This window comes from Jaculus jaculus, chromosome 1, assembly GCF_020740685.1.
Source record: "Jaculus jaculus isolate mJacJac1 chromosome 1, mJacJac1.mat.Y.cur, whole genome shotgun sequence".
Taxonomy (NCBI): Eukaryota; Metazoa; Chordata; class Mammalia; order Rodentia; family Dipodidae; genus Jaculus; species Jaculus jaculus.
Window position 1 is genome coordinate 257,563,860 of NC_059102.1, and position 144,179 is coordinate 257,708,038.

The 144,179-nt window shown below is 44.5% G+C and overlaps 2 protein-coding genes and 2 pseudogenes across 3 annotated transcripts; 3 read left to right on the forward strand and 1 right to left on the reverse strand.

Moving 5' to 3' along the window:
• Positions 1 to 29,725: 29,725 nt before the first annotated feature.
• Positions 29,726 to 31,162, forward strand: LOC101594404 (annotated as a pseudogene).
• A 13,169-nt stretch (positions 31,163 to 44,331) lies between these two features.
• Positions 44,332 to 44,453, forward strand: LOC123457804 (annotated as a pseudogene).
• Positions 44,454 to 52,850: 8,397 nt separating this feature from the next.
• Prss54 (serine protease 54) lies at positions 52,851 to 68,977 on the forward strand. The gene is made up of 5 exons (XM_004663501.2): positions 52,851 to 52,908; positions 57,163 to 57,334; positions 64,495 to 64,753; positions 65,273 to 65,404; positions 68,444 to 68,977. The coding sequence occupies exons 1-5, from the start codon at positions 52,851 to 52,853 to the stop codon at positions 68,975 to 68,977; spliced, it is 1,155 nt and encodes a 384-aa protein (XP_004663558.1).
• A 380-nt stretch (positions 68,978 to 69,357) lies between these two features.
• Positions 69,358 to 102,935, reverse strand: Ccdc113 (coiled-coil domain containing 113). Of its 2 annotated transcripts, XM_004663444.2 has the most exons (9): positions 102,765 to 102,935; positions 100,675 to 100,801; positions 99,472 to 99,630; positions 95,682 to 95,837; positions 93,880 to 93,960; positions 90,579 to 90,734; positions 84,446 to 84,553; positions 71,586 to 71,741; positions 69,358 to 69,509 (listed from the first exon to the last, which is right to left on the reverse strand). In XM_004663444.2, exons 1-9 carry the CDS (start codon positions 102,872 to 102,874, stop codon positions 69,423 to 69,425), a joined length of 1,140 nt encoding a protein of 379 aa, XP_004663501.1. In that variant the 5' UTR covers positions 102,875 to 102,935; the 3' UTR covers positions 69,358 to 69,422. The 2 variants fall into 2 exon arrangements, with proteins under 2 accessions (XP_004663501.1, XP_044998114.1); XM_045142179.1 differs by lacking the exon at positions 90,579 to 90,734.
• Between the last annotated feature and the right edge of the window lie 41,244 nt (positions 102,936 to 144,179).

Genomic DNA, 144,179 nt, shown 5'->3' on the forward strand with positions numbered 1-144,179 from the left:
AGCTTTTAATGTGATTTTCTAGCTTGACGGTAAGCTTCAGTAGATAGGGACTTAATCTTTTCCATCTATGTTTCTGTCTGGCACAGTGGCTGCAACATTGTAGAAGGATGTCTGAAGGACAGGAGATCTATTATGGGCTCAAAGGATCCTCTCACCGCCACCCACAAGTAGCTGGGTCCACAGGCATGCGCCACCACACCCAGCTGACCCTCTCTCCATAAAGTAGCTCTTTCCTAGTCCCCGAAAAGGCAGCAGTCACAGGTGGACACTTTGACACACCATGAAACTGCATGTTGCACCATGGATGCCCAGAGGAAAGCAGACATGACACATCTTCAGAGATCAGCAGCTTGAGAAGGGACACACGGAAAAAGCCCCACCTGACCAGGGCTGGTGGTGATTAGCAGCGGCCCTAAGATTCTCTTCTGGGAATTTAGCTGGGAAGTTCAAGGGAGAACCAATGGCAAGAGGCCATCAGACACTGACTGATAGCTGCAAATAAACAGTAGCAAGGCAGAGAAGTCGTTGTTGCCTGGTGGGGAGATGGGCTGGGAAGGAATTCAAAAAGCCAGCGACAGAGAGGAGACAGTGATTACTTAGGATAAAGAGACACCCACCATGGAAGGTGGTAGAATACTGCTGTCAGAGCTAGATTGCATTCTTTCTTCTCCATGGGTCTCCCTCATGCCTGGCTGGCAGCTGGTCGATAGTTGGTCAGTGTGGAGCGGTCCTGGGAGGGGCTGGCTGACGGCACTGCTGCAGATGCCTTCATGAAAACCCTTGATTAAAAAATGTAGTGGGGGCTGTAGAGATGGCTTAGGAGTTAAGGCAGTTGCCTGCAAAGCCTAAGAACTCCTGTTTGACTCTTCAGATGGACAAAGGAGAGGCAAGTGCAAGGTCACACATACCCACTACATGGTGCAAGCATCTGGCGTTTGATTGCAGTGTCTGAGGCCCTGGGGCGCCAACACACACTCTATCTTTCTCTCTGTCTCACCATCTCTAAAAATTTGTTTTAAAAATGCAGTGGGCTAGGGAGATGGCTCAATGGTTAAAGAGGCTTGCTTGTAAAGCCTGCCAGTTGGGTTCAATTCCCCAGCACCCATGGAAAGCCTGCCACAATCTGGTTTGTGACCCCAAAGCACCTACGACAATGGGAGGAAAAGCCAGGAGAATCCAAAGCTCATGGGTCATACTTGTTTTCAGGGTCAAGATTCTGTGTCAAAGAAGATGGAACATAGATACCTCGAGGCTGACCTTTGACCTCCACATATGCGCTGTGGCATATGTGCACCCCATACACAAAAATAAATAAAAATTTAAAGAAGTAAAAGTTCGGGCTTGGTGGTTACTCAGGAGGCTGAGGCAGAAGGATCACAAGTTCAAGGCCAGCCTAGGGTGCATAATGAAACTTGTTTCAAAGATAGGGAGGAAGGGAGGGAGAGAGAGAGAGAGAAAGTTGCTTGTGCTTGTGTCTTTGTTCCTCTGCTGGATACAGTTGCACAACTTTGCCCCTTGGGTTAATTTTCACCAGGACTTGGAGGCTCCAGAGGTGGCGAAACTGCATGGTGACCCCAGGCTCATGAGCTGCGAGGACACTGTACAAGGGCAACTGTCAAGCCCAGCCCCCTTCCAAGCAGGCTCCTCCTGCTTCCATAAATCATGGCTGTCCCCTGCAGAAGCCTCACTAAACTTCACAATGACTGTACCAGATGGCTTCCCAAATCCTGTGTGCCGGCAGCCAGCTTAGTTTCAGCTTGGCGACCGTGATAACAGGAGGCAGCCAAGGCAGAAAACACGAGATCATATGTGTGGTGATTGAATATTAGTCATTGTTTTGTTTGTCTGAACTTCTTGTGTCTGTTCCTGACCTTGATTTTTTTGGAATATGCATCTCTGTCCACACTCGCCATGTGGGTTTGAAGGAGGGATGGCAGTTACTGGCTCTGTACTCCTGGCAGAAGCTCACTGGGTCAGGTGTCTGCTCTGTCTGGCTGTCCTGCGGCCGAGAAATACCATGGTGCCTTCATCCTGTTTTCACTAGTCTAGGCATGGGCAGGTCCAAAGCCAGGCCAACCAGAACCTTCCTCTGAGGTTAATGACCTAGAACTAAGGGATAGTTAAACATGTAGAGAATGTTAATTTCCTCTGCTAACAATGAGGTGAACTCTGTAGGTTTTTGAAATTGTGGTAAAATATATGTAATGCAAGATTTACCATCTTGACCATTTTTTAAAGATGCTATTTTATATATAACAGATTATATTCTTTTATCCCCTCACCCTGGCTCACATTATCCTGGGGGCCCTCCTCAATGATAGGGTTATGGTATTCACTGTGGGGTCATGAAGCCCTATCAGTCAGTCCCTATGGGACAGTGGGGGAACCATGCCTAGGATATTCCTACCCACTCTGTGGTTCTTACAGTCTTTCTGCTCTCTCTTCTGCAATGTTCCCTGAGCTATGGCAGACCTGTTAGCAGTCTGATTTAGTGTTGAATTCTTTGTAGCTTCTGGATGTCTGCTTTGATAGGTTTGTATTGATCACCATGTCTGTCAACATCATCTCGGAGCTGGTTGTCAGGCTAACAGCAAGAGCAGCATTCATGTCCCCACTTCCTCTGCAAGTTCTCCTGGGCCCTGGCAGATGTGGAAGAGGTAGTACATCTCCTGGCGAGCGGTTGGCTATCTTCTTGTCTTATCAATAGATTTCTACTCTCCTCCATTTTCTCTGCCATCTGTAAAATAAAACAAATTCTCCAACCAAGAGTGAGAGCAGGTTAGGTTAAAGAGGGCATGCAAAATTGTTTGAGAGATTTTTGGTGTGCAAGCCCACTCTTCTCCAGAGAGCAGTAAGGGCTTCTCTCTGAAGTCCATCTTAATCATCTTAAGTGTCTAATTCAGTACACTACATTATCGTGTGAACAACCCCTGGAAAAAAACTCTCTTCATCTTGCAATATAAAAACTCTATCCATTAAACAACAACCTCGTTTTCTCTTTCTTCAGCCCCTGGTGCCACCACTCTGCTTGCTATCTGGAAGATTGGACTTATCTAGGTACCTCATATAAAAATGTATAGTTTGGCACTCTTTTATGCTACCATAGTGAGTTAAAGAAACTGTACTGAGGCCTAGAGTGATTGCTCAGTGGTTAAGACACTTGCCTTCAAAGCCTAATGACCTGGGTTCAATTCCCCAGTAACCATGTAAGCCGGATGCACAATGTGGCACAGGTGTCTGGAGTTCATTTGCAGTGGCTAGAGGCCCTGGCATGCCCATTCTCTCTCTCTCTCTCATCTCTCTGTTTGAAAATAAATAATAGATTAATAAATAAATAAAAAGAAATTGTACTGAACTGATATTTCTCAAAGCATATAAATACTGAGAATATACTGTAGTCTGATCATTTTAACCACTGAAGGATGTCAGCTCATTTTACTTTTTGAAATTTCCCTAATGATCCGCTGTAAACAGCTTCCTCATTAATCTTTGTAATGACTGCCCCAGATATTCCTAAATCCTTCTGGACATAAACAGCTGTGTCAAACTTGTGACAGCCCTGCTTCAGTGGCTGGACTCTTCACTGAGAGTAATGTGTCCCCACTAGGGTACATATAGGAATATCTGGAGACATTTCTGGTGGTCACAACTTGGGGACAGGTACCTTGGCATCTAGTAGGTGGAGGGCAGGAATGCTGCTAAACATTACACAGCAAGGGACATGACAATGGTCTCCATGACAAGGAACTACCTGGCCCCAATGCCCATAGTATCAGAGTTGAGAACCGCTGATCTTCACAGGAGTGCCTCTCCCTATTCCATTCTAACCACAGTCTTCCAACCAGCACATGAATTAGCATTTACCTTTTAAATTTTTTTTCTTATTTTTAATCACTAAGCCCTCTCTCCAGCCCATTTTTAATTTAATTTTATTTATTTTGGTTTCTCGAGGAGGGTCTTACTCTAGCTCAGGCTGACCTGGAATTCACTATGGAGTCTCAGGGTGGTCTCAAACTCATGGTGATCCTCCTATCTCTGCCTCCCGAGTGCTGGGATTAAAGGTGTGTGCCACCATGCCTGGCTGGCTTATTTTGGTTTTTTTTTTTTTATTTTGGAGTAGGGTCTCATTCTAGCCCTGGCTGACCTGGAATTAACTATATAGTCTCAGGGTGGCCTCAAACTCCTACCTTGGCCTCCCAAGTTGGGATTAAAGGTGTGTGCCACCATGCCTGGCTGGCTTATTTTTTTTTTTTTTTTTTTTATTTTGGAGTAGGGTCTCATTCTAGCCCTGGCTGACCTGGAATTAACTATATAGTCTCAGGGTGGCCTCAAACTCCTACCTTGGCCTCCCAAGTTGGGATTAAAGGTGTGTGCCACCATGCCTGGCACCCAATTACTTTTGAGTTGTCCCTTCCTGCTTGGTAATTCCAAAAAGACCTTCATGTTGTTTGCATAAGCTTCTCCCTCTTACATTACCTTTGACATCTTTACAACAGAAAGCACAGACCAGGGCTGGAGAGATGCTTAGTAGTTAAGACGCTTGCTTGTGAAGCCTAAGGACATGGGTTCTATTCCCCAGTACCCATGTAAGTCTGGTGCACAAGGTGGCACATGCATCTGGAGTTCATTTGCAGTGGCTAGAGGCCCTGGTGTGCCCATTCTCTCTCTGCCTGTCTTTCTTTCCCCTCTCTGTCTCTCTCTCAAATGAATAAATAATTTTTTTTTAAAAAAAGAGAAAGTTCAGATCATGCAAGTTCTTCCCTTTCTTGACCAGCACTTTTCTTGGTCAGTCTCCTGGCTCTCAGGTGGTCTGGACAGTGGATATGACCCGCAACATTCTCCACATTAGTACTATCATGAATCAGTGAATCAGGAATCTGTAGTACTAGGACAATTCTGCCCACTTGGCAACTAATCTCCTATGATAGAAGCCTTAGAAAATCTAAGAATAGATGGGTCTTGACTTACAAGTTTTGGGGGGTATGGAAGTTTGAATGTATGTCCTCCAATATTTTATTAAAACTTAGGGGCTGGAGATATGGTTTAGTGGTTAAGGCAGTTGCCTGCAAAGCCTAAGGACCCACATTCAACTCTCTAGAGCCCACATAAGCCAGGCACATGAAAGTGAGGCAAGCGTAAGGCAGTTCGTGTGTGACAGGTGGCGCAAGCGCTTGGAGTTGGTTACAGTGGTTAAGGCCTTGGCGTGCAAATTCTCTCTCTCTCTCAAAATAAATTTAAAAATTATTTACTTTAAAATTTTTTTGTCTCTAAAAAGTGAATAAAACAACAAAATAACTTGGATATTCAGCTGCCTGGCGGGAGGACGTGTCACGGGGCGGGGGCAGATCCTTGGGTACAGCCCTAAAGTGTGTTTGGGGCAGATCTATTTCCAGCCTAAAGGTCTGCTCTCTGGATCCCTGCTGTTTTGCTGCTGGTTTTGTGCTTGCTTGTGGTGCTGGCTCTCTGTTTGGATTTATGAATGGTAGCCAGCTTCTTCCACTACTGATGGGACTTCCCTGGGATCTTTTTTATTTAAATCACTTTTATTTGCCAGGCCCCTCAGTGTTGTTTTTTTTTTTTTAAGGTAGGATCTCACTGTAGCCCAGGCTGACCTGGAATTCACTATGTAGTCTCAGGGTGGTCTCAACTTACAGTGACCCTCTTACCTCTGCCTCCCAAGTGCTGGGATTAAAGGCGTGTGCCACCGTGCCCTGCAAACCAGTACTATCTTTCTGTTTGTCTTTCTTTTGTAGTCTCAGGCTGGCCTCAAACCCCTAAGTTTTTTGTTTAATATCCTATTTATTTATGTTTGTTATTTTTGAGGGAGAGTGTGAGAGAGAATGGGCATGCCAGGGCCTTTAGCCACTGCAAATGAACTCTAGATGTATGCACCAGCTTGCACATCTGGCTTTAAGGATTTTTAAGCTGGCCTTGAACTCACAGCAATCCTCCTACCTCTGCCTCCTGAGTGCTGGGATTAAAGGTGTGTGCCACCATGCCCAGCAACAGAGGGAGTTTTGCGACAGGGTCTCACTATGTAGCCCAGGCTGGCCTTGAGCTTGCTATGCAGAGGGACATGAATGTGTGATCTGCCTGCCACCGCAAGCACTCCCTCCTGCTAACTCAGGATCTTTTGACTTTACAATGGTGTGAAAGTGTTGTACATTTAGTGGAAACTATACTTTGAATTTAAGTTTGAATCTTTTCCTGGGCTAGTGTGGTGGTTTGAATGTAAAATGTCCCCCGTCTGTGTTTGAGTACTTAATCCCCAGTTGGCGGCACTGTCTGAAGAGCACGCAGAGACTTGCTGGAAGAGGTGGGCCTTGGGGCAGGCCTTGGGATCTTCTAGTCCAGCCCAGCTTGGTGCTTTTGCACGTGCTGCTCCCTCCCTGCTGGAATGAAGATGTTGTACTAGCCATCTGCTCCTGCCATGCTTCCCCTGCTATGGTGGACACCTCCCCTCAAAATGTAAGGTGAAATCAAACCCTTTCCTTCTATAAACTCATTCTGGTTGGGTATTTTGTCTCGGCAATGAGAAGGTAACTGATACAGTCGTGACACGGCATTCCCTTGCAGTGTTAGGTTGTGACCGAGGACTACAGCTCCCAGTCACTCCATATGCTACAGTATACCGTGTTACTAAGCTGTGATGTCCAACAGGGTAGGTGCACTCCATGCATTTTCACTTATGTTTTTAACTTTTGATGAGTTTATCAGGATACAAACCCCAATGTAAATTGAGGAGGTACTGCTATCATTTTTCCAGAAGAGGAACCAAAACAGGACTTTTAAGCATTAAGAGTTCTCACTTTGAAGCAGTCAGGAGCAACTTCCAAGTCTGTGGGCTAGCTGGTGACCAAATGAATCCCTGAATTTTAGTTAGCTACTTAGCGATGTGGTTAACATTCTGTGTGATGCTAAGTAGCGTATGCCAAGTTACTGAGTGTCAGGGAGGATTCTTGTTTTCCCCTCTCAGAACACTCAGCCTCACATAGCTCAAAGGAGACAGGGTTAGGCTGACATAACAGCAAAGCCTCAGAGCTGACACAAAGGCCTGACTAGAAACTGGATCTGGGCTTGTGCAGCTGCCTTCTCTTCATCCCATCGACAAGAGTGCTCTGGGTATAGACCATTTGTAGGATTTTGTGTGTTTGTTTGTTTGTTCGAGGCAGGGTCTCGCTCTAGCCCAGGCTGACCTGGGATTCACTAAGTAGTCTCAAGGTGGCCTTGAACTCATGGCATTCCTCCTACCTCTGCCTCCTGAGTGCTGGGATTAAAGGTGTGCTCTACAATGCCCAGGTACAGAGAGGATGGGCCTCTAGCCACTGCACAGAGACTCCAGGTACATGTGCCACTTTGTGCATCTGGCTTTACCTGGGTACTGGGGAAGCATCTGGCTTTACATGGTTACTGGAATATCAAACTTGGGTCATTAGGCTTTGTAGGCAAGTGCCTTAACTGCTGGGCCATCTCTCCAGCTCAGGATTTGTGTTTTAAGTCTCTGGCTCAGTTTCTCCTCTAGAGAGGTAAAAAATCATCTAGCACAGAGCTGCCTGAAAGTGCTCACAAGCCTTGGGGTACAACTAGGGTCCTGTGGTGACTACCATGCTTCCTGAATCTGGGAAAGGTGAATTGTAAATATTATATACTGGTTTTTGGATTGTCTGTGAAAACGGAAACATCTCAGGGCAGCACAAAGAGCACAAAGTCTTCAAAGAGCTGCAAGCGCCCTGCCCTTGGTTTTTATGTGAGTTATCTTTCAAAGGCAGCCCTCCCCGGAGGTCTGGCCCTGCAGGCAGGGAGCAGCAAATGTCTGGGAGGTGAAGTGAGGGCAAGTCCTAGACCTCACAGAAGCTTGTTTTATACTCTTTTAGGGGTTGACATCTTTCTGGAAGGTGCAAGGTGAACTGAGCCTTTGTGATTTGTTTGGTGGTGCTCTGAAAATTTGTCTCTGTTCCTAATTTTAGCGTGAGCAGCTGTCACTGCTTTGTTCTATCAAGTCAGTAATTTTCCATTCCCCTTGCTTATTCTTATTCCCACCATATAGCTAGTCATTCACTCTGCAAACACTTCTAGCTTGGCATATCATTTTCACCTCAAGGATGGATGCATGTCTCGTTCATTATTTATTACCATTCTGTAACTTAGCAATCACTCTTTGAAAAATTGAAACAGCACCTTTTTATTTTACCTGAGCACACTCTACCTATATAAACCTCCAGGCACTATGCGAAAGACATTGAGTTTTATCATACCCTAAATAACATGTCTGAAGTTTTTCATCTTCATAGGAGGAGGGTTGCCTTTTGTTTGTTTCTTTTTTATTTGAGAGAGAGAGAGAAAAAAATAGGTGCACTAGGGCCTCTAGCCACTGCAAATGAACTCCAGACGCATGCGCCACCTTGTGGGTATGGGGGAATCAAACTTGGGTCCTTTGGCTTTGTAAGCAAGCACCTTAGCTACTAAGCCATCTCTCCAGCCCATGTTGTTTGTGTCTTATTTATTTGATAGAATTCCATGTGTGTCATACTAGAATACTTAGGGGGTATTTTATAGGTGATATCATGATGTTTTCTGTTTCACTTCTGTAGTAGTTTGGAGTTAGCTGTGAAACAATCTGGATGGAGGGAAGGGGAAACAGGTGAATGAAACAAGCCTGAACATGGTGGTTGAGGTTGAAGTGTCTGGTGGGGACAGGCTGCTCCCCCACATTACACTCCCTACCTTGTGTACACTTGGAGTTTTCCATAATAAAATATTTCATAGTGTTTGCATGATGCTTATTTCTAAAAATCTTTTCATGAGGATGATGTCGATTGTATAAACATCACCACCTATAGGTAGAAAATATATTACACCTTTTTTCTAGATAAATTGCAACATGAAGAAAATTCATAATTTCATTTCCAACCTAACAAGTAATAACCCTAAAAAGTTACTTTTAATCATTGCTATTTTTCTAAGAACGCTTTACTAATATAAATTTCTAGATACAACAGACACAAATTTGATTAAGTCTCTGTTCTATATATTAAATTTGTGTTTGAAAAAAGTGAAATTATTTCTAAAGACTCAGAATTTTTCAAAGTTTAAAAATTCCAAGCCAGGTGTGGTGGCACATGCTTTTAATACCAGCATTAGTGACGCATATGTACAAGGACTGCTGTGAGTTCAAGGCCAACCTGGGACTACAAGTTGAGCTCCAGGTTAGCCTGAGCTAGAGTGAGAACCTACCTTGAAAAAACAAAATTCCTTAGCCGGGAACGCTGGTGCACGCCTTTAATCCCAGCACTCGGAAGGCAGAGACAGGAGTTCAAGGCCACCCTGAGACTACATAGTGAATTCCAGGTCAGCCTGGACGAGAGTGAGATTCTACCTCAAATCAACAACAACAAAAATTTTGGGCACGGTGGCACATGTCTTTAATCCCAGCACTTGGGAGGCAGAGGCAGGAGAATTGTGAGTTTGAGGCCTCCCTGAGAACACAGAGTGAATTCCAGGTTAGCTAGAATAAGACCCTTCCTCGAAAACCCCCTCCAAAAAAAAAAAAAATCCAAATAAAGGCTGTAGAAGTGGCTCAATGGTTAAGTGTGGTTCTTGTGTAAACATAGCTGGAATCTCCAAAACCCATGTAAACAACTGGGTGTGGTCATGAGCGTCTGTACCCCAGTCTGCTTACAAAAAAGCAGCTATCTCCTGTATCAGTAAGAGACTCTGGCTCAAACAAGACTGGGCAGAAGAGTGATGGAGCAGGATACAGGACATTGTGTTTCAGCCACGGCAGGTGAGCGCCCTCCACCACAGAGAGTGCATGGGGCTCTGCAAGGACACACAGATACAACATGTACCACACACTACACACACCTCATATTGCATATACACAAACACACAAGCAAAAACTAATTTCCAGGGCTGGAGAAATGGCTTAACTGTTAAGGCACTTGCCTGCCATGCCTAAGGACTCAGATTTTATTGCCCCATAACCACGTAAGCCAGATGCACAAGGTGGCTGTTGCAGTCAGGTTTGCATTTTGCTGGTAGAAATCACCCAACCAAGAGCAGCTTTTGGGAAAAAGAGGCTGATTTTGGCTTACAGGCTTGAGGGGAAGCTCCACAATGACAGGGGAAAATGATAGTATGAGCAGAGGGTGGCATCACCCCCTGGCCAACATAAGGTGGACAATAGCAGCAGGAGAGTGTGCCAAACACTGGCATGGGGACACTGGCTATAACACCCATAAGCCTGCCCCCAACAATACACTCCCTCCAGGAGGTGTTAATCCCCAAATCTCTATCAGCTGGGCACCTAGCATTCAGAACACAGAAGTTTATGGGGGACACCTGAGTCAAACCACCACATTCCACCACTGGCCCCCATAAACTGAAATCCATACATGATATAAAATAAAATGCATTTAGTCCAACTTTAATTTTTTTTCCTTTGTTTTTTTTTTCAAGGTAGGGTCTTGCTCTAGCTCAGGCTGACCTGGAATTTACTATGTTATCTCAGGGTAGCCTTGAACTCATGGCAATCCTCCTACCTCTGCCTCCCAAGTGCTGGGATTAAAAGCGTGCACCACCACACCCAGCTTCAGTCTAACTTTAAAAGTCTCCATAGTTGTTATCAATTCCAATGGTGTTCATACACCCCCATAATCTAAGATCTCTTAAATAAGCCATAATACCAAAAAATAACCTCAAAAAAACCCATAATGGCACAGAATAAACATTCACACTGCAAAAGATGGGCATTGGGCATAGCAAAGAAACATTCAACCAATACAAGTTTTAAAACAACCAGGACAAACATCAAACCCTGTATCTCCAAGTCCAATAACTCTAGCCAGTGACAAATCTCCAAGTCTGATAATTCTAACCAGCAACAAGTCTCTGGCATTCCAATTCTGCCCCTCCAGCTAGGCTACTCCCAGTCCTGGAAAACTTCATCCAAGGCGGGAAGCTTTCCTTAGCAGCTATCTCGTGGTCCTGGCATCTCCACTGGGTCTCCACTGCAACCCACCATTCATCCTCATGATTCCATGGGGTCTCCATGCAGGCATCCAGCAAACCTGCTTCACACTGCCCATGGCCATTTCCAAAACACAAGACCATGTTACAAACTCAAAGACCCTCTTTCCCGCATTTCTTATACTCCACAGTACCAGGTAGGGTGCCAATTTGTTAATCTGGGGGGGGGGGGGATAAAGTAGACTTTGAAGAACAGGATTCTCCTTAATCACTCAGACTCCCCTCAAAAGAGTCTACATTCTTCCTGTTGCCCCAGTGCAGGTCAGCTGGCCCAATATCAAAGGCTATAATCTCTCAATTGCAGCTGAATGGGCAGTAGTTTTGGCCTAAAGATTTATTTATGTGCCATATCCCTCTGCTCACACCAGTTCATTTCTACGCAAAGCAACCCTGCACAACTCCTCAGGACATGGGCATAAGAGCAAACTTCCCACACAAACTGCAAGCCCTGTCTAGGCAAAGCTCTTTCTCATCCTCAAGAGCCAAACCTCACAGTCCATAGTTCTTATTGCATTCAGGCCTTTCAACTCTGACCAGAATAGTCCATCATGCTGTACTTACAGCACTGCAAGGTGTCTCTTAGGCCAAAGTTTCAAATCCTTCCACATTTCTCTTAAAAATCAGCTCCAAAAGGCCAAAGCCACACAGTCAGGTGTCTAGCAGCAATCCCACTTCTAGTACCACTTTACTGTTGCAGTCAGGTTCACATTGCTGTTAGAAATCACCCAACCAAGAGCAGCTTCTGGGAAAAAGAGGTTTATTTTGGCTTATAGGCATGAGGGAAAGCTCCACGATGGCAAGGGAAAACGATGGCATGAGCAGAGGGTGGACATCACCCCCTGGCCAACATAAGGTGGACAATAGCAACAGGAGGGTGTGCCAAACACTGGCAAGGGGAAACTGTCTATAACACCCATAAGCCCGCCCCCAACAATACACTCCCTCCAGGAGGAATTAATTCCCAAATCTCTATCAGCTGGGCACCTAGCATTCAGAACACCTAATTTATGGGGGACACGTGAATCAAACCACCACAATGGCACGTGTGTCTGGAGTTTGTCTTCAGTCACTAAAGGCCTTGGCACACCCATTCTTTCTTTATCTGCCTTTCTCTCTCTCAAAATATATAAAATGTTTAAAAACATAATTTCTAAGTTGGGTGTGGTGGTACATGCCTACACAGCCCAGGCTGACCTGGAATTTACTGTGTCGTCTCAGGGTGACCTCGAATTCATGGCAATCCTCCTACCTCTGCCTTGCAAATGCTGGGATTAAAGGTGTGCACCACCATGCCCGACTAAATAAATTTTGTTTTTTAAGATAGGGTCTCACTCTAGCTCAGGTTGGCCTGGAACTCACTCTGTAGTACTAGGCTGGCCTTGAACTCACAGTGACCCTCCTACCTCTGCTCTTCAAATTTTGTTTGTTGATTTTCAAGACAGGGTTTTTACTCTAGTCCAGGCTAACCTGGAACTCACTCTGTAGCTCCAGGCTGTTCTTGAACTCATGGTGATCTTCCTACATTAGCCTCCTTGGTGCTGGGACTAAAGGTTGGTACACCATGCCTGGCTGCTTCAAATGTTTTCCTATACCTTAAGTTCTCATGTTCATATAAGCTTAGCATTTTTAGCTGCAGCCTATTATACTTACTCGAATTGTTAATGCATGCTGGATGATGAGCAGACACATGAGAAACATCAATGACAGGGCTGTATTAATGTAAGAAATATGCTTGCATACAAGTCACTCACTGGTGACCATCAATAACCTTTTAAGATGATGGGACTAGGAAAAATTTTGCTCATTATAAAGGCCCCACAATTCTTAGAGATACAGGCAAACGTGCAATGCATCTTCCGTGTGTGTCAGGCAATGAAATATCAGAGACAACCAGGACTCATGTAGCTACTTTTCAAGATTTGCTTATTCAACAAAGAAACAACCACATGATAAGTGAAAGAATGCAGAATGCAGCCACGTGGTCAACCTGGACTCAGCAGTTGCACATGGCAGCTAAATCTGGAAAGCTATGATAAATGTCTGGAGGCAAACCAACATGGTCAGTATAAGCTTAGTATTCTCTTTCTCTGTATCGATAAGCAATGTGGATGAATCTTCACCATTATGGGTGATGCCACCAAACCCTCCATATCTTGAGTTCCCTAAGATTATCATTGTTCAGTGATTCTAAACCCGACTTTGTCAGATTTCACTACTGTATCTTGTGTCTGACACACAGAAACATTCCATGTGTCTATGGCCTCTCAGGATTGTGGTTTTTCCTTGTTTCCTTGTTTAAAAAGTAGATGATGCAACTTCTCTAAGGCAAGTTACATGTTATAGATTGAGTCACAGTCAAACAGAACTACTCTGAATTTACCACTTGTCAGAAACAGATTTCTACTAATATCAAATATAGTAAGATTTTGGCACAAGAGCTTTTAGTACTGCCACTCTGATCTTGCACTTGTGGCTTTGTATTGTGTTTTCATCTGGGAGATGAGAATGGGTAGTTTCTTTTTCACTGAAGTGTCATTCAATTTTTTGCCTTTTAGATGTCCCTATCCTCTTTTTTAATCCCTGGCACACTTCCTCTCTTTCAAATATACAATATTCCTTGTCAATTGAGTCTACTCATGGACACTGTAACATGGAGCAAACTTCTAGTCTCTTACTTTGGAATCTCTGATGCTCTCCTTTCTCATTTCCTTTTAAATCCCAAAGGTGACTACACTTATTAATATAGTAAATATTAAGTTTACTGTCCTGATTTCAACTTTGTATAACCATTGTAAGCATGGTCACCATCACTGAATTGTGCACTTAAATACATACTTTCCTTCCTTAAACTGTTTCTTGTCAGAAAATTATCATAACAAGTTGAGAGCAGTAGCACTTATCACAAAACATGGGCAAATGGCAATTCAGGTGCAAAATCTAACACGTGATATTTTCCAAGGAAAATGATAGAGGCAATGGTAGAAACAGGGTTATGGATGGATATGGACAAAGTGCTTTGGAAACTACAGAAAACATATGTCTGATTCGTAGTCACAGAAGTATTTAGGACTTGAAGTTGATAAAGAGAAGTTAGCACAATTATTCCCAGTGACGTGTTATCTCAGTGACCTTCTTTCCCCAGTTTGTAGTCACTTGCCTGGATGTCTCTGAGCTGAGCTCTCTGGTACATTCCATGGCGCATATCCTTGCTCTAACTTGAAGATCAACTCTGGTTTGCTCATACAGTGCCCCAAGTACACCAGGCTGTTGTAGTTTTCTAGCATCACATCTCTATAAAGGGTTTGCTGAGCAATATCAAGGTTTTGCCATTCTTGCCAGGAGAAGTCCACAGCTATATCTTCAAACGACACCAACTCTATTTCTAGATCCTGGGGTATGAAGTGTCCTCTCTTGATCCCACAGCAGCAAAATTTCATAGGGAATTCTGGAAAAGTTCAAGTTTCCATCATTGCTGGCAGCTTGGTGGCCCAGGCCACAGAGCCTAGGACCCAAAGCCCCGAACACCAGGTAAGAAAACGGCTCAGGTGCAGATCCAAGGTGGCCGACCGGCAGCGACAAAGGCCCGGGACAGCGGAAGCCCCAAGCTCAGCGTTTTTACTTGAACCCACAAAAAAGTGCTCCTTTCGAACTTTAAGTCACAAAGAGGAGACATAGGCAACTTTATGGATAATGTAAAGAATGACAACAATAAATACATTTTGGGTTAAGCAGTATGTTCTGGAAATCATACCTGAAGCTTTCAATGGCTTTGATAGTAGGATAAATCAAAGTTGCCACCAGAATAATGTTTCTGGTCTTTCTTCCTGTCCAGTGATTACAGTTTCTGTCTGTCTGTCTGTCTCTCTCTCTCTCTGTTTTTTTTTTGAGGTAGGCTTTCATTCTGGCTCAGGTTGACCTGGAATTCCCTATGTAGTCCCAAGGCGGCCTGGAACTCACGGTGATCCTCCTACCTCTGCCTCCCAAATGCTGGGAGTAAAGGCATGTGCCACCATGCCCGGCTCCAGTTTCTGTCTCTTAATCCTTCTCTGTCTTCTAAATAATAAACTGTATTCTAATAACAGTCATGTGTACATCTTTCAGATAGTTTATAAAAGTCAGCCCATTAAAATTCCAAGAGCAACAAATCTTTTCTGAGACAATCTTCCCAACACTTGTTTCTTGTTGCTTTTGTCTATTAGGATGTGTCATCTGTACCCTGTGCACCTCACAACCTCTAAAAAGAAGGGAGGCAGCCCCAGAGTAAAACCACACAGATTCTTTTGCATCTTCTATAACTTAAAAAAATATTTATTTTTATTTATTTATTTGAGAGAGACAGACAGAGAGAGAAAGAGGCAGAGAGATTGGGCACCCCAGGGGCTCCAGCCACTGCAAATGAACTCCAGATGCATGTACCCCATTGTGCATCTAGCTAACATAGGTCATGGGGAATCGAACCTCGAACTGGGGTCCTTAGGCTTCACAGGTAAGCGCTTAACCACTAAGCCACCTCTCCAGGCCTCTTCTAGAACTTTTATAACTGGCTGGCGCTCTCTGATCACTCACTAGGAAACAACACAAACACACTAATCAAATGTTTCTAATAATCACAACACTTACCAATGCATCTCAATTTTTCAAAATGAACTTCCTGCTTATAGACGCTGTAGGACTTCTAACTTTTTATGATTTTAGCTCATTTTGGATGACTCTGTTGCACTGTTAGACTGTCAGGTTGTTATTGGACAGGAACCTGGAAATACAGGCGCCAGAAGAAAAATAGGCAAATTGAAGCTGGACGTGGTAGTGCAGGCCTTTAATCCCAGCACTCAAGAGGCAGAGGCAGGAGGATGGCTGTGAGTTTGAGGCCACCATAAGAATATAGAGTGAATTCCAGGTCAGCCTGGGCTAGAGTAAATAAAAAGTGAATAAAAAGTTAAAACTGGGACTGTGAAGATAGTTCTGCAGTTAACAGCATTTACTGTGCAAGCAAAGGGCCTGACTTGCTCTGAGCTCAATTTCCTAGCACCAATGTAAACAGCTGTCAAGAGCCATGCATGCCTGTAACCCCAGTCCTGGGGGAGGGTGAAGATTAGCTGGTCAGACAGTCTGACCCAACATGGCAGCTCTGGGCTCAGTCAGAGACTCAGCCCTGAGGAAATACATAGATGAGGGATAGAAGACCCGGGATGTTCTCCTCTGGCCTGTGCACACACATGCATAGGGTGCGTGTATGTGTACACACATCACACACATTCTACGGCACATAGAACACACACACACACAAAACAGTTAAAATTTATGTTCACCAAATGACATGGACAAGAGTGAAAAGCAACTCATGGAACAGGAGAAAATATTTGCAGTTCACTGAAAAGAGGTTAATATCCAGAATATTTAAAACATCATATAAACCAACCAAAACCAAGAATCAGGCCTGGATAGAAATGGGTGATAGATTACTTTATATGCTAACTTTAAAAATTAACTAAAAATAGGTAAAACACCAGCATACCTTATGTATTACACAACCAACCAGCCAATGAAAATATGGCCACTGGTGTAAGCATGGCATGACTTTTATGGGGGTAACCAGCTGCTGTCTGCCTAGAGTTGAGGACTACGCTATGGGAGAGAACTCATGCCTAATACTAAAAACCTAGTCAAGGCTGGGGAGGTCATAGGCCCTAGGTGGAAAGCTACTACTGCTGTATGATCATAGAGATGTTGTGCCTGTCAAAATGCCCTCTAAATATTTATATTCATGCCCACCCATAGATTAATGGTGCTCTCAACTTTGTTCAGTGAAGCTTCTTTTTGTAGTTGCTGTTGACTACTGAAGAGACTCAAAACTCATCACAGTGCTGAGAATAAGTGACTGTGGAGTGCTCAGAGCTAAGTGAGACACCTCTACTGCTGCATCCATGGCTCAGTGAACCCTGCAGAAGGGGGGTCAGGAAGAAAGTGAGAGACAGAGGATGGGGAGGAACACTGTGGAATGCTGTCTTCTGGACAGGCCACTGCACTCATGAGCACACAGTGCTGTGTTACCCACAAAGACCTGCACAATATTGGGCCCATCAACACTCCATCCTGTCTGGTGGAGGAGCACTTGGGGCTCCCATAGCTTCCCAGGAGTAGTAGTAATTAAGGACTGCTGGGGGTGGAGAGACATTTTCTTCAGTGGCATACCCACTAGTAAGCTGCAAATGTTCTGGTTATAACTCCTCACCTATGCTCATGCAAGGAACCTGAATTAAATTCTGTGTCACACACACACACACACACACACACACACACACACACACACACACGACATCAAAGTAGAAGGACTAGCTGAGAGAAGGAAGGACTTCACTGGGAGCGGGAGGAGAAGAGATGATGGGAAGTAGTCGTGATCAAAGTGCATTATATACATGTAGAACACTGTCAACAAATAAAAAGAATGGGTAAGAGTCTTGAGTAGACAATCCTCCAAAGAAAATATGGAAATGGGGCTGGAGGGATGGCTTAATGGTTAAGGCACTTGCCTGAAAAGCCAAAGGACCCAGGTTCAATTCCCCAGGACCCATGTTAGCCAGATGCACAAGGGGAGGCATGCGACTGGAGTTCATCTGAAGTGGCTGGAGACCCTGGTGCACCCATTCTCTCTCTCTCTACCCCTCCCTCCTTCCCTCCCTCTTTCTGTGTCAAATAAATAAATGAATTTAAAAATATTTTAAAAATATTTAAAGAAAATATGGAAATGGACACATATTGCAAGAAAAGATACTCAGCATCACCTAACATCAGACACGTGCAGTCAAAGCTATACTTCACCACACCTACTGGCATGGGTATTAAGCAAAACTAACAACAATGAAAATCTAACAGGGCTGGAGAGATGGCTCAGTGGTTGAGGTGCTTGTATGCAAAGCCTAAAGACCAGGGTTTGATTCCCTAGTGTCCATGTGATGTCAGACGCATGAGGTGGCACATGCATCTGGAGTGCGTTTGCATTGGTTAGAGGCCCCTCATTTTTTCCCTCCCTCTCTGCCCCTTTCCCTGTCTAAAATAAATAAGTAAATAAATATTTAAAAACAAGAAAAATCAAAAGACAAAGAAATCCCAGAAAATAGTAGTTGCTCAAGAGGCTATGGACTGATGGTGGGACTGTAAGATGGCTCAGCTCTATGGAAAGCAGTGTGGATGGCAGGCAGTTCCTTAGGAAACAGAAGGCTAGAATGGCCATATGCTCCAGCAAGTCCTCCTCTCAGCACACACCCCAGAGAACTGAAAGCAGGGGGCTGGAACAGATGAGTGCACGGGCGTGTTCACCGCAGCATCACTTACGACAGCCACAAGGTGGAGGCACCCACGTGTTTATGAGCAGAAGAGCAGACCTCCAGAGCACGGTACATTGACACAGGGAGATAGCACTCAGCCTTGCAAAGGAAGGAAGGCAATTCAATTACATGCTACAACATAGATGGCCCTTGAAGACATGAGGCGAAGTGTAGTGAACCAGTCACAAAAGACAAATAGTAAATCCAGGTATGGCACCACATGCCTGTAATCTCAGTGCTCTGGAGGCAGAAGAATCATGAGTTCAAAGCTGGCCTGGGCTACATGGCAACCAAAATTAATTAATAACTAATTAATTTATTAATTAAAGATTGAGAATCAGGGACTGGGGAGAGAGACATAGGGAGTTGCTCAGTGGGTAGTTTCAGAGGGATTTTGTTGTATTTTTGAGGGAGGGTCTCATTCTAGCTCAGGCTGACCTAGAATTCTCAGGGTGACCTCAAAGTCATGATGATCCTTCTACCTCTGCCTCCCAAGTATTGGGATTAAAGGCATGTACCAACATGCCTGGCCAGAGGGGTTTTTTTTGGTTTGGTTTTTTTTGGGGTGGGGTTGCTATTGCTTGTTTGAGAAAGGGTCCTCTGTAGCAGAACTCCTGACCCTCCAGCCCCCCACTCCCAGTGCTCAGATGACATGTTGAAGCAGCACACTCAGCGGTGAGGAACATTCTGGAGGTGGGTGGACATGACAGTTACACAACATGCAAATATGCCTTGTTGCAGTTTGAGTTGGGAGCCTTCCCGCAGACTTGTTTTTTGAGCACTTGGTCCTCAGCTGTGGCACTTTCTTTTTTTGGAGCATGTATGTGTGGTGTGTGTGTGTGTGTGTGTGTGTGTGTGCACATGTGTGTGCAGGTATGCAGAGCCAGAAGTCACCACCAGGTGTCTTCCTCAGTCACTTTCCAACTTCTTTTAAAAATATTTTTATTTATTTACTTAGAGAAAGAGGGAGAGGGAGAGAGAACATGGGCACACTAGGGCCTCCTACTGCAAACCAACTCTAGACACATGCACTACTTTGTGCACCCGAATTTACGTGGGAACTGGGGAAATGAAACTGGGCCATCAGGCTTTACAAGCAAGTGTCTTTCACCACTGAGCGATCCCTCACCTTATATTTCGAGGCAGGGTCTCGCTGAATCTAGAGCTCATCTGATTCAGCTAGACTAGCTAGCCCGCGAACCCCGGATTCCTTATCTCTGCCGCACCAGCCGCGGGATACAGGCATGGGCCACCAGCGTGGCTTTCACAGGACCTGAACTCTGGCCCTCACACTTGCTCACCAGGCACTTCGCCCATGAAGCCATCTTCCCAGGCTCCTGTGGCAGTATTTTGAAGGCTCTGGAGCTCTTAGGAGTTAGGCTTGGCTGACAGAAACAGGCCACTGGAAGGTGGCTTCTGAAAGTAATTAATGGCCTGGCCCTAGTAACAGCTATCCTCTGCTCCCTGGCCGGCTGCCACGTGAACGCTCCACCTCCCTAGCCTGCTGCTGAGAAAGGCTTACTCCGCTTCGCAGCGTCCACAGGACCTCAGTACTTCAAGGCAGGGAAGGCAGGGCAACCGGCGCAGCTCCGTCTGTGGAGGCGTTTCAGGTCAGGGGAGACAAGAAAGGTACACGATTTAATAAACGTGGTTGGAGAGATTATCATATTGAATACCAATTTACATTATTTATTTGAGAGAGGGAGACAGACAGTGGGTGCACCAGGGCTCCTACCCACTGTAAACGAACTCCAGACGCATGCGCTACTTTGTGCATCTGGCTTATGTGGGTACTGGGGAATTGGACCTGGGTCCTTAGGCTTCGTAGGCAAGTGCCTTAACCACTAAACCATCTCTCCAGATCCAATTTACTTTTTATATAGTTTTATATTCAGTTATTTAGAGGCAGGAGCTCACTTGGAGCCCAGGCTAGCCTCATTCTTAAGATCTTCCTTCGTGCTGCTGCTTCGTGGGAGCATGACCACACCTGACTCCAATTCACCTTTGTAAAAAATTTGCTTTATTTATTTGGGAGGAAGAGAGAGAAAGAAAGAGAGAGAAAATAGGTGTGCCAGGGCATTTAGCCACTGTAAATGAACTCCAGACACATGTACCTTGTGCTTCCGGCTTAGGTGGGTACTGGGGAATTGAACCTGGATCCTTTGGGTTTGCAGGAATGCTTTAAGAGCTAAGTCATTTCTCCAGACCAATTCACCATTTATTTAGTTATTTACTTTGGTTTTTCAAAGTAGGGTCTCATTCTAGCCCAGGCTGACCTAGAATTCACTATGTAAACTCAGGGTAGCTTTGAACTCATGGCGATCCTCCTATCTCTGCCTCTCAAATGCTGGGATTAAAGGTGTGTGCCACCATGCCTGGCTCCCAATTAACCTTTTTTTTGGTTTTTAAAAAAGGAAGGGGTTCTCACTCTATCTCAGGCTGACCTGGAATTCACCATGTGGTCTCAGGGTGGCCTCGAACTCATGGTGATCCTCATACCTCTGCCTCCCAAGTGCTGGAATTAAAGGTGTGTGCCACCATACCTGGCTCCAATTCACCTTTTATACCCAAATATATTCCAAATGGATCAACAATTTAAATATGTAAAACTGGGTTGGGGAGATGACTCTGGGTAACGTGCTCATGGCCCAAGCCTGAACACCCAACTTTGTTCTTCCAACCCTATGTAAAAAGCTGGAAGCCATAGAGGGCTTCTGTAATGCCAGAATTGTGAGGTGGAGACAGGAGAATTTCCTGGAAGCTGTTGGTGAGCACAACCTGAAGAACATAGCAGAGAGACTGAGAGAAACCCTGCCTCACGTGAGGCAAGGATGGACCGTAAAGTTGCCCTCTGAACTCCACATGTGTGCGGTAGCATGCACATACCCACACGTGAGCGCTCACACACATGGACATATGTGAACACACAAAATGTTAAAATAAAATTATATAATAAAGTCACTAACTTATCTGAGAAACTACAGTAAAAGATGCTATTTACTTACTTATTTAATTTTGCCTTGGTGAAATTAGGACATTTTCACTATACCATATGCTATATCCCCAGCCACCTAAAAGATGTTTTTCAAATTTTGAAGGGAGGAAGATTTTTCTGAGCTAGACAAGGAGCTTTAAAGAATGATAAATTTGGGCTGGAGAGATGGCTTAATAGTTAAGACACTTGCCTGCAAAGCCAAAGGACCTTGGTTTGATTCCCCAGGATCTACGTAAGCCAGATGCACAAGGTGGCACATGCGTCTGGAGTTTGTTTGCATGCCCATATTCTCTCTGTCTCTGTCTCTTTCACTCTCTCTCAAATAAATAAAAATAAAAAATTAAAAAGAATGATAAATCTTACTATATAAAGCTTAAAACACATTGTACAGGAAAAACTAAAATCAGAAACAACAATAAAGTAGCCAATTGGGAAAAATATGGCATGACCTTTTTATTATTTAATTTTTTTCATTTATTATTTCTGTGTGCATGTATGTATGCATGCACCAGAGTCTCTTGGCACTGCACTGAATGCCTATTTAGCTTTACCTGAGTGGCTGGGGAGCTAAATCAAGCCAGCAGGCATTACAAGCAAGTGCCCAACCCCAAATAATGTTTATTTATTTTTTGGTGTGTGTGTGTGTGTGTGTGTGTGTGTGTGTGTGTGTGTGTGTTCATGTGTGTGAGTGTGGGTGTGGGTGCCACAGCATGCACATGGAAACAAGATGACAACTTCTGGGTGTCAGTCCTCATGGTCCATCTGCTTTGAGGCGGGGTCTCTCACTGCCCACTGCTGCATCTACCAGGCTAGCTGGGTTACAGGCCCCAACTATAGCATCTGGCTTCCTGTGGATTCTGACAATCCAAACTCACATACTTACACTCGTGAATCGAGTGCTTTATACACTGAGACATCTCCCCAACCCCCTAACCCGTCTTCTTTTAAAAAGGAAATAACATCTCCCTATGTTTCCCAGGTTGGAACTGGAGTCAGAGTCCCCCCCACCTTGGCCTCCGGGGTAGCTGGGATCACAGGCTTCTACCACTGCATTAGCTGCATGACCTACTTTAAGAAGCTGATTTATATACAAAGTGTTCCCACCAAAAAAGAAGAGGCCCGATGAATGAATAGAAAAATGGACAAAGGACAAGAACAGGCAGCCCCAGAAAAAGAAGCAAAGGTGGCTTATGATATCTTTTTTCAAAAAATATTTTATTTTTATTTATTTATTAGACAGAGAAAGGGAGAGAGAGAGAGAGAGTGGGCACAACAGGGCCTCCAGCCACTGCAAACAAACTCCAGATGTGTGTGCTCCCTTGTGCATCTGGCTAACGTGGGTTCTGGGGAATCGAACCTGGGTCCTTTGGCTTTGTAGGCAAATGCCTTAACCGCCAAGCCATCCCTTCAGCCCCGCTTATGGTATCTTATGCAAGAAAATAGCTTATAAGCTCTATTTGAAAGGGAAAAATGAAGCTTCGTGTTTTGTTTTCTGTTATGTTTTGTGTGTGTATGAGAGAGGGGGGGGGGGACAGAAAACTGAATGCAGAAAGGGCCTTGAAAATGGGCAGGTGTTTGAATGTGGAGGACTTCTGGAACTGAAATTATGTCTATCCTAAGGACCACAAATTTGAGAAAGAGAGTGAGAGAATGGGCACCCCAGGGCCTCTTGTTGCTGCAACTGGACTCTAGACACATATGCCACTTTGTGCATCTGGTTTTGCATGGGTAGTGGGGAATTGAACCCAGGCCACCAGGTTTTGCAAGCAAGCACCTTTAACTGTGAGCCATCTCTGCAGCCCATGTATTACGTTTTCATCAACTAAATCAGGCAACAACATTGAAAAGTCTTTTATTAAACTGATTATGGCCACGTGGAAGAAAAAAAACTACAGAATACTCTTGGTTTTCCAGTCATGGGAACTAAGCTTTGTCAATGGTCATCAGAAAACATTGGACCGCCGAGTCCTAAGTCCCAGTGCAATTTCTGTGCATAGTCCCACTGGCTGACCTTAGTCCCATGGGATGCTAGTTCAACATCAGACATGCTTCCTTTCTCCCCAGCTGTGCTACCAAAGGTGTGGCCAACAAGCCCCTCTCCCTGCTTCTGGAAGCCAGCGTTCGTCCCTCTGAGCTCTGTCCTTTCCACCTCACAGTGCTTCCTGCTGGTCTTTATCAGCTAGCTGGAACACAGCCACCATGCTTCTCCATGAAGCAACAGAATGGAGCTCAGTCAGTGTTGGAGAGAGGTGAGAGACAAGAGGAGGAGCTCACCTGCCGGTTAGGCCAGAGCAGAATCCTCCCCCTCTCCCTCTGCTCACCTGGACAGCCTCAGCTCCGCCAGGTGTTTGCTTCTACTCACACTTCTCCAGCTTCCTGCTGTGCACTCACATGTCAAGTGTATTCCTCGAAACTCACCTGTGTGTTGGGGGATAGCTCTCACCTGTGGAAAGTGAAAAGGCTTGTGTGGTGGCCATCTTTGAAAACTCACTGCAGGTATGGCATTCCACTCTGAAGGTTGGATTTCTTGAGCTTCCATGAAGGACTGACCCTTGGGCTGCAGAGATGGCTTAGCAGTTAAGGCACTGTGTGTAAAGCCCAAGGACCCAGGTTCCATTCCCCAGAACCCACATAAGCCAGATGCACAAGATGGTGCATGCATCTGGAGTTCATTTACACTGGCTGGAGTTGCACATTCTCTCTCCACTCTCTGCCTCCTCTTTCTTTCTCAAATAAAATATTAAGAAAGAATTGATGCTAACTTTTTAAAAAAATTTTTTTGTTTATTTTATTTATTTATTTATTTGAGAGTGACAGAGAGAAAGAGGCAGATAGAGCTAGAGAGAGCAAGAATGGGCACGCCAGGGCTTCCAGCCACTGCAAATGAACTCCAGACACGTGCGCCCCCTTGTGCATCTGGCTAACGTGGGTCCTGGGGAATTGAGCCTCAAACCGGTGTCCTTAGGCTTCACAGGCAAGCGCTTAACCGCTAAGCCATCTCTCCAGCCCGATGCTAACTTTTGAAATCATACTCAAATTAATCAGGACATGCCTTAAAAAAAAAAAAAGGACATGCCTTAAATGCATGTCCGTCGAAAGCTCTCTTTGCTGACTTGTTTTACTAGAGGCATCTGATCCCCAGCTGCCTCCTGGATGGCTAATAGTTGGAGGGCCTGTTTTTTTTTTTGTTTGTTTTGTTTTTTTTTTTTTTTTGTCGAGGTAGGGTCTCACTCTAGTCCAGGCTGACCTGAAATTCACTATGTAGTCTCAGGCTGGCCTTGAACTCAAGGTGATCCTCCTACCTCTGCCTCCTGAGTGTGCCACCACTCCCGGTTAGGGTCTGATCTTTTATTTTTATTTTTTCTTTTTTTTTAATAATTTTTTTTTTTTGCTCATTTTTATTTATTTACTTGAGAGTGACAGAGACAGAAAGAGGCAGATAGAGAGAGAGAGAATGGGCGCGCCAGGGCTTCCAGCCACTGCAAACGAACTCCAGACACGTGCGCTCCCTTGTGCATCTGGCTAACGTGGGTCCTGGAGAATTGAGCCTCGAACCAGGGTCCTTCGGCTTCACAGGCAAGCGCTTAACCGCTAAGCCATCTCTCCAGCCCTTATTTTTATTTTTATTTTTTTATAGTAACAGAATTCCCACCAAATGAAATCTTACCTTTCAGCTCAATACAAAAACGGGACAGAAAAGGGCTCTACTCCGACTTCGTTCACTCTGGTCTAAGATGTTGCAAGGGAAGTCAAATGTGGCTGGCAGCTGGTTTCGGGCAGCCACAAGCAGACGCTCTCTTGTAGGTCAGTCTCTTTGGAGTTTTACTCAGAAATGAAGAAAAAAGAAGATGCCACTGCCTCCCTAGAAATTAGACAGGAGAAAAGCCATCCTCCACCGATGAAGAGAAGATAGAAACGCAGACATTACTAAGGTTTTAATGTCGCAAGTTGACATAAGCATCACTCCTCCCCTCCCCTCAACCCGCGCACCCCCCCCATCCCGTCCCTGCCCCTTTCTCTGCATTTCACAGTGACCAGGAGCCAGGGGGGAGCGCGTGTGCTTTCCTTAGTTGACAAGAGCACCTTCTCTGCCTATCTCCAGCGTAGGAACCTGTTGCCTCGGTGCCTCGGTGCCTCGGGGCGCGCGCTCGCTCAGGTGCCTTTGCAGAGCGCCGGAGCACGGAATGTTGCAAGCAGCATCGCCACCTGCCGGCCAAAAGGATCATGGCCGCAAACTGCCGCGTGGCGTCCGTGTGGCCGGGCAGAGCGAGCTGCTGGATGCATGAATGAAGGACTGCGGGCGGGCGGGTGGGTGAGGCTCATGGGCCACACAGTGCTTCTCCCATCCACGTTGCTCAGTGCTTCCATCAAAACTGGTGTCGGGTTTCTCTTGCAGCAGGACTCGGATTCTTCCTGCAGCATCGTTTCTGCAGGCAGGAGCCTCACCGCCCAGGATGGACGGTTTCCAGGCTCTGAACTGTCAAGCTCTTGCTATGACACCCGGTCTCTGCAAGCTGGAGTCTTATGGGCCGCCCTGGACCCATACGATGTCCAGTCCTACACTCAGCAGCCGATCCAATCATCCAGGGTGCAACAAGAGCAGAGGTTTAAAAAAAATAAAAACATTTTATTTATTTGAGAGAGGATGAATATGATTGGGTGCACCAGGTCTCCCACTCACTGCAAATGAACTCCAGACGTATGCGCCACCTTGTGCAGCTGGCTTACCTGGGTCTTGGGGAATCGAACCTACGTCCTTAGGCTTTGCCAGCAAGCGCCTTAACCTAATCCGTCTCTCCAGCCTGGGCTTAAAAAATAACTATTTATTTTATTTTATTATTTATGTATTTGAGAGAGATATACAGAAATACTAAAATACAGGTAGAGAAAGAGAGAGAGAGAGAAAGAGAGAGTGGGCAAGCCAGGGCCTCCAGCCACTACAAACAAACTCCAGATACGTGTGCCACCTCGTGTATCTGGCTTAAGTGGGTCCAGGGGAATCAAACCTGGGTCCTTTGGCTTTGCAGGCAAGTGTCTTAACCACTAAGCCATCTCTCCAGTGTCTCCCCCAATTTTTTGAGGTAGGGTGTCACTCTGGCCCAGGCTGACCTGGAACTCACTCTGTAGCCTCAAGGTAGCCTCGCAGCTATCCTCCCAAGTGTTGGGATTAAAGGTGTGCGCCACCATGTCCTCCCAGCCTGGGCTTTTTTTTTTTTTTTTTAGCTCCAGGAGCTAAATTCTCACACGAGTCTGCCTTAAAGCTTGGGTGTCATGTACTTGAATAGCTTGATTAAAATTTTATTTATTTATTTATTTATTTATTTATTTATTTATTTATTTATTTATTTATTTATATGAGAGAGAGAGAGAGAGAATGGGTGTACCAGGGCCTCCAACCACTGCAAAAGAACTCCAGGAGCATGCACTGCCTTGTGCATCTGGCTTTACGTGGGCACTGGGGAATCAAATCTGGATCCTGTGCCTTAACTGCTAAACTGTGTCTCCAGCAGTTGATTTTTTTTTTTTTTAAATCCTAAGGTGTTCCCAAGCAATGTTCCCTCATTTGGAAATATAAGAAGGTGTGGAGCAGCCACAAGAAAAACACCAAACCAGTTCTAGAATCGGATGTTGCTTCCTGCGTGTTACTCTCTGCAGCCCCCAGGGTCAGTGAGTACACCCCCTGTCCCCATGGACATGGCAGAGGACAGGTGGCATTGCCTTGGAAGCAGTTTCTGTTAGCCCATTGTTGCAGTCAGGTTCGCATTGCTGGGAGAAATCACCCAACCAAGAGCAGCTTGTGGGAAAAAGAGGCTTATTTTGGCTTACAGGCTTGAGGGGAAGCTCCACGATGGCAGGGAAAATGATGGCATGAGCATAGGGTGGACATCACCCCCTGGCCAACATAAAGTGGACCATAGCAACCATAGGAGAGTGTGCCAAACACGGGCATGGGGAAACTGGCTATAACACCCATAAACCTGCCCCCCCCCTCAATACACTGCCTCCAGGAAGAATTAATTCCCAAATCTCCATCAGCTGGGAACCTAGCATTCAGAACACCTAAGTTTATGGGGGACATATGAATCAAACCACCACACCCATGTATCTTAGTGTCCCCGAAGTGAAACATTTACTGAAAAAGCTGGAGATTATCTCTCTTTTCCAGCTTATAAATTAATAGAAGCACAGAGACAAGCCATCTTCAAGACCTTTCCCAGACTCCCAAATAAGCATATTAAAATATTATAAGAAGGCTTAGCCAGACGTGGTGGCACACACCTTAAGTCCCAGCACTTGGGAGGCAGAGGTAGGAGGATCGCCATGAGTTCAAGGACATCCTGAGACTACATAGTGAATTCCAGGTCAGCCTGGGCTAGAGTGAGACTCTACCTCATAAAACAAACAAATCATATATACATATGTATGTATCTCAAGAAGGCTTGACCCACAAGTATGAGAACCTGAGTTCAAATCCCAATGCCCATGAGTAAAAGCAAGGTCATCTGGTGAGGCAGAAATAGGGGACCCCTGGGGTCAAGTCAAGCTCTGGTCTACATGTGCACCTGTCCACCACACACACATGCAAAAAAATGCAATACAATATTTTATAATTAAAAGCATGTGTCTTCAGCTGCTAAGCCATCTTCCCAGTGCCAAGACATTTCATATTTATAGCCCAAACATGTTTTATTCCATATGTTTTGTTAAAATTATTATACCTTGCTTTTCAATAAACAAAAATGCCTTATCTTCTTGTTTTAGTTAAGTAAGTTTAAATATTTACTATTCTAGGTGCTATTTTTTAAATTTTTTATTTTATTTATGAGCGAGAGAATGAGAGAATGGACACGCTAGGGCCTTCAGTTGCTGCAAACAAACTTCAGATGCATGCGCCATCTTGTGCATCTGGCTTACGTGAGTCCTGGGGAATTGAACCTGGGTCCTCTGGCTTTATAGGCAAGTGCCTTAACCACTAAGCAATCTCTCCAGCCCTCTAGGTGCTATTTTGCTGGTAATTTATTTATGCTGGTTTCCCATAATTCCAATTTAACAAAAATTAGTTACTTAGGTGCACACCTTTAATCCCAGCACTTGGCAGGCAGAGGTAGGAGGATTGCTGTGAGTTCAAGGCCACCTTGAGAATTCAGACTGATTTGCAGGTCAGCCTGGACTAGAGTGAGACCCTACCTTGAAAACCCCCCCAAAAAAACCCAAAATTAGTTACTTAAATATTCATGACAAGTCCTTAAATTTAGATACAGTTTCAGTTCAATGACTTCACCAACATTATCCCTTAGTTTGAGTTTTCAATTTACTATGTTAAAGTACCCTTAACATAAGATTGACCATTACAACCATTTTATTTTTTAAAATTTAAAAAATATTTAGTTTATTTATTTGCAAGGAGAGAGAATAGGCACCCTAGAGCCTCTGCACTCCAGATGCATGCACCACCACTTTGTGCATCTGATTGTTATGTGAGTGCTGGGGATTTGAACCCTGGCCAAACCTAGGTCAGCAGGCTTTGCAAACAAGATCTTTAATCAATAAGCCATCTCCCCAGCCCGTTTCAACCATTTTAAAAAAATCTATTTATTGATTTGCAAGCAGAGAAGAGAGAGAGGTAGAGAGAATGAGAATGGACATACCAGGGCCACTGCAAACAAACTCAAGACGCATGTGCCACTTTGTGCACCCGGCTTTACATGGGTACTGGGGATTAAACCCAGGCTGCCATGCTTTGTAATCAAGTGCCTTTAGCTGTGGAGCCATCTCTCCAGCCCCCCGTTTCAACCATTTTAAAGTGTACAATTCAGTAACCTTAAATACATTCATAGCAGCCATCAACACAATTTAGTATAAAATGTTGTCACCCCTGTACCCATTGAGCAGGTCATCTCTGTTTGGCCTTTCCCACATGACTTTGTTCTATGAACTATCCAGAATAAACAAATCCATCAAGACACAGAGAGGGTTAAGGTGAATCGTCAGGGTCTGAGAAGGGCTTGGGACTGAGGGAACTGGGATCTGAGCACTAATAGATGTAGGTTCTTTGAATAGTAATAAAAGCAGGTTCTCTTACATGGACCGCCTAAGAGTCGCGCTGTAAGAACCCTCCTCCCAGGCTGGAGAGATGGCTTAGAGGTTAAGGTGCTTGCCTGCAAAGCCAACGGATCTCGGTTCAATTCTTCAGGACCCACGTAAACCAGATGCACAAGGGGGCGCATGTGTCTGGAGTTTGTTTGCAGTGGTAGAAGCCACGGCATGCCCATTCTCTGTCTCTCTCTGCCTTTTTCTCTCTCAAAAATAAATAAATAAAATATATTAAAAAAAAAAAAAAAGAATCCTCCTCCCTTGTCTCGTCTCCATTGTCAGCTCCGCAGCCACCCAGCAACAAAATGCATGAGTGCATCTCCATCCACGTCGGCCAGGCTGGTGTCCAGATCGGCAACGCCTGCGGGGAGCTCTACTGCTTGGAACATGGCATCCAGCCTGATGGCCAGATGCCAAGTGGCAAGACCATCGGGGGAGGAGATGACTTCTTCAAAACCTTCTTCAGTGAGACAGGCGCTGGCAAGCATGTGCCCAGGGCAGTGTAGACCTGGCACCCATGGTCATTGATGAAGTTCATACTGGCACCTATTGCCAGCTCTTCCACCCTGAGTAGCTCATCACAGGCAAGGAAGATGCTGCCAATAACTATGCCTGTGGGCACTACACCATTGGCAAGGAGATCATTGACCTTGTCTTGGACCAAGTTCGTAAACTGGCTGGCCAGTGCACAGGCCTTCGGGGCTTCTTGGTTTTCCACAGCTTTGGTGGGGGGACTGGCTCCGGGTTCACCTCCCTGCTGATGGAACGGCTCTCTGTTGATTACAGCAAGAAGTCCAAGCTGGAGTTCTCCACCTACCCAGCCCCCCCCGGTTTCCACTGCTGTAGTTGAGCCCTACAACTCCATCCTCACCGCTCACACCACCCTGGAGCACTCTGATTGTGCCTTCATGGTAGACAATGAGGCTATCTATGGCATCTATAGTAGAAACCTCAACATTGAGCGCCCAACCTACACTAATCTAAATAGGCTGATAGATCAAATTGTGTTTTCCATCACCACTTCCCTCTGACTTGATGGAGCCCTGAATGTTGATCTGACAGAATTCCAGACCAACCTGGTGCCCCACCCCCGCATCCACTTCCCTCTGGCCACATATGCCCTGTCATCTCTGCTGAGAAAGCCTACCATGAACAGCTTTCTGTAGCAGAGATCACCAATGCCTGCTTTGAGCCAGCCAACCAGATGGTAAAATGTGACCCTCCCCATGGTAAATCCATGGCTTGCTGCCTGCTGCACCGTGGTGATGTGGTTCCCAAAGATGTCAGTGCTGCCATCGCCACCATCAAGACCAAGCACACCATTCAGCTTGTGGACTGGTGCCCCACTGGCTTCAAGGTTGGCATTAACTACCAGCCTTGGCCAAGGTGCAGCAAGCTATGCGCATGCTGAGTAACACCACGGCCACTGCTGAGGCCTGGGCTCGCCTGGACCACAAGTTTGACCCGATGTATGCTAAGCGTGCCTCTGTGCACTGGTATGTGGGTGAGGGTGTGGCGGAGGGAGAGTTTTCTGAGGCCCGTGAGGACATGGCTGCCCTGGAGAAGGATTATGAGGAGGTTGGTGTGGGTTCTGTTGAAGGAGAGGGTGAGGAAGAAGGGGAAGAGCACTAAAGTTAAAACGTCACAAAGGTGCTGCTTTTACAGGGAAGGTATACCAACATTGAGAAGCTGTGGTCTCATCAGTTAATTTGTATGTAGCAGTACGTGTTCTCATACAATTACTACCTGTGCTTGAAAACATGGATGCTTTGTCACAGACTCAAGCTGTCCGTTGTTTTGATGGGTTTTAAATAAAATATTCCCTGTCTTAAAAAATAGCAATAAAATGTTCTAAAATTTATTTTAGTTAAAATATTTTCATTTATTTATTTGCAGAGGGTGGGGAGAGAAACAGGAGAGAGAGAGAACGGGCACATCAGGGCCTCTGGCCACAGCAAACTCCAGATTCATGTGTCATTTTGTACATCTGATTTTATGTGGGTACTGGGGAATCAAATGCAAGCCATCAGACTTTGTAAGCAAGTACCTTTAACTGCTGAGCCACCTCCCCAGACCCAGTGTTCTAAAATTGATTATGGTGATATGTGCATAAAGATGTAGATCCTACACCTTACATGAGTGAATTTATTGGTATGTAATTTATACCTCTTTCTATATATATTTTGTTTGTTTTTCAAGGTAGGTTCTCACTCTACTCCAGGCTGACCTGGAATTCACTATGTAGTCTCAGGGTGGCCTTGAATTCATGGCGATCCTCCTACCTCTGTCTCCCAAGTGCTGGGATTAAAGGCGTGTGCCACCACACCTGGCTATGTTTACATAATATATGTATAAATATATATATTTACAAACCAACAGGACACCTAATGTCTAATTTGCTGAGTTCTGAGTAAGCCTCTGACTTATGACATTGGCTGGTTTGTTTTGGCAAGTGTTTTACCTAAGTAAAAGGTTTGATTCTGAGGTTTTAAAGCATGAAACAAAATAGTGCTCTCTACCTGCACACTGTTAAACAGCAGGACTCTGGAACATATTCGTCCTGCATCACTGAAAATCTATAGTCCGTAGCAATTCCTATTCTCTCCTCCACCCAGACCAGGCAGCCACCACACTAGTCTCTGTTTTCTGTGACCTTCACTACTCCAGACGCCTCATCTAAGTGGAATCGTGCAGTATTTGTCCTTCTAAGATTGTCTTATTTTAAGCGACTTTTTGTTTTTATTTGTGTATGAGTGTGTGTGCAGCACTGTACCTATGTGGTTGTTAAAGGACAACCTCGGTCGGGGCACTGGTTTTTCTTTCCACCTCATTTGAGACAGGGTCTCTTGTTATTTGCTGCTGTGGATGCCAGACCACCTGGCCTATGAACCTCAAGATGCTCCTGATTCTGCTTTTGATTGCCATAGGCGTATTATTGGGATTACTTTGCATCTGGCTTTATTTACGTGGGTACTGGGAGTCCAAACTCTGGTCAGCAGGCTTACTGTGCCTCTAACCACTGAGTCATCTTTGTAGCTCAGGCTGACCTTGAACTTGAGGTGATCCCCCTACTTTTGCCTCCTGAATGCTGAGCCAAGTTTTTTATTTGTGAGAGAAAAAAAAGGCAGTTAGAGACAGAGAGACAGAATTGACATGCCATGGCTTCTAGCCACTGCAAACAAACTCCAGCCTCATATGCCACATTGTGCATCAGGCTTACATGGGTACCAGGGAATTGAACCTGGGTCCTTAGGCTTTGCAGACAAGCGCCTTAACCACGGTGCTATCTCTCCAGCCCAGGATTTCCTTGTTTTTAAGACTGAATGATGTTACCTTGCATGCACATATCACATTTTGTTTGCCCCTTCATCCATTGCTGGATACTTTGTCCAATCATATCTGAAAAGTCTATACTTTCTAGGAGACAGAATTTAAAGTATATAGGAATTATATTCTTATCTTCACTACCCTTATTTTTTTCTCTCCCTTGTCCAAAAAGGGTTGAAATAAGTGGCTGAAAGTATACCACCGCTGTTCTATTTCTGTATTTCTATTGACCTGTCTTGAGTTACTCCCTACAACGTATCTTTGCATGAAAGCGGAATCTCGCTCAGCTTCAACTAAGGCCCCAGAGTGGAGTGAGATCAATGCCACTGATGCCAAAAGCCCCGCTCCTCCAGGGAGGGGCTGAAAATAAATGACCTTTGGCGCGGGAACAATCAGAGGCTGCAGTGCAACGTTGTCCTCCGAGCACTGCACAGCTGTTATCATCTTCATCAGAGCAGCTGTGACGACTGGCCCGAGACCCTCGCGAGACTGCGCCTGTTGAGGCTCCCTCGTAGAAGGAGGGGTCAGGAGGATCAGCTAGCCACTCCTTCCACCAGCTACGTATAACTCTGCCTCAGCTGCACATGATCTTGAAAGGTGCTAGAATACATATTGAGGGTGGAAGGTTCACTTAAGGGGGGACACCTTTATGCATCTATGAGGAAGTCGTCGCCCATGCTAGGGTGGACCTCACAGTGATGCAGCTGTTATTTCATGTATCTCACTCCTATAAGGAGCCCCTCACCCAGTGGGCTCCTAAGTCAGCCAATCAACTCATAGACTTGGGTGGGATGGTTTCTTTAGTCTGTTGTTGGTGCTCTATCTGGGATGAATACTTCATGTCTGTCTAACAATGCAACACAAGCAATAAAAAATGCTTAATTGGAAGCCTGGCACTTGGGAGGCACAGGTAGGAGGATGGCCATGAGTTCAAGGCCACCCTGAGACTACAGAGTGAAATCCAGGTCAGTCTGGGCTAGAGTGAGACCCTACCTTGAAAAATCAAAAATAAATAAATAAATGATTAACTGGGGCTGGAGGGATGGCTCAGTGTTTAAGGTGCCTGCTGCAAAGCCTAACAACCTGTGTTCGATTCTCTAGTATACACGAAAAGCCAGATGCACAGTGCTGCATGCATCTGGAGTTTGCAGCAGCTGGAGGCCCTGGTGCACCCATTTTCTTTCCCTTTCTCTCTCTCTCTGTGTCTCTGTCACTCTTCTATCTCTCTCTGCTTGCATGCTTGTACAACTTTACCTATTGAGCCATCATCTCCCTGGATCTAATTTCGTTCTTTATGGCTGAAAAAACACATTGTATACATAACACATTTCCTTCGTGTATCTGTTGATAGGCACCTATTCTGATTCCATAACTTGGCTGTTGTGAAGTGCTGAAATAATCCTAGATGTGCAGGTATCTCTGTGGCAAGTTGACTAACAGTCCTTTGGGGGCTGGGTCATACGGTAGCTTTTTTTTTCATGGTTTTTTTTTTTTTTTTTTTTGAGAAATATCCATTGTAGTTTCTGTTAGAATGTCTCCATTTTCTACTCTGATTGCCATTTCACAATTGTAACTGTGTGTTTCCTGAGAATGTCCCAGACCACCCATTCCAATTGTCACTTTCCTGAAATGGCCCAAATCACCTGTCTGATTATCACTTCCCTGAAGTGGCCCGGCCCTAAGACAAGGAGGGCCACCCTGCAGCCAAAGAATTCTGATGCCCCCATAAGTATCTCCTAATTGCAGGGGAAGTAGTTTCTGACATGCCTGCTCAGAGCCCTTCTCAGGCTTTCCCTGAATAAATTCAGTTTCAGCCATTAAAAATTTTCCTAGGCCTAACTTTGGCAGTAGGATTGTAGCTCAGTGGTAGAGCATGTACTTAGCATGTGCAAAACCTTGGGTTATAGCCTCCATACTAAAAAATAATAAATAAAAATTTAAATATTTTATTTATTTATTTGAGAGAGAGAGAAAGAAAGAAAGAAAGAGGGAAAGAGGGAGACAGAGAGAGTGGGTATGGGTACACCAGGGCTTCCTGCCACTGCAGACAAACTCCAGATACATGTGCCACTTCTTGCATCTGGCTTTATGTGACATGGGTACCTGGGAAATCAAACCCCAGCTGTCAGACTTTGCAAGCAAGTACCTTTAACCACTGAGCAATCTCTCCAACCCAATAAGACCAACCTCACAATTAGCATTACATGAGAGTCTAGTGTAAAAATAATTTACAGTAGGTTCACATCGTTGAAAGTTGTACTTCGGAAAAATAATGGCATAAAGATCACAGCAGATTATTAAGGGGGAAAAAAGACTTAAATTATGTGCTTAAGTCTAATGTTATAAAATAAATACATTTATAGAAAAAAAAAAGATAGGAAAAAAATAACCCAACTAGGATTTCAGGTGCTTCATTTTTTTTTTCCCTTGATATTTGTCTGAATTTTAGATATTTTTAAATTTCTAAACAATAAAATCATTATTTTGTAATGAGGAAAAAAGTTATCTTTTAAAAAAGATAATGCCAGCTGGGCGTGGTGGTGCATGCCTTTAATCCCAGCACTAGGGAGGCAGAGGTAAGAGGATCACCATGAGTTTGAGACCACCCTGAGACTACATAGTGAATTCCAGGTCAGCCTGGGCTAGAGTGAGACCCGACCCTGAAAAATAAAATAAAATAAAAATAAAAAAAGAGAATGCCAAGCCTGAATAGTAAATTCCTTTTGCTATATTTGTCTCTAATTCATAAGCAAAACATGACTGAAAAGTAGTTGACTTGGAGATCATTGCTCCTCTCACACAAGATGGGAGCACGGAGGAAGCGGCGGCCCTGGCCTCAGTAGCAGACAGCATCTTTGTTGGCTTGCTTTCCAGTAAGTGACCGGAATTCCCAAACGGACATGGCAATTCTGCCTGCCTTGTGTTTCTGTATGTCTATTTGCAGCTGGTGCTGGGCTGGGCAGCAAGTCTGCTTTATGTTTAATCCTGGCTTGGAAATCCTGTTGCCATAGACACGGAGGATGAGGGTGATGGGACTGTTGCTTGTGCCCCATGCGCTGGTTAAAACTGACCTTTAAAACGGAAGCTTAATTATCTTTCCTGCCAAAACAGGCCCCCAGGGACCATGCCTAATGACCTTATATTTTGACAATCATTTCTTTCTTTTCTCATCATTAAAACTTATTTTCTGGAACTGTCCCGGAATGCACACAGGGCCTCTCTAACTTGCACAGTTCCTCCTAAGACAAAAAGTCCTATTTGCATCCTGCCTTTTACTCAGAAAGGAGGGGGTGAAAAGGGGTTCCAGGAAAAAGGTGGCTCAGTTCCTTTTCTCTGTCCCTCAACTCTCTCTCCATTCTGCACAAAGAAGATGGAGGTGAAGTGAAGTCATAGTGGTGTTAGGTATACCTGCCTCTTCCTCCACACAGCAATGCCTTGTCTTATATATGCTTGGGAATAGATTATTTTTTCTTTTTTAAAGTTTTAAAATAATACTTTATTTTATTTGAGAGAGAGAGAGAGAAGAGAGAGAGAGGGGGGAGATAATGGGCATGACAGGGCCTCTAGCCCTATAGGTAAACTCCAGACACATGGGCCACCTTGTACATCTGGCTCTCATGGGTCCTAGGGAATCAAATCTGGGTCCTTTAGCTTTGTCAGCAAGTGCTTTAACCACTAAGCAATCTCTCCAGCCCTATTTTGCCTTTTTTAAGACAGGGTCTCACTATGTAGCCCAGGCAGGCCTTTTCCTCCTGCCTCAGGTTCCCATGCTCTGATTAAAGATGTAGGCTGCCGTGTCCAGATGGAGAACAGATTCTATAGTGAAATCCGTGTGGCTTGAAATGTGAAACATTCTCATTAATCACAGTGTCCCTGTTATGCCCCAGGCCGCACACCAGAATTTGGACTCTAACAATCAAGTGCATTGCCTCGTTCATTCATTCTTTGCACAGAACATGTACCCGCAAAGAAGAGGCGTGGGGCACCAGTAATGTGGAGCTGCTTTAACCAAGATGGGCTGAAGCGATCTACCCTTCCTCTTGTTGAGTCAATAAGCTCACCTCATTGATTTTCATGAAAATATTTGCCAACCACTCAAGTCTGAGCAGCCACCAGACTTTGTGTGTCACTCCTTCAGGTGACAAAGGCATTTCATGACCCAGGGAGCTGGTTTGGTTCACAGCTCAAGGACAAAGTGCTTTTCCTTGAGATAACCGTTGGTCTTTGGCTTCTGGGAGTGCTTCCTATTTCATCACTGTTAGAAAGTTAGGATCTAATGGAATCAGTGTGTTTTGGGTGTATGTGGTATTTTTATGGTATATGCATGAGTGTGTGGTGCCCACATGCTCGCTCATACACGTGAAGGCCAGAGGAGACTATCTTGAGTCCTCCTCTATTGCTCTCCCTCTTTATTTCTTTGAGACAGTCTCTCACTGGATCCAGAGCCGCGTTTCTGGGTCAGATTGGCTGGCTGCTGAGCCCCAGTGATTCACCTGTTTTTGCTCCCCTCAGCACTGAAGGTACAGGCATGTGTGGCCATGCCTGGCTTTTTACGTGTTAGGGGATCAAATTCAGGCCTTCCTTTGTGCAGCAAGCTCCCCACAGAAAGATCCCCCTAGTCCCCAGAATCAATAATGTTAATGGACTTCCAGGTAACATGATAGACTAGAGGTTGCCTTTGTGAAAAGCGGCGGAGAGAGTCAGAATAAGAAAAAAAAAATTAGATTTTATCCCAAAGAAAGAAATAGAGGAAGTTTTAGAAATCCACAAAGGAAGTGAAAGAATACTGGCAAAAAGTAAAAACAAAGACGTGTGGTGTAGATTAAGCAAGCACCAGCTCTGCAGTTCCTGGGCGAGGGAGGGGCACTGGGCTGCTTTGAAAAGGTAACCTAGATGAGAGACAGGCAGTCCACACAGCCTGTCACGCAGGTTCACAGACCTCAGACACCTCAGATCGCTGGGTTTTGATGATATAGTGATTTCTCCAGCGGATAGGTTAGCAACAGAGAGAAATCCCATTTTGTGCAGATGCCCTGCTATCTTCTCTGGATTGTTCCAACTTTAGTATACGTGCTGCCAATGAACACAAATTCTATTTTGTCACACTACATGGCTTGGAGGGAAGTGGCTAGAGGCTATCTTGGGAGAGATTCTGTTGTTAAAAACTGAGCTGGCCTGAGATCAGTGAACACCCACAGGTTAGGGAGCCTCAGTTTGGTCTGCCACAGCCCTTGGGTGAGGGATGGTCCAGAGAGGCAGTTGTGGAGAGATGGATGCTGGTGGTGAAAGGGTGCGGGCAGCAGGAGGTTGGCTCAACCTGGAAAGTGTGTAAGGAGAGAAAGCCCCACCCTCAATGGCTACGAAATGATCTCTGCAGCCGACAGTTACACTAGAGCTCGACAGCTCTGAGCCCAGTGGGTGCATCAAATTCTGGAGCCACCTATCTGTCGTCATTCATTGCTGAGGTGGCCTGAGGACGTTGAAGGTCCAGGGGTGTGCACGATACTCACAGCAGTATCCCTCCAGCCTGACGATTAATACTCACGATTAATACTCAAGAGGCTTTCAAAGTATGAAGACAAGTACTCCCCTGTGCCAATCTCCGCGTGTGGTTGCTTTCCACGCTCCCCACTCACCTCAGGATGTACGATCTGGGGAGTCTTGGGGCAGGGAGTGGTGAGGGAATCTGCCCGACCCACAGAATACAAAGCTAAGTGTGGTCAGCAGAGGCCTTTGATAAAAGCAAAGAAGGAGAATGGATACCGTGAAGACGGCTCTGGTAGGCATGAGACACTTGTCCAATACACACTCACTAAAGGAAAGATGAGAGTATGCAAGTTCAGCCAAATCCCTCACTCCCCGTAAACAGCTAGCAGTCTCCAATTTTGAGGGTCCCAGAGGAAGCTGCTCCAATACTTTATCTTTTGGGGGTGGGGTGGCATTTGAGGTAAAGTCTCACTCTGGTCCAGGCTACTCTGGAACTTACTCTGTAGCCCTAAACTGGCCTTGAACTCACAGAGATCCTACCTCTGCCTCCTGGGATGTGAATGGAAATCCTTATGCTAAGGAAAATAATCCCAGACTCAGAATGGCAACTGCATGGTTTCGCTCATGTGAAACCCAAACTCAAAATTATATATATGTATGTTTATATAGATATATGTATGTGTTTGTAGGTCTTGAAACTAAAAGCAGGATCATGAGAGGAGAGAAAGAGAGCTTGAGAGAGAAAAGAGAAACAGTAATGGGATACGTGGAATGATAAAGCAGAAGAGGGGACTAACTGGGAAAAGGAGGGGCACGCGGAGGGCAGTGAAGGAGGGGAAACGTTGAGAATCAAGTATAAGTGCACATATTTATAAAGATGCCATGATGAAACCCATCACTCTGTATGCCAACCTAAAAAAGAATCTGTTGAAAACTGATCATTTTAATGATTTCATTCAACACATTACTAAGCAAAACTGTCCCCACTCGCAGCCAGCATGAATGCATAGTGGTGAAGAGCCGGCCAGCTTCAGTTTTGGTTCCCTTATTGTTTATTTTACTTTCAAATACATCTCAAAGCCAACCACTTCTCACCTAGCTCCACTGCCACCTCCCTGGTCCGCACCCTGCCACTGTCCTAGGTTACTGCAGAGGCCGCCTAAGCGGGCTCTTGCTATTGCTGTAGCTCTTCTGGTCTGTTCTCCACAGCCTCCCACCCCTTCTCACCACTCGATCGAAAAGAGCATGCATGCCCCCTGTCTTCCTAGCACTTAACATGGACGTTGTGTTGTACCTGTATGTTTATGTGGGTTTTGTTTCTGAAGTACTAGAAATTGAACCTAGATCCTTGTCCATGCTAGTCTGGTATTCTACTACTGAGCTATATTCCAAACTTCTTTTTTTATTGTATTTTATTTAGTTATTTGACAGAGAAAGAGGGAGAGAGAGAGAGAGAAAGAAAGAATACGTGTGCCAGGGCTTCCAGCCACTGCAAATGAACTCCAGACACGCATGCCCCTTTGTGCATCTGGCTAATGTGGGTCCTGGGGAATAGAACCTGGGTCCTTTGGCTTTGGAGGCAAACGCCTTAACCACTAAGCCATCCCTTCAGCCCCCAAACTTCTTTTTAAACATTTTTCATTTTGAGACAGTCTTGCTAAATTGTTCAGGCTGGCCTTGAATTTGTGATCCTCTTGCCTTAACCTCCTAAGTAACAGGAATTACAGGCTTATGCCACCAGGCCTGGCACATACAGGTGCACACACACATACACGTGCACGTGTATGGTGAGTTTCCTTCATCGTTCATACATCTGGAGTCACGTCAGCACATAGAAGCTGCTCAGTAAACATGAGTTGGAGCAAAGAAAACCGTGAATGCCAAGGATGCCAGTGTCCACAAAAACCTTCCCTGCCAAACACTGGACCCTCCTGTCTCTGTCCCTCTCTCTGTTATTTAATCTGTACTTCCTTGTGCTTTTGTGCAGGACCTTGTGTTGGCCTTCTTCACACACACACACAGCCTTTCCTTCAGGACTGTTCTGTTTCAACACAGAGCCTCCACAGTGGTTCTGGTGACATTCGGCGGATCTCCCAGGCTTCAAATGATGACGACCTGGGTTCCGATCCTGGGTCTTCACCATTATGAGCTTCAGTTTCCTCACGTGTAAAATGGCAACAATAACAGCATCCATACCCCTCAAGTTTGGTGACATTAAGTGAGCTAATAACCATATTTTGCATATGGATTTAAAAAAAATTTTATGTATTTAATTTATTTGAGAGAGAGAGAGAGAGAGAGAGAGGGAGGCACATTTGTCTGGAAACAAACTCCAGACACATGTGCCACCTTGTGTGTCTGGTTTATGTGGGTCCTGGGGAACAGCAGCTGGGTCCTTTGGCTTTGCAGGCAAGCGCCTTAACTGCTAAGCCATCATCTCTCTAGCCCAAATATGGATTATTAATAGTAGCTATTTTTAGGTGGGATGGTGGAACCTGAGTTGTAAGCGCTAGGCTTAAAATAAACATACACAGAATTCACCAGAGAATCGGGGTAGAGGAGCTCCCAGATGGAAGGAGTTTGAGACCATGCCAAAACCACACTGACTCGGTGAGATTTGGTGAGGTGGGTGACTGAGAGTGGGGAGCCATCAGGATGATTTGAGACAGGTTGGCAGGAGCTATGGCCGAAGACTTGGTGGCCATGCTGAGGTGCTGGGGTTTCTTGCCTGCAGGAAAGAAAGAAGGCCCTAGATTAAGCTGTCCAGGATAGGGAACCTGGTACCTAGGAGCGCAGGAGAAGGCAGGGGCCCAGTGAGAGGGCAAGATCCACATGGTGGCTGGGGCCAGAGGTAAGGTTGGCAAGTGAGGAGACTGAGGAAGAAGGCTGTGGTGCCATGCTGCGAGCTGGGCTGCCATTAGGAGCCCTTCTTCTTGTGACTGACAGCTGAGGGATTTGGTGCCCAGCACTTCCTGTTGTCATCCAAGATGTCTGCTTTCATAATGAGGCAGAGTACCTCAGCAGCTGGCTGACTAATGGTCCCCAGTCTCCCACACTACTTTATTCTATAGCAAGTTGAGGAATGTGTGGAGCCCTTCCTTAGATGGTCTGTTAGTATCTCTGCATGACACTTTGTTCTCCTCAAAATATCTCCGCAGTCTCTTTTTTTTCAAAAAGTGCTTATTGGCTGATCAGTGGTAAAGACATGTATTTTTTCGATATATGATAACCTCCAGTACTAGTTATTTATACTAAAATGTTCTTAAAATTCTCTAGGCTGCTCTGAGCACCACAGAAATGCTGCAGGATGACAGCCTGCATTCTGTAAATGTCCCTTACTATATAAAAGTCACATAAGCTTATTAAAGAAATACAAAATTGAATAAAACCAAAAATAAAAGAGCCCTTTTTCTTTCTAGCACCCCCACATTCTCAGCCCCCGAGAGGTGTGAATATGTATGGTCTACCCAACATTTTCCAAGTGCATCATTCCATAATGTACTTTAATTAAAAAAAAACAAAACAGAAATGAGCTCTGTTTCCTGTTTTGTAGTTTGCTTTTCTCTGCAATGGATGGCTTGTTTGAAGTTGGGCTATTGACTTGCGCCCCGTGCTGTGTTTGGGAGGCAGAGTCCCTTTCTGTACAGCGTTGTATAGCATTCTTCCAGGGTCTGCCATCTTGAGCCTGGCATCTTTAGTACAAAGAGCAGATCTCAAAGCTACCAACTTAATTTACAAAGGGATCTTTGGGAGAGGGGAGGGTAGTTTTTGTCCTTCATAAAGCATTAGCTGTGGCTGGATGCCATCTGCCTTTCACTTATGGAAATGCCAAACCTCCCCAGGGAACAAGATCCCAAGTGGAACTGGCTGGCGGCCAGGCGCAGAGACCTAGAGAAGAGAGGGGTGCTGCTAGGCCCAATTCTGAATGCAGTAAATGCCGAGAGCCCCAACAGAACATGTTTAGATGCATTTTCCATGACTTCCAGGGCTTTCCTGTTAATATAGTGTAAGTTGATTTATGTCTAGGAAAAGTTTCTGCCAGAAAACTGAATGGTTGCGTGGTTCTCAGTAGAGGTTCTCAGTAGAGTGATGTTTCTTTGGTGACAATGGTGTTACTGCGCAGAATGCATGGAACCCTTCCTCTCTCTTTTTTTTTTTTTTGGTTTTTGGAGGTAGGGTCTCATTCTAGCCCAGGCTGATCTGGAATTCACTCTATAGTCTGAGAGTGGCCTGGAACTCTTGGTGATCTACCTACCTCTGCCTCCCGAGTGCTGGATTAAAGGCGTGCGCCACCATGCCTGATAGAGAGAGTCATGTGATGTCAACCTCTGGTCTCCATATGCATACACACACATGCATGTGCCCACACACACATGCACATGCAAAAAGTTTAGAGCCTGGTATGGTGGCACATGTCTTTAATCCCAGCACTGGGGAGGCTGAGGTAGGAGGTAAGAATTCAAAGCCATCGTGGGGCTATAGAGTGAGTTCCAGGTCAGCCTAGGCTACAGTAAGACCTTACCTTGAAAAACCAGCCTGGGCTGGAGTGAGACCTTACCTCAACAAATCAGAAAACTAAAAATTAAAAGAAAAACCAAAATATAAAAAAGTGGGGTGTTTTGGTATTTTTAAAAATTTTTTGGTATTTTTATTTATTTATTTGAAAGCAAAAGGCAGAGAGAGAAGGGGGGGGGGGAGAAAATGGGCACGCCAGGGCCGCCAGCCACTGCAAAAAAACTCCAGACGCATGCACCCCCTTGTGCATCTGGCTAACGTGGGTCCTGGGGAATGGAGCCTCGAACAGGGTCCTTAGGCTTCACAGGCAAGCGCTTAACCGCTAAGCCATCTCTCTAGCCCACCCCCAAAAAAGTGTTTTATTTTTTTGAGGCAAGCCCAACAGACTGGCCTTCTTTTTTTTTTCAACAGATTGTTTCAATATCCATGTTTATCTTCTTGTTTATTTTTATTTGAAAGTGACAGAGAAAGAGAGAGAGAGAGAGAGAGAGAGAGAGAGAGAGAGAATGGGCATGCCAGGGCCTCCAGCCTCTGCAAACAAACTCCAGACGCGTGCGCCCCCTTGTGCATCTGGCTAACGTGGGACCTGGGGAACCGAGCCTCGAACCGGGGTCCTTAGGCTTCACAGGCAAGCGCTTAACCGCTAAGCCATCTCTCCAGCCCTGGCCTTCTTTTTTTATGTGAGAGAGCGAGAGTGGGAGCGACAGTAACAGTGCGAGAGACAATTGGCGCGACGGGACCTCCAGCCACTGTAACCTAACTCCAGACATGTGTGCCACCTAGTGCACGTGTGACCTTGTGTACTTGTATCCGGTTTAGGTGGGACTTTGAGAGTCCAACGTGGGGGTTCCTCTGCCTCCTGAGTGCTGGGATTAAAGGCGTGCACACCACGCCCAGAAACCAGTCTTAAAGCAAGAACAGATAAACGAGTACGTCTATACAATGCAATAGCACACAGCCAGTTAAGGGGAGAAACACGTATGTGCTACAGGAGCCTTGAAATTATTGTGCTAAGTAAGAAAAGTCAGACACAAAAGGTCACAAATTATATGATCCAATTTAGATGCATGCCCTTAATAGTGAAATGCAGAGATGCAATGTAGATGGATGAGTGTCCAGGGTGGGGAGCTGGAGGAATGGGAACAACTGGTCAGGGGCACAGGGATTCTGTTTGAGAGGATGGAAATGTTGGGAATCAGTGGTGAGGGCTGAGCGACACTGGGAGACCAGGAAACGGCTGAGCGACTGAAACCAGTTAAAATGGTTAGTTTTATATTGTGAATTTTTTTTTAAGTTTTTTAAAATTTATTATTTATTTTGTGTGAGAGAGAAGGAGAGAGGGAGAGAATTGATGTACCAGGGCCTGTAGCCACTGCACTCAAACTCCAGACACATGTGCCACCTTGTGCGTATGAGTGACCTGGTGTGTCTGTCTTCCGTGGGTTCTGGAGAGTTGGATCTGGGTCCTTAGGCTTTACAGGCAAGCACCTTAACTGCTAAGCCATCCCTGCAGCCAATATATTGTGAGAATTTTAATTCAACAAAAACAGATAACAAGTTACCCAAAGTCATTCCCTCTCCAAGGGGCCACTTCTCAGGAACCAGCAACTTGGAAGTAAACCTGGCACGCCTAAGGTCTTTGGAGACCATGGGATACATATTTCCTTTGACTGACTATATAATTGAAGAATAAAACCAACACCACCACCACCACATTAAGCTATAAACTCAGATAAAATAAAATAAATCAAGTATGAGGAAGTATTATAATACTCTCAAGTATGAATTTTTTCTGCCTTTATGGTTTGTCAAGGGAATAACCATCTCATCTCTTGGTCACAGTTAGGAGCTGCTAACTTGCCTGCCCATTAGAGTGTGTACAACTTCCAGTCCTCTACATGTTCAAAAGGGATAGATTAAATGAATGAATGAAACCATTATCATAATGTGTGTGTGCTTGCATGCTCTACTGTAAACTGTGTTCAAATATTTTTGCCAATTTTTTAAAGAAAAGTCTTTCTTAAGCTGGGCGTGGTGGCACACACCTTTAATCCTAGCACTCGGGAGGCAGAGGTAGGAGGATCACTGAGTTTGAGGCCACCCTGAGAATGCAGAGTGAATTCCAGGTCAGCCTGAGCTAGAGTGAAACCCTACCTTGAAAAACCAAAAAAAAAAAAAAAAAAAAAAAAGGTCTTTCTTTTTTTTTTTGGTGGGGGGGGGAGAGATTTGGTGCACCAGGGCCTCAGCCACTGTAATCAAATTCCAGATGCCTGTGCCACCTGGTAGGCATGTGCAACTTTGTGCTCACCTTTGTGTGTCTGGCTTACATGGGATCTGGATAGAGTTGAACATGGTCCTTAGGCTTCACAGGCAAGTACCTTAACTGCTAAGCCATCTCTCCAGCCCAAGAAAAAAAAAATTATTTATTATTTTTGCAAGCAGAGAGAGACAACAGGGAGAGAGAGAGAGAGAGAGAGAGAGAGAGAGAATAAGAATGGGCACAGCAGGGGCTCTAGCCATTGCACACTAACTCCAGACACATGTGTCCCCTTATGCATCTGGCTTTATGTAGGCACTGGGGAATTGATCCTTGGTCTTTTGGTTTTGCAGGCAAGTGCCTTAACCAGTAAGCCATCTCTTCAGCCCCAAGAAAAGTTTTTATTTTAGAAAGAAAAAAACAGGAATGACACCAATGCAATCTTGTCCTCCTATCCGTCTAACTGGGGAAAGCTTTCATCCTCCAGCCAGCGCCACAGGAACACCTCAGCCAATGGGACAAGCCCAGCCTATTGCTGCTGTTTTTAAAGACAAGAGCTAGGACTGGTGGAGAGGGCAGAGGAAGAGAGCCTTACTCGCTAAAGTGAAGTCCTTCATCCTGATGAAACATAATCTCCCTCTCCCCAAACAACTTCATTCTTGTCAGTAGATCTGAACTGCAAAACAAATGTAATCATTATTATGCTTTAATTTTTTTCAAACAAATTTGTGGAATTTTAAAAATTATATAAATACATCATATCTCCAATTTTGCCTCTCAGCCCTACAAAACCTAAAATATTTACTATCTGGTTCCTGTGACTTGATTGTGGGTAATACTCCCCAAAGGCCCATGTGTTAAAGGTTTGGTTCCCAGGATGGTGCTTCTGGGGGGCAGTGCAATGAGACATGGGGTGCCTAGTGAGCTGTCTTTGGGTCATTTGGAGGCACACTTTTCATAGTGACTGTGGAATCCCAGCGTCTTGGTGTGTCTGCTTCCTGGCTAGAGACGGACCTGAGCTGTGCTGTGATGTGCTCTCAGCAGAGGCCCAAACCCATGGGCTCCTGATCTAGGACTCAAATCCCTGGAGCCACGAACTATACTAATCTTTACTCCTTGTAAGTTAATTGCTTCAGGCACTTCATTGTAGTAAAGCGAAGCTGACAGACCCTGGCTCTTCATAGAAATCCTTTTCCTTCCTTCCCTCTGTTTTGTGTGTGTGTATACACACACACACACACATATAAAACCTGAGAGAGTGGGAGAGAGAAAGAGAATGAGGACTGAAGGGATGGTTTAGCAGTTAAGGTGTTTGCCTGCAAAGCCAAAGGACTCAGTTTCGATCCCCCAGAACCCACGTAAGCCAGATGCACAAGGTGGCACGTGCTTCTGGAGTTCATTTGCAGTGGCTGAAGACCCTGGTATGACCATTCTCTCTATATATCTGCTCTCTCACTCTCTCAAATAAATAAAATAAATTTAAGAGAAAAAAAGAAAGAGAGAATGGGCACATTAGGGCCTCTCTTCTAGTCACTGCAACTGAACTCCAGACACATGCACCACCATATGCATCTGGCTTACGTGGGTATGGGGAAATGAACCTGGCTCCTTAGGCTTTGCAGGTAAGTGCCTTAAATGCAATGCCATCTTTTCAGCTCTTGTTTGTTTTTTTCACTTTCCCTCTTTCCTGGGTTTCCTTCTCTCCACCCAGATATAAATATCTATTTTTTGTCTGGCTAATGTCTGACTGAAAAACTTATTCTAAGGTCCATGGCAAAGGGGAAATGGGTTGAAACTTCCACATGGTGGAGCACCTCCCTCCTTCACTTAATGGAAGGGTGACCTTTTAACTACAGTCCATTCTATTACTGTGATCAGTTTATCCACAGTGGGGGGGGGACTCTTCTGGGGACATATAATCTCAGGAGAGCACAGACACAGATGATGAAATGGGTCATACTTTCATCCAACTCCTACATGCAATGGACTCTCTTTAACCATCTCTTCCTTAAAATTCATTTGTGTTTTGCTTTGCTTTTTCAGGTAAGCATGCATATTTCATACTGAGTGGAGTTCATGTGATAAAACACTTGCATTAATGCCTCAGACAGTTAAAACATCCTTTTCTAAAATTTCACTCTATTAAATATTAAACACAAATGAAAAATACCCCTGTGCTCAAATATCACTGTATTATGCTATTTCTTTTTTCTTTTTGGTTTTTTGAGGTAGGGTCTCACTCTGGCCCAGGCTGACCTGGAATTCACTATGTAGTCTCAGGGTGGCCTCAGACTTATGGCAATCCTCCTACCTCTGCCTCCCAAGTGCTGGGATTAAAGATGTGCACCACCACGCCCATCTTTTATGCTATTTCTTTTAAGTATTTTACTTATTTGAGAGAGAGAGAGAGAGAAAATGGGCATGCCAGGACCTCCAGCCTCTGCAAGCAAACTCCAGACACATGTGCCACTTTGTGCATCTGGCTTAGGTGGGTTTTGGGGAATTGAAAGTCCTTTGGCTTTGCAAGCAAATGCCTTAACCACTAAGCCATCCTTTCAGCCCCTTTATAAAAGTTTCATTATGCTATTTTAATTAAGCTATAAATCATAACCTTATATTTTCTCTTCTTAAAAATATTTTTATTTGTATTTATTTATTAGAGAGAGAGAGAGAATGGGCATGCCAGGGCCTCTAGCCGCTGCAAACGAACTCCACACACATGCACCACTTTGTGCATCTGGCTTATGTGGATCTGGGGAATTGAACCTAGGTCCTTTGGCTTTGCAGGTAAGTGCCTTAACCACTAAGCCATCTCCCTAGCCCATGTTATTCTTTAAAAAAAATTTTTTTAAGTCAGGTGTGGTGGCACTTGCCTTTAATCCCAGCACTCGGGAGGCAGAGGTAGGAGGATTGCCGTGAATTCAAGGCCACCCTGAGAATACATAGTGAATTTCAGGTCAGCCTGGGCTAGAGTGAGACCCTACCTCGAAACCCTCCTCCCAAAAAAAGAAAGAATAAATGGGGTGGGGGTGGCTAGAGAGATGGCTTAGTGGTTAAGGTCCTTGCCTGGGAAATCAAAGGACCCTGGAGTTAATTTGTAGAGGCTGGAGGCCCCGGTGCATCCATTCTCTCTCTTTCTCCCTCTCTCAAATAAATACAATAAAGTAATAAAAAAGATATTTTAAAAACACAAAAGGGGGCTGGTGAGATGGCTTAGCGGTTAAGCGCTTGCCTGTGAAGCCTAAGGACCCCGGTTCGAGGCTCGGTTCCCCAGGTCCCACGTTAGCCAGATGCACAAGGGGGCGCACGCGTCTGGAGTTCGTTTGCAGAGGCTGGAAGCCCTGGCGCGCCCATTCTCTCTCTCTCCCTCTATCTGTCTTTCTCTCTGTGTCTGTCGCTCTCAAATAAATAAACAAAAAAAAAAATTTAAAAAAAAACACAAAAGGCTTTGATTGTATAAGATAAATTTATTATACTTCATTAAAATCAAGACTGTGTTGGGCTGGAGAAATGACTTAGCAGTTAAGTGCTTGCCTGTGAAGCCTAAGGATCCTGGTTCCAGGCTTGATTCCCCAGGACCCATGTTAGCCAGATACACAAGGGGCGCACGTATCTAGAGTTCTTTCACAGTGGCTGGAGGCCCTGGCATACCCATTCTCTCTCTCTCTCTATCTGTCTCTTTATCTCTCTGTCACTCTCAAATAAATAAATAAAAATAAAACAAAAAAATTAAAAAAAATAACTGTGAAAAAAATCAAGACTGTGTTTATTTTAAAACATTATACATAAATCTAAAGCAGGCTGCAAAGAGGTAGAATATATTCATAATACATACTGTGAACAACATTCAGAATATATTAATAATCCCTTCATATCCATTACAAGAAACCACCTCAAAAGCAGGAGATGCAAACATCCATTGGGATAGCCAATAAATATCCAGGAAAATATTCTCATCCTGATTAGTAATCAGGAAGATGCAAGTTAATGATTAAAAATGATTTTTATACCCATTGGGATGGCAGTATGCCCATGCTATTCCCTAAGCTTTTAAAATATATTTTATTTATTTATTTCAGAGCAAGAAAGAGCAGAGAGAGAGAGAGAGAGAGAGAGAGAGAGAGAGAGAGAGAGAGATGGGGGGAGGGAGAATGGGTTCACCAGGCCCTCCAGCCACTGCAAACGAACTCCAGGCACAGGTGCCACTTTGTGCATCTGGCCTACGTGGGACCTGAAGAATTGAATCTGGGTCCTTTGGCTTTACAGGCAAACACCTTAACTGCTAAGCCATTTCTCTAGCCCTCCCTAAATTTCCAATAGATATAAAGCTTTGATTTTTGCCTCTGCTGAAGACCTATTATTTTACATAGCCAAGGACTCTAAATTTTGCTTTGAAAGTGGAAATTAAATTTATATGTGAGTGTGTGTGTGTCTTCTTTGTAGCCTTGTGTGTTGTTTCTGGCTCCTTCATATGTTGAAATATATTTATGTCCTTCTTATATAAGCCCTCCAAAATACAAGGCTTAGAAGAACTATTACTAAGCTAGTGCCCATTAAACTAGAATTGGTAGTGTGTTCAATGTTCTTAGTAGTATCTTTTTTTTTCCCTTGGTTTTGTGAGGTAGGGTCTCACTCTAGCCCAGGCTTACCTGGAATTTACTAAGTAGTCTCAGGGTGGGTTTGAACTCATGGCAACCCTCCTACTTCTGCCTCCCAAGAGCTGGGATTAAAGGTGGATGTGACACCATGCCTGGCTTTAATAGTATCATAATTATTCTTGTGTGTGTCTGTGTGTGTGTATGCATGTGCACATTTATGTTTGGATGCCAGAGACTGATGTCGGGTGTCTTCCTTAATGACAAATTGAACCCAGAGCTCACTGATTGTGCTAATCTACCAATTTGCTCTGGGATCCCTGTCTCTGCCTCCTGACTTCTGGGATCACAAACTGACATTTATGTGGGTTCTGAGGATTTGAACTCTGGTCCTCACACTTGGGCACATGACTTAATCCCAGCACTTGGGACGCAGAGGTGGGAGGGTTGCTGTGAGTTCAAGGCCAGCCTGAGACTACGTAGTGAATTCTAGGTCAGCCTGGGATACAATGAGACCCTACCTCGAAAAAATAAACAAACAAAAACTTTGTGCAGCTATGTAGTAAGTTTAAGGCCAGCCTGAACTAAATGAGACCCTGCCTCAAAAAAAAAATTACAACTGGGCTGGAGAGATGGCTAAGCAGTTAAGGCACTTGCCTGAGAAGACTAAGAATCCAGGTTCATTTTCCCAGTTCCCACGTAAGCCAGTTGCACAAGGTGGTACATGCATCTGGAGTTCATTTGCAGTGGCAAGAGGCCCTGGTGTGCCCATTCTCTCCCTCTTTCTCTCCCTCCCTCCCTCCCTCTCTCTCTCTCTCAAATAAATAAATAAATAAATATAAAAAAATTACAATTAGCCTTATGAAAAGTGACTTTATCAAGCACTTATTTTTTCTCTTAATTGTGTCTTTTATTTTCTTAATGAAATTCTGTTAACTGTAGTCTGTTGACATCCTGCAGAAGTACAATTTCTAACAAAATAACCTGATCAGTATTTTTTTTAATGCTGGAACATCATCCCCAAGACCTACAGAATTAAATTCAAGAATGGTGTCTAGGTGGGCGTAGCCTATGAGCCGTCTCTTCACCCATGGATATTTTTCAACAACAAAAATATTGTATTTGAGCCAGGCATGGTGATGCATGCCTTTAATCCTAGCACTCGGGAGGCAGAGGTAGGAGGATCCCTGTGAGTGTGAGACCACCCTGAGACTACAGAGTGAATTCCAGGTCAGCCTGAGCTAGAGTGCGACCCTGCCTCGAAAAATAAAAAAAAAAAAATCAGTATATTTAAAATGATGTGTGTATTTCAAGAATTAACATGAAGCTAATGGTCTCTACTAAGTGGTCTGGAGAAGGCTGAGCATTTGTGTGGTCTGCTGGGTCCCTGTACAATTCTGAGTCTTCCTTACCATATGTGAGGCTGGATCATTCCTGTCTGACCTAGAACATTCTCCACTGGTTTCCTGAGGCTTTTTTTTTTTAATGGAAAATTTTAAAGAGAAGTTTGGAGGTAAAGGTTCTTGTGTGTTGACCTTAGCATCCCTATTGGGGAAATCTGTCCTTGGGGGAAAGACATGGTCTTTGCCATACTGAAGTCAGAGCAACTGTGATTAGCCACATGGGACCCTCACAAGATGGAACCTATTAACCTAGCAGAAGGGGGGGAGGTCACCAACCCTCACTGTGGTTCCAGATATTCTCTCATGCCTTCTTCTTCAGCTGCACATGGTCTTGGGAAGCGCTAAAGTGTTTAGAAGGTGGGAGATTGACTGTTGTAGACCACTCCAGCAATGCAGCTTTCCCAAGACCTCTCCTATGCTGAAGTGGGCTCCTTGGTTATGTAGCTGCCCAGGCCAATTATGTTCCTGTGAGTAACTTCTCACCTATGCTCCTGGAACACCTCACTCCTGCTCCTTTAAGCATCCCTAGTAAACTCACTGGCTCACTAAGCTACACTTGGTTGCAGTAGTTTCTTTGGTCTGACATTGCCTGGTCTCAAAGACACCCCCCGAACCCCAGCTGAGAAGGTGAGAGCTAACAGGAACTGGGAACTCCAAGTGCACCCTCATCAGGCAGCTGGTGTAGATCCAGGGTGGGTGACGAGCAGGACACAAACCACAATCACAATCAACATAGAAGAAAACGTTGTCATCTAGCAAAAGGGATGGCTTCTAAGGCATCCTGGAGAGTGCCTTCCAGAATATTCTGCCAAGGTTAGGTAACAACAGGCTTTCGTCTTAGCTTCTATGTCCCCATTTTTAGTTGTTTGCTTGGAGGTGCCATGGTAACCACAATGCCACAATGGAACACTCTTCCTGAGGCACATAAGAAACCCTTCTGCAGAGCTCTGCCGTGTCAGGACACAGTGAGTTCATTTTCCCTCTCGGGGAAGAAGTTCACGGAAGAACGCAGGGAACCATCCTGAGGACAAGAGAAACATCCGGTGTCATGAGCGGAGCATGGTGACTTTAGAAGTGCGTTCAGGCACTCCTGAGGTCGTGGGGGTGGAGGTCGAGGTCACCAAGGTGTTAGCCTGGTTAGGTATGATGGTCCTGAACTGAAATTCCAGCTTCACAATTTCGTTGCTGTGTGGCCTTGGGCCTGTAAATTATCTCTGTGCGTCAGTTTCGGACTCTGTAAAATGGGGGTTATGAATGTGTCTGCGTCCTAAAATGAGTGTACGGGTGAAGTGAACGCAACACCAGGGCTGTTACTAGTGAACAGACATCCCAGCATGATTTCATCCAGCAGTTTTAACGTGAGAGGTGAAATCACAGTGCAGACATTGGATCCCAGGTGGGCTTCCACCCAAGCCCTCCTTTTTCTCTCAGCAGTGTTTTATGGCTACAGAATTACAGCAAGGGTTGGGTTCTATGAAATCAAAAATCAACTCTTTTTAGAGACCTAACTCTCTGGAGCATCCAGGGCTGTGGGCTGCTTTGAAAGGAAAACTGGAAAAAGCAGGCTGCCTTTTGTCCGGGGGCCGTCTCCCCAGCTGCTAGCCGAACCTCAGAGTTAGCTACTTTCTGCCTCCTTTGCCGCATTGGACCGAGTGCTGAAGATGTGACAGGTCAGTCTCTGGCATTTGGGGATCTGTTCGGGGGCTCTGACACGGGAGACCACCCATTTGGGGGTGGGGGAAGGGCGTTGTGCACACAGGTGGTGGAGCCCCGGTCTTGTGTCCTCCCAGCTGCCCATGGTGCAGGCTGCGCTCCTCTCCTGGCATGGCGGTGATGGCATGGCTGCTGCTGCTGCTCTCCGTGTCCCACTCGTCATCGACCAGTGAGTGTGGGGCTTTCTTCCCGGGGCCTTTCAGGGCCACTCAGGGGGTCATCCGGGAAAATGAAGTGGCCCTTAATGTTCAGAGAGGGAACTCGGGGTGGTGGTGCTGGGGGGAGATAGTTTATAGCTCTTTACTCCGTGTGGCGCAATATTATCTACCAGGCAACATAGATAATATGGGTCATGAGCATATGGGAAACTGGTTCTGAACCTTATGTCAGGGCTCATTGTGAGGACAAAATGCAGTTAGGAAAATCAGCCTTAGGCTGCTGACTGGCCCATTGGGCAGAGGGGTCAATGTGAAGCCTCCCTTCACCCCTCAGCCCCACCCACCTAGGGAACATTGCTGGTCTGCAGCTTGTGACCCTGATCCCAGCGTTGGCCTCTTCGTGGTACAAGTGCTAGCTACCACAGTGCCTCCTCTCCAGCCTGCACGCTGCTGAGGACTAAGCTCCAGCCTAGAAAAGGGCAGGTGGAGAGGGGACAGCTGACCTCACAGCTTCTGTGCAACTCGCTGCCATTCTCACAGCTCCACTTGCCTGTCTGGGGTTAGATGGGAGATGAGAATGCACAGACGCACACATGGGTACAAAGACCCTGGACCTACCCCAGCTTCTTCCAGCCCTACGCCAAGAAGACCAAAGAACATTCAAAAATACAGGAAGGGTCTTTCCCCCTCAACAAGCCACAACCAAGGGAGCCCTCTGGAACAGATTTCTCATTGTAGTACTAGCTGTAGGACCTGGGCCTGGCACCTGTGAGCTACATCCCCTGTCCATCACACATATTCTTGGGTTGGGTAGGATCATTTAATTTAGGTGTGTCCAACCTGGGGACCACGGGCCACATACATCCCAGGATAACTATAACCCACAGCCCAGTACATTTGTGGATAACAATGCATGACACATTTTCAAAAGGGGGCTCAAGAGATCTTTCAGTGGTTCAGGCATTTGCCTGCAAAGCCTAACGACATGGGTTCAATTCCCCAGTACCCACGTAAAGCCAGATTCACAGTGGTATTTGCATCAGAAATTCATTTGCAGTGGCTGGAGGCCATTGCACACCCATTTATTCTCTCCTCTCTTTCTCTTCTCTCTATCTCTGTCTGTTTGCAAATAAATTTTAAAAAAAATAAGAAAAGAGAGGGAGAAACTATTTTTAAAATGTTGAACTTTCCTAGGTTAATACCTCAAGTTGTAGGTGGCCAGTGTCCCAAGAGAAAAATCTAAGCATGGGGGCTGGAGAGATGGCTTAGCGGTTAAGCGCTTGCCTGTGAAGCCTAAGGACCCTGTTCGAGGCTCCATTCCCCAGAACCCATGTTAGCCAGATGCACAAGGGGGCGCAGGCGTCTGGAGTTCATTTGCAGTGGCTAGAGGCTCTGGAGTACCCATTCTCTCTCTCTCTCTCTGCCTCTATCTCTCTCAAATGAATAAATAAAAATTGAATAAATTTTTTTAAAAAAATCTAAGCATAGGCAAGGAAACCTGTCATTGGTGGCCCCAGAAATACTTTTGTGGCCTTCGGCACATCACTTTGCTGACAAATCACTTGTCATTGTTTTAGCAAAGTCTACGAGGGTCCATGAATTGAGATGTTTGGTTATAGGATACCCCATAAAGCATGAAGTCCCCTGAATTCTCCTAACGACAATACTGTAGGTGACAATGGACTCTACGGTGTCATGGTTTGGAAACACGTCTTTGGTGCTGACGCTGAAGCTCTCCACCATGGAGGCCCTGCCAAGCTTCATGCCTCCTCCTCTGTATACTCTGAGCACACACACTCCCTGTGTCATGTCTCCTCTGTGACCATCACTCGTTTGCATGTCACATTCCTACAAGCTTCGTTCAGCCCAATACCTGGCAAGGCTGTGCCTAGGTGACCGAACGGACTTAAAAGCAGCTGCCAGGCTGCTGGAACACCCAGCACGTGGCATCTGTGACACAGGGCCACAGACAGAGAAGCAAGACATTCATTGGGAATTGCAGTTTGGGGTTTCCAGAATCATCTGTCCTGATCTGGGGCTTAGCATTGTCAGTCATGAAAATATAGTTTGCAAAGCATTTTCCAATCATCTCACCTCATGACCTTTAAACAATGTGATCTTTATGCAGGCTAACTTGACTTTGGACTCTGACCTATATCTCTGCCCCTCCCAAATACACACTAGGGTTCACCCTAGGGAACTTTTAGCCAATGTAGTGCCCAGGAATTCTGACAGATGAGGTATGTTGTCAGGGTCAAGAGTCTCTGCATCTGACTTTGCTTGGGTAAGGAGACAGGGAGCCTGGGAATGAGGCCTGTGGGCTTAAGAACTCATCAGAACCAGGCATGTTGACTGGAGGGACACAGGGAAGTGGAGAGGAAAATGGCCCATGGAGTTACCATCTTGTTACAATAGTGCCTGGAAAGTGGAGGCTTAGCCCATCCAGAACTTTAAGGGAGCCAAGTGCCTTCCCTTTCCTTCCTTCCTTCCTTTTTTCCATTCCTCCCTCCCTTTCTCTTCTCTTTCCTCCCTCCTTTCCCCTCTCTCCCTTTATTCCTCCCTCCCTTCCTCATCAAGTACATTTTACTTTCTTAAAATTTTATTTATTTGCGGGGGCGGGGAGGGGAGAAAGCGAATGGGTGCACTGGGCTTCTTGCTGTGGCACATCAGCTCCAGACACATGCACCACGTTGTGCATCTGTCTTTATGTGGGTACTGGGGGACTGAACCCAGGTTGTCAGGCTTTGTAATCAAGTACTTTTAACTGTTGAGCCATCTCCCCAGCATACATAAAAACTGGTTCCACTCCTTCCCAACTTGAGGGGCTCAGGGTCTTCCTATTCTAATAGTCTTTATGCTCCATGATTATAGAACCTTTAAAAACACAGGTCAGGGGCTGGAGAGGTGGCTTGGTGGTTAATGCACTTGCCTGAGAAGCATAAGGACCTAGGTTGGATTCTCTAGTACCCACTTGGCCAAATGCACAAGGTGGTGCATGCATCTGGAGTTCATTTCCAGTGGCTCACCCATTCTCTCTGTCTGCCTCTAACTTTCTCTCTCTCCCATAAGTAAGTAAGTAAATAAATAAATAAATAAAATATTAAAATGTAGGACAAAACAGGTCTATTCTGGACCAATCCCAAGCTGGCAGAGGAAGCATGTCAGTCAAAACCCTAATCAACATGGGACTCTCACAGGAAACGAAGTCCAAGTGGCCCAGGAGATGGTTCAGCTGGGTAGTCTGGAAGGCAGAGGTTGAGCAGGGTGGCTGGGGTGGGGGTGAGACAACCTTCACCGGAAGGACCTATTAGTTCCTCCCCAACAGGAAGACAGCGGGTGATGAACTGGCAAAGCCCTTTGGCTTATGAATCAGGTCATTTATTTAGGCACCATGGTAGCTGCTAGGGACACATTAATAAGCACAAGAGACCTGGTGGGAGGACTCATGCATGCCAACAGCTTGTTGGGTGTGGGGGGGGGTGTTATGGGGAGCAAGGGTACATTCGAGGCCTAGTAGTGTGACTGGAACACAGAGGGTAACAAGTCAAGAAGATGGAGTTTGGACTCCTCTGCAGTAGCCCCATATGCCACCAGCTGTGTGTCCTGGACAAGGGCTGCCGGCTCAACAGCCGAGTCTTTCCACCCAGAGCTGAGAGCACAGTGCCCACTCCTCAGGGGCTCTTGGGAGAATGCTGGTCCTGCTCACACTGCTGGACCTCAAAGCCCTTTTACTCTCTTAAAAAGTAGCCACCCCCAAGAGGATTTGCTTATGGGGCCATATTGTTCATAGTTATCATAATAGAAGTTAAATGAAGAAACATTTAAACAGAAGGTTCCACAAGGTCACACACTCTGTAGTCCATCAGAATGGTGATGATATTATAAATCTGGAAAATTCCTCCATACACTAGTGACAGAAAGAGAGCAGGGAAAGCGAGTAACAGTTTTACCTTTGCAGAAAGGGTCTGGAACAAACCCAGAGGTTAGCGTCTGCTCATGTACTGAAAGATGCCAGACCTGGCCTAGCACATAGTCCACCCACTCAGCAAATGGGAATTGGCATCAAAAGTCTAATGGGCCTTCTAGGTTCAAAGATGCCGCCAAACACCTTTTATGTGGAAGGTTCCTTAGGACTGGAAAAAAGTCAGGATAGTGGAATCAGCGACCAGCAAGACAGCCAGCCAGCAGAAGAGGGGTCCAGGGTACGGAGGTGCCCACAGGGGTTAGCTCTTTGCCTGGCAGCGAGGCCTGCGCCCTTCTTGCAGATTGCGGCATACAAAAAGCCAACCTTGTGGACCAGTCAGAGGAGAACCTGGTGGGCATCGAGGAGTTCCCCTGGGTGGTGTCGGTGCAGGACGTGCTGTACACTCACCTGGCGTTCGGCTGCATCCTCAGCGAGTACTGGATCCTCAGCATCGCCTCGGCCTTCCAGAACAGGTCAGTGGGGCAGCCTGGGGGCCGGGCCGGCTGCTTCTCAGAGCCCCCTCGCTTCTCCTGAGCCTTGCAGACCTGCAGTCACCACTTTCCAAAGCTCCTCTGCTCAGGGGACCGAGGGTGGCTCAAGTGAGCTGAGTCTTCCTCCATTGTGGTTTGCTGCGATCACACAGGGCAATGGTTATTTCCAGCAGGGGTCCTTAAGAGTAGCAGAGAAGCCTTTCTTAAGACTCCAACCTTGGGCAGCACAATTGTCACAGAGAAAATAGGGAGGAAATAGAGAAGCTTTGCAAATGTTTTCTTTAGAAGCGCACAACACAGGAGTTCTATTCTCAAGTGAATGTTTCTGTGTTCCCCAAATTCTGTACCATTAGTTAGCAAATGAAGGGGGAAAAAAGCATAAATATTATTAAGGGAATGGCTATTTTGGTATATATTTCTTAAAATGTTTTAATAAATATTTGTAAAATACTCCTCATATGACCCAGTGATCTCACTTTTGAGAATCAGCATTAAGAAAATGACACACATCATAAAGAAAGTAAATGTCAAGACTGGGCATGGTGGCACATGCCTATAATCCCAGTACTTGGGAGGTGGAGGCAGGAGGATCACCAATTTTTTTTTTTTTTGGTTGTTCGAGGTAGGGTCTTGCTCTAGCTTAGGCTGGCCTGGAATTCAGTCTCAGGGTGCCCTTAAACTCACGTCAATCCTCTTACCTGTGCCTCTCAAGTGCTAGGATTAAAAGGGAGTGCCACCACACCCAGCCAAGGATCACGAATTTAAGTCATCCTCACTACATAGCAAGTTCAGTGCCAGACTGGGCTACATGAGACCCTATGACGAACAAAACAAACAACAAAAAGTAAATGTTGGGCTGGAGAGATGGCTCAGCATTTAAAGCACTTGCTTGCAAAGCCTAGCGACCTGGGTTTGATTCCCCAGTGCCCATGTAGAGCCAGATGCATGGGGTAATGCATGCAAGTGTAATTTGTTTGCAATGGCTGGAGGTACTGGCACACTCATTCACTCTGTCTCTCTTCTGTCTCTTTTTGCTTGCAAATAAATAAATAACTTTAAAAAGCAAATGTCCAATTATTACACATATCTAAATTATGGAATACTTTCTTATTATGAATACTGTACATACTGTAATATATAAATAGGCTATGTCTATATGTGTGTGTGTGTGTGCGCACATATATATGTGTGTGTGTGTGTGTGTGTGTGTATGTATGTATGTATATGTAGATTTGATGGAGGGAGAAGTATAATTAGTTAATTGACTAAAGAAATTATAATGTAAACCCCTGATAAAATATAAAATATTCTTAGCTGCTGATTTTTAAAAATTATATATGTATGTGTGTGTGTAAGTAAGCCAGGGTCTTTTGTCCCTGCAAATGAATGCCACTTTTGGGGTCTGGCTTTACATGGGTGACTAGATAATCAAACTTGTGTCAACAAACTTTGCAAGCAATCACCCTGAACCAATCTCCCCAGACCCCTATTTATAATTTTTTTTTAAGAGAGAGAACAGATGTGCTAGGACCTCTAACCTGCTGCAAACCAACTCCATACACATGCACCCCTTGTGTGCATGAATGATGTTGAGCAGTTGCATCACTGTGTATCTGGCTACATGGGACCTGGAGATTTGAACATGAGCTCTTAAGCTTCGTAGGCAAATGCTTTAACCCCTAAACCATCTCTCCAGCCTTAAAATTTTAATTAAAAAAATGTAAGGGTATGAAAAAATATGGCTCAGTCTGTAACAGTGCTTGCCTTTTGGCTTCCTAGAACCCATGCTAAGTTGTTTGTTTTTTTTTTTTTTTTAGTTAGCATACAAAAATAATGGGTTTCACTGTGACATTTTCACACATTGTACTTTGTTCACACTTATCCTCCCATTACCCTTTCTTGCCCCTGCTCCACATTCCTGCTGATCACGATTTATATGTTTTATGTGGGTATGGTGTGTGTGTATGAACAGGCACATGCCAAGCCACCTCCCCGTGTGTAGAGGTCAGAGGACCACCTTGGGTGTTAGTCCTTTCACTATGTTTCTGCTTCTATAAATGCCAGAGTAGGTGGCCCATGGCCCATGAGCTTCAGGATTCTCCTGACTCTGCCGCCCAAGGCTATAGGTGCACTGGGATTATAGATACACATGCTACTTGTATCTGGCTTTGTGTGGGCTCTTGAGATTCAAACACTGGTCATCAGGTTTGTACAGTGAGCTCTTTAAACCACTGAGCTGCCTCCTCAGTCCTATCATTTATATAAAACATTTTTATTTTATTTTATTTCCAGGCAGAGAGAGACTGAAAGAGGGGGGAGGGAGAGGGACAAATGGGTACATTAGAGCTGTAGCCACCACAAAGGAACTCTAGACACATGTCCACTTTGTGCATCTGTCTTTTAGTGGGTACTGGGGTATCAAACTCAGGTCACTGGGCTTTGCAGGCAAGTGCCTCAACTGCTGAGCCATGTCTACAGCCCCATGATTTTTATTTTTAATTAGAACTCCATGTATAGAGGTGCATATTCATGAGGATATACAGATACAGTCATAAAGCTATACAGTGAAAATAGCTCCTGTCCTCCACCCCCAATAGTCATGAGTTTTCTTCCCTTGTGCCATTTCCTGTCACCAATTTCTTGGGTGTTTTGTTAAATAGTGCATTCCTGGGTATGTACACATTCATGTGTATAGCTATCTAGCAAAGGTGATTTTTATATCTATTGACAGAGCATTTTCTTTCCTTCCCTGTGTTAGTCAGGTCATATTGCCATAACAAAATATCAGAGTAGGTGGCTTAACCAACAAAAAAGAATTTCTTGAAATTCTGGAGAGCAGAAGTCCAAGATCAGAATGCTGGCAGGTTTGTTTTCTCCTTGTCTTTCAGCCTGTCACCTTCTACTGTCTCTTCACCTGGTCTTTTCTGTATGTGGGTATACCCACTATCCCTTCACCCTCTTTAAAGGACAACTGGTCTGGGGCTGAGGATATTGTTTAGTGGTTAAAGGCACTTGCTTACAAACCTTCCAGCCTGGGCTCAATTCCCCAGCCACCCATGTAAAGCCATGTAAGTGGTTTGAATGTAAATGGCCCCACAGCCTCAGTTATTTTTTATTAACATTTTATTTCTTTTTTAAAATTTATCTTAGAGAGGAAGAGGGCTGGAGAGATGGCTTAGCAGTTAAGTGCTTGCCTATGAAGCCTAAGGACCCTGGTTTGAGGCTAGATTCCCCGGGACCCACATTAGCCAGATGCACAAGGGTGCGCATGTGCCGGAGTTCATTTTGCTGTGGCTGGAGGCCCTGGCGCGCCCTTTCTCTCTCTCTCTCTCTCTCTCTCTCTCTCTCTCTCTCTCTCTCTCTGTCTGTTGCTCTCAAATAAATAAATAAATAAATAAATAAATAAATAAATAAATACTTTATCTTAGAAAGAAAGAGAGAGAGAAAGAGAGAGAATGGGCATGCCAAGGTCTCAGCCACTGCAATTGAACTCCAGATGCTTTCACTACCTAGTGGGCATGTGCAACCTTGTGCTTGCCTCACCTTTATGCATCTGGCTTATGTGGGATCTGCAGAGTTGAGTTGGGTCCTTAGGCTTTGCAGGCAAGCACCTTAACTGCTAAGCCATCTCTCCAGCCCAGCCTCAGGTATTTTGACTAAGCTTCCTACTCAGTCTCCAGCAGTCAGAGTCCTGCTGGAGGAGGTGTATCACTGGAGGCAGATCTTAAGTCCAGCCTATGGTGTGTTCAGCATCAGTTTGTGTTCTCTCTCTGCTGTGGATGTCTGAAGTACTGAGTCAGCATCTTCTGCCATGATGAAGTGCTCCCTGGAACCTGTAAGACTGAAATACACCCTTCCCTCCTATAAACTGTGTCTGGTTGGGTGTTTGTCCCAACAACAAGAAGGTAACTGCAACAAGCAAGGTACAAAAAGGACACAGGTTCAACTGAATTAAGCCCCACTCCTATAACGTTAGTTAGTTTTAAATCTAAACATGTAAAGACCCTATGCCCAAATAGTGTCACAGATTTTGGACATGATTCATTCTATAACATTATGCTATAGGCACCCCCAAATTCATGTTCTGCTTATAGCTCCTATGTTTTTTTTTTCTTTTGAGGACTTTCTAGTCATCATTTCACTCCACTTCACTCCCACCCTGGCTCCTGGTGTTAAAGCTTGCTGTGGCAAAACCTGACATCATTCTGACTTTATCCTTATAGGCAGGGAGACAAATCCTTGTATGCTCAGATGCCATGTCTACACTGTAACTCCAGCTTCCTGTTGTTGTCACCTCCTTTCATTTGCACAAGTCCCCTGGGTTACATAATAAATTCACAGCCAAATTCAGGATGACCTCATCTTTCTTGGTCTGACTATCCAGCTGTGCTGGATTCTCCCCATCTGTCCCCCCAGATCTACTCTCTACTCTTCCCCTCTGCAGGGTCTCCAAAGGTTCACTTGAGGTTTTTCTTATATTCTGGTTCCTGCTGGGTTTTTCCAATTGGCGCACTTAGAGAGGATGAGAAGGAGGGGAGAGTAAGGTCAGGGTTTTTGCTCCCTGACATATACTGCAGACTTGCTTCTTTCTTTGAGCTAGATAGCTCACTACACATAGTTCTATCTGACCACCCCTTTTCTTCACCCAGAGCCCAGATGTGGTGTCAGTGCCCTGTTGTGACTTTAGTCTGTGCCATACGATGCTTGCCCTGTGACCTGCCAAAAATCTTTGCAGAGTCATACTAAGCTCTCTTCATTCTACCTTATTTGAGCATGTTATCTGTTGCCTGGGTCTGAGGAATATGTGTCTCAGTGTTGATTATTTTTTATCATTCCTCTCCCCAGCCCCCAGGACAGACTAATCTTTCAAACTGTAGTCAAATCTTTTTTTATTTGAGAGAGAAAAAGAGGCAAATAGAGAGAATGGGAGCACCAGGGTCTATAGCCACTGCAAACAAACTCCAGATGCATGCACTACCTTATGCATCTGGCTTACATTGGTAATGAGGAATTGAGCCTGGGTCCTTAGGCTTTGCAAGCAAGTGCTTTGACTGCTAAGCCATGTCTCCAGCCCAAATCATCATCATCTTCTTCTACTTCTTCTTTTTTTGGTTTTTGGAGCTAGGGTCTCACTATAGCTCAGGATGACCTGAAATTCACTATGTAGTCTCAGGGTGGCATCAAACTCACGACAATCCTCCTACTTCTGCCTCCCAAGTGCTGGGATAAAAGGTGTGTGCCAACATGCCTGGCTCTAAATCTTCTTTTTAAAAATAGATCTGTGGGGTTGGAGAGATGGCTTAATGGTTAAGGTGTTTGCCTGCAAAGCCAAAGGACCTCTGCTCAACTCCCCAGAACCCATGTAAGCCAGATGTACAAGGTGCTGCATGCCTCTGGAGTTTGTTTGCAGTGGCTGCAGGCCTTGGCGAGCCCATTCTCTCTCTTTCAAATAGATAAATTAAAAAAAAAATAGGTTCATGTGTATGATGTGCATGCCACAGTGCATATGGCGGTCAGAGAGCAACTCTGAGAAGGCCGTGCTCCACCTTCTTTGAAACAGGGTCGCTCTCTTGTCACTGCAAATGAACCGCCAGGCTGCAAGCAAACGTCAGACTAGTTGGCCTGCAAGCATTGGGTTCTCTGGGCTCTGTCTTCCATTGTTGCAGGCACATTTGTACCACAGATGCATATCCTAGAAAACTGAACCCAGGCCAGCAGGATTTGCAGGCCAGCACCTTTAACTGCTGAGTCATCTCCTCAGCCCCTTACATCTTATTTTTGAAGAGTTTTCTTAAGTTATATCTTGAAATATATTCATGAAACATATTTTCTCATGAAGTATTTTTTGGTTTCATTATTTTGGCTACTTCTTTGTGGTCTATTGGCTGTCCTTGTACTGATATCTCTGTTGTTTTCTTCTCTATCCTTTAAAAATATTTGCAAATTTCCAGTTCATTTTGGTCATTTTTACCAGATTACCTTCTATGTTTCTAATTTGTTTTCTGTGGTCCCTGATCTCCATTAAGCTGCTTCTAACTTGGCCTTCATTTTAGTGGTTGGAGATGGTTTTCTCTTCTATCTACTTCTTTGCTTGAGAACCATCTCAACCAGCTTCTTCTGAGCTGGGTAGAAGTAGGTGTCATCTATAACTCCTTTTTTTTTTTTTTTGTCAGCCCTTTCTCTGAGGGTTGGATTCTGTCATGTCTCATGATTTTATGGTGTTTGCATTTACTTCTCATCCTCATAGTTCTCATAGTTGAATGATTCCTAAGAGAAGAAACAAAGAATACCAAACTTAACTCCATCACTATTACAACCAAACTTCTCTAAAGTACTGGCAAAGCATGTGGAAAGATGCTTGTGTTAAAATGTTCAGTGCTAAGAATAGGAGTCATGGTTACATGTTTGGTATAATTACAGCTATGCTTACAAAAAACTATTCAGGCTGGAGTGGTGGCTCAGTAGGTAAAAGTGCTTGCTTGCAGAGCCTGAAGGCCTGGGTTCAATTCCCTAATATCCATGTAAGCCAGCAGCACAATGTGGCACATTCATCTGGAATTCATTTGCAGGGGCAAGAGGCCCTCATGTGCCCATACCCTTTCTCTCCCACTCTTTCTTTCTCTCTTATTTTTAAAACTATTCATAGAGAAAAGGTTAACCAGCAATTACATTCTAACATACAACTTTTGAATGATGGGACAAATGGTGTTAAGACAAGAATATGCAAGAGACCCTGGTCTCACAAGAGAGAACAGAAGTGTAGAGCTTTGGAAAAGGTTTCCTGGAGACCAAATCCAAAAGCATGGATAAAAACTAACTCAGAGGACTGGAGATATGGCTTAGTGCTTAAGGCACTTGCCTGCAAAGCCAAAGGACCTTGGTTCAATTCTTCAGGACCCATGTAAGCCAGATGCACAAGGTGAGTTTGCAATGGCTGGAAGTCCTGGTGCACTCATTCTTTCTCTCTTTCAAATAAATAAATAAAAATAAAATATGAAAAACATTTAAAAAAAAAATAACCCAGAGAAGATGAGCTGAGTGAGTGTTTGGATTTGAGAAACATGGTCAATGGGAGAAGAGGTCGCTGTAAAGTTCCCTTGATGCTTTCACTTCTCTAGATTCCTTTGCTTTGTTCCCTGCAGGACGAACGCTATCGTAGTGGTTGGAATAGCTAACATGGACCCCAGAAAGATTGTTCACACCGAGTACCCAGTTAGCACCATCATCCTCCATGAGGACTTTGATAACTACTCAATGAGAAACAACATAGCCCTCCTGCAGACAGACTCGGCCATAAGTTTCGACAACCTGGTCCAGCCCATCTGCTTCCTGGGCACAAAGCTGGATACACCGCCTGTCTTGAAGAACTGCTGGGTGTCAGGATGGAACCCCACATCTGCAGTTAATGCAATCCTTATCCTGGAGGAGGCTGTGTGTGTGTGCTGTGTGTGGAATCATTACCCAATTGGTTGAAATTCCCAGTGCTTACCTTTCTGGGGCTTTTCTTGCAGTATATTCCACAGGGCCTTTTTCCTCTAGCGCCAGACCCAACCCTGAAGGGCAGAATTGGCAGCCTGCTTGACAAGGTGGCGGGGAGTATGAGGGGACATGATTTCTTAAATGAGAGCTGACTGTCCACTTGGCTAAACTGTTTCTGTCATTTTTAAGACTGAATGAAACAAGGAAATGAATGTTCTTTAGATGTGAAAGAAAGGTCAGTTCTCAGCCTGTTAACACATTCAAGCTCAAAACCAAGATAGTTTTTAGTAAGACTTCAGACACAGGTTCTAATTTCTATGAAGAAAAGGCAGCTATAGGACTATTTTCCATTCACTCCTGATTGGATGTGAGTTGCCGTGGTGTTGTCTGGGGGACTGCTTTCTTGTTAATAATTCTTGGGATCTCTGTTGCATGGTCCAGACAGGAAATTACATGACAATGAGTATCCTGAGGAGAATCTCCGTCAAAGATGTTGAACTGTGTCCTTTACGCAAACTCCGGAAAACAGGATGCGGCAGTCACACAGAACAGGAAACCGACTCAGTCTGCTTGGTAAGAATGTGGTAAAGTAAGTTAAATCCTGAAAGTCATCACTGGCCATGTCAAGGGGTCCTCGAACTCCTCACTGCAAGGAGAATTTCATGAAAGCAGGGACAATGACTTGGGATTTAAGGCTGTTTCTGGTGTAAATAACACTTGGCAGAAAGCAAGTGCTCAATAAAAAAAAAAAAAAAAAAAAAGCCCACTGATTGCTTGACTATAGTGGTGCATATGTGTAATTCCAGCACTCCAGAGGCTGAGGCAGAAAGATCATGAGTTCAATACCAGCCTGGACTACACAGTGAAATCTTGTCTTAACTCTCCATCCCGGAAAAACAAACAGAACAAAGCAAAACAAAAAACAGTTCAAAACAAAAGTCTGTTGAATGGGCTACCTGTAAGAAATTAAAGGAAAGCTGGGCGTGGTGGTGCACGCCTTTAATCCCAGCACTCAGGAGGCAGAGGTAGGAGGATTGCCATGAGTTTAAGGCCACCCAGAGATGACAGAGTTAATTCCAGGTCAGCCTGGACCAGAGTGAGACCCTACCTCGAAAAACCAAAAACAAACAAACAAAAAAAAGAAATTAAAGGAAAGATGTTTGGTAGGTTATATGCTTGCATGCAATTGCTATTTTAATGTAATTAAGCATGTTTGTCATGGATTTAAAAAATACATATTTAGGGAGAGAGAATAGATGCAGCAGGGCTTCCTGCCAGTACAAACAAGCTCCAGATGCATGCACCATTTTATGCATCTGGCTTTAAGTGGGTACAGGTGAACTGAACCTTGGCCAGAAGGCTTTACAAGCAAGTGCCTTTAACTACTGAGCAATCTTTCCACCCCCTTTTTTTTTTAAATTTTTATTAACATTTTCCATGATTATAAAATGTATCCCATGGTAATTCCCTCCCTCCCCACACTTTCCCGTTTGAAATTCCATTCTCAATCATATTACCTCCCCATTACAATCATTGTAATTACATATATACAATATCAACCTATTAAGTATCCTCCTCCCTTCCTTTCTCCACCCTTTATGTCTCCTTTTCAACTTACTGGCCTCTGCTACTAAGTATTTTCATTCTCACGCAGAAGCCCAGTCATCTGCAGCTAGGATCCACATATGAGAGAGAACATGTGGCACTTGGCTTTCAGGGTCTGGGTTACCTCACTTAGTATAATCCTTTCCAGGTCCATCCATTTTTCTGCAAATTTCATAACTTCATTTTTCTTTACCTCTGAGTAGAACTCCATTGTATAAATGTGCCACATCTTCATTATCCACTCATCTGTTGAGGGACATCTAGGCTGGTTCCATTTCCCAGCTATTATAAATTGAGCAGCAATAAACATGGTTGAGCACGTCCCTTTTTATTTTTATAGATGTTTTTTACAACTGTTAGAGATTTTGTGAGATGTCAAGGAAGACAGTAACTCAATAAAAAAAACTCCTGTGTGGTAGCTGCCCCCAAGTAAGATAGAGCCATTCCAGGGGCTCCTGGTCCTGGTCTGGGCTGCTTTTGCTTCAGATGTCACAGCTCCACTGGGTGACAGTAACCCACAAAGCCAGGCAATAGCCAGGGCCACCTATACCTACTACTGTGTGTCAGGGCTGTGTCCTAAATTCTTTTTCTTCCTTAAGCACTATTTAGATTAACTGGGGATGGGACTGGTAGAAGGATGGAGACTACACCATTCAGAGACCCAAGCACTCCATGCCTGAGGCAGACCTAATGGGTGTGGACAAGGATGTTCATCAATCCCAAGCAACCAGCCAAGAACTCTAAAATGCTATCTCTACCCTCTGCTATTTGGTAGTGTAGGTTGACACAGCAGATTGTGAAAAACTGAAATATCCCAAGTGCTGTGTGGGCTGCTTCCCTGGAGTGAGATGCATGAAATGAAGTCAGAATGCCCTACCTGAGCCTGGCCTTGGCCTTCTGAGAGGCTCCCAGGCATGATAGTGGCTTTGCGAAACACGCGAACCCCCTGCCTGCCCTGCTTACACAGTCTCCTCCTCCTGTTATTAGCTTCCTTAGCAAGGGGACGTGTACTGGGAAAGGACAACCTAGCCAGACCAAACACCCAGGTCTCAGACTCAGTCTTGAGTCTGTTCAGACTGTTTCCTGCTTCTGCTGTCACCCCTCTCATTCCTGTCTCCGTCCAAATAGCAAGGGCAGCATGTCACTGCCACACAGACCGCAGAGTAAAATTAGCCTTTCCTCCCTTCTTTGACCAAGAAGGACCAGGGTGTGGGGTGGGGCATGCCCACAGAGGCCTGAGGTGGGACAGCTAGGGCGAGTCATACCTGGTGGTTGTCATTATTACTTTTCCCCACTTTCCTCAACTTGCTGAAGAAATAGGATGGCCTTTTGTTGGCTTCAAGAGGATATAGTTAACCCTTCATTGAGTGCACCCTGTGCTCTGCATGCACCACAGGCCTTCACTATCCCTCCTTTGGCTGAGACAGAACTAGGTTGCTTGCCCAGAGTCACACAACTAGCTAAACATGTCAAGCTGCCTACTCACCTTGAGCGAGATAAGGTGTGTGTGGCAGAATTCCTGAGTTCCAGAGGACTGCTCTTTCCAGAGTGGGGATGGTATGGCAGGGCTAGTGAGCAAGTCGAGAAGCCAGGTGGGGTGGAAAACCCTGGGAGTCACCCAGGGAAGGTTTCTGGAAACCATGGTCCTTCTCTCTCTTCTCTACATGATGGGAAGCAAGTTAAGAAAGAAGAGTAGTCTAACACAGACAAATAGGAACCTTTCAGCTACTGCCAAGAGGGGGAAGAGTTTAGTCAAAGGACATGAAAACAAGAACAAGGAAGCTATGGGCAACCTGCCCAGTTTGGCCATCACTTGCATAATGAAAGCAAAAGTCACCTGCTGAAATTTGTGGTGGTGGCCATCTAGACTTAGAATAGTGCCCTGTAATTTGCCACATTTCCAGGGAGAAACAGTGCAAAACCTCCTAGAATGGGCAGTAAGTTGTACAAGGCCCTATTGAAAAAGAAGTGTTTCTGAGACCTAAGACCTTCTGTCCTCTGCCACAGGGGGAACCAGGAAGTCCCGTGATGTGCCAGCTGCAGCAGTTGGATCTCTGGGTCCTCAGAGGCATCGTAACCTATGGCGGTGATATATGCCCTGGCCTGTTTCTGTACACAAAGGTGGAAGACTTCAGTGACTGGATCATGTCCCAGGCTAAGACGGCTGGCCCTGGGCTAACCTCACTTCACCCCTGGGAGAAGTTGGTCCCTGTCCCCTATGATGAATCACATACTACAGTGACACAGACGATGTACTCTGAACTGGGCCATGTTGAACAGCCCCAATCCTACTCTCAAGAACAAAGGAGATCCACTGGGAACCCGTGGACAGAAGACAGCTCTAAAGATGGGCGAGACTTTAGGGTAAAGGGTCTGCAGGAATCAGACGGGCCTGAGGATATGTCCATCCCGCCCATGTACTATGACTACTATGGTGGGGAGGTAGGGGCGGGCAGGACTATGGCAGGTCAGAACAGACTGCATTGGCCTCAAGAAAGGGTCTTGGGGTCCCTTGTGCTTGTTTTCCTCAGCGCTGTGTAGCTAGGAGCTAACCTACCACCACGCTGAAGAGAAGGCTCAGAGCACAGAGTGTCAGACACTAGCTGTCCTGGTCTGGTGTCTGCTCTTGGTAGGTGCCACCTGAGCTGCCACAGGCAAGCCCCTGGCACACACTGGGCTGGCTGTCCCTCCTCTGTCCCACTCCCACATGTGGGAAAGTCACTTTCATTTGTGCCTATGGACTAAATGTAGGCTAACAAGTGTCAAACCCTTAGCGTGCCCTGTGGTTCTTTCAGTATTGATGGCTCCAGGGGACCAGGCTGAGAAGACATTCTCCACGGGCAGATGGGAACCTGAAGGTGTGGCCATTGGCTTGGCTGTTGGGGACACCAGGCAGTACACGGAATAGTGAACAGACCCCATGACTAGAAAAGAGCAAGAGTACTTTAATAGATGGCTTCTTGGTCTCCACATGCTCTGTCCCTGGTTAGCTCTCAGAGGAATCAGTCGTTTGCAGCTGCTCGTTGCTTGTTTTCATTTTATTCCAAGTCTTGCGGTAGCCTTTTAAGGACATCTGCAAAACAGAAAAAATAGGGAGGGGAACAAAGTCACTTAGGAAAAACTGAGCGTCTTTGTTTCAAACATCACCTCATCCACACCAGGCTGACATACAGATGACCCTGAGGGGTGATAGGGCCCTACTGTGCACAGGGCACCATGGGGTAGCATCTACCCAAAATGCTTGTTTAAAGAGTGTTTCTGTCCAGGGAAGGGAGATGTTGGGATTCTGAGTTGCTTCTCAGTTCCAACTGTGATGGACCTGAAAACCAAGTGACCACTTGGGGAAAGTAGAACTTGGGTCTAGAAGTGAAAAGTTCCCATTCCCCAAGCAGCTGGCTGGATTTTTATTTTATTTTATTTTTTTATTTGAGAGCGACAGACACAGAGAGAAAGACAGATAGAGAGAGAGAGAGAGAATGGGCCCACCAGGGCTTCCAGCCTCTGCAAACGAACTCCAGACGCGTGCGCCCCCTTGTGCATCTGGCTAACGTGGGACCTGGGGAACCGAGCCTCGAACCGGGGTCCTTAGGCTTCACAGGCAAGTGCTTAACCGCTAAGCCATCTCTCCAGCTCCCGGCTGGATTTTTAAGCTATGCCAATGATGTTTGCAAGGACTGGGGTAGTGGGGTCTAGGTGCTCTCCTCTTCAGACACCAGCACGCAGTTTCCACGTGACCCATTCCACAGGCTGCAGGATTAGTTACAAGTGCAAAGGCCCATGACAACTATAGAAACACATGGAATCTGGCTCTGAGTGCCATTCAAAATTCATTCTTTTCTCTTTTTTTAAAGCTGGTTTTTCCAGTAAGAAGCAGATTCTTTTTAATAATTTTATTTTTATTTATTTGAGAGAGAGAGAGAGACAGAGAGAGTGGGTATGCTACTGCAAACATATTCCAGATTCATGTGCATCTGACTTACTTGGGTTCTGGGGAGCTGAATCTGGGTCATTAGGCTTTGCAGGCAAGTGCCTTAACCACTAAGCCCTCTCTCCAGCCCGAGGCAGTTTCTAAATTACTTGTGGTGTAGAGAGACTCAGAAGCTTCATAATGGAAGCAAATAACTAAAAACATACTAGTATTAGAATCCTCCCTACTCCTAAAGCATGTCATTATCAATAAAACAGGAATTTTATTTTTTTTAATTATTTATTTATTTATTTGAGAGCGACAGACACAAAGAGAAAGACAGATAGAGGGAGAGAGAGAGAATGGGCGTGCCAGGGCTTCCAGCCTCTGCAAACGAACTCCAGACGCGTGCGCCCCCTTGTGCATCTGGCTAACGTGGGACCCGGGGAACCGAGCCTTGAACCGGGGTCCTTAGGCTTCACAGGCAAGCGCTTAACCGCTAAGCCATCTCTCCAGCCCAATTTTATTCTTTATGTTATTTACTTATTTTTATTTTATTTATTTGTGAGAGAGAGAGAGAGAGAGAGAGGGAGAAAGAAGAGAAAGTGAACTGGCGCTCTAGGGCCTCAGCCACTGCAATCGAACTCCAGTTGTTTGTGCCACCTAGTGGGCATGTGCGATCTTGTGCTTGCCTCACCTTTGTGAGTGTGGCTAATGTGAGATCTGGAGATTAGTATGTGGGTCCTTAGGCTTCGCAGGAAAGTGCCTTAACCACTAAGCCATCTCTCCAGCCCAAACCAGGAATTAAAAAAAACTATTTGAGCTGGGCATGGTGTCACACACCTTTAATCCCAGCACTCAGGAGGCAGAGGTAGGAGGATCACTGTGAGTTCAAGGCCAGTCTGAGACTTCATAGTGAGTGCCAGGTCAGCCTGGACTAGAGTAGACCTTATCTCAAAAAAAAAAAGAAAGAAAGAAAGAAAGAAAGAAAGAAAGAAAGAAAGAAAGAAAGAAAGAAAGAAAGAAAGAAAGAAAGAAAAAGAAAAAAAAAACCCTACTGTTTTAGTTTCATAGTTGAAGCAACTGTGGTAATTTCTCACAGACATTAACATGTCCAAACATGTCTATAACCTTAGTCTGATAAAATCCTAAAGGAACATGTTGAGGGCATGAAGGGTTGGCAATCCCATAGTTGATGCTGAGTCAGTAAGGCTTAACCCCATCTTGGGACCTGAGGCTCACCTCTGCGATCTCCACCTTCCTTTCCCACATTTTGATGGTCTTCTCCAGTTCCCCATTCAAGGTCTTCTCGTGGACATACATCATCACTGGAGGAGCTCGGAATTCAGCCAGCTGCTTCCTCAGCTTGTTGTTTAAAGCCTGGGCTTTGGCTCGGTCCTGGATTGGGAAGGACTGCATTACCCCATGTAATCTTGAGGGCTTCTGCCACGTCTCCCCACAGTCTCAATGTAGTCTCATAAACCACAGTCACATTCTCAAAGGGCCAGGGGGTCTCAAGAGTAATTTTTTATTTCCTCATTTTTATTTATTTGAGGGGGGAAGGGGCACAGAGAGAGAGAGAGAGACAGAGTGTGTGGGTGCACCAGGGGCATTAGCCATAGCAAACGAACTCCAGAAGCATTTGTTACCTGTGCATCTGGCTTATGTGGATCCTGGGGAATCAAACCTGGATCCTAGGCTTTGCAGGCAAGTGCCTTAACCACTAAGCCATTCCTCCAGCCCAAGAGTCTGATTTTTTTCCTCACTAGCAGATTGTGATGCTTTAACCAAGTTCAAGAACATTAAACTTTTCTTTTCCTTCCTATTTTTTCCCTTTTCCTCTTTCTTCTTTTCTCTCCTTTATTGTGGAATATACTTATGTTGATTTCTCTGGTTTTTATTTCTCTCTTATTAAAGAACATACTCTTCTTCTTCTTCTTTTTTGAGGCAAGCCCAACAGACTGATTTTTTTTTTTTTAATGTGAGGAGGGGCAGAGAATTGGTGCACCACAGCAATCAAACTCCAGATGCATGCACCTCCTTGTGCACATGTGTGACATTGTATGCTTGCATCACTGTGCATCTGGCTTATGTGGGACCTGGAGAATCAAACATGAGTCCTTAGGCTTTGCAAGTAAGCACCTTTGCCACTAAGCTATCTCTCTAGCCCATACTTTTAGTTAAAATTTTATTTGTTTATTTTATTTATGAGAGAGAGAGGAAAAGGCAGATAGGGAGAGAATGGACACACCTGGGCCGTCAGCCACTGAAAACACCAGAAGCTGCAACACCTTCGTGCATCTGGCTTACATGGGTCCTGGGGAATCGAACCTGGTCCTTTGGCTTTGGAGGCAAACACCTTAACCACCAAGTCATCTCTCCAGCCCTACTCTTCTTATTTTTATTTCTTCAATGCTCATGTGTGTGAAAAATTGTGTACTTAACATATATTTTGATTTCATTTCAGTCCTGTTTTATTGTAAAATACACCTGCAGTTTGCCCTGTTAGTTCAGTGACATTAAGCACATTTCCATTGTTTTACAAGTATCATCATATATGCCTTCCGAACTTTTATGTAACTTTTCCAAACTTAAACCCTATCTCCTTTAAACAATAACTCCTGGGCTGGGGATATGGCCAGTGGATAAAACACTTGCTATGCACATGTGAGAACCTAAAACCCCATCCCCAGAGCCCACATAAAAAGCCAGATGCTGGACTGGATGCTATAGTGGGTGTCTGTAATCTCAGCATGCCTACAGGGAGGTGGGGGGTGAGACAAGTGTGTCTCCCGAAGTCTGTGGGCCAGCTAGCCTCATAAACGCAGCAGTGAATAAGAGGCCGTGCCTCACAAACAAGGTAGCATGTGAGGACTGACATCCGAGTTTGTCCTCCGATCTCCATACATGAGTTGTGGCACATGCATGCATATGACACACATGTACACATACACACAGCGATTTCCTGTCCTCATGCCCCACAGCTGCTGTGTACCACTATTCTTTCTCTATGGATTTGACTATTGTAGGTACATGATGGAAATAGAAGCCCCAACATGTACCCTTTTGTGCCTGGTTTATTTTATTCAGAGTCATGTCCTCAAGGTTTGCCCATGATGTAGCATGTGTCAGAATGTTCTTCCCTTTTAAGGCTGAATAATTTTCCACTGTATAAATATATATATTTTGTTCATCACTCACCATCAATGAACACCCCATTACTTCCACCTCTTAGGTATTATTAAAAAAATGCTACTTTAAATATGAATGTATGGGAGCTGGAGAGATGGTTCAGTGGTTAAGGTGCTGGCCTGCAGAGCCTAACGACCTAGGTTCAATTCCCCAGTACCCATGTAAAACCAGATGCACAAAGTGGATGAGTATCTGGAATTCATTTGCAATGAGTGGAGGCCCTGGCGTACCTGTTTTTTCTCTCTCTCTCCTCTCTCTCTCTCTCTGATTGCAAATAAATATTTCCAGATATGTCTATCTCTTTTTTGAGACAGGTTCTTTCATTGGCCTGGAGCTCGCTGGTCAGACTAGACTGGCCAGTCAGGGAGCTGTAGGTAATCTGCTTGCTGCCTCCTCCCTAGTGCTGGGATTATAGGTGTTCCACCTCATCCAGCATTTACATGGGGACTAGGGGCTGAACTTGGGTCCTCATGTTTGAGAGACAAAAACACTTTACTCCCTAGTCTTGTAACTGATTTTATTTGGAACAGAATATGACGAGTTCATGCCTAAGGAACTTTGTAGGGAACAATGACAATCTGGGATGTCCAAATTAGAGGATCCTGGTGGTTCAACAATATGAGTAGCAAGAAATGAATCTGTACACCAGCCAAATGTTTAACAGAACCAGACAGGAAGATCCAGAAGAGCCTCCTTGGGTTTGGAGCAAACCTCAGAGATAAACAACACTTTGCCCCCTACAAAGGGGCCTGACTAAATTGGATCAGAATGTGGGACAATGAATGACTCAGAATATTGTAGAAATCAACAGAGAAGCCAAGTAGCAATTAATAGAAGCTAACAGCTGAGTGTGATGCCAGTAGAGGCAGCCAAGAGCTTTGTAGGAAGATAAAAAAGTCAGAGCGCTCAGCTGAATCACCAACGATATCTGATTTCAGGGAGTCTAGTCTGCATATAAAGCAAAGCTGCACCTTCTTGAGTGCAGCATCTGAGGACACCAGCAGTAGAGGAGGCAGAATTTACTGACCTGTTCCAGCCAAATCATGAAACAGTGGCAAGTCCAAGAAAGGGCCAGGAAAATCATTCAGAGCTGCTATAAGATGCTATCTAAAATGTGCAACTTCCAACAAAACTTATGAGATAGGCCAAGAAAAAGGAAAGTACAACCCACACAGGGAGAAAAGAAAAAAAACAATCAAACAGGCAATGTAAACTGCTTTGGGAGGAGTCCAGATGGTGGACTCAGTGCACAGCTTAAAAGCAGCTGTTCAAAGAACAACAGTAAATCATGTTTAAAGACTTGAAGGAAAGATGGGTATGTTACATATGCCAGTAACTCCATCAGTCTGGAGGCTGAGGCAGGAGAATCAGGAGTTTAAAACCAATGTGCACTGCTGTGGTGGTTTGAATCAGATGTCCCCCATTAGCTCATGTGTTCTTAATGCTTGGTCCCCAGGTGGTAGCAATTTGGAAGGCGGAGCCTTGCTGGAGGAGGTATGTTTTGGAATTGGGCTTTGGGGTATTACAGACAGTTCCCTTTGCCAGAACTTGGCTCACTCTCTTGCTGCTGTTTTCTACCAGCTGTGATGTCCAGCCTCTGCTCATGCCATGCTTTCCCCTGTCAACATGAAGCTTCCTCTCAAGACTGTAAGCCAAAATAAAAACTCTTCTCCCATCAGTTGCCTTTGGTTGGGTGTTTTCTCACACCAATGAGAAGAAAATTATAACAGAAAACTGATGTCAGAGGATTGGGTTGTTCCTGATAGAAACCTAACTTGTGTGGCTTTTGGCCTTTTGGAACTGATTTTCAGGAAGTATATGAAAGGATTTGAATCCTTAACCTAAGAGAGCGTTGCAGTGCTGTAAGCAGAGTTTGATGGACCATTCTGGTCAGAGAGGTCAAAGACCTAAATGTAGAAAGAACTGTGGACTGTGGATGCTTGGATTATGAAGAGGAAAAACTTTATCCAAACTAGGCTAGAGGAAGTTTGTGTGAGAGACTAGCTGTGCTCTTCCCATGTCCTGGCAACTTGAGCAGGGTTGAATTTAGAAGAAATGGACTGGTGCAAGCAAAAAAATGCAACACAAAAAATAATGAAAGTTTTGGGCTAAAGACTGGTGCTCACTTCAGCTGCAACTGTTTGAGTTGGAGAGATTGCCACCATTGACACTGGGCCAGCTCTTCTGCATTGGAACAGTAGTGTGGTGGTTTGATTCAGGAGTCCCCCATAAACTTAGGTGTTCTGAATGCTAGATTCCCAGCTGATAGAGATTTAGGAATTAACGCCTCCTGGAGGGAGTGTATTGTTGGGGGCGGGCTTATGGGTGTTATGGCCAGTTTCCCCTTGCCAGTATTTAGCACACTCTCCTGTTGCTATTGTCCACCTATGTTGGCCAGGGGGTGATGTCCACCCTCTGCTCATGCCATCGTTTTCCCCTGCCATCGTGCAGCTTCCCCTTGAGCCTATAAGCCAAAATAAACCTCTTTTTCCCCACAAACTGCTCTTGGTTGGGTAATTTCTACCAGCAATATGAACCTGACTGCAACAGTAAAGTGGTACCGAGGAGTGGGGTTGCTATTAGACACCTGGCAGCGTGGCTTTGGCCTTTTGGAGCTGATTTTCAAGAGGAATGTCGAAGGAGTTGAAACCTTGGCCTAAGAGATGCCTTGCAGTGCTGTAAGTACAGCTTGATGGAGTATTCTGGTCAGATTTGAAAGACCTGAATGCAATAAGAACTATAGACTATGAGGTTTGGCTTATGAGGATGAGAAAGAGCTTTGCTTAGACCGGGTTAACAAATTATGTGAGAAGCTTGCTATTATGCCCATGTCCAGAGAAGTTGTACAGGGTTGCTTTACCTAGAAATGAACTGGTGTGAGCAGAGGGATATGGTACAGAAAAAAAATGAAATCTCTGGGTTAACTGCTGTCCATTCAGCTACAATTGACAGATTATAACCTTTGAGATTGGGCCAGCTGACCTGCACTGGGGCAACAGAAAGAATGTAGACTCTTTTGAAGGGGCCTGAGTACTCAAGGAATGTCCTGTTCTTCAAAGTCTGCTTTATTCCCCCTTTGATTAACAAAGTGGCATCCTACCTGGTATTGTGGAGTATAAGAAATGCAGGAAAGAGAAGGTCATTGAGTTTGTAACATGGTCTTGTGTTTTGGAAATGGCCATGAGGATGAATTGTTGATTGCAGTGGAGACCTAGTGGAGATGCCAGGACCACTAGATGGCTGCTAAGGAATGCTGCTGTCCCTGATGAAGTTTTCTAGGACTGGGAGTAGCCTTGCTGGAGGGGTGGAATTGGAATGCCAGAGATTTTTGCTGGTTAGAATTATCAGACTTGGAGATTTGTCACTGGCTAGAGTTGTTGGACTTGAAGCTACAGAGTTTGATGTTTGCCCTGGTTGTTTTAAATCTTGTATTGGCTGAATATTTCTTTGCGATGCCCAGTGCTATCTTTTGTAGTGTGAATGTTTAGTCTGTGTCATTATGGGTTTTTTGAGGTTATTTTTTGGTATTATGGCACAGTTAAAAGATCGTGGACTATGGGAATGTATGAATATCATTGGAATTGGTTAAAACTATGGGGACTTTTTTTTTTTAATTTTTATTAACATTTTCCATGATTATAAAATATATCCCATGGTAATTCCCTCCCTCCCCACCCCCACACTTTCCCATTTGAAATTCCATTCTCCATCATATAAATATGGGGACTTTTAAAGTTGGATTGAATGCATTGTATTTTATATCATGTATGGATATCAGTTTATGGGGGCCAGTAGTGGACTGTGGTTGTTTGATTCAGGTGTCCCCCATAAATTTAGGTGTTCTGAATGCTAGCTTCCCAGCTGATGGAGACTTGGGAATTAACACCTGCTACAGGCAGTGTATTGTTGGGGGCAGGCTTGTGGGTGTTATAGCCAGGTTCCCCTTGCCAGTGTTTAGCACACTCTCCTGTTCCTGTTGTCCGCCTTATGTGAGCCAGGGGGCGATGTCTACCCTCTGCTCATGTCATCATGAAGCTTTCCCTTGAGTCTGTAAGCCAAAATAAATCTCTTTTTCCCAAAAGCTGATCTTTGTTGGGTGATTTCTACCACAAATGAGAACCTGACTGCGACAAGTAGGAAGAATACTGAAGTAGTTTTCCTCCTCTTTAAAGTCAGCTTTATGCTGGGTGTGGTGGTGCATGCCTTTAATCTCAGGACTCAGGAGGCAGAGGTAGGAGGATCACTGTGAGTTCAAGGATACTCTGAGACTACATAGTGAATTCCAGGTCAGCCTGGGCTAGAACAAGACCCTACCTCAAAATAAATAAATAAATAAAGTCAGCTTTATTACACTCTGAATTAACAAATTTAGTAGCCTACCTGGTACTATGGAAGTTAACAAATGCAGGATTTGCAACTTATATGAGTTTTTGGAAATGGCCACTGAGCAATGTGAGGTAGACATGTTGAAGTCCCTGCATGGAGAGCCAACGGAGCCATGAGGACGCATGAACTGCAGGTTGCAATGGAGAGCCATGAATTTGAGATACCAAGACTATCGAACAGCTACTGATGAGAGCTGCTGGCTTGGAATGGAGATTTCTGCAGGCTGTAGGCAGCTCAGCTGGAGAGGTAGGATTGGAACCCCAAAGATTTTATCACTGGTCACCAGAGCTAGAGGTTTTTTTTTTTTTTTTGGTTTTTCAAGGTAGGGTCTCACTCTGGCTCAGGCTGACCTGGAATTTACTATGTAATCTCAGGGTGGCCTTGAACTCTTGGCGATCCTCCTACCTCTGCCTCCCGAGTGCTGGGATTAAAGGCGTGCGCCACCACGCCCGGCTCAAGAGCTACAGGTTTTGACATTTGCTCTGCTTGTTTTATATCTTACATTGGTTCAATCATGTTATGCCATCTTTTGTAGCATGAATGTTTACCCTGTGCCAAATGTGTATATAACCTGTGTTTAACTTTATAGGCTTACAATTAAGAGACTGTCTTAAAGCTCAGATGAAACCTTGGATTTTGGACTTTTGAATAGTGTTGGAATTAATAAAAACTATGGGGACTTTTAAAATTGGACTGAATGCATTTTACATAATGGATGGTCATGGTTTATGGGAGCCAGGGGCAGAATGTAGTGGCTTGAATGAGATATCCCCCATAAACTCATGTTTTCGGTGCTTGACCCCAGATGGTGGCAATTAGGTAGGTGAAGCCTTGCTGGAGGAGGTGTGCTGCTGGAGATGGGTTTAGTGGTGTTAAAGGTAGTCCCCTCTTGCCAGAGCTCAGCTCACACTCCTGCTGCTGTTTTCCACCTGCTGTGGCAGAGGTGATGTCCAGCTTCTGCTTGTGCCATGCTTTCCCCTGCCATCATAAAGCTTCCCCTCGACTGAAGCCAAAATAAAAACTTTCCTCCCATCAGCTGCTTCTGGTTGTGTGTTTTCTCCCAGCAAGGAGAAGGTAACTACATCAGACTACATAGCAATACTCTGTCTCAAAAAAAAAAATCTCAAATCAATACAGGGTGATAATGTCTCATCAAATAGAGAATGTAAAAAATTATTTAAAAAATGGAAAATCAGGTACATTTTCAATACAATTAAAATTTCGAGGGAATTACCATGGGATATATTTTATAATCATGGAAAATGTTAATAAAAATTTAAAAAAAATTTCAACAGAGGGTAATAAATAATAAGGTTAAACCATTAGAAAAAATAATCAGTAGACTTGAAGATATTTTGATAGAGATTATGCAATATAAAGGGGAGAGGAATAAAGAACAAAAATTACAAGAGTCTCAGATAGGCAGATATCACTAACTATACCAATATAACAGATAAAAGAAAAGAAAAATGTTCAATACTAAATGGTTAAAAACTTCCCAATTTTGGGCTGGAGAGATGGCTTAGCGGTTAAGCACTTGCCTGTGAAGCCTAAGGACCCCGGTTCGAGGCTCGGTTCCTCAGGTCCCATGTTAGCCAGATGCACAAGGGGGCACACGCGTCTGGAGTTCATTTGCAGAGGCCGGAAGCCCTGGCGTGCCCATTCTCTCTCTCTCCCTCTGTCTTTCTCTCTGTGTCTGTTGCTCTCAAATAAGTAAATAAAAAAAAAAATTCCCAATTTTTTTAAAAAAACATTTTACTTATTTATTTAATAGAGAGAAGTAGAGGGTTAGAGAGAGAGACAACCAGAGAGAGAGAATGAGCATGCCAGGATTCAAGCAACTGCAAATTAACTCCAGATGCATGTGCCACCTTGTGCATCTAGCTTACATGGGCACTGGAGTATTGAACCTGGGTCCTTAGGCTTTGCAGACAAAAACATTAACCACTAAGCCATCTCGCCAGCCCCCAAACTTCTCAATTTTGATTTTAAAAATTACACAAAGTTCAACAAACTCTAACTAGGGTGATGTAAAGAAATCTACACTCAAACACAGCATATGCTGAATAACAGGCAAAGAAAATATTGAGAGCAGCAAGGGAAATTTTACCATGCATAACAACAATGCAAGTTGGATGTCACAGCTAATCCTCGTTAGAGATAATGGAGGCCAGAAGTCAATCAGAGGACATAGTTTAAGTGTTGGGGGAAAAAAAGAGAAAAACTGTCTCCAAGAAGTATATTCAGCAAAATGATCTTCCAAAAATAAAAGCAAGATATGCATATAGACATTGGTTTCTAATACCATTGTCTAGGGGGACCAAGACTCCTTGGAGAAATGGCAGATTCTTAGATAAGACTCATTCAAGATGAGCCTGAAGCATCTTCTATAGCCAGAAAGTCACTAGAGCAGTGTAAGGAGACAAGACACTCATTGTAATGACATCCTGGATGGGATTTGGAACAGTCAAAGGAAGCATGCATAAGATATGGACTACAGTTAATAATTATGAACCAGTATTGGTTCATTCATGGTAACAAGTATGTTATACTAATGTAAGATGTTAAGATTGGAGAAATAGAACAAGGAATTTAGACTATCTTCACAATTTTACTATAACTATAAAATTAATAAAATAAGAACCTTTAAAAATAAAAGCATAATAAAGCTTCTCCAACAAAAAATTAGAGACCTAGAAAATCTGCCTTATAAGAAACACTAAAGGAATATCTTCTGGCTGAAAACAAGTGACAACAGATAGTGGATTCAGAGTCCATGTTAAAAAAAATAATAAAGCAATCAGGTAATTATAAAAGCCTGTCTAGGACTGGAAGGGTAACTTAGTGGTTAAGGTACCTACCTGCAAAGCCTAAGGACCCTGGTTCAATTCTCCAGGTCCCACGTAAATCAGATGTACAAGGTGGAGCAAGCATCTGGAGTTCATTTGCAGTGGCTAGAGGCACTGGCATGCCTCTCTATCTCTTTCTCTCTATCTATCTATCTTCCTCTCCCTCTCAAATAAATAAAAAATTATTTTAAAAAGCAACTTCAAACAAGAAAAAGAGAAGCAAATATTCATGACATTAGGTTAGACAAAGGCTTCTTAGAGCCTCTGACCCCAGAGCACAAACACCAAAGAAAAACACAAATTGGTCTTGTGCTACAAACAATACCACTAAGAAAATGGGAAAAAATCCATAGAATGAGAGAAAATATTTGCAGATAATACATCTAACAAGGGATTGAATCCAAATATACAAAGAATTCTTACAACTCAATAAAAAATCAACTAAAAATCAAGTAAATATCGCAAGTATATGTTTCTCTAGAAAACAGTACGCTAATAGCTACAAAGCACACAAAAAAGTGTTCAAAAGCCAGGTGTGGTAGTACACGCCTTTGGCAGAGGCAGGAGGATCACCAAGAGTTCGAGGCCAGCCTGAGACTACATAGTGAATTCCAGGTCAGTCTGAGCTAGAGAGGGACCCTACCTCAAAAAAAAAAAAAAAAAGTGCTATTAGTCATTAGAAACATTCAAATAAAAACCACAAGACTGGGGCTGCAGAGATAGTTTGTGGTTAAGCACTTGCCTATGAAGCCTAAGGACACCAATTCGAGGTTCTATTCCCCAGTACCCACGTCAGCCAGATGCACAAGGTGGCACATGCATCTGGAGTTCATTTGCAGTGGCTGGAGGCCCTGATGTGCCCATTCTCTCTCTCTCTCTCTCTCTCTCTCTCTCTCTCTCTCTCTCTCTCTCTCTCTCTCTATCGATCTCAAATAAATGAAAAAAAAAACATTAAAAAAACCCACAAGACTACTTCATACCAACTTGGATGGTCATTAAAATGAAATAAAATAGCCAAATGTTGGCAAGAATGTACAGAAATTAGATCCTAATACATTATTGGTGAGAATATAAAGTTGCATAGCCACTCTGCTACATTTGGTAGTTTCTCTAAATGTTAAACATGAAGTGATCATATGTAACTCATGATTCTACTTTATATCCAAGAGAAAACTCATCTGCACAAAAGTGTGAACAAGAATTTTCTTATCAGCCATTACTCATAGTAGCCCAAAATGTAATTCCAACTATCCAACTGAAGAATGGATAAATATGTCCATAACAGCATATTATTCAGCCATAAAAAGAAACAAAATACTGAGACATGCTACAACGTAAACTTTGAAAAAATTATTCTGAGCTGAAGGAGCTATGAGCAGGCTATGTAGCTCAGTGGAAGAGTGTGTGTCTGGCATATTCAAGATCCTAGGCTTGACCCCCAGAACCACAAAGATAAATGGATGGATGGATGGATGAAAAGATGGATAGATGAATAAATGAATACATAAATAAATAAGCACTTGACCTGAAGGACCACATATTCTATGATCCTTTTTGTATGGCATGTCCAAGCTAGTCAAATCTATAGAAAGAAAGTAGGTAAGTTATGCTCACCTGGAAGGAGAGATACCAGGATCAAGAGAATAGACAAGTAGTTGCCTGGGCTGGAGGGAGGAAGGGAGACTGAGGTGGGGAATGGAGACAGGTTTACAGTGCATGCAATGCAAGGTTTCCTCTTGAGTGTTGAAGGGGTTCTAAGATTATCAGGGTAATGGTTACATAACTGTGAATACATCACAGACTTGAACTAGATGTTTACCATAGGTGAGTTATATGTATGTGAAACATATCCTAATAAAGTTATTTTTTAAAAGTTCACAAGAGGCCAGGGGTGACCTAATGGTACAGTGCTTGCCTAGCATATGGAAGGCACTGGGTTCACTCCCTAACACTGCAAAATCCAACCAAGCAAACAAGAAAACCAAAATATACTAAGCAATGAGTACCAAGCCATTGGAAATCAACTTTAAGTCTTACTTATAACCTAATTGCTATCAGTCCACAGAAGAAACAAAGGCCTCGAAAATCCTGACAGAGGTGTCCAGGCTGTGGCTTTAGTGTTGTTGTCTGCCACCCTGTGCTGAGGCTGGGCCTTCTGCAGATACCAATTCTCCTTTGAGGATACAATGCAGATAACGTGACAAAACCAAATGAAGATGTAGCAATCCTATGGCATTTGGCCATTGTGGGCAGGTTTGGGTCATATATGTACTAAGAGGGACACTTCAGACCTGCTCAAAATAATGACGCTAATAATTGTGCTCATGGGATTAAACTTGACAAAGCATTATGAGAAGTAGACAATCTCGCCACAAGGGCTGCGACCTCTATGTTATACACATGAGTACAGTGCTGTCTCATCAAAAGGCTTCAAGGCTAGAAGCTGGCAGCACAAACCTGAGGGTGGACCTCCCCAGGAGGCCAGTGGTCTTCCTCCTCCACCTTGCCTAAAGGCTCCCTGTGGATAACAGCATGTGCTTACTCACCACTTCACATGGAAAGTACACGTGTAGGCAGCTCTGAGGGGCTTCTGCCACCCTTCCACACAGTGACCCCAAGCCTTGGGGCGAGCACTGGCCAGCAGTCAGACTCTGCTACAGACTACTTACAATGTGAACATCCACTACATCAAGGGAGAGCTATGCTTTTACAGACCCCTCTCTTTCTCTCTTTTATGTAAAACATTGTATGTATATATATATTTGAGGCAGGGTCTCTCTATACCTGGCTGACCTGGAACTCACTTTGTAGCCCAGGTTGGCCTCAAACTCACAGTAATCCTCCTACCTGTGCCTCCCAAATGCTGGGATTAAAGGCGTGTGCCACCATGCCCAGCCAAAATGTTGCATTTTTTATTTTGGTATGTGTGCTTTGCCTCACATGAGTTACATGTCTGTATGCTTTATGTATTTTTATAAAACTAAGGACACAAAATTTGGAAGTAGTGCTCTGTGGGTAACTTGAATTTTGTTGTGTTCTTTGAACTCAAATATTTTTCATTGTTTGTTTTTCTTTTTCCGAGGTAGGGTCTTGCTCTAGGCTATGGTGACCAACCTGGAATTCACTCTAGTTCCAGGGTGGCCTCGAATTCACAGTGATCCTCCTACCTCTGCCTCCCAAGTACTGGGACTAAAGGCGTGTGCCACCATGCCCAGCTGTAGTTTTTTCTGTAATTTTTTATGGGGCGGGAGAGGGGGAGAATTGGCATGTCAGGGCATCCAGCTACTGCAACTGAACTCCAGACGCATACCCCAGCTTGCGCACACGTGCAACCTTGCCTGCTTGCATCACCTTGTCCATCTGGCTTACTTAGGAGCTGGAGAGTTGAACATGGGTCCTTAGGCTTCGCAGGCAAGCACTTTAACCACTAAGCCATCTCTCCAGCCCTCAGGGTTTTTTTTTTTTTAATGAGCTGTCTCTAGAACTTCACCTATGAGTACCTGGAACACTGCTGGGTTCTATGCCCAGTATCTACTTTCATGGCTCAGGGCTACTTTGACTTTTGTGGTGTAGGCTTCTCTAAATTAACCACCAAGGACCTGAGATCTTAGTGGACACTGGCCCTTGGGGACAGAAAGAAACAAACATCAGAAATGCCATGTTTTTCCCTCTTACCTCGTCTACCTGTATGGTTTCTCTTTCAATTTTTCCAAGTAGCTCATTTTTCAGCAAGATCTCCTTGTCCAGGTTGACATAGACGTCCATTGTCTGGTGAAGCTTGCTCTGAAACAATAATGTGGGAAGCGGGGTCTGATCTGCTGTCTGAGAATGGGTGGGGAGTGAGGAAGAGCCTTTGGGACTTATTAGCTGAAGAGGCAAAGGGGTCCAACATACTAGGACCTAAGCCTTACCCCACTGATTACCAAGGGAAGTCTGTGTTGCCTTGTTGGGTTGTGACAAGGCTCATGGGAGACAGCCTGGTAGAGAGCAGGTGTAGAACACTCAACAGCTGTTATGACTACCTAACATAGGTACAGTGGGAGGAATGCCCCACAGGGCAGCCCTACCCCACACCCACCTACAGAAGAGGGACTGAGGAGGTGAAGAAATTTATTGAGGATCCCAGAGTATGGGAGTCAGGATTTGAATGGCAGCAGCGTGCTTCCTCAGCCCATGGGCTCCACCACAAGCCCACTGCCTACAGAAGAAGGGCCTGGTGTAGAGGAATCCTATAGAAGTTTCTATGCTGATTCCCACTGTATCATTTGCCCTTTAGCTCCCAACTGCTTAGACTGATCCCTGTGGACCATCTTCCAGAACCCTATCTCACAGGGACATCTCCAGAATTGCTGGGATATGCTCTGCTTGGCTGAGGAGTGGACAAAGGGAAATAACCCGTGATTTCAGAGATCTCACGTAACAAACCCAGAGAGCTAAGCCACCCTGCACCAGGCTCTGCCTCCAGGAGGCCAGCTCGCAGCCAGTGGAGATGGGGAGGCCAGAAAATCATCTTAAGGGTATCATAAGACTGCAACTGTGTCAGCTCTGAGACTGGCAGGACAGGAGGGAGAAGAGTGTCCTTCAGCAGAAATGTGACCAGAGAGCTGAAAGGTAAAGGAAAGAGCCTGAGGAAGAGGGTTCAAAGGAACTGGGAGAGGCTAAGGGTCACAGACAAAGGGGAAGTGGAGGGAGGAGGGAGGAGGGGGCAGGGACATTATTCCAGGTCAGAATTTAGACAAAGCAGAGGCGCCTGGAGCCACCAGTTTAGGGGCTCTTAGAAACCCAGGGGCTATTCTCTCCTCTCCTCTCCTCTCCTCTCCTCTCCTCTCCTCTCCCCTCCCCTCCCCTCCCCTCCCCTCCCCTCCCCTCCCCTCTCTCCTGTTCCCTCCAGTCCTGGCTTCTTTAAGGCTCATTATCTGTTCTGTGTCCTGCATGTGAAAGAGAGACCAGACTGAGTTGGTCAGCTGCGTCATCAAGGAGGCAGGACGCATACAGGCAGGAATGAGTATCAAAGGAAGACATAGCCCAACAACTTGAAGATGTAGGAGGACAGAATGGGACTGCGAGGGCCACTGAGACGTGCTCATTGGCTCTGTTGGGGCAAGGACTTCATGAAGAGGTGGCACAAACCAGAGTGAGGCTTGGTTGAAATGCCAGTCACTTGAGGTCACTTCTGTTTTCTTTCTTCATTTTTCGAGGTAGGGTCTCGCTCTAGCCCAGGCTGACCTGGAATTCACTCTGTAGTCTCAGAGTGGCCTTGAACTCACAGTGATCCTACTTCTGCTTCCTGAGTGCTGGGATTAAAGGCATGTGCCACCACGCCCGGCTTGAGGCCACTTCTAAAATGACACACACAGCATTCTCTGGGACTGTGACAAAAGGCCACAAACAGCCAGGTGTGGCGGCGCACGCCTTTAATCCCAGCACTTGGAAGGCAGAGGTAGGAGGATCGCTGTGAGTTCAAGGCCACCCTGACACTACAAAGTGAATTCCAGGTTAGCCTGGGTGAGAGTAAGACCCTACCTTGAAAAAAAATGGCCACAAATCTGTGGCTTAAAGCCACAGATAGCCACTTCTCATCTATGTCTATGTAGGGCAAAGTCTAGGCACAGTGTGGCTGGGTTCTCTGCCCATGTTGCCAGTACAATGAAATCAAGGTCAAGCATGGCTGTCATGGGGCTCCAGGACCTCTCCCAGGCTCAGTGGTTGTTGACAGAATGCACTTCCTTGAAGTGGTGGCAGGGAGAGGTTTTCTTTCTGGGCATCAGCAGGTTGCTCTCTCTAGAGGCCACTATAAGACCTTTCATGTGGCCTCCTCCATGTTTAAGGTGTCATGGAGAACTTCTAGCCCAAGGAGATTTCTTCAGTACTTCACACCTCTGACATCCTTGAACAAAGAAATTGCTTTCAATGATGAGTTTATGTGATATGGTCAGGCCCACCGGGATACCCCCATCTTAGGGTCAACTATGTCATATAATGTACCCTCGTCATGCCCTAGACACAGCTCAGTGCCCAAAGCCATGACATTGCAGTCCTGGCTGCAATTATACAGGGTGTGTGCACTTGTGAGCAGGGCTGAGGACATCTTAATTCTACCTTCCTCAGGGCACTGGAACGTAATACTATGTCAGTCAAGAGTGACTCACAGCAGGGCTATGGCCATCCAAACCCACCAGGCTTGAGGGTATGAAGTCAGAGGAAAAGGCAGCATCCAGACTCAAGCTCACTTAGGAAAGTCACAAAAAAGAAGACGTGTCTATCTGTGTCCTAAGCGCTTGGTCCTCAGCCTTCCATATGTTATAGGCATCGATACTTTTGCCTGTACAGGAAAGTTATTCTACATGGTGTGTGTGTGTGTGTGTGTGTGTGTATGTGTCATGCATGCACATGTGTATGAGTACATGTGGCAGGAGGATGAGCACGCATATGGAGACCTGAAGTCAACGTCTGGTGTCTTCCTCTATTACTGTCCATCTTAATCTTTGAGACAGGGCCTATCACTGAACCTGGAGCTCACTGACTGGCTATACAAGCTAGCCAGCAAGCCAGGGATCCTCTTTTCTGCCTCTTTAATGCTGTACCAGAGGCATACCTGGCTTTTAAGTGGGTGCTGAGGATCCCTACTCAGGTCCTCATGCTTGCACAGTGAGCATACTTCACAACTGAGTCACCTCCCCAGCACTTGAGTGTTTGACATTTGTGTCAAAGTAGCTAATCCTGTCACTCTCCCTTGACCAGAAAATACATACCCAAACTGCTGGCCACTCATTAATATTAGCTGAGTGCCTGCTCTGGCCAGGCCCCCTTTGGTGTGTCGAGGACATAGCTAAACCTGGAGCAGGACAAAAAGCCTTGCCTCTGGCAGGTAAAGTTGATCAGCTAAGGCAACTCCTGCAGAAGAGCTGCCATCCAATCCCAGGTGGGGTCAGCCTCCCCAGGTCACAGTTGGTCTGCCTTGGGGACATGGAAGAAGCTAGCTGGCTTCTCCCTCACCCCCTTGCTTGGGCTAACCGTCAGCCTCCTGTGGAACATCTTCTCTAAGACCTGCCATCTCTTCACCATCACATGTAACAGCAATGGGCAGGGTGGCCACTGGGATTCCCACAGAATGGCTCCTGTTCAGTCCATGGTGGCCTTCTTTGCTGTTGCTTGGATATTGCCAGCCACGTGCACTATGAAGCTAGATTCATTCTACAGAGCTCAGGCCCTGCAACCTGGCAGCTTCACCTTATAAACCAGTAGCTCCACTTTCTGAACCTGAACTGGCAAGTCTAGCCAGGACTCCTGATGCTTAACTGACTCCTCAAGATAAGATCAGGTGCAGTGGGAGTGAGGCACATCCTACCTAGCTCTTTGGGCAGCAGGGGGCTGGCAGTCCCAGGACTGGGTTCCTCCTGAAGTAACAGTGACAAGATACAAGTTCTGATGACATAAATTAAAAGTGGGATGATCTGCTGGACAGGTGTGACACATAAGTATCATCAGAATGCTGGCACAACAGCTCCTCTGTATCTTGTGCCAGATGAAGGCGGGAGAGAGGATGTACACTGAGCTCTCTCTAATTTGGGTTTGTCTTTCAGCATCACCTTATTTTTGCTTGTGTTGATCTCACTCTAGCCCAGGCTGACCTGGAATTCAATACGTAGTCTCAGGTTGGTCTCAAACTCACAGCGATCCTCCTACCTCAGCCTCCCAAGTGCTGGAATTAAAGGCGTGCGCCATCATACCTGGCATGATCTTTTACTTATAGAGAAAAATGTTGGGAAGCCTGGTCTATATAGATTTAAATTTACCTTGTTTACATTTTGGGGCTTTTTTGTTTGTTTGTTTGTTTGTTTTGAGACAAGCCCAACAGACTGGCCTTCACCCCCCCTTTTATGTGCAAGAGTGAGAGAGAAAGTGAGAGAACAAGGTAAGAGAGAGAGAGAGAATTGGCACACCAGGGCTTCCACCCACGGTTAAACGAACTCCAGATGTGTGCACCACCTTGTGCACATGTGTGCTCTTTTGCACTTGCATCATTTTGTGTGTCTGGCTTATGTGGGAGCTGAAGAGTTGAACATGTGTCCTTAGACTTTTCAGGCAAGTGCCTTAACCAATAAGCCATCTATCCAGCCTGGTGGTGGTGTTTTTTTTGGGGGGGTGTTGTTTTTTTGAGATAGGATCTCCCTATATTGTCCAGGCTAACCTCAAACTTATGATCCTACTGCCTCTACTCCTGAGTGCTGGGATTATAGGCATGTGCCACCAAGCCTAGCTATGAATTCAAATTGATAATGACATTTTGGGGGCCAAATAAAATCCAGGTGTAGCCAAGATTGCTATCTGGTCATGAGGCCAAGAGTTGGCAAATATTTTCTGTAAAAAATCAGATAGTAAATAGTTTAAGCTTTTAGGTCTAGAAACAAAATTGTGCATATCATATAGTTACTTATATCAACAAAAGAAAAGCCCCTAAATTCCTACAAGTGTTCTGTTGGATGAGATTAAATACATAATAACTGACTATATTTTGGAATACAGGTCCACTAAAGAGAAGACGAATTTCTGGAGAAGTCAATTTTGCTTAAGTGGGTTTCACAGTAAGGATTCTCTATCATCCCATTCATTGCACATGTTGTTCTGTGAACTCCATCCTTAGCTCAAGGCGGGTGGGTGCGGGGGTAAGGTACACTCATCCAGCTTGCTGCTCAGTACAGTACACTGTCACTAGCAGAGGGACCAGATGGCTTGGTCTGCTGGGGATAGGCCCTATTCATGCCCATAGTCCCTACTTAATTATTAATAGTGCCTCTTTTCTCTCCCAAAAGGATTGCATTTGGTTGATAAATAATTCATTAGATTTCTGATTTATAGCTGAGACTGTTTTCTTTTGAAGGGTTTTAAGTGAAGTGCTTAGTATATACTTCAATTAAATGGGTCCCTAAATGTGGTTAAGCTCTCAAAACATCCTGCATAAAAATCACTCTGGGAATTCAAAACAAAGCAAGATGCATAGCCCTCAACCCCTAATTCAATGAGTCAGGGTGGGACTGGAGGATAGGCATATGTTTTTATTTTTTAAAGATTTATTTTTATTTATTTATTTATTTATTAGAGAGAGAGAAAGAGAGAGAATGGACATACTAGGACCTCCAGCCACTGTAAATGAACTTTAGATGCATGGTCTGCCACAAGGAACTTCCTGAACACACCACCAAACACTCACCCAGACCATGTGCATCTGGCTTACGTGGGACCTAGAAAATCAAACCTGGGTCCTTAGGCTTCACAGGCATGCGCCTTAACTGCTAAGCCATCTCTCCAGCCCAGGCATATGTGTTTAAAAAGAAAGCACCCCCCAGGTGGGTCTCAAGTGCAGCCAGGTTTGTGAAGCATTCTGGGAATTTTAAGAGAGTGTCTTTGAGCTGGAGAGATGGCTTAGCAGTTAAGCATTGACTGTGAAGCCTAAGGACCCCAGTTCAAGGCTACATTCCCCAGCACTCACGTAAGCCAGATGCTCAAAGTGGCACATGCATCTGGAGTTCATTTGCAGTGGCTGGAGGCCCTGGCATGCCCATGTTCTCTCTCTGCTTCTTTCTCTCTCTGTTTGTTGCTCTCAAATAAATAAATAAAAATAAACAAAAAAAAAAAAAGGAGAGAGAGAGAGAGAGAGAGAGAGAGAGAGAGAGAGAGTCTTCATCAAGTCAAAAGAAGTCAGGGGAAGTGAGGGACCTAAGTGCTGGGTGAGTGTTTGGTGGTGTGTTCAGGAAGTTCCTTGTGACAGGCAGGGGCACAGGCACCTGGAGGGGTGCGTGGGCCTTACTTTGTAGGTATTGAGTATTTGCATGGTGTTTCCAGAGGTCAGCTTCAGTTGGATCAGTTCTTGATTCCGTGCATCAATGGTCTCTAGAAACTGAGCATTCTCAATCTTCAGCTGCTGAAAGTCAACATCGTGCAGGGCTTCACCCACCTCTTCCTTCTGTGGCTCAGAACAAAGAAAAGAGGGTAAGGTCAGGCGGGGTTGCTGCCTTTGGCTCCCACCTGGTTGCTTGGTCAGGCTTTGCAGCTCAGCCATAACTCATTCAGCAAACATCTTGGGCATTGGCTTGGTCCTAGGCACTGAGGCTGGATATTTTAATTTAACACAATGCCCATAGGAGGGTTCACAGGGTGAAGGTACTGGCTCAACAGTGTGGTGAGAAGGAGATGGATTGGGCCACACTGGACCAGGCTAAGGGAGACTTCGTTTAAAAGTGTGTTTAAAGCCAAGTTGGGTGACATATGCCTATAACTCTAGCACTCAGGAGGCTGAGGCAGGAGGACTTCCAAGTTCAAGGCCACTGTGGACTATATAGTGCTGCTCTGTCTCAAAAAATAAATAAATGTGATTTTTATGCCTGGAACCACCCCAAAAGCTGCCTTTGAGTCCCATTCCTTTGATTTTCTGTTTCTGCAGAGCAGGAATTTTAGTGTATGGAGTTCCACCCTGACCTGTACAGCCAGGTCCATACCATTTTTAAAAATTTTTCTTAAATGTATTTGAGAGTGAGAGACAGAGAAACAGGCAGAGAGAGAGAGAGAGAGAGAGAGAGAGAGAGAATGGGCACACTAGGGCCTCTACTGACTGCAAATGAAGTCCAGACGCGTGTGCCCCTTTGTGCAACTGGCTAACGTGGGTCCTGGGGAATAGAGCCTCGAACCAGGGTCCTTAGGCTTCACAGGCAAGCGCTTAACCACTAAGCCATCTCTCCAGCCCCCATTTTTTTTTGAAGTAGGGTTTCACTGTAGCCCAGGGTGACCTGGAATTCATTCTGTAGTCTTAGGGTGGCTTCAAACTCATGGCAATCCTCCTATCTCTGCCTCCCAAGTACTGGGATTAAAGGCGTACACCAACATGCCAGGCTTCCATCTTTTTTAATGAAAGACAGAAAGTGAGAGAGAGAGAGAATGAGAGAATAGGTGTGCCAGGGCCTCTAGCCACTGCAATTGGACTCCAGACATGTAAGCGGCCTTGTGCAGCTGGCTTACATGGGATCTGGGGAGTCAAACATGGGTCCTTAGGCTTCACAGGCAAGCACCTTAACCACTAAGCCATCTTTCCAGCCCATGCTATCTTTTGTTTGTGGTTGAAGTAAGCAACTTAGGGACTGCTGCCGGCCCAGTAGAGCTGACTAACCCTGGGGTGCTTCTACTTCTGAAACAAAACAGTTTCCATATGCCCAGATCCTGTCCAGATCCTGCCTAGCCATAAGATCCAATGCCTAACCTGTTTTCCACACGCCAGGATAATCCGTCTCCCCACTGAGCCTCTGGAAGCTTTAGCTTTGGGCCCTTTTTACCCCATCCCCTCTGTAGAGTATTGTGTCTTCCCTTGTATCACACCACCACACCACTAGTCTGGGAGCTCAGGGGGCAGGGCCCATATCCGTGTCACCTCTGTGCAGCAGTGGCCTATAGGCAAAGGCTTTCCATCAACTCCCCACTTCAAGCAGCCATGGCTTGGGTGGGCCAAGACACTTGGGTGTGCATGAAGCCTAGAGATCAGCAGCTTGCCATCAGCAGGTGTTCTCTGAGTAGTGTTCCTTTTAGCATTGCAATCTTCTTCCCTGACACCTTGGCACCAACCCAACTCTGCCCTCAGTGCCTCCCAGGCCATGGGGTTCACTCTTTCTCTTCCCACAGCATAAGCCGGGTGTGGTGGCAGCACCTTCAATCCCAGCACTGGGAGGCAGAGGTGGGAAGATGACCATGAGTTCGAGGTCACTCTGAGAATACAAAGTGAGTTCCAGGTCATCCTGGGCTAGTGCCAGGCCCTACCTCCAAGGAAAACCCACAGCAGCCTGGTGCATGCAACGCCCAGTCTCTCCCCTTGCCACCATCATCGTCCATTCTGATTTTGCCAAATGCAGAGCTCCATGGGGACACAGAATCCCAGGTCAGCCTTCCTTGATCTGAGCACCGTGTTTCTATTCTAGTAGGACAGCCTGGGCCAGCACTGCCTCTGGTTGAGTTGATTATCAGATACTCTGCATCTAACCCAGCTTCTGCCTATGCAGGTGTTTTGGGAATCTTGCATTTGTCCTAAGTCACATGGCCCAGCCTGTTGAGGTCTTTCTGGATCCTGAATCAATCGAACCATAGTTGCCTGACATGACCTGCCCAACTGGGTGTGTCATTGTTCACAGCCATCCCTGATACACATGCCATCCCTGATATATATGCCACCAGTGCTCATGGTTGCTATAATGATAAACACATTGAGCAAGGAAAGGATGGAGCCACTGATCATGATCTGGAGGCCTTGGGCCACATCTCCCTTATTACTGCTTTTAATGAGGAGCCCTGAGGTCAGCTGTTGATACACTCCCCAGTGCACAGTATAACCACGCTACCCAGGCCATGTTCCCTAAAAGTGCAGTAGATATGTTTCAGGAACATTAATTTCAAGACAATTCTCTTCCACAGAAAGCCTCTGATTTAACTGTATAGTAGCAGAATTAGTTTCTTCGGGTTGTTGCTACAAATTGCCACAAATTGGGTGTTTTAAATTATGCAAGTAGCTGGATGTGGTGGCGCATGCCTTTGATCCCAGCTCTCAGGAGGCAGAGGTGGGAGGATCACCATGAGTTAGAGGCCACCCTGAGACAACATAGTGAATTCCAGGTCAGCCTGGGCTAGAGTGAGATTCTACCTCAGAAAACAAAACAAAACAAAAAAATCATGCAAGTGCATTATCTTACCATTCTTTAGACTGAACACCTGGCACACATGTGGGGATTAAAATTAGACTTTTAAGCCCATGTTCTTGTCATTTCCAGATTCTGGAAGCTTCATGCCTTTGCTCATGACCCTTTCTTATTTCATAATTCTCATCACTTTGGTCTTTCCTTGTATCTTTTCTACCCTTCTTTCTCCCTGTCATGAGGAGGGGAATGACATTGGGCACAGCCAGGCAACTGAAGATTGTTTTCCCATCTCAGGGCTCTTAAATAATTAACATATGCGAAGTCCTTTGCCATGTAAAGTAACTTGTTTGGATTCCAGGCGGTAGGACAGGAATATTGGAGGATAGGGGAAAATATTAGCCAGCCTACCTTTAAAATGAAAGAAAAAAATACACATACCTGCCTCAGTTGCAAAAGCATTTTTTTCTTCTGAGCTTTGAGAGAAACATTTTTCAAACAAAGTTTCTCCTTCATATTGTCCTAAAACATAAAAGCATATTTTAATCAATTTCTCTTGTTTTCCCCTTGTTGGTGTGAAAAGTGGATCTGGAGCTGCAAAGCCAGCATTGAGCCCTAACAGTCAGTCATGTCCTTTCAGCCCTGCTCCCTCTGCCCAAGCCCATACTGGGATGGCATTTCACTAGTGGCCAAGATGCACAGGAAACTGGGTCTGCCCAGTGAAACCCTTATGTTGCTTTCCTATTCCACGTTGTTTGGATGTGGTGCTACTATAGGGGAAACCTTCCTGACAAAATGATCTTAGGATTCTTTGGTCTTTTGTTCTTGCAGTAGTCTTCAGAACTTCTGTCACTCATAGCATCTTATGATTTGTACCTCTGCTTAACTGTCCCTAGGTCCAAAGTTTGACATGCTCTAAAATGGCTACAACTGAAGGCACACTGCCCCCCCCTCCAGGCGTACACACACATACCCTACTTCCCCTTCTTTCTTTTCTAAAAAATATTTTATTTTTATTTATCTGAGAGAGAGAGAGAGAGAGAATGGGCATGCCAGGGCCTCTAGCCACTGCAAATGAACTCTAGATGCATGTACCACTTTGTGCATCTGGCTTATGTAGGTCCTGTGGAATTGAACCTGGGTCCTTTGGCTTTGGAGGCAAGCACCTTAACTGCTAAGCCATCTCTCCAGCCCTCCCCTTCTTTCCTCATGTCATCTTGCATCCATTTCCTTAAAGGAAGGGACCTGAAAGAACTTCAGTTACCTGTCTTGCTCCTATGTAGTAGCCTGAGTATCCCTTCACATATTTCTCAAAAAAAAAAAAAAAATTAGGGCTGGGGATCACCCAGTGGTTAGAGGCATTTGAATTCAAAGCCTAATGGACCAGGTTCAGTTCCCCAGAACCAATGTAAAGCCAGATGCAAAGTATGGCCCATGAGCTGGGCGTGATGGCACACACCTTTAGTTCCAGCACTCAGGAAGGCAGAGGTAGGAGGATTGCTGTGAGTTCAAGGCCACCCTGAGACTACATAGTGAATTCCAGGTCAGCCTGGGCTAGAGTGAAACCCTACTTCAAAAAACAAAAACAAACAAACAAAGATGTGGCACATGCATTTTTTAAAAATTCATAGATTTTGCCAGACATGCTAGGGCATATCTTTAGTGCCAGCACTTGAAAGGCCAAAGTAGGAGGGTCGCCATGAGTTTGAGGCCAGCCTAAGACAACAGAGTGAGTTCCAGATCATCCTGGGTTAGACTGGAGACCCCACCTCAAAAACAACCTAACAGACAAAAAACATAGATCTTGAAACAAGTCACACCAAACAAAGAATAAATCATTCTGAGATACTACAAATATTCATCCTGACTAGTTTATATGGTTCATTTTGGTTATTGCCTTTATAAACATGAATTTTTGTTTCTGTGTGTGTGGTTTTTCTTTTCCCCCCTTTGGTTTTTCAAGGTAGGGCCTCGCTCTAGCCCAGGCTGACCTGGAATTCACTGTAGTCCCAGGGTAGCCTCAAACTCACAGCAGTCCTCCTAACTCTTGCCTCCCAAGTGCTGGGACTAAAGGCATGTACCACCATGTGTGGTTTAAAACAAACACTTTTACAGGTGAAAAAAATCTGGATATGTGGAAGACATTGATGGTGGATCAGACAGAGTGAGGCTGCCTCGCATGGACAATTTCTGTGACACTATAAATTGGTTCTCCCTTTCTGCACTGAGTGCCTGCAACTCACCCTCCGGCGGTTCATATCATCAATGTACTTCATCACTTTCTGAGTGGCTAAAATACTCCCTTTCTTCTTGGAAATGGTTTTCAGAATATCTTTTTCAAACTCATGCACTGCCCTCTGGACTTCAATCCATCGAATTTCAGCTTCCTGAATGATAGCCTAGAAAAATTAGCATAAGAGAGAAGAGTTTCCAAAAATTCTCAAGGACACATACTCCAAAGATAACTATGTCCCCACCTATGTCTCAATGCAGAATGTTTCTTCCTAGTATTGGGAAGGTATCCTTAAGGTATGAACCTGATTATATTATTTGCTATAATAATAATATAATATTTAATATAACAAATTACTGGTATTATTTAGAGAAGTTATGATATCCTTAAAAGGAGGCAATCAAGAGCAAGGTTTCAGTTATCTCTATAAATATATTCAGTCATCTTTGTGGATACTTACTCAGTCATATTTATTGCTACTCTATTCACAATAGCTAGGAAATAGAATCAGTCTAGATGCCCATGAACTGGTGAGTGGGTTATGAAGATGTGGTACTATACACAATGGAGTTTTATTCAGCTGTAAAAAAAAATAATAATAAAATTGCTGGTTTTGCTGGTGCATTACTTTAATCCCAGCACTCAGGAGGCAGAAGTAGGAGGATCGCTGTGAGTTCAAGGCCATCCTGAGACTACATAGTGAGTTTCCAGGTCAGCCTGGGCTACAGCAAGACCCTACACACACACACACACACACACACACACACACATATCAACAACAAGAACAAAAAGAAAATTATAAAATTTGCAGGAAAATGGATGGAAAAGCTCATACTCAGGCTCAGAAACAAAAACACCTCATATTCTCTCTCATATGTGGATCCTAGCTTCCAGGTTCTAGATTAGTAGCTATAAATTGGAATGTCTGTAGTGGCCAGTAAGCTAGAAAGGGGTCAGTAAGGGAAAGTTTTATGGGGGGTTAAACAGATGAGGCATGAAAATAGAGGAGGGTACTCATGGGAAGAAAAGGTTTAAGCAGAGATGGGGTGGAGGAATGAGTCAGAGAAGGGGATAGTGGAGGATGAGTCAAAACTAAGAATACATGAATAAGCCATATGGAAATATACTACTCGATAAACCAATTAAATTGTACATTTGGGGCTGGAGAGATGGCTTAGCTGTTAAGGTGTGCTTGCCTTTGAAGCCTAAGGACCCAGATCCCTTGTAAACCATATGCACAAGGTGGCATGTACATCTGGAGTTCATTTGTAGTAGCTAGAAGCCCTGGTGTACCCACTCTCTCTCTTTCTCTCAAATAAATAAAAGGACCATGATTCTTTAAAAAGTATTTGAATGAAAGTCCCCTATATGGGCAGATAAAGTTGCTTCCAGAAGCCATAGGTAAGTGACTGTAAATACCAGTGCCAAAGATGAGAAACTTCTTAAAGAGTTGTTGGTCAGGGATGCTACAGAGGCCCTGAAACAATAAAGGCTATTGGCATTGCTTTTGGATGCCCACCAAAACTAGATGGTAAGTCCTGACTGCTAAAGACACTGCATTTTTCAGTTGCAGGTTATAGAGAAATGAGCCCGTAATTTCTCCTGATGGCTAGCTTTCCTCATGCCAGAAGGTGCCAGGTGAGCTGCTGGATGAGAAAAGTCATCAATAATCCTACCCAGCCATGGAACCTATCTATTCTACAAATGACCTGTCAGGCATGATATGCCTGCTGGTACAATAGTAGCAATAATGCTATAGGAGTAACCAACCACTTTTTGGTTGCATAAGGCCCACTGTGTAGAAGGAATTTCCTGCCTAGTACTGTAAACCTGGCCAAAAGCCTATGACTAGGGACAGAAGCCCTAGGAGGAAAACCTACTACCTGATTGTACTAACGGACATCGTATCAAACTGCCTTCTAAAAATCTGTATTTGTTCCCATAGATTAGTACTGCTTGAAACCTTCAGCACAGATGTTTCTTGCTAATGGACAGCACTAATGCAGAGATACACAGCTGACAAAATTGCTGAGACTACTGTGTGCTCAGCCTCATGCAGGAAACCTAAACTATCCTTTCCAAGGTTCAGAGAACCTCAAGAAAGAGGAGGTGGAAAGAATGTATGAGCAGGAGGATGTGGGCTTTGCAGAGGGCTGCAAAGCACTGTCTTTTGGGTATGACATGGCTGTTATGAAAGATACATAAGACTTCAGACCTCCCAGAGTAGCTAATGACAGCTAATGGTTTCTGGGAGAGGAGGAGTCAGGCCCATCAGAGGTGCAGCCACTGGTAAGTTGTTCATTCCATTGTAAATAACCTTCTACTCATGATCAAGCATCCCTAATTTAACCCAATGGTTTTTTTAAAAAAAAAAAAAGCATGAAAGAAAGATGAGGATTAATGGCAAGGAAGGGTGTTAATGGCAGAAGAAGGGATAAGAAATGGTTAGAGATGGGAATGAGATAAAAGTACATTACATACATGTATGAAAATGTTAAAAATGGGTTAAATAAAAAATGTAAATGTTTTTGGATTGGAAATGTGATTTTTCCATTAAAAATTAAGCTATATAGGGCAGCAGGGATGGCTTAGCAGTTAAGGCGTTTGCCTGCAAAGCCAAAGAACCCAGGTTTGAGTCCCCAGGACCCACGTTAGCCAGATGCACAAAGGGGTGCATGCGTCTGGAGTTCGTTTGCAATGGCTGGAGGCCCTGGCATGCTCATATTGGCTCTCTCTCTCAGTCAAATAAATAAGTTAAAATATTTTTAAAAACAAGCTACATAAAAAATATGGAAAACAAGTTGGAAGGCAGAGGTAGGGAGATTGTCATGAGTTTGAGACCATCCTGAAACTACACAGTGAATACCAGGTCAGCCTGGGCTAGAGCGAGACCCTACCTTGAAAAACAAAACAAAGAAATAAATAAAATAAAATAAAAAATATGGAAAACCTGGGCGTGGTGGTCCATGCCTATAATTCGGTGTTCAAAGCAGGAGGATTGCCATGAGTTTGAGGCCAGCCTGGAGTACAGAGTGAGACTTTAATTCAAACAAACATTATCCAGAGGATATAATGCAAAGCCCAGTGCAGTTAAATGCACAGAGCTGATAAGTTACTAAGGAGGTGAAGCATTCATCATATGCTTACATAGCTTGAAAAATTATGTCACAAAAAAAAGAAAAAGAAAAATTATGTCACAAATGAAATATAGGTACCGAAGTCCCCTTGGATCTGCATTTTTGCTTTCTGCAGAACTGCCACCCCAAATGGAAAATAATGCTGTGCATCATTCTGCAGTGTGGCACAATTTCACTCTGTCCCACTCTGTGTCCCTTCTAGAACATGGGTCCTCCTCTATCAGTGTATCCTTGTCATGTATGTTATCCTCCCACGAGTCAAACTAGTTATTTCAGTCAGTAGATTGACTCTGGAGGAACTGCAACATTTGTGTCCCAATCACCTCTATTTTATGTAGTAATGATGCCAACAACTTTATTTCAGTATATTTTTAATTGCTCTATTTTATTATTGGAAGGTGGATTGTGCCTGACGAATGATACATGAGGTTATCATTTGGTCTCCACATACACATGCATGTACACACACACACACACACACACACTTAAATTTGTTGTCCTTCCAAGCAAGTGGTAAGTTCAGTAAAGGCAAGCCTTCAATTTGTCTCACCCTCCTTGTGTTTCTTGCAAAGCATCAACAATAGCATGGACATTCCTTGGTACCTCCTGATGACACAGAAGTGGGAGCCCAGGTGGGAAAAGGACACCCAGAGAAAGGAATACCTCATGGTACTGCAAGTCCCGCTCAGCATTAGCCCTCATGTGCCTTATTTCATCTTTCGTGTCTTCCAGCTCCTTTTGTACAAGCTCGAGTTTTTGCTCTACGCTGAGTCCTGCACGGTCAAGACCTGCGCGGGACTTGGATTTACGCCTACCTCGTAACTGTAACCCAAGAAAAATAAAGTCATTATCAAAAGAAGAATTGAGAATGAAGCAGCCCAAGGTGGGCATAATAATTAGCTCTTACATCTACTACATTTTGCCCTGAATGAAGCCAGAGAGAACACAATCATGGGGAAAGAATGCTGGGTATTAACCTGACATTTATTTCACAAGTTATCCCAAGGCCATGCACTGAATATCTCAAAGGCTTATGTTTGACAATGGGCAGAAAATATATAGATGGAAAAAGTATCTTGAGAGCAGAAATATTTTGACTGGCTGTAGCTTAGCATTCAAGTCAAGGTCAGAGAAAGCCCAAGGTTCAATGCTCCCAGAAATGAACACAGAAAAGAAACAGCAACTAGGGGCATACTATATGTACATAAACAGACAAATAAATAAAATTCCTAGGTTTCCTAGTCAGTTTAGGCAATAGTTATAGTGGGTGGTCCAGGGAGTGTATACACTTCAAAATGGCTTTGTTTGGCCCTTAAAGGACAAACCTACACAAATAACCCTTCAAGTTAAAGGACCACGGGAAGACCACTTCTCTCGTTCATGAGGCTGGCAGACCCTGTAACTCAGAGCCCCTCATTTAAGACGGGAAGACCACTTCTCTCGTTCATGAAGCTGGCAGACCCAGTAACTCAGAGTCCCTCATTTAAGGGAAAATGTTTAGTGCTAGGGACTGAAGCCAGGACCTTGTGCCTGTTAGGTAAGAACTCTACCACTGAGCTATATTTCCAGCCCTTTGAGTTCTTCTCATCTCCTTCTCCTTCCTCCTCTTTCTGAGATAGATTCTTGGCTATATGGCCCAGGCCTTGACCTAGTGTTCCTCCTTTCTCAGCCTCCCCATATTTTGGATGGGTCAACTCTCTACTAACTAAAAGAGGTGCTTTGGAGGGGAAGTAAGGAAAAAGAAAGTCAAGGAGAAAAGTCATATGGCCAGTTGGTGAAGGAGAGCACACCAAAAGCAGGTCCAAATGCCTCTTGCATTTAAGGGGACAAATGGGATATAATAATCTTCAGATCCCCACTGTATACCTGTGAAAATTCTGCTGCAGATAATTTAAGTTCTGATAATGGTGGCAGTCGATGATCCCTGGGTTCCAATTTTGAGTAGTATTTCTCAAACATTTCTGTTTCTGTTTTGAGAGCAGAGTTTCCATAGCTGAAAGATACACAGTACCTAAGTAAGTTCTGCTAATAGGAGTTTGCAACCCAAATAACCAGGACTTAACATTTAGCCACATGTGGCCTTCTGCACAACATGCAGCCTCTGTGACTTAAGTTCCTTCATGTAGAAAATGGGCACAATAATATACCTATCTTTTAGAGTTACAACAAGAATGTTAAGACCTCTGGACAGTGCCTGGCCACATATTAAGTCCTACTTAAATATTTAATCTTTTTAAAAATATTTTATTTATTTATGGGGGGGTAAGAGGCAGATAGAGATAGAAAATGGGTATGCCAGAGCGTCTAGCTACTGCAAACGAACTCCAGATGCATGTGTCACCTTGTGCATCTGGCTTACATAGATTCCAGAGAGTTAAACCTAGGTCCTTAGGCTTCACAGGTAAGTGCCTTAACCACTGTGCCATCTCTCCAGCCCCTCAATATCTTCATTATGTGTAACAAGCCACACAATTCAGAGCACTGGTACCATGCTGAAAATTGTTATTGCTTTTATGTTCAAGTATCAACTAACTCATTTGTATTAATTAATTAATTCTCAATTAATACTTCTTTGAAGCTATGCACACCCACCATCTTCAGATGTGCCCTTTAGTTTATATTTCTCAGCTTTTTTTTTCTCTCCAGCACCCAAAAGATGAAAAAAGTACACTGGAAGTTTGATATTAGTGAAGAAAAACTTTAGCCAATGGTTTTAAACATCTAGAAAGGATAGATCTAGTTTATCGTGTATATGCCGAGTATGAATTTCCTAATTTCTTCACATCTTATACATCTAACTTAAGAGGTGTGTATTAAGAATACACACCTACATGTGTATATTCAAGATAGAATGCCTTTGATGTTTTTGTACACTACTGCATTAATTCCGAATTTTAAGATTAATAGGGAAAGCTAGTGGAAAATACAAAATATCAAGGCACCTTGCTTTTCAACATGTTCGTAATGTAACCTGTGAATATGCCCCTGAGTCCAAATCTCAGCTGCGTTGTGTAAATTTAAGGAAGTGACTTAACCTGTGAACCCCTAGGATTGCTATTACTATGCAAGGTCAGACAAATAATAGACACTCAAAATGGTAGCCAATGGGCAGAAAATATATAAATGGAAAAAGTATCTTGAAGGCAGAAATATTGTGACCGTGTAGCACAACATTCAAGTAAAGGTCATGGAACTAAAAATAATAATCCCTCGATTCTGGTAACTACATATGCATGTACAGAAGCGACATCTCTTCAGTTGCCAGAACTAGGGTATTCAGTGTGAAGCTAACCAATCGTACAATGAGCCTGGGCTACATCACAGAATTTTGGTATCAGGTGTACTGTAGTGTCTGCTATTACAGAATAATGAACCATAAAGAATGACTATGTTTTACTGTCCATCTCCATGTGCAAATCCTCATTCAGCTCAAATCGTTTCAGTGGTATTTTTTCTAATCATCTAACTTATTTTTTTTGTAGTATTTTTATTTGCAAGGAGAGAGAGAGAAAGAAAGGGAGAGAGTGGGCACACGGGGACCTCTAGCCCCTGCAAACGAGCTCCAGATGCATGTGCCACCTTGTGCCCTCAGCTTTACGCGGGTTCTGGGGAAGTGAATCGGCGTCATTAGATTTTTGCAGACAAGCGCCTTAGCCACTAAGCCATCTCTCCAGCCCGATCGTAAAATGAAACACTGAAAAGGGGTTCGGAGGCCACATCATGCAGAACAGGGGAGCTGCTAGGCAAACCAGGTTTAACCAATGAAGCCCTCGGGGCTTCCCCCCCCCCCCCCACCGCCCTTCCACTATCCCGGCTCTATCAACAGATAACTGTTGGCGGAGTGACCGAGTGAGGATGCCGCGACAAGTTTCCGCTCCGCGTCGGGGGTTTCGGGGGGCGCAGTGCCGGGCGTGGGCTCGGATGCCCTCCACGCTGCGCCAGGCCGGCGCCGGTACCTGAGCTCCTCCACCAGCCCGCACAGCTGGATGACGGGCAGCGGGTGATCCCGGCCCCCTTGCTCCCCCTGGGAGTCGGTGAGGACGCTTTCGGAGTCATCCTCAGTCATGACTCGGCCTGGCGCGTCCCGGAGCGCCCACGGAGAGCTGCCTCGCGTCAATCAGAAAGCGACTCGGCGGCGCGTTGCCCGGACAACCGGGCGCCGGCGTGGAGGGGCGGGGCTTCCGGTCGCCTGGTCCCAAAGCTCCGCCCCTTCCGGTGCCGCGTGGAGTGTCGGTGCTGCGGCCGATTGGCTTCTTTTAACAGTACCGCTTCAAGTCCTAGTCGTAGTAGCAGCTACGGGTTGCTCCGCACTTCTGTGTGCTGGGCACCGTGTTAGGCTTGCTTTATAAAACCACCGTGTGATTGATGCCTTTGTTCCAGCCGTTCTCCCAACAAGGAACCCGAGGGCACCGTGAGGCCCCTCTGCTGCTTCACACGGGCCAACTGTAGTTTCTCTCACAGAGAAACATCGTGCGTGGCTGGGAAAAGAAAAAAGTGGCTGATTAGAAAGTGAGGGTGACTTCATGACACATGAGCTGGGGAGATGTCTCAGCGGTTAAAAGCGTTTGCTTTGGAAAGCCTGATGGCCCTGGTTCGATTCCCCAGTACCTACGGAAGCCAGCTGCATTTGAGCGGCGCATGCATCTGGAATGGCAAGAGGCCCTGGCATACAATTCCCCTCCTCTCTCTCTCTTCTTGCAAATAAATAAAATGAGTTCAAGAGACATGCCTGCCTACATTGGGACTGATTGCTACGTTCCTAATAGTACCCTGGGAAAATGCATGGTCAAGACATTTGAGCCTTCAAAGGGCTCCCTGTTAGAGAAATAGCCCTCAAAGTTGTTGCAGCCTGAGGTGAGGATAGTAGCAGCACACTAACGCTTAGAAGTGTGTATAATGGTAAATGTTATGTTTTGTGGGGCTTTCAAAAACTGTGTACTCATTTTGTGTGTGTATGTGTACGTGCAAGTTCATGTGTGAATGCTGGTGTGTACATGTGAAGGTCGGAGGACATCTTTCCTGTCCTCTCCGCACCACCTTATCTGAGCCAAGATTTCTTTTTGGAATCTTCTGCTGTTATTTAGTTATGCTCACAAGAGCTTGGGGGAATTCGCCTGTCTCTGCCTCCTCATACTGTGCCAGTGCTGGTATTACAGGAAGCCAGCTTAGCTTCCAGCTTTTACATATAAAGTTTTTATTTGTGTGTGGGGCGGGGCGGGGCGGGGAAGGAACATTCCAGGTCCACTTGCAGCTGCAAATGAACCCAAGATGCTTGCTCCACTCTGTGCATCTGGCTTTATGTGGGTACTGAATTGGGAATTGAATTCAGACCACCAGGCCTTGCAAGCAAGTACCCTTAACCCCTGAGCCATCTCTCCAGCCCCAGGCACCTTTCTTTTAAAATTATTTTTATTTTATTTGACAGATAAAGAGGAAGAGAGAGAGAGAATGGGCACGGCAGGGCCTCCAGCCACTGCAAAAGGTCCACTGCAAATGAACTCCAGCCGTGCGCACCCCCTTGTGCATCTGGCTAATGTGGATCCTGAGGAATCGAACCTGGGTCCTTTGGCTTTGCAGGCAAGCGCCTTAACTGCTAAGCCATCCCTCCAGCCCCCCAGGCAGCTTTTTAAAATTGTGGGGTCTGGGGATGATCAAACTCTGTACACAGGCTTGAGCAGGAAGCCCATTATCCCCTGAGCTATCTTCCCAGCCCCTGTTTTGTAGTGTTTAAAAAATATTTATTTATTTATTTTCAAGCAAAGAGACAGAGACACAATGGGCGCACCACAGCATAGTGCCACTGCAAATGAACTCCAGATGCATGCACCAATTTGTGCATCTAGCTTTACATTAGTACTGGGGAATCGAACCTGGGTTATTAGGTTTTGCAGTCAAGCACCTTAACTGCTAAGCCATCTCCCCCGTCATTTTGTGAGTTTTAAAATATAATAATTTTCTTTTGAAAGAATGGAATTTTGAGAGGATAAATGTAACAAACATGTAGAAATACAATCAACACAGGAAAAAATAAATTGGACTTCATCAAAATTACGAACCTTTGTACTTCAAAGAACACTTCAGGATGCAGAGGCAAGAAAGCTCAGTGAGTTCCAGGCCAGCATGGTCTACAAAGCAAGAAAGTAAAAAGAGCCTAACATGCTGCTCATCCCTATAATTCCAACGCTTAGGAGGCTGAGACAAGAGAATAACGAGTTCAAAGTGTGCCTGCTCTACATGGTAAGTTCTAGGGCAGTGAGACACTGTCCTAAAAACAAGCAAATAAAAGCGGGAAAAGACCCAGAAAATGAAAAGATGAAATGAGAAAACTTTTGCAAATCATATTTGATAGGGTACTTGTATTCAGAATAAACAAAGATTATTATTACAACTCAATAACAAAACTGGCAAATTCTCACATTCTGATGAGCATGTAAAATGGTCACTTTTTGGAGAACAGTTTGGTAGTCCTTAGGAGGTTAAACAGAGGTGTCATATGACCTGCCAACTCTACTCCTCACATATTCCCTAGAGAAATGAAACACACATTCATCCACGAGCTTGTACATGAATGTTCGTAGCAGCAGTATCCATCATAACCAAGAAGTAAAACCACCCCCAATGTCCATCAGCCGGGCCCTGAATAAACAAAAGTGATACATTCATACAATGGAATATCAGCTGGAAATAAAAAGAAATGAATTACTAATGTATGCCACACGTGAATGAGCCATGAAGACAATATGCTAAGTGAAAGAAGCAAATCGCAAAGGAACAAAGACTGTATGAGTCCATATACATGAAACGTCCAAACTGAGCAAATCTATAGAGACAAAAAGATTTGCCATTGCTTAGGGTTGGAGAAGGGAAAGGATTGTTGAGGAGTGATGGCTAAGGGTGGAGAAAAAGATACAAAATTGTACTGTAAATTTAATTGTACTATTAACATTGAATTGTCTGTTCTAATGGGTAAATTATACAGAATGTTGATATGTCAAGCTGCTTTTAAAAAATATTTTATTTATTTGAAAAACAGAAAGAGAAAGGGAGAGAATGGGTATACCAGGGTCTCTAGCCATTGCAAATGAACTTTAGATATATGTGCCACAGTGTGCATCTGGCTTACGTGGGCACTGGGGAATCAAACTTGGGTCCTTAGGTTTACCAGGCAAGAGCCTTAACCACTAAGCTATCTCTCCAGCCCCTCAAACTGATTTTTTAAAATATTTTAAAATATATTTATTTATCTATTTATTTATTTGAGAGAAAGAGAGAGAATGGGCACATCAGGGCCTCCAGCCACTGCAAATAAACTCCAGATGCATGGGATACCTTGTGTATCTGGCTTACGTGAGTACTGGACAGTCAACCTGCGTCCTTAGGCCTTGCAGGCAAGTGCCTTAACCACTAAGCAATCTCTCCAGCCCCTTGAGCTACTTTTTTTTTTTTTAAAGAAAACATTTATTTATTTATTTGAGAGAGAAAAAGAGAGAGAGAATGGGTGTGCCAGGGCCAGCCACTGCAAACAAACTCCAGATCCATGTGCCTCCCTGTGCTTCTGGCTTACGCAGATCCTAGAGAGTTGAACCAAAATCCTTGCAAGTGCCTTAACCACTAAGCCATCTCTCCAGCCCCTGGAGCTGCTTTATAAAAAGAACACTAAGGAAACAAACACCAACCTCCTGGGGTCTGAAAATAGCAAATTTAAATCCAGCCCTATCAACAATTGTATCAGTGGGTACTTGGTCTAACCAATCTTATTAAAAAGCAATGATGAAGCCGGGCGTGGTGGCGCACGCCTTTAATCCCAGCACTTGGGAGGCAGAGGTAGGAGGATTACCGTGAGTTCAAGGCCACCCTGAGACTACACAGTGAATTCCAAGTCAGCCTGGGCTACAGTAAGACCCTACCTTGAAAAACAAGGAAAAAGAAACAAACAAACCAAAAAAAGCAAAGATGATATGATTGATATAAAAAAAACAGCTGGAGCCAGATGTGGTGACACACGCCTTAAATGCCAGTAGTTGGGAGGCAGAGGTAGGAGGATCACCATGAGTTGGAGGCCACCCTGGGAGTACATAGTGAATTCCAGGTCAGCCTGAGCTAGAGCGAGAGCTTACCTCAAAAAATAAAATAAAAATAAATAAGTAAAACCTAGGCTGGAGAGCTGGCTTAGCAATTAAGGTGCTTGCCTGCGAAGCCTAAGGACCAAGGTCTAAGGTTAGAGTCTCCAGGTCCCATGTAAGCCAGATGCACAAGGTGGCACATGCGTCTGGAGTTTGCAGTGGCTAGAGGCCCTGGTGTGCCCATTCTCTTTCTTTTGTTCTCTCTCTCAATCTCTCTGTCTCTAATAAATAACTTTTAAAAATTAATAAAAGCAAAACCGAACTATATGCTGCCTATAAGAAATATACTTTGAGGGCTGGAGAGATGGCTTAGTGGTTAAGCGCTTGCCTGTGAAGCCTAAGGACCCCGGTTCGAGGCTCGGTTCCCCAGGTCCCACGTTAGCCAGATGCACAAGGGGGCGCACGCGTCTGGAGTTCGTTTGCAGAGGCTGGAAGCCCTGGCGCGCCCATTCTCTCTCTCTCCCTCTACCTGTCTTTCTCTCTGTGTCTGTCGCTCTCAAATAAATAAATAAAATTAAAAAAAAAAAGAAATATACTTTGAATTTAAAGAAACAAATGGGAGTTGGGTGAGACAGCTCATTTGGAAAAGTACTTGCCTCACATTAGGACTGAGTCTGATTCTCAGAACCCACATAAAGATGGTCAGCATGGTGGTTAGTGCTTATAATCTCACTGCTGGGGAGGCAAACGTAGGAGGATCTCTGGGGCTTGGTGGGTAGTCAGTATAGACTAATTGGAGATGTCCAGGCTAATGAGAGACCATATTTCAAACAAAAGTGAATAGCATTTCTGAGGAGCAATTCCTAAAGTCCACTGGCTTCCATATACAAATGCACATGCACCCGCATACTCATGAATGTTCACAAACATAGACAGATCCATTTTTTAAAAATAAATGGGCTGGAGAGATGACTTAGCAATTAAGGTGCTTGCCTGTGAAGCCTAAGAACTCATGTTCGAATCTCTAGGTCCCATGTAAGCCAGATGCACAGTGATACAAGCATGCAATGTCACGCATGCACTTAAGGGGGTGCATACATCTGCAGTTTGCAGTGGCTGAAGGCCCTGGCATGCCCATTCTCTCCCTCTCCCTTTCTCTCAAATAATGATAATAAAAATTTTTTTAAAAAAACAGAAATAGAGTTTCAAAATACATGAAGTAAAATCTAGTAGCACTACAAGAATAGACCAGATTTATAAGTATCAATGCCAATCTCTCAACAATTGATAGTAGACCTAAAAATCAGTAAGGAAATAGCTTGGTTAATCATCTTGTTCTACCTTTTACAGACTTCTCTGTCCAACAGAGGCAGGATTCATTCTCTTTTCAAGTGCACACGAAAAACTTACTGAAGGGACTGAAGATATGGCTCAGTGGTTAAAGATTCTTGCTGGCAAAGCCTGACAGCCCTGATTCAATTCCCCAGTAACAATGTAGAGCCAGATGCACAAAATGGCACATGCATCTGGAGTTGGTTTGCATGGCTGGAGGCTCTGCCATATCTAAACTCTCTCACACACATAATCAACAAACCACTCAATTATTCAATAAATATTTTTAAAAGAACACTTACTAAGAAGACCATGTTCATAAAACAATAAATTTCAATGGATTCAAGTCAGACAAATCTCACACCCCTACAGAACTAAATTAAAAATGAATGACATAAAGATCTCTGGGAAGTCTTCTAGTGTTTGGAGACAAGATAAAACACTTAAATCACAAATGGGTCAAAAAGAAATCAATACAGAAAGAAAAAGTACTTAACTGAATTAAAAATGGATCAAAATATATTAAAATTTATAGTATGTGGAGGAAGGTTTCCTATCAATGACCTTAACCTTCAACTTTTAGAAAGTAGAAAATGGGGATGGGTCAGGGGGACAGCTGTACAATAAGGTGACTGTGCTTAATTTCACAAAGCTAAAACGTAGTTAAAATAGTAAATGTTATCATAATTTTTAAAACAATTGCTAGAAATCAGAAATGGAAGGAACCGCATGAGGGAGAACATGCAGCATTTGTCTTTCTTGTTTAAGTTTACTTAGTATGATTTTTTCCAAGTCCATCCATTTTCCTAGAAATTTCATTTTTCCTTAGTGTTGAGTAGAATTACACTGTGTATATGTACTACATCTTCCTTATCCATCAGACCATGGGCATCTGGGTTGATTTCAATTCTTAGCTATTGTGAATAAAGCAGCTATAAACATGGTTGAGCAGATACCGCTGAAGTAAAGCGTGGAGCCTGTAAGGTAGATGCCTAGTAGAAAAGTAGCTGGGTCAATTGGTAGATCTATTTTCATCATTTTCAGGAGTTTCTATATTGACTTCCATAGTGGTTGCACATGTTTGCACTCCCACCAGCAGTGAATATGTGTTCCTCTTTCCCCACATTCTCACAACATTTACTGTCATTTGCTTTTCCATGGTTGCCATCCTTGCTGGAGTAAGGTAGAATCTTGTAGCTGTTTTAATTTGCATTTCTTGCTGGCAAAGTGTCTAAAGATATTGGACATTTCTTTAAGTGAATATTGGGCATTTGTATTTCTTCGTTTGAGAATTTGCTAGTCAGTTCTCTGCCCCATTTTTTGAGTGGATTGCTTAATTTTTTTATGCTGAGCTTTTTAAAATTCTTTGTAGAGTCTAGACATTAGGCCTGTGTCAGTGCTATAGCTGATGAAGATTTTCTTCCATTCTGTGGTAGTCTGTTGGCTCTCTTTATGTTGTGTATGTTTGTACAAAAGTTTAGTTTCATGAGATCCCACTGGTTGAATGACAGCTTGAGTTGCAGGCATACCTGACAGGCAACTTGAGGGACAGATAACAGGGATGGAAGGCTTTGGGGAGAGGAGTAGGGGAGGCTTGGGTGAGATATACACAAAACTAAAGCCAAAATGAATCAGTACCATAGAAACTTTCCTCCTGGATAGCAGACTAAAAAATATAACCTTTAACAGGAGTGCAGAAGGATTGTCTAGTAAGAAACGCCATGGAGAGGGTGAGATGAAGCCTAATCCTAAAAAATTTTGCTCTGCCTTTAAGTCCCAGTACCAGAAATCAGTTACTCCCCACATTGAGCTGTTGGTTAGAGAGACCCATGAGGTCCCCAAAATAATACAGGCTTCTGTCAAAGCACTTGATTACTTGCCTGACGTAAAAGGTAAGATCCCATTGCTGAAGATACCACAAGCTGCCAACATAAATCTTCAAGAGATCATGCTGGAATCTAGAAGGAAGCCAATTCCCAGAGGGCTTGCCTGTATAGTGCTGGAAAGTGCTACATGAGTTGCTGGGGGAAAATAGCCAACAATGTTGTGAGCAAACAGGGTACCCTGCTATATGAAACCAACTAGCTGGCCAAGATGTGCACACATGTGCAATACTGTCATCTAGCCAGGATGAGTAACCAGTGGCTTTCTGGTTGGCTAGGAGACCCACTCAGTGGAAAGGAACTCATAGCTGGTACTAGGAACCGAGTCAGAATCCTATGGAAACCAAGATCATTATCTCCAATAAGAAGCTCTCACTAGGCTTTGGCCAAAAGAGAGGCTACACCCATCAAAGTCTCTCTTAAATGACTATGCCTATCCCCTTTGACCTCTGCTGCTCTCACTCTCCATTGGAGAATCTGTTTTTCTTTTACAGAAGGCAGTGAAAACTGAAGACAACCAAAATCGATCAATGAGACAAGAAAAGACAGCTGACTTCCTGGCAGGAGATGAACCCCTACTGGCACATCAGCCAGGGCCCGGGTGGAACCACAGAGGAACTGGTGAGGTGACCAAAAGTAGTACTTCTGCAGCAAACCTGACAACCTTTGCCAGGGTGATGGCAATAGACACCGAGGACACTCAAAATTTACTGAAGTAGAAATCCAGAAGTTGCTGAGAGCTCAGTACTAAAATAGATTTAAAACACATCCCCCAAGGCTCAGGGAATTTTATGGAAGAGGGGGGTAGAAAGACTATAAGAGCCACAGGGTGGGAAGGATTGTCCAGAGGCACTGTCCCACTCCCCATGATGACTGACCGCCATGCTCACAACTCATGGCCCACAACCCCATTGTAAATACTAGCAATCCCACTAAGTAGGGCCCCCAAAGGAATGGGAGCAGGGAGAAGGGAAATGATGGTACCAACACATAATGTGCCCATACAAAGTATACACTTAATTTTAAAAACAGAAAAAGAAGGTTTAAAATCCAAAGTAAATAGAAAAACAAAACTGTAAATATCAAAGTGGAAGTCATATATTTTTGGGCTTTTGAGACAGGGTCTCACTCTAGCTGACCTGAAATTCACTATGTAGTCTTAGGGTGGCCTCGAACTCATGGCGATCCTTCTACTTCTGCCTCCTGAGTACTAGGATTAAAGGTGTGTGCCACCACATCTGGCTCAATAATATATTTTATTTATTTATTTATTTGAGAAACAGAGAGAGGAAGAGGCAGATAGAATGGGCATGCCAGGGTCTCTAACTGCAAAAGAACTCCAGATACATGCGCCACCTTGTGCATCTGGCTCATGTGGGTACTGGGGAATTGAACCTGTGTCCTTGGGCTTTTCAGGCAAATGCTAAGCCATCTCTCCAGTTCCAATAACATATTTTTAAATAGTAGAGAAAAACATCAATGAAGGCAAAGGACAATTCTTTGTAAAATAGGTAACATTTAGCCAGGATGGCCAGGGATGGGAAAGAGGGAGCAAATTATCAATTAGAATAAGTACCATAGCCTCAGAGCCCACAGCTAGTTAAAAAGACAATAAAAAAAAATGTTAACGAAGGAGGATTGCTGTGAGTTTGAGGCCAGCCTGAAACTACATAGTGAATTCTAGGTTACCCTGGACTAAAGTAAGACCCTACCTTGAAAAAACAAACAAAAAAAGTAAAATGGTGGACAATGATGGCCTACCTCAAATGAGTTATAAGGTGAAGACACCCCCAAGGTTGTCCTTCCCTCCCCACCAATGCTATGGCACACATGTGCCTGCACTCATGCATGTAAACACACACATCCACACCAAAACTTTAAAACAATACCAAAAACAAAGAAATAAAAGACACAGTCATGTGTGGCTTAGGGATGAGGGCACATTCTAAGAAGGGGTTTGTTAAATTATTATGTCACGTGCAAACATCACAGATTATACCTACACAAACCTTGGAGGTATAGCCTACTACACTCCTAGGCTATCAAAGCATAAATATTCATACTCTGTCTTTCCCTCCCAGGGCCACAATGAACAAAGCAACACAAGATGTAATCAGGCAGCAGAGAAAATGATGCAATGGAGAGATGTGGTAAACAAAATGCAGGGAGCTGCTGCTGGCATAATTGGCTTTGTTTTGTACTGTACACCTTTTTATGTAAGCAGAATCTACTCTAAAATGGTCAAAAGCACAGGGCAGCAAATACTCTAACCAGCAACACAGGGGCTTGGTTGATTATTATTATTAACCATGTATGATGCACCATTACATGTGCTGTACATTTTTGCACCTTGCAAGCACACAAGACTATATACACCAGCAGTGCCATAAACGGGAGCCACGTATGGCACTGTGGTGCTGGGAAGGTCATGGTGTCACAGCCAGCTCTTTCATAGTTTTATGGAACCACCGTCGTAAATCCAGCCTCATTATGCAGCAATGGCTCTGTGTGGACGGGGAGCAGCAGGTGCTCGGCTTTCCCAGTCCTTCCGGAAATGAACATCAAAGCCGTAACTTATTAATAAACACCTGCTAGTACTGGTCATACCCAGAGGTAGGGGAAGAGGCTCAAATGTAAAATGGTCCAACCCCATTGGAAAACATTTTGTCGGATTCTTCTCTTTTTTAAAAAAATATATATATTTTTGGAAAACCTGGCATGGTGGTGCATGGCTTTAATCCCAGCACTCAGGAGGCAGAGGTAGGAAGATCCACCATGCGTTCAAGGCCACCCTGAAACTACATAGTGAATTCCAGGTCAGCCTGGGCTACAGTGAGACCCTACCTCAAAAAACTTTATATATATTTTTTTCTTTTCTTTTCTTTTCTGGTGGGGGGATGGAGAGATGGCTTAGCAGTTAAGGTGCCTTCCTGCAAAACCTAAAAACCCAGGCTCAATTATCCAGGACCCATATATAGCCAGACGTTCAAAGTGGTGCATGTGTCTGGAATTTGTTTGAAGCATCTGGAGGCCCTGGTGCACCTATTCTGTCTCTCTCTCTCTCTCTCTCTCTCTCTTTTATCTCTTTCTGTGCAAACAAATAAATAAAATAAAAAATAAAAACATTTTTATTTATTTATTTGCAAGTACAGAAGATAAAAGAGAGACAGAATGGCATGACAGGGCCTCCAGCCTCTGCAAAGAAACTTCAGATACATGCTCCACTTTGTGCATTTGGATTTACATGGGTACTGGGAAATTGAACTCTGGTCATCAAGCTTTGCAAGAAAGTGCCTTAACTGCTGAGCTATCTCTCCAGTCTCTTGCCAGTTTCTTAAAAAGCTAAAATATTTCTATGATATGACCCAGCTGTTCCACCCCAAGATGTTCACTCAAAAGAAAGGAGAACCCAAGTCAATCTAAAGATCCCATGTAGGAACATTTGTGGCAGCTTTTTAAAATTTATTTATTTTTCCTTCAAAATAAATCCAGAACTTGACTTCTTTTTGTTGCAACCACCAGGCTCCACGTCATTATCGTTTGCCTGGCTACTGCACTTTGCTACATGTTAATAAAATCAGAACAGCAGGATGACAGGGAGAAGGGGAAGAAGACAGGAAGGAAAGGAGACGGGGAGGGAAGAAGAAAGGAGAAAGGGAAGGGGGAAAACTAAAGATGACGACAGAGGATGAATGGAAGAGAGTGATAGAAGGAGGGAGAAAGGAAAAGGAAGGAAGGAAGGAAGGAAGGAAGAAAGGAAGGAGGGAAGGAAGGAAGGAAATGTTGCCAACTCCAGATCCCCTTTTGTTCTCCCCTCCACCCCATGCAGTATACTCACCACACAACAGAAAGACTGGTTAAAAACAAATTAGTGGGGAGATAATAGGATGGAGAATGGAATTTCAAAGGGGAAAGTGCGGCGGGGGGAGGGAGGGTATTACCATGGGATATTTTTTATAATCATGGAAAATGTTAATAAAAATTGTGGGGACTAGAGAGATGGCTTAGCAGTTAAGCGCTTGCCTGTGAAACCTAAGGACCCACATTAGCCAGATGCGCAAGGGGGCGCACACATCTGGAGTTCGTTTGCAGTGGCTGGAGGCCCTGACGTGCCCATTCTCTCTCTGTCACTCCCAAATAAATAAATAAAAATGAACACAAAAAACTAACAAACTAAACAATTTAAAAAAAAGAAGAAGAAGAAGAAAGGCCAGAAAGCAGTGATCGCTCTGATCTCTATGCTCGGAGGAGTGCTACAAGAATCTGGTTTCCCCAATAGGAGAAAGGAGACCTCATGGGGGAAGTGATGTCACTGATTAGTTCCTTAAAAAAAAAAAATTGTGAAAAGAAAAAAAAAAACAACAAATTAGATCATGACTCCTTGGCACATAACCCTCCAGTGACTTCCTGTTCGGCTCAGGATAAGATCCAGAGTCCTTTATGAAGACGCACCCTCTCCAATGCTTCTGCTGTGTCTTCTCCAGCCTCAGCTCCTACCCAGATCCCTTCACTTCACTCTCTCTGGCCACAGTAGCTTCCGGCTGTCACTCAAACAGGACAGACACATCTGCCTCCAGGCCTTTGCCTGGCAATTCCTCTTCCTTGTCTCCTCAGATTCAATTCTTTCTCAAGGATGTCTTCTCCTTTCTGTCCCCCTCTCAGTTCTGGCAGCTAAGCAAGCAAGTTGGGTGATTTTGAAATGAGCTTCTAGAGTACAGAGGCTGAGTTCCATGTTTTCAGGCTTCCTTTGCACTGCAGATGAATTTGCACCAATAGAGCCCATCACCGCATCAAACCGTAGGCTGCAGATTCTTCCCTCATTCCTTCAAACCATTCCCCAATTTTTTTGCCTGTGCGCTCGTGTGTGTGTGTGTGTGTGTGTGTGTGTGTGTGTGCACGCGCATATGCGTGTATATGAACTCATGTGTGCACATACATGTGGGGGCCAGAGATTGCTACTAGGTGCCTTGTTTGGTCATTCTCACCCTATTCACTGAGGCAGGGTCTCACTTAAACCCAGAGCTCACCAGCTGGCCTAGTCTAGCTAGTACAGGGCAGACAGAGTACTTTGTAGTACTTTGCCTATGTAGGCAAAGCTGGCTTTGAACTCATGATCCTTATGTTTCTGCTTATGGGATTACAGACAAAGTACTACAAAGTACTCTGTCTGCCCTGGAGTATGAACAGCTCTCCACGCAGGTCTCCTAGGTTGCATGGAGTGGAATTCTGCTTCCTTTAGAGCCTTAACTAATAAATACCTCCAGAATTTACCTGAGGATTTCAGCCCAGCTCCAGATCTATGTTTGCCCCTCTCCTCCTTCCATAGTCTTGGGACTATGCAGGTAACCCTTCAAGAAAGAACTGTTGAAAATACAGTCATTCTGAAGTCTAGATAGCCAGCTTATTTTCTTAGCAGCGGGCTCTTATCAGGGGTTAGCTTTCATGTCTAGGAGAAGTGGGGAAGAGCAGGGGTGGAATAAGCAGCAGACTGTGGGCTGGAGGTATGGCTTAGTGATTAAGGTGTTTGCCTGCAAAGCCAAATGACCTAGGACCCACATTAGCCAGATGCACAAGGGAGCGCATGTGTCTGAAGTTCGTTTGCAGTGGCTGGAGGCCCTGGCATGCCCATTCTCTCTCTCTCTATTTCTCTGTCAAAGAAATAAATAAAAATAAAATACTTTTTAAAAAAAGAGGAAGAAGCAGCAGATTGTTTTCATGGCCTAGGGTTCTGGCATGGCTTAGCTATGGTCTGCTTAAACTTGGTAAACCTCCTAGTGTTTTTGCCCCTCAAGTCCCACCTCTGTAAAATGGGGACAACACATTTTAATTGCCTGCTGTGAGGCTCACGTGGGATGGAGTAAGGAAAAGGTAGTGTGTGGAAAGTATGACACAAAGATGGGCACTCCAGCACCTCCTCCCTCCAGAGGAGCCACTGCCCCAGTGTGGAGGCAGCTCTTAGTAGATTACTGCATAACAGAGTGACTCAGATCAAAGGACTTAATAATAGTGGTCATTACCATTGTTAGTTCTTAATGTATTTATTACCCATTAGGTAATATTATTATTGCTTAATAAAATCCACTTACAGCATTGTCTCAGTTATTGTTTATTGAATGCTACCTGTACGTCTGATGCTGTGCAAAGCACGTTCTACGATCATCTTGTTTCATCAGCATTGATAGTTCTGTGAGATATGGACACCCTGATGTGCCCCTGTTTTCCTTATGAGGAGAGTGCGGTTCAGAGAAGTTAAGCAACTTGCCGAAGGTCACGTAGCTCTTTCTGGGTGGCACGGAAATTTGAATCTAGGTTCATCTCATGCTGCTCTGTCCTCTCATCCTATCTACCCTCTTACTACAGGGGTCCTTGGTGGATAGGTGGGGACTTTTGAAAATATTTGAGCTATTTTCATTTGCCATAGCTGAGGACGCTCTTGGCATCTGGTGGTGACAACAGGGCAACGGTGGCAACAGTTCATGTTAGTTTCCTAGAGCCATCTTGACAAATGATTTGTCCTCTCACAGTTCTGAAGGTTAGAGATCAGAATCAAAATCAGCAAGGCGGCTTTCCCAGAGAAGTCTCTAAGGACGAATTCTTCCCCGACCTTTCCTGGTTTACAGCGGTACTTGGTGAACATTGGTGTCCCTGGCTTGTGGCTATATCACTCCATCTCTCCTTTCTCTGTATGTGCCTCATTCCCCATGTCTCTGTGTGTAAGTCAAAAGGCTTGTTTTTTTCTCTTTTAATTTATTTCCAATGGAAACATAAAAATCATAGAATATTAGATTCAGATCCAATTCTAAATCTAGAATTGTTTCATCTCTGGATCTTGAGTAATGATAATCCGCAAAGACCCTTAGTCTAAGGGGTCATGTTTGGAGATTCCAGGTGCGCATGAATTTTGGCAAGGAAACTCTTCAGCCCACTACACTGCCAAACACTCTGAAATGAACAAGACAAGCTCCACAACCAACATGTATCTGGATTTACATGTAAGCAGTGTCCAGGTTAAGAAAATGTTAGGAAGCAAGGATAATGAACCTTTGCTGGCCTAGACAGTTGTGTCTTGAGTTGCCTCTTGTGCAGAGCCCTCCCCGCCCCCACCTTCCTATTCGTTCTGCCTGCCGGGAACCCTTGCTTTGACTTGTCCTCTGGTGTCTCCATGCAGATGCTGTCCCTTCCCTGGATTTCTGCAGGATTTCGGGGTTTGTGGCAGGACCTCACTGTAGCCCAGGCAGACATGGAACTCACTTTGGAACCCAGGCTGGCCTTGAACTGATGGTGATCCTCTTCCATCACCCTCCCAAGTGCTAGGATTACAGGCATGAGCCACCATCCCCAGCTGATTTGGGGTTTTTATCTACCGAAGTGTTAAGCTAAAACCATAAGTCAGAAGCGCCAGGCCTCTTCCTCCCCAAAGGAGAAAATGCTCAAAAATCAGATCAAGGAACTCAGGGTCTTGAACAAGTGACACAAGACTCTTTAACTGTGTGAGGTAGACCCTCATCTAATGACTTCCAGAGCACCAGTCTTCATTCAGTCAGCAGATGTTCACTGGGTGCCTGCTGTGAGCATGACCCCGAAGCCTGCACGTGGAGAAGGCCAGCGGTGCTCACTGTCACCTGGAGCTTCCAGTCAAGATATAACCAACTACAATCCAGCATGGTGACTATCCAGAGAGGATGTACAGGGCCCCAGATTTAAAGGCTTCAGCAGAGGTCTCCTGGATTGAGTAAAGTCTTAGCTGAGATGTGAACATGGAGTTGAATTTGAATCTAGGTGATCCAGAAAACTACAAACACAACCTTAGCTCTCAAACCAAGGCCAAGAGAAAGTGCTGTGCAAGGCCCAGAGGGAGAAGAAAGCACAGTAGGGGAGTTGGAGGAAGGCCAGTGTGCACTCCAGCTCTTCACAAGCACAAGGGGAGAGCCTTTCCTCCCTGTCACTTAGTGTGAAGTGCTGAGGTGCTTTCTCCTGGGGTCTATGTCAAACCTCACTCTTCTCAGAGCTACCTGGGCTTGTCTGGGATCATCTCCAGGCCATACAAAGTCTTTTCAGCTCACTTTGAAGCATTGGGGCTATTGGGCATGACCAGACATGTTTGTATTTTTTTAAATCTTTAATTGTTTATTTATATTTTTTGTATGAGAGAGAAAGAGAGAGAGAATTAGCATGCTAGGGCTTCTAGGCACTGCAGTTGATCTCCAGATGTGTGCGCCATCTTGTGTGCATGTGTGACCTTGTGGGCTTGCATCACTTTGTGTGTCTAGCCTATGTGGGATCTGGAGCATCAAACATAAATCCTTAGGCTTCGCAGGCACGTGCCTTAACCACCCTTATATTTTGAGTCTTTTAAATATTTCATTTTGGGGGCTGGAGAGATGGCTTAACAGTTAAGGTGCATGCCTGCAAAACCTAAAACCTCATGTTTGAATCTCCAGGTCCCACATAGCCACGAGCAGTGACACAAGCGCGCAATGTCGCACATGCACCACAAGGGGCGCACGTGTCTGGAGGTTGTTTGCAGCAGCCGAAGACCCTGGCGTACCCATTCTCTCTCCCTCTCTGCCTCTTTCTCTCTCAAAAAATTTAAAAAAATATATTCTTTTTATTTATTTATGAGCAAGAGAGAAAGAGAGAGAGAAAATGGATGCACCAGGGCCTCTAGCCACCACAAACAAACTCCAGATGCATGTACCATCATGTGTGCCTGGCTTATGCAGGTTCTGGGAAGTTAAACGTGGGTCTTAGGCTTCACAGGCAAGTGCCTTAGCTACTAAGCCATCTCTCCAGTCCTCTTTTTATTTATTTTTTATTTATTTTGTATGTGTATGTGCATTGTCACGGCATGTATATAGAAGTTGGAGGGCAATTTTTGAGTGTTTTCTTGTCCACTACTCTGTTGGCCCAGGCTGGCCGGCCTGTGAGATTCCTGTGCCTTCTCCTGTCTCTGCCTCCCTTCTCACCATAGGCCTGCTGAGATTACAGGTGCCCACTGTGTGGCTGTACATGGGTGCCAGGTATCTAAACTCAGGTACCTATACTTACACAACAAGCACCTTAGCCATGGAACCATCTCCCCAGCCCAGATATCTTTGATGTCAAGAAATTGCTTTGTCCCAGCCACCAAGACATAAAGTCTCCAGAAAGTTCTAAACTCTCATGCATCTGTTTAACACCAAGGTAACTTCCATTTTGAAAATCAGAATCAGGTGCACATACTTAAGGGGCAATGGCCATGTCAGCCTGACTTGTGTCACCTGCTCTTTTTGCATCAGAGAAGAACAAATGGGATTCTACGCCTGTGCTCTGGATCAAACGTGGTCTGGACTCAAACCCTCCTCAGCCACTCACTACTCATGCGCCTCAGTGATGTGATCACAGTACTGCCCCTAGGGCTGCGTGTCCTTGTGTATAAAGGAGGCCTTATGACACCATTTCCACAACAGCTCAGCACAGGGCTTGGCGCCTGGACAGGGCTCCGTCTTTACATCTCTTTCTTTCTCACTTTTGGCCCTGAACCCAACTTCTTCCTTCAACTCATTTTCAGGGAAACTCTCTGGATTGAGATGGGGAAAACAGAAAATGGAAAAAGAAAATAATTTCTGTATTTAAGATACTCCCCCTTTTTTTCTGTGCGTATGTGTGTATGTGTGTTTGGGTGTGTAAGCATTTGTGTATGGAGAGGCATACATGCACATGAGTGCACAAGTGGAGGCCAGAGGTCAGCCTTGGGTATGTTGCTCAGTTGCGTCCCATCTTGATTTTTTTTCTGTTGTTGTTATTGTTTTGTTTTGTTTTCAGTAGGGTCTCAATCTAGTTCAGGATGACCTGGAACTCACAGTGATCCTCCTACCTCTGCCTCCCATATGCTGGGATTAAAGGCGTGTACCACCATGCCCGGCTCTTATTTTTTGAAATAGGCTGTCTCACTGAACCTGGAGCTCACCCATTAGGCTCGACTAGCTAGCCAGCAAGCCCCAGGGATCTTTCAGTTCCTGCCTCCCCAACGCTGGGCTTACAGGCACACACTACCATGCCTGACTTTTACATGGGTGCTGGGGATCCAAACTCAGGTCCTTAAGCTTGTGTTGCAATTACCGTAACCAGTGAGTCACCCCCTCCCCGAGTCCCAGTGTGTTTCCTTGTCATTAAAGACACGCAAGAAAATATGCACAAATCATAAGTATACAGCTTGACATAACTTCAAAACTGAATACCCTTGTACAACCAGCATGTGATTGAAGAAATAGAGCATGACCAGACCCTCCCCTATTCCCAAAGAGCCCTTAAATGTCATCATTACCACCAGGGTAACCTCAACCCTAACTACTGAAGCCAGGTGTTAGTGTTGCCTCTTCTATTTATGCTGAATGAATTGTGCAGCCATATTCCTTTCACGCATATTGATAAGAGATACCCACCCCAGCGTGGGTGATCATAAGCTATTCATTCTCGTCACTACACAGTGTTCCATTGTGATTATTCACTCCTTTACTGATGACTACTTGAGCTGTTTCTAGCTTGGGGGTGTTGTAATAAGCACTACTCTGAACATTCTATTTTTGCTAGGAATACACTTGGGAGTAGAATTTCTAAGTCCTAGTGTTGCAGTCACGTTTGCATTGCTGGTAGAAATCACCCAACCAAGAGCAGCTTTGGGAAGAAGGGGTTTATTTTGGCTTACCAGCTTGAGGGGAAGCTCCATGATGGCAGAAGAAAATGATGGCATGAGCAGAGAGGTGGACATCACCCCCGGCCCACATAAGGGGGAAAACAGGAACAGGAAAGTGTGCCAAACACTGGTATGGGGAAACTGGCTATAACACCCATAAGCTCACCACCAACAATTCACTGTCTCCAGGAGGCATTAATTCCCAAATCTCCATCAGCTGGGAACCTATCATTCCAAACACCGAAGTTTGTGGGGGGACACCTGAGTCAAACCACCACACATAGTATGTTTGACTTTAATAGTTCCTTCCAAATGCTTTTCCCCAGAATGCTTATACCAGATATTTACCTTTAAAAAATTATCATAAGAAGCAAAGCATGGAGGCATATGCCTGTAATCCCAACATTTGGGAGGCTAAGGTAGGGAGATCATGAGAAGGAAGCCAGTTCTTGGCTACATAGTTAGTTCAAGGTCATCAGTTTCAGCTTGGGCTGCATAGGGAGCTTTCTCTCAAAATAAAACAAAACAAAAAGTCAAAAAGAAATCTGGCCAGGTGTGGTAGTGCACACCTTTAATCCCAGCACTCAAGAAGCAGAGGTAGGAGGATTGCCGTGTGTTTGAGGCTACCCTGAGACTACACAGTGAATCCCAGGTTAGTTTGGGCTACAGCTAGTCCCTACTTCAAAAAATCAAAATAAAATCTGGGGCTGGAAAGATTGCTTAGTGGTTAAGGTGTCTGCCTGCAAAGCCAAAGGACCTAGAATTGATTCTCCAGGACCCACATAAGCCAGATGCACAAGGTGGCAGGTCTGTAGTGAGCATCTGGATGCCCTGGTGTGCCCAATCTCTCTCCTTCTCTCTCCCTCCCTCTCTCTCTCTCTCTCTTTCTGTGTGTGTGTGTGTGAGAGAGAGAGAGAGAGAAATAAGTTTTTTTTAAAAAAATCTGATCAGGAACATGGGAACACTGTTTTCTTCTTGTTTGTCAGGTAGGGCTTGGTGATAACTGCCTATAATCCCAGCGCTTTGAAGGCTAAGGCAAGAGAATTGCTACAAATACAATGCCAGCCTGGGCTACATAGTAAGTGCCAGGGCAGCCTGGGCTACATAGTGAGAACTTGGCACAAACAAACAAATCAAGCCAAGGCTGGGGAGACCTCTCAGTGGGGATAGGTGGTTACTTGCAAGCCTGCCAATCTGAGTTGGATCCCTCAGTAGCCACATCAAGCCAGGTGCAGGCATCTGTGATCACAACATGCCTGTGGCAATCGCAGATGGATCCAGAAGAATCCAGAAACTTTGTAGGCTAGCTAGAATGGCACAGAGGTAGCAGCAAAAGTAGCCATGGTGCCACCAGGTGTGATGGTGCACACCTTTAATTCCAGCACTTGGGAGGCAGAGGTAGGAGGATTGTTTTGAGTTCGAAACCACCCTGAGAGTACATAGTGAATTCAAGGTCAGCTTGGGCTAGAGTGAGACCCTACCTTGAAAATAAATAAACAAATAAAATAAATAAAAATATAAAAAAGCCATAGAGATTTTGACTCATAAAGAAGGTAGAAGAAGCTGGGCGTGGTGGCGCATGCCTTTAATCCCAGCACTCGGGAGGCAGAGGTAGGAGGATCACCGAGAGTTCGAGGCCACCCTGAGACTATATAGTGAATTCCAGGTCAGCCTGAGCCAGAGTGAGACCCTACCTTGAAAAACCAAAAAAAAAAAAAAAAAAAAAAAAGAAGGATGAAGAAGACAAACACGCTGAGGTTGCCCTCTGCCCTCCACACACATGCCATAGTATACAATTCAACACACACATACATACACATATGCCATAGCATACAATGCAACACACACATACATGCACACATGCCATAGCATACAATGCACACACACATACATACACACATGCCATAGCATACAGCATACACACACATGTGCCATATCATACAGTGCACACACACACACCATAGCCTACAATGTACACACACACACTATAGCATACAGTGTGCACGCACACACACACACACACACACACACACACAGAACACATCCATACATCCATAAACACACACATAAAAATTTAAAAATAAATAAGCCAGCCAATTATTTAGTCAGACACATGAAATCCTTACCTGTGCCAGACATGGATAAGGCACTTGAATGCCAAATGGAAAGGTCACAGACTATGGCTGGCCCCCTGGGTCCTGAGATATAGTCCTCAACTATGTTTGTGTGTGTGTGCACACCACAACACAAGTATGGAGGTCAGAAAACAACCTTGAGGTGTCAGTCCTGGCCTTCACATTATCTGAGACAGGCTCTCACATGTTGCAAGCTTTAGGGTTCTTCTGACTCCACCTTCCATTGCCGTAGGCACATTGGGATTTGTGTCTGGATTTTACATGGGTTCTGAATATCCAAACTCTAATTGTCAGGCTTGCACAAAAGTACTTTTTAAATTTTATTTTATAAGGTCTCACTCTAGCCCAGGCTGACCTGGAATTCACTATGTAGTCTCAGGGTGGCCTTGAACTCATGGCAATCCTCCCACCTCTGCCTCCCAGCTGCTGGGATTAAAGGCGTGCGTTGCCACACCTGGTTAAAAGCACTTTTTATTAACCGCTGAGCCATCTCCTCAGCCCCTTCCTCCTGAGGGCAGACAGCTGTGTTTCCCAAGCCCTTGGGTCAGCTGGAAGGCACAGACCAAGTTCAGTGAGCAGAAGGAAAGAAGCGTGGCTGATTGTCCTCTCTCTGTTTCAGCAACACTTCTGGCTGTGGTCACATCACTTCCATGGGCTCTGGGACCACCACTTGCTCCCTTGCCTCTCCAGTTGGGGGTGACTTTGGCTTCTCCACTCTTCTGGGACCTGTGCATACAGTTCCCACAGGGTGTCTCATTTAAATGCTTCAGGAGGTTCTCTTTTCCCTTTGCAGCCTTGCTGATCCTGGGTAGCAACTCCAGAGCTAGTGGGGAGATCTCCTGACCAAAAAGGACACATCTTATTCACCAAGGCTGTTGCATTGATGGTGGTAGAACAGATGCATTGTGATGGGAGGGGGTGTGGTGCTCCAGATTGCCAGGGGACTCCCAGAAGGACTGTTGGAATGCCCACTTTAGTATCCCACTGACCAAGGCTGCACCCATGAAGACATCCCTTCATCTGGTTCCAGGGACCAGTGCTCCACGGGCCAGTCATCAGCATTAGTTACCTGCCTTTGCTAATATAGCTTTGGAGCAGTCCCAGGAGTGGAGAGTGGCATATTAGGGCAGATGGTATTTCCTGGGCCTTATGCACAAAGTGCAATCATAACTGATTAGATCGTAACTGAGAAGATGGCATTTGCTATGTGCAGACACCGTGCTCAGCATATGACGTGTCTTAGCTCACTAAGCGTGTGGAGCTGCGATCCATGCTATGGATGTGGAAATGAGGCGCTCTCACCGGTAGAGCAGTTGCTACCCAATACATGTTTGCTGACGGCAGCGGCATCAACCGCCAGCATAGCAGAGGCCTCGATTGCGCGGACTTTGGAATTCACAAGACAATGTCTGAATCTGGAGTTGGTAAGCGTGCCTCTCCTCCATTTCCTCTGCTGTACAATGAAGATGATGATGTCCCTGGCCTGCTTCTGGGAATACTAGATAACAATCGAGCACCAATGAGGTTGTAGAGATTGCATGAATGTGTGTATACCCTACCCACAGCATGTAAGATTGTATTTTACTGCATGTATATTACCCTTCAATTTCTTCAGTCATGTGCTTATTTATGACAAGTGATAGTCTGAAAACAAGTTGTCATTTTCAGACTTAAAAAAAACAACAATTAGTTTATTTTATCGGATAAAATCAGACGTGTTATGAATCTGCCTGTGTTATTCTAGACATTGCCCTCAGGTTAGAACTTATCCCTTTGGCAATAACATTAAAATCTTGGTATTTCAAGTCTATATTTAGTACTGCACTATTTTTAATTTTGTATCTTGCAGTATTTTCAGTTGCAAAATAGTATGCAGAGTTGACATATATCCTTTATCTAGGTTCTGCAAACTCTAAATACTAACATTTTACTACATCTGTCTTGTCATTCTCTGTGAATTTATTTTTCTGAAATAATTGAGAGCAACTGGCAAATCTGATGCCTCTTTATTCCTAAATACTTCAGTGTACATTTCCTAGGAACAAGGACATTGTGATAAATTATAAAATAGAGAAAGTTATTTATAAAATGTAGCCAGACCTGGTTGTGCAGGCTTGTAATTACAGCTACCTACTTTGGAGGCTGAGGTAGTAGGATTGAAAATTCAAGACTTGTCTGAACAACATACTGAGTTCAAGGCCAGCCTAGGCAACACAGTCAACATAGTGAGACCATCTCAAAATAAAAAGTTTAAAAGGAGATGGGGAAGGGTATGCCGGGGATGTAGTCTAGTGGTAGAACACTTGTCTAACATGCACAAGGTCTAGGTTCAATCCCCATGAATACAAAAAATAAATTAAAAAATAAAATTTATGGCTGGAGAGATGGCTTAGCGGTTAAGGCACTTGCCTGCAAAGCCTAAGGAGCCAAGTTTGATTCTCCAGGTCTCATGTAAACCAGATGCACGTGGTGGCGCATGCATCTGGTGTTCGTTTGCAGTGGCTAGAGGCCTGGGTGCTCTCTTCTCTCTCTCTCCTTCTCAATAAATTAATAAATAAATCATTAAAAAATAATGATAAATAAAATTTAAGCATGGTGGTGCACACCTTTAATCCTAGCACTCAGGAGGCAGAGGTAGGAGGATTGTCATGAGTTCAAGGCCACCAAGTTTCAGGTCAGCTTGGGCTAGACTGAAATCCTACCTCAAAAAACTAAAGAATAAATAAATAAATAAAATTTAATAGGTTATAATAATCAAGAGGTTAAGATTTCTTATGCACACTTCTTTTGTATTTATGTATGTATGTATGTATGTATGTATGTATGTATGTATGTATGTATTTATGAGACAGAGGCAGAGAGAGAGAATTGGGCACACCAGGGCCTCCAGCTACTGCAAACAAACTCCAGATACATGTGCCACTTTGTGCATCTGGCTTACATGGGTCTTGGGGAATTGAATCAAGGTCCTTTGGCTTTGCAGGCAAGTGCCTTAACCACTAAGCCATCTCTCCAGTCTATATACACTTCTTGTGTAAAGTATGTTCATTGTTCTGCTCATGCCCTTCACAGTAAGATAAATACATGAATGTTCCTGTCCCAAGATTTCACTGAGTAGTCAGGCCTCTTTGTTTTGCTTTACCATCAAATACTGCCTTAGTCTTTGCCAGCTATGGCCTTGACTTTATTTATTTATTTATTTTTGAGGTAGGGTCTCACTCTAGCTCAGGCTGACCTAGAACTCACTGTATAATACAAGGCTGGACTCAAACTCACAGTGATCCTCCTACCTTTGCCTCCCAGGTGTGGGATTTAAGGTGTACGACACCATGCCCAGCAACCTTGACATTTTTTAAAAATATTTTTTATTTATTCACATCGATGAGTAAATGAAGTCATATAAATTCATATAAATGAGTGTGGGGGACATAGGTGGGTGGGTGGCTGGGCCAGGCCTCTTGCCACTACATACAAACACCAGATGCTTGCACCATATTTTGCATCCAGTTTATGTGGGTGGCTTGGGAATTAAACCTTGGACTAGCAAGCTTTGCAAGGAAGTGCCTTTAACCACCGAACCATTTACCCAGCCCAAACCTGACATTTTTTTTCTTCTTTTTTGGTTTTTCGAGGTAGGATCTTGCTGTAGTCCAAGCTGGCCTGGAATTTACTATGTTGTCTCAGGCTGGCCTTAAACACATGGTGATCCTCCTACCTCTGCCTCCCAAGTGCTGGTATTAGAGGCATGTGCCACCACACCCAGCTCTGACATTCTTTTAATATTTATTTATGTATGTATTTATTTGTTTAATGAGAGAATTGGTGTGTCAGGGGCTCCAGCCACTGCAATCAAACTCCAGATGTGTGTACCACCTTGTGCACATGCGTCACCTTGTGGGTCTGATTTACATGAGTTCTAGGGAGTAGAATCTGAGTCCTTATTGTAGGCAAGTGCCTTAAGTACTAAGCCATCTCTCTAGTCCTTTACTTATTTGCAAGCATAGAAAGACAGAAGAGAGACAGAGAGAGAAAATGGGCACACCAGGGCCTCTAGCCATTGCAAACAAACTCCAGACACAAGCACCACTTTGTGCATCTGACTTTATGTGGGTACTAGGGACCCAAACTGAGGTTATTAGGCTTTGCAGACAAGTGCCATAACTGCTGAACCATCTCTCCAGCCCAAACCTGACATTCTTAAGGAGCAAATGCCATTCATTTCTGAATGGACATCTTCAATTTGGACTTATCTGGTTTCCCCCCATGATTCAATTCAGACAGAAATATCAGAGAAATGGAGTGCCATTCTAAGAGCAGCAAGTCAGGAAGTCCTGTCTATGTGATGATTTTAAATTGGGTCCTGGGGTTAAGATGGCGTCTGCCGGATTTCCCATATGCAGTTGCTGTTTTTCCCTTTGTGATTTCCCTTTGTGTGTCTTACTGGAAGATACTTTGAGCTTGTGTAAATAACTTGTTTCTCACCTTTCTTTCACCCACCAGTTTTAGCACTAGTGATTCTTGCCCAGTTACTGTGACAGCTGCCAAATGGTGTTTTTTTTTTTTTTAAGATTCCATCATTCCCTTTATATTTCTCTGTCTATATGCTACTTTGTTTATTTATATTGAGATGGACTGATAGAGTCTTATTCTATTCTGAATTTTAATTCCTTGCTATTGTTATCTTATTTGATCAAATTGCTCCAGAGTTGACCAATGGGAGCCCCTTTGAGCTGGTATCTGTGTCCTCCAGAGACACCCTCATCATTTTTTGTGTATACTTTACTTCCTGGCAAAGGAGACGTCCCTCTGTATTTCTCTTACCCCAATCCAGGGTCAGCTATTTCTCCAAACAGCCCTGGTTCCTTTCTGTGCAGAATTCATACCTTGATTTTACAAAGGGAGGAAACAGGAAGGATAGGAGCATGCAACAGATATGTAAGCATCAGAGCACTTTGTAAGGCCAGAGCATCACACCACGCTGGGAGTGTTGGCCTGTCCAGACAGAGGCCCTTGGTGTCAGCTACATCCTCCTTCCTCTGAGCGTCTGTGAGTGATGGGTGGTGAAGAGGATTGGATTAGGAGTCCAAGGCCAACCAATCCCCCTCTTCCATATGTACCTCCACTAACTATATGACCTAAACAAGTGACTCAGTCCTCTGAGCCTGCCTAGATGTAGAAATGTGCCTGCCTCCCCCAAAGGGCTGCTAATAATACAAAATTATGACTGTCTGAATCAGTGGTCAACGCTATATAATGCCTGCTCTGTGGAAGCAGTGGCTGAGACCTTGACTGAAGAAAATAAAACAAAACAATGTAACCTGAGTGTGGTGGTGCACACCTTTGATTCCAGCACCGAGGAGATGTAAGAAAGAGGATCAGAAGTCCAAGAACATCCTCAGCTATACTGAGAGTTCAAGGTTAGTATGGGATCCATGAGACCCTGTAGGGAGAGGAAGGAGACTGAGAAGAGTTGCTGACATCCAGAATTCCCCATTCACTTTGTTAAAGCCTAAGTGTGTTGGGCATCCCTAGGAACCCTCTCCTATTTGTTTGCAACTGGCTACAGTCTTCAGCCCTACCAATCACTTTCCACAGAATTTAGTGATGATTAAGTCCACCATCATGTAATGAAGATCTAGAATGATCACTGAGGGCTGGAGAGATAGATTAGCAGTTAAGGCACTTGCCTGCAAAGCCTAAGGACCCATGTTTGACTCTCCAGACCCCAGGTAAGCCAGACTCAAAAGATGAGGCAAGCTCAAGGTCACACATACCCAGTAGGTGGCGCAAGCATCTGGAGTTCTATTGCAGTGGCAGTGGCTGAGGCCCTAGTGTGCCAATTCTCTTCTCTCTCTCTCTCTAAAATAAAAAATAAAAATAAAAAAGGGAATGATTGCTGGGTAGGAGAAGATGGCTTAAAGGTTTGCCTGCAAAGCCAAAGGACCTTGGTTCGATTTTCCAGGACCCACGTAATCCAGATACACAAGGAGGTACATGCATCAGGAGTTTGCTTTCAGTGGCTGGAGGCTCTGGCATGCTCTCCCTCTCTCTCTCTCTCTCTCTCTCTCTCTCTCTCAAATAAATAAGTAAAATATAGTTTAAAAAAAAAGAATGATTGCTGAGGGGATGGAGGAGAAGAGGTGATGGGAAGAGGGTTAATCAAAATTAAAGTTATGAATAAGCCATATGGAAACTTACTTCTTTGATAACTAAATTATATTCATATTTTAAAAAGAAAGAGTTTGGGCAGAAGTACCCCATGGAGGTAGATAATACTGTGTCCAGAAGCCATAGGTTGTTACAAGAAAATTTCAGTGCCAGGGGTGGTATACCTTCTAGTGAATTTTGTCAGGTAGGCTTCTGATGACAGCAAAACATTATAAGCTATGGCCAAGGGCCTTGGTTGCCCACCAGAGCTAGATGGTAAAGCCTTATTGCTTCAGACAGCACATGCCTGGGCTGCAGGTCACAGATAAATCAAGCCGGAACTGAGCTGGAAGCCTCTTCCCTGTTGACTAGCTGTCAGGAATGCTGGCAAGAGCTATGAAGCCTGTATAGAGAGAAAAATTGTCAATGGTGTTAGCCAGCAGTGGATCCCGCAAGCTTAACATCTGGCCAGCCAAGCCAACTGGTACCAACTGGTGCAATTATGGCATGTCTGTTATGGGGGAAACTAACTGCACTATGATTGGATTTGAGGCCTGTTCTACAGTGGGGAATTCCAGCCTGGTTCTGAAGACCTAGTCGAAATCCTATAGCTGGGATGGTCATAAGCCCTAGAAGGGAAACTACTACTTTTGTGTAGTTAAATGGATATATTATAGTTAAATGGACATATTGTGCCATATAATAATGCTACCAACTCTCACTTTTGGTTAAAGAATCTTTACTTTTCAGATGGTGGTAACCACTGGAGAGACTCAAAACTCACCAAATTGCTGAGAAGAAATGACAGTTGTGTGCTCAGTACTAAGTGAGATATCTCTACCACATCCTCCAAGGCTCAGGGACCATTGTGGAAGAAGTGGTGGAAAGAAGGTAGAGCCAAAAGAAGGGGAGGAGTCCTTTCTAATACTGCCTTCCAGACACAAAGTGGCTGGTACTACCTACACGACACCTGCACAATTGGAGGGAGAAAAGATTGGGGACATCAAAATAGAAGAGACACTAGTTAGGGGAAAAAAAGAAAAAGAAGAGAGTCAGTGGAGGAAGGGATTTGTGACGGTAAAAAGGGATGGGATAGAAGGGGATTATGATCATGGTATATTGTCTATATGTATGGAAGTTGTCAAGAAAAAAAAAAAGTTAAAGAAAAAGAATGGTCTCTGTTCCATCCTGACCCACAAGACAGAAGAGCTGTGTGTGGAATCCCCATTCCTAGCAGAGACCAGCACAGACCAGGGGCTTCAAGAGTCAGCACTGCATGAACAGAAAGAGATGGAAACCCAGAAATACCTGGGTCATTGCTGTTGTTAAAAACAAAATGCAGGGTTGGAGAGATGGCTTAGTAGTTAAGGTGTTTGCCTGTGAGGCCCAAAAACCCTGGTTTGATTCCCCAGTACCCACGTAAGCCAGATGCACAAGGTGGCACATGCGTTTGGAGTTTGTTTGCAGTGGCTAGAAGCTCTGACATGTCTATTCTTTCTCTATTTCTCAAATAAATAAATATTTTTAAAAAATATAAAGATGGGCGTGTTGGCACACTCCTTTAGTTCCAGCATTCAGGAGGCAGAAGTAGGAGGATTGCTGTCAGTTCGAGGTCAGCCTGGGACTACAGAGTGAGTTCCAGGTTAGCCTGGGTTACAGTGAAACCCTGCTTCATAAAATCAATAAGAAAAAAAAAATACAGCGAGTGTGTAGCACACAGGAGGTAAAGGCCGGAGGATCAGAAGTTATACGTCACCGTCCTTAGCTATATAGCCTGGGCTAGAGACCCTGTCCTAAATGCATGCATGCATGCATGCATACATACATACACACATACATACATACATACACCAAAAGAAGCAGGGCGTGATGTCACAAGCCTGTAATAAGTGCACTTGGGATGCAGAATCAGGAGGATCACAAATCTGAGGTCAGTTGAAGCTATATAGCAAGATCAATGAGTTCTAAAAAAACTGAAAGCTAGGAATATAGCTAAGTGGTACCGTGCTTATTTAGCATGTACAAAGCCCTGGGTTTGATCCTTAGCACAGGAAGAAAGAAAGAAAGAAAGAAAGAAAGAAAGAAAGAAAGAAAGAAAGAAAGAAAGAAGGAAGGAAGGAAGGAAGGAAGGAAGGAAGGAAGGAAGGAAGGAAGGAAGGAAGGAAGGAAGGAAGGAAGGAAAGAAAGAAAGAAAGAAAGAAAGAAGTAAAACGGAAGCTGCCTGGATGGCCAGCCTTTCCCTGGGTGATAGTGGAGGCCCTTCACTGGAGGCTGGTTCTGAGACTGCAATGAGCTCAGGCCTGTGTGCAGCACCCACTGACTGCAGGTGCTGGGTCAGTGCTGGTGGACTGATGAGACCCCAGGAAACTACCACTGCTTGCCTGAGAGCTAAGGGGGTGCTGCTGGTCCCTCTGCTCTTGCCAGTCTGCTACTAGCTATGAAGCCAAGGAGGGACCAAGTATTGCATTGGCCAGTGTGTCTCTCTGCTTCTCCCTCAAGGAGGACCTTGTGGCTGGTGAAAGAGCAAAGAGATCCAGCATGGTGGTGCATGCCTGTAATCACAGTACTAGGTAGGCTGTGGTAGGAGGATGTACAGCTGGAAGCCAGCCTGAACTACATGTGGAAACTCTGTCTCAAAAAAGAAACACACAGGGGCTGGAGAGATGGCTTAGTGGTTAAGCGCTTGCCTGTGAAGCCTAAGGACCCTGGTTCGAGGCTCGATTCCCCAGGACCCACATAAGCCAAATGCACAAGGGGGCACACGCATCTGGAGTTCCTTTGTAGTGTCTGGAGGCCCTGGCACGCCCTCTCTCTCTCTCTGCCTGCCTCTCTGTCTGTCACTCTCAAATAAATAAAAATATTTTTTTAAAAAAAGAAAGAAACACACAGCTGGGAGTGGTGGTGCATACCTTTAATCCCAGCACTCGGGAGGCAGAGGTAAGAGGACTGCCATGAGTTCGAGGCTACCCTGAGACTCCATAGTGAATTCCAGGTCAGCCTGGGCTAGAGTGAGACCCTACCTCGAAAAGCCAAAACATAAACGGAGAAACACACACACACAAATGCAGAGAAAGACTGGGAGCTGGGCTGGAAGGTGCCGCTGGCCTCAATCACTAGCTTGCCGGCCAGATAAATGGTCTAGAGTCAGGTGTGGTGGCTCACACCTGCGATCCCAGCACTTGGGAGGCTGAGGCAGGAGGATTGCTGTCAGTATGTGGGCATTCTGGGTTAGTGAATTTCAGTTTCAATGAACTGAACAAAAACAAAAGCAGGATGACAATTGTTCTAAATGTTGTGGGCCCCAAGTCTCTTCTGGAAAGTGGGGATATTTTTATACGCGTTCCATTTGCCCCACAAATGGCTCCTGCAGGTCAAATAGAAAACGGTTAGAATTAGGAATTCTTGGATAAGAAAAGGTGATAAGGAAACTTCAATGGCAATGTAAAGCTTTTATTGTTACTTTCATGCAGTAGGCCCTAGGTCCCCAACTCCAGCCCGCACCCTTCCTCTCACACTCTCTCATGCACTAAATCAGTGAGCCTGTTCCACTTGTGCAGCCTGGCTCGAAGGCCTGGTTCAAGATGGTTCTTCGACTCTATGGGTTTCTAGTACTGTGGAAACAGGGTACTATGTAAGCACCAGCTGCAGGAGGCGAGGGGGGAAAGGGAGGAGGGAGCCATCTCCACCCCTCCTGAACAGTGAGTCACTCTGTCAACATGCCCTTCCCACATCACAGCTGGTTCTACCAGATCCCCCCGGAGCTGGGGCCTGTCCTTGCCCTTGCCAAACCTTGCCTGCTCCCCATCCCTGACCCAGTCAGAAGCAGGACTCTGCCAGGCCAGGACTACAGGACTTCCAAACCCCTTCATAGTCAAAAGTCTCCCTGACTCTCATAGTCTGTAAACAAAAACAGTTATCAGACAACTAATGTAAAAGCAGAAAACCATCCCTCTATGCTCTCCAACACAGTCTACAACCAGGAAATCATTATTCATAGCTTGGTGTGGGACATTCAGGACCTTGTCTATGCATATTCGGTTTTTAAGTTAAATTTTAATTTTATAAGTAATAGAAAGGGGCTGGGACGTAGCTCAGTGGTAGAACAATTGCCTAACTTGTGCAGGGCTCTGGGTTTGAGCCTAAGCAACACACACACATACTACTAATAATAATGTGTGGTGGCTCATACCTTTAATCCCAGCACTCGGGAGGCAGAGGTAGGAGGATCACCTTGAGTTTGAGGCCACCCTGAGACTACATAGTGAGCTCCAGGTCAGCCTAGGCTAGAATGAGACCCTACTTCGAAAAATTAAAATAATAATAATAATAATAACAATAATAATAGTCCAGAAATTTATCTTCTTTGAGGAAAAAAATTGTGAAATAGAATGAAATCTACCCTGACCTCTATCAGCAATCTGAGTCTACTGTTGCCACAGCCCATTGGTTATGATGCCTGTTAGAGTTCTCCACCTTTCTCTTTTCATTTGTACATATGTCTGTTTTCCTGTGGCTTATAAAAATACTGATAACTCAAACCCATCTTAGGGTCTTGAAAATCCCTGTGCCTAGTGAGCAACACAGATTCCTCGCTCTAAGCACAACATGGTATTCGATTAGATGACTGTATCACAATATCCTTACCTTTCCTGTTGTAGATATTTAGGTTGTGTCCAATTTTTTTCTTTTGTCCTTTATCAAAATTATATCTTTTCAACTTTCTGGATAAAATTCATGCATGCTCATGGTCAAATGATATTACAAGGCTTATAGGCAATGTCAGTGATGTCCTCACCTCCATCTGTGCACTCGGCTTCTCTAAGCACGTGCCACTCCTTCCATGGTGCCCTCTGGCAGCTACCATCATGTCTCTGAAGAAGACCCTCATCTGCGCTGCCTTGATCAAGAGACCCCCAACATGACTGACTGCTCATGCCGCACTTCACATTCACCATCTCCACCCACATTCCTCTCTCCATTCTTCCCATACAGTTACCTGACAATTTTCTAGCTAAACCAGATTCTGTCTTTGCTTTATTATGATCAGAGACATATTTTTTTTCCTGTCAAGCAGTGGTTCTCACGATATGCAACATCACCCAGGGAGCTTTGCTTACAAAGCCTAGCCTATACCTCAGATCCTCAAAGCCAGGCTATCTGGAGGTGGGACCAGGCATCAACACTTTTTTAAAAAAATTTTTTTTGTTTATTTTTATTTTTTATTTATTTGAGAGCGACAGACAGAGAAAAAGTGGCATAGAGAGAGAGAGAATGGGCACGCCAGGGCTTCCAGCCACTGCAAACGAACTCCAGACGCATGTGCCCCCTTGTGCATTTAGCTAACGTGGGTCCTGGGGAATCGAGCCTCGATCCGGGGTCCACAGGCTTCACAGGCAAGTGCTTAACCGCTAGGCCATCTCTCCAGCCCCATCAACACTTTTTGATGCTTTCAAAGTGATTCCAATATTTAGCAAGGAGTAAGAACCACAGTTCTTTGTTTAAAAAAAAATATTTATTTATTTGCAAACAGAGAGTCAGTGAGAAGAGAGATAGATACAGAGAGAATTGGCATGCCAAGACCTCTAGCCACTGCAAATGAACTCCAGATGCATGCACCATTTTGAGCATCTGGCTTTATGTGGGTACTGGGGAATCCAACCTAGTTTGTTAGGCTTTATAGGCAAGTGCCTTAACCACTGGTCCATCTCTCCAGCTTCCCCTGTTCTTTTTTAACAATCTTTTTTATTTATCTATTTGTAAGCAAAGAGAGAGAGAAAGAAAGAAAGGAGGGAAAAAAGGAAGAAAGAAAGGGAGAGAGTATGGTTGTGCAAGAGCCTCTTATCCCTTCAAATGAACTCCAGATTCATGTACCACTTTGCGCATTACATGAACACTGGGAAATCAGACCTAGGTGAGAAGGCTTTGCAAGCAAGTGTCTTTGACATCCAAGTCATCTCCCTAGCCCAAGAGCCACTGTTCTTAAGCTAAGTATGATGACTACATTATTTTCCTTGGTTGGTATTTCCTTCAAGAAATTGTGACTTTCTCTCTCTCTCTCTCTCTCTCTCATTCTCTCTGAATATGCTTAGTTTTCTGTGTCTATCACTAATTCTCCTTGAGCTCTCCAACAGAATGTAAAACTTGTTTGAAGGCTTTTGCCTACACTGTCAACCATAACAGCAAACTGGCTAGCAAGAACCTTCTAGAGGCCCCAGTACCCTATTCTACCCCTCTGCCTGCGTGTTCTTCAGTGCTGTATTCCCTCCTTCCTGGATCCTTTCTGTCTTGAAGCACTCACTCCTTTTGCTTTGTAGGGCACATCCTCTAGTAGCTTTCTGAGAAAAGGCACATGGCTATATATTTTTGGAGACGTTATGCACCTAAAATGTGGAGTTTTTTTGTTTGTTGTTTTGTCTTCAAATTTGATGGATTGAGATTTTTGCTTGGTTTAGAATTCTAGACTTGGAAATTATTTCCAAATAATTACTTCCAAACTATTTTTGCAAAGTATTATATAGCTGATTACTTTAAATATCTTCCCCAGGGTTATTTTCCTCCAAGCACTATGTGCACCCTGGGACAGGCTGCAAGAAACAACGGTCAACTCACTTGCAAGTGGTGGGCGGGACTCTCAGTGGTCAACTCACTTGCAAGTGGTTTGGCGGGACCCTAACTCACTGGTTGGGATACCTCTGAGGCATCTTCTTTCTGCATGATCTCTCAGAATCCCTCAGCAAGATCAAGCTCAGTTCCTCACAGTGGTAAATGACTTAATAATAAGCCTTTTTATTGACTTAATTCCTTTTCCTGTCTCACTTCTTTAGTTCTCAACCAGTATTTTCTGGGATTATCTGGCAACAATTACCTGTGGTAGAATCATTGTCTTGGAGTCTGCCTTGGGGAACCCAAATGGAGCGACTCCTCAATACCATTTTATGTGGAGTCTATGGATAAAATACCTAGTCATCTAAGGATACGCCTTAGGGTGAAATCTAACACCGATTGATTCTTTGTATTCTGTGGTTCTGAGAATACAAAGCTCTGCCACTGTTTGTTTGTTTGTTTTGTTGTTGTTGTTTGTTTTGTTTTTGGTTGTTATTTTTTGTTTGTATATTTTGTTTTTTTGAGGTAGGGTCTCACTCTAGCCCAGGCTGACCTGGACTTCACTATGTAGTCTCAGGGTGGCTTTGAACTCATGGTGATCCTCCTACCTCTGCCTCCCAAGTGCTGGAATTAAAGGTGTGCGCCACCACGCCTGTCACTGGCATTTTTAAAAAGGCATATCCTTGCTGCTATATGGGAGACTTAGCTGGCATTCATCATCTACGGGCTAGTTTCCCAGTTTTTCTTCTGTTGTGAGTCTGTAGTCTCCTGATACTACTAGGCTTGTGCTTGAGTGACAGAATCCTTGGAGCCACATAGCTGGAAGAGATGAGGTTCCAATGGACTTTGTCACAGTACCTGTTGCAGTATCATGTTTCTTCTCTTCAGCCATGCCTTGTGTCTTTACATTAGCAGCCTCCCTTGTGCCATACTTCCCTTTCTCTTTTTCTTTCTTTCTACCTTTCTTTCCTTTCTTCCCTTCCTTCTCCTTCCCTCCCTCTTCCTCCTCTCTCTCTCTCTCTCTTTCTCTCTTTCTTCTATTTTTGGTTTTACAAGGTAGAGTCTCACTCTAGCCCAGACTGACCTGAAATTCACTACGTAGTCTCAGGGTGGACTTAAACTCACAGCAATCATCCTACCTCTGCCTCCCGAGTACTGTGATTAATTGTGTGTGCCACCATGCCCAGTCTCTCTCTCTCTTTTTTAATTTTTTTGTTTGTTTGTTTTCTGAGATAGGGTCTCACACTAGCTCAGGCTGACCTGGAATTCACTATGTAGTCTCAGGGTGGCCTCGACCTCATGGCGATCCTCCTACCTCTGCCTCCCAAGTACTGGGATCAAAGGTGTGTGTGCACCACCACTAACGGCTTTGTTTGTTTGTTTTTTTTAAGAATCAAACCTTTGCCAGGGTTCACAGGAGTAGTTGCCTGGCCATACCAGATTTGAAAGGGGCCCCAGTGGTTATTCCAAGCATAATTGTCATGTAAAAATCACCCATAAGTAATGGAAACAACAGCTCTCCTTTTTCACTATCTGTCATGCAGCTTCTGCAGGCAAAGTACCAGGGAAGGCCTCCAGCCAGTGACTGAAGCTGGGCGAGCAGGGAGCTGGCCAGGCCCCGTCTCCCTCTGTAGTGTCGGGCTTCGCCCTGAGGTTTTCCCCAAGTGGCCGACTTCGAGCTTCTTCGCAGCTGGGTGGTCTCGGGAAGCAGCACTGCTGACGAGGAGGTTTAAGGGCCTGGCACAAGAAGAGCTCCAGCCTTGGGCATCATGCAGCATCTCTACCACTGGGATCTGTCTTCATCAATAAGTCATTTGCATTGAGTCTGCCTCAATTCAAGGAATGGGGACAGAGACTCCACCTCTCAATGGGAGGAGGTCACAGCCACATTATGGAATAGCATGTCAACTAGGAAACACCGTAGTGGCCATTTTGGAAAAGACAATCTCACTGTCTCTATGCAAGTTCCTTTGCCATACTTCTGTTTGCAACCCCACTCCAACTCCAGTACATCATTCTGGCTCAATTTCTAGCATTTGGGAGTTGTGGTCTGTAAATGTTCCTGCTTCATGAGCCAGACTCTTATGCCCAGATGTAGGCTGGACAGACACAGGGAAACCCACATCGTAGGGATGGTACTTATTGCGTAATGGGACCACCTTGTGCATCTACCATTATCATCTCTCAGCAGATGCCAGTGTGGCGGGGGTGGGGTATCAGAATAAGTCAATTTTCCACCCCAGGGAAATCATGCACAGACTACAGGCTAGTAGAGAGCCAGCTGCCTGTGGGCATCTCTGAAACATCTTCAGCCTTGCTAACTCGGCTGCTTTCTGCCTTCTGAAAATTTGCCAGCATCCCTCATTAGAAATTGTCCCCTCTTGGGTGTTTTTTTTTTTTTTAATCTTGCCGGGCATAGTGCTGCATACCTTTAATCACAGCACTTGGGAGGCAGAGGTAGGAGGATTGTGTAGAGTTTGAGACCACCTTGAGACTACATAGTATATTCAAGGTCAGCCTGGTCCAGAGTGAGACTCCTCCTTGAAAAACCAAATAAATAAATAAGTAAGGGTATTTTGTGGGTTGATAGCTTTGAGATTGTTTACTCTTATTTTGCTTGGCTTTTGAGATGAGATGGAGGATTTCCTCAATGTATTTGTGTGTGTGTGTGTTTGTGTGTGTGTGTGTTGCTAGTCTTTTACGTGGGTGTGGCTGGGGAATTGAACCTGGGCTGGCAGGTTTGCAAGCAACCAAGCAAGCAAGACTGGTGAGCTGTCTTCCCAGCCTTCTCAATCTATCATTCTACATGAAAGTGCCAGGTTTTCCATTTTTCTCCTGGTAGCATTGCTGAGCTGAGGTCTCCTTATGCACATCAGCAGCTGTTCATGCCCCTTTGTGTAATTTTGTTCTTATGAAAATAAATCACACTAAATATATGGCTTGGCAATTTGCTTTTTGCACTTAATATATTCTAGACATCCTTAATGTCAATGTATATAAATCCTCCTCATTCCTGATTATATCTATGTAATGTTCCGGGATTAAGGCAGGAATTTGAACCCAGAAGAGAGAAAAGAACAATATATGTGTGTGTGTGTGTGTGTGTGTGTGTGTGTGTGTGTGTATGTATATATGATGTATACATCACTTTATATCCTCTTCTCTTAAAAACAGGAATTCTATTCTAGAAGACATGGAAAACAAAACCAGGGCTGGAGAGATGGTTTAGTGGTTAAAGCACTTGCCTGCAAAGCCTAAGAACCCAGGTTCGATTCTCCAGTACCCATGTAAGCCAGATGCACAAGATAGTGCATGCATCTGGAGTTCGTTTACAGTGGCTAGAGGCCCTGCTATGCCCATTCTCTCTCTCTCACACACACACACACACACTCTCTCTCTCAAATAAATAAAATAAAAATAAGATTTTAAAAAACCCTGGGGCTGGAGAAATGGCTTAGCAGTTAAAGCATTTGCCTGCAAAGCCAAAGGACCCCAGTTCGATTCCCCAGGACCCACATAAGCCAGATGCACAACTGGGCACATACATCTGGAGCTCATTTGCAGTGGCTAGATGCCCTGGCACTCCCATTCTCTCTCCCCCTCTCTTAAATAAATAAGTAAATAAAATATATTTAAAAAAAATACCTGTCCATTACTTCTTATTCCCTTCCCCAAAAATAGGGTCTGAAAAATGGTAGGGTTGGGGGATATGGAGTACACATCTTTTCAGCATATACTTGGATATCTTCACATAAGCGTAATCACCTCAGGTTTTGCTTTCTTTGTTTTTTGTTGTTGTTTTGTTTGTTTGTTTGGTTGGTTGGTTCTTCCAGGTAGGGTCTCACTCTGGTCCAGGCTGACCTGGAATTAACTATGTAGTCTCAGGGTGGCCTCGAACTCGTGGTGATCCTCCTACCTCTGCCTTCCTAGTGCTGGGATTAAAGGCATGCACCGGTTTTGCTTTCTATGTCTTGGCACTTTTTCTATGAACAAGGATATCTTAGCATTGGCACAATTAACATTTTGGAAATTTGATTTTGATGTTTGTGCAGTAGGGACATTCAAACCATAGCACATGCATTTGGTCTCCATCCTTGTTTCCTAACAGAGATCATCTAAAATCCTTGGAATCTAGAGATTTCTTAGTGGTTAAGGCACATGCCTGCAAAGCCAAAGGATCCAGGTTCAAACCCCCAGTATGCACATAAAGCCAGATGCACAAGGTGGCGCATGTGTCTGGAGTTCATTTCTAGTGGCTACAGACTCTGGAGTGCCTATTTTCTCTCTCTTTCTCTCTACCTGCCTCTCTCCTAGATAAATAAATTACTTAAAAGAATCCTTTTGCAGGGGGAGGGGGGCAGGGATGGTGGTGCATGCCTTTAATTCCAGCATGCAGGAGGTAGAGGTAGGAGGATCACCATTATCTCAAGGTCACCCTGAGACTACATATTGAATTCCAGGTCAGCCTGGGCTACAGTGAAACCCTACCTTAAAATTTTTTTAAAAAGGGCCAGGTGTGGTGGCACATGCCTTAAATCCCAGCACTCAGGAGGCAAAGGGAGAAGGATTGCTGTGAGGTTGAGGCCACCCTAAGACTACAGAGCGAATTCTAGGTCAGCGAAACTAGAGTGAGACTCTACCTAGAAAAAACAAAAAACAAACAAAAAAATTTTTTAAAGGACTGAAGAGATGGCTTAGGAGTTAATGCACTTGCCTGTGAAGCCTAAGAACTCATGTTCAAATCTCTAGGTCCCACGTAATCAAGCGTGAAATGTCACACATGTGCACAAGGGGGAGCACATGTCTGGAGTTTGTTTGCAACAGCTGAAGGCCAGGCCCATTCTTTCTCTGTCTCTTTCTCTCTCTCTCTCTCAAAAACAAAAGTAAGCTGGGCGTGGTGGCACATGCCTTTAATCCCAGCACTCGGGAGGCAGAGGTAGGAGGATCACCATGAGTTCAAGGCCACCCTGAGATGACAGAGTTAATTCCAGGTCAGCCTGGACCAGAGTGAGACCCTACCTTGAAAAACGAAAAAAAAAAAAAAAAAAAGTAAAAAATAAATTAAAAAAGAATCTTTGGAATCTCTAGAGTGATAATGGGGAAAGGAGAGGGGCTGAAGGCTGAGGCAATGAACTAATGGTCAGTGATTTTCTCAGTCATGGCAACCTTCTGAAATTTCCACACAAAATAAGCTAAAGGACTGAGTTCCCAAAGCTTTGGGGGCAGTTGAATACATGGAGGTTTTAAGAGAGAAGCACTCAATGGATCATGGAGCTTGCTCCCCGCCTCCTCATCTGACCCCTGCATCTGGCTGTTCCCAGTGCCTTTCATTATATCTTCCCTAGTAAATACGAAAACGAAAGTAGATTATCAGTCTGATTCCTAGATCCACCCTGGCAAAAGTATTGACCCCCAACGAGGGGCTGAGGGGACTTCTACTTCAATGCCACTTGGTCAGAAGCTTAGGTCACAATATGCACTGGGGACTGGCATCTGCAGTTGGGGACCAGGCTCTCAACCTGTCTGCGAGGATACTGTCTCCAGGTAGACAGTGTCAGAATTGAACTAAACTAGAGGATTCCCAGCTAGTGGCTTAGCCAATCTCCTGGAGATGTGCTTTGTGTGGGAGGAAGGGGAAATGCCACAGACCTGGTGTCCAAAGTGTTGGATGGGAGTTGAGAATAGGAAAAGATGCATTGTTTCTTTCCCATTTCTCCTACATGTGTGTATAAGAATTTTAAGTAAAACTCTTTTTCATATGTAACATTGCAAAACTCTCCTTGCTTTAAGAGCCCAGAGTCCTTTGAAATACCTTTCTTTGTGTGTGCTTTGGAGTGGGGGTGGGCCCCCTTGCAGCTCAAGTTCAGATCTGCATTCTCTGTAAGGGTATTGCTTTGCAGGATCATTAGAAATACAGCAAATGACGTTTATTCCCTGTTAAAATATAACTCTAAGAACATTAAAACCCAACTCTTATTTAAATGAGCATGAGCATGCACTCAAGATACATTTAATGTGTTAATGGGGGAACATTAGATGGTGTGAAGGAAAGGCAAAAGCAGGTTGCTAGGTTAGTGGCCAAAGGACAATCAAACTACCTTTTGGGGTTCTTTTCTTTTCTTTCCTCTCCCCACCCCCCCCCGAGGTAGCCCTTTTGCTGTAGCCCAGGCTGACTTGGAATTGAACTCACAGTGATCCTCCTACCTCTGCCTCCCAAATGCTGGGGAGTGCACCCCATGCCCAGCTCTTTTTCTTTTCTTAACACAGGATCTCACAATGTAACCCAGGCTGGCCTCAAGCTCTCAATCCCACTGTCCTACTGCCTCAGCCTCTCCAGAGCTGGGATTTTAGGCATATGCCACCACACTCAACTGGGGCTATCTTTTCTCTTTGGTTTTTGTTTTCTAAGGTAGGGACTCACTCTAGCTCAGGCTGATCTGGAATTCACTCTGTAGTCTCAGGGTGGCCTTAAACTCACGGCGATCCTCCTACCTCCAGAGTTCTGGGATTAAATGTGTGTGCCACCATGGCCAGCGTGGAGTTATCTTTTCTACAGACAAAATTAATTTGCCTCACTATTGAATAAAATTCTTTTTACAAATTAGCACAGGGTTGGAGAGATGGCTTTGTGGTTAAGTGCTTACCTGTGAAGCCTAAGGACCCCTATTCGAGGCCCTACCCATGTAAGCCAGATGCACAAGGTGGCACATGTATCTGGAGTTCATTAGCAGGGGCTGGAGGCCCTGGTGTGCACATTCTCTCTCTCTCACTCTTTCTCTCTCTGTCACTCTCAAATAAATAAATAAACTAATTAAAAAAACACTCAAGCTGCCGGGCATGGTGGCACACGCCTTTAATCCCAGTACTCAGAAGGCAGAGGTAGGAGGATCTCCGTGAGTTCAAGGCCACCCTGAGAATGCAGAGTGAATTCCAGGTCAGCCTGACCTAGAGTGAGACCCTACCTTGAAAAACAAAAAAACAAAAAAACAAAAAAAAAAAAAAAAAAAAAAAAAAAAAAACAAGCTCGCATACAATTTATGGAATTTGGGCTCCAGGCTAGGGAAGTGCTCGTTGGTAGAGTACTTCTCTATCGTGCTCGAAGCCCTGAGTTTGAGCCCCAGTACTGCATAAACTAGGCATGTTTTTATACACCTACAATCTCAGTACTCAGAAGGCAAAGGCTGGAGGATCAGAAGTTCATGGGCATCCTGGGCTACAAAGAGAGTTTGAAACCAGCCTGAGATACATGAGACCCTGTCTAATAAAAGAGGGGACTTAGATTCTAGGCCTCAGTGGATAGGCAAGTTCAAGTGAAGCCAAGGTACAACCCCAGAAGGGAAACAACCCTGATACCTGGTAGACAATGCTATAGCATGCACTAAAGAGACATGCTGCGCCAGGCATAGTGGCACATGCCTTTAATCTCAACATCAAGGAGGCTGAAGTAAGAGGACCACCATGAATTCAAGGCCAGCCTGGGGCTACAGAGTGAGTTCCAGGTTAGCTTGGGCTACAGTGAAACTCTGCTTTAAAAACAACAACAAAAAGATACATATTTCTCTTTTTGCTTTTCCAAATTTAAGACTTTAAAAAGCACATTCTTCATTCTTTTTCCTTTCTTTTTTAAATTTATTTACAAGAAGAGAGGGTGGGAGAGAGAATGGGTGAACTTTGGGGATCTGGCTCAGGGAATTGAACCTTGATCGTTAGAGTCTTCAGGCAAGTGCCTTAACTGCTGAGCTACTTCTCCAGCCCCATTCCTCATTCTTTAATAAGAATCCCAATTCAGTATTTCTCCACAAGACAGGGAACAAACTTTCCATGGCTCTTTGTCCTCCCATCTTCTTTCTCTCTGCCTGCACTCTATGCAGGTGAGACCAGTCCCCAGGGCCCTACAGTAAGGTCAGTTCGTTACCACACCTGGCAGGCTTCCTCTTCCATATGGTCTCTCTTTTCTTTCCTACTTGCATTTTTGAAAATGCAGCTGCTTTATTGAGTGACATATGATTCCTATAGCATATTTAAGGAATGTCATTCAGTGGGTTTTAGTGTGTTCACACAGTTGTGTGGCAGGTTTAGAACATTCTCATCACCTTTAAAAGAAAACCAACAGTCAGTCACTCCTCATTTTCCTCCCTTTCCCTAGCAACCAGTAATCCACATTCTGTCTCTATGAAATTGCCTGTTCTGGAGATTTCTATAAATAGACTCAGACAATATGTGGGGTTTTTTTGTCTGGTTTCTGTCACTTAGCTTATTGTTTCCACAGTTCATTCATGTTGTAGCATGTATCAGTCATTCATTCATTTTTATCATCAAAAATGATTTCATGGGAGGGAGTTGTCCAGCATTGAATTTATCCATTATTCAGTTGGGGAATATGTGAATTATTTCCACCTTTGAGCCATTATGATTTTTTTTTGTTTTGTTTTGTTTTTCAAGGTAGGGTTTCACTCTAGTCCAGGCTGACCTGGAATTCACTATGTAGTCTCAGGCTGGCCTCGAACTCATGGTGATCCTCCTACCTCTGCCT

What these genes read in the sequence shown, in the direction of transcription:
- Prss54 (XM_004663501.2), top strand. Translation starts at nt 52,851, where the DNA reads ATGGCGGTGATGGCATGGCTGCTGCTGCTGCTCTCCGTGTCCCACTCG. An exon ending in GTCCCACTCGTCATCGACCA is followed by an intron (nt 52,909 to 57,162) that starts GTGAGTGTGGGG and finishes CCCTTCTTGCAG; the next exon opens with ATTGCGGCATACAAAAAGCC. An exon ending in GCCTCGGCCTTCCAGAACAG is followed by an intron (nt 57,335 to 64,494) that starts GTCAGTGGGGCA and finishes TGTTCCCTGCAG; the next exon opens with GACGAACGCTATCGTAGTGG.
- Ccdc113 (XM_004663444.2), bottom strand. Translation starts at nt 102,874, where the DNA reads ATGACTGAGGATGACTCCGAAAGCGTCCTCACCGACTCCCAGGGGGAG. An exon ending in GGGACTTGCAGTACCATGAG is followed by an intron (nt 95,838 to 99,471) that starts GTATTCCTTTCT and finishes TAATTTTTCTAG; the next exon opens with GCTATCATTCAGGAAGCTGA. An exon ending in AAACCATACAGGTAGACGAG is followed by an intron (nt 71,742 to 84,445) that starts GTAAGAGGGAAA and finishes TTCCCAATCCAG; the next exon opens with GACCGAGCCAAAGCCCAGGC.